The sequence below is a fragment of the Impatiens glandulifera genome, chromosome 5, assembly GCF_907164915.1.
Source record: "Impatiens glandulifera chromosome 5, dImpGla2.1, whole genome shotgun sequence".
Taxonomy (NCBI): Eukaryota; Viridiplantae; Streptophyta; class Magnoliopsida; order Ericales; family Balsaminaceae; genus Impatiens; species Impatiens glandulifera.
Window position 1 is genome coordinate 53948797 of NC_061866.1, and position 144179 is coordinate 54092975.

Sequence of the window (144179 nt, forward strand, 5' to 3'; positions counted from 1 at the left end):
TCAAATCCTTAATGGAGGTTGATAACATAAAGGAACTGAACTGGTGCCACTTTACACTACAACGATTGGTTGACAGTGTAAGAAGTTGGAAAGAAAAAGCAAGTAAAGATAAAAATCCATATTTCGATGGACCTATAACCCTTTTATCGGTAAGTATTGTTGCCCCTCTTATATATGATTTATAGATATGTAATATTTTCTAACATGTTTCCCACTCCTTTACTCCAGATTTGCTACCTAGATGGTGTTTTTGTGGAAGGTGAACGTATCCCCTACGAAAGAAAATTTCCAATTATCTCCTGTTGGGATGACGTCACCGTGTTAGAGTTTACCAACTTAGAAGTTCGTGCCAGTGGTTTTGGGCTGGGCAGGGCAAGGGCGCGCCTAGCAGTTAAACAACCCGAGAATCCAGTTGACTCGGTTGAACTAAAAGAAGACGATAATGAGGTATGTGGAAACTATAAATTGACTCCCATTGTTCTTTATTATCCTGTTTTCAAGATTAATGAACTCTGTTTTTCATAATGTACAGATGTTGACATCCAAAATCCTGCAAACTTTTAAAGATACAGCCCAACAGCTGAATTACCTATCAAGGGAGTTGGAGAAACGCAACATCGATCCGAAGCCCTTTTTTGAGGCCGGTTTCCTGAACCTCAGAGAGTCTGAAGGCTTCATGAAACACTTGAAGGTGGTGATCGATGGTCCGGTTCATGTAGGTGTGGAAGATCCTACAAGGGATGCACTTGGGGACACTTTACAGTGTGCGGGCTTGAAAGTCAATAGTCCCCGGGTTGATTACACATGTCAGACTGCAGTGGAGGACCATGCAGACAATCCACCAGCACTGGCTGAACTGAATGATTTTGAGGATGCAGTGATGTCAAATCAAGAAAATCCATCAGATCACGTTGAACAGAATGATCTCGATGTTGCCGTTCTGCCCAATGAAGCTCCGTCACCCCGTGTTCAACCGAAATCTGTTGAGGATGTAGGTGAGAACATTGAAGATGAATCACTCCTTGTTGAACAGGAAGATGTAGAGGCTGTATTTCAGCACAGTCAAGCCAAGTCACCCCCTCCTCAGCAGGACGAACATGAGGATTCATTTCTGCCCAACAAAGATGACTCACCCAGTGTTGAACCAACTGATCATGAGGGTGAATGGAAGGAACCGGATGGGGCACACAAAGTGCAGACAACCACTGTTGAAGACGATGATCAGGTTGAAGGGAAGGAACAGGTTGATGAACCAAAATCTCCGCATGAAAATCCAAATGATCAGGGGGCAGGGAAGGAAAATGTTGAGGAACCCCAAGCTCAGTCTGTTGCACCAAGTGATCAGGGTGAAGGCAAGCAACAGGTTGAGGAACCCAAATCTCAACATTTTGAACCAAATGATCATGGTGCAGGGAAGGAAAATGTTGAGGAACCCCAAGCTCAGTCTGTTGCACCAACTGATCAGGGTGAAGGCAAGCAACAGGTTGAGGCTTCTAAGGCCGTTGAATCTTCTGAAGATGAAGATGAAGGTGATGGGGGGGACGCATCAACATTAAAGAATATCCTAAGAGGAAGATCTCAAAAATTCCTGTGCACCTTCGATCCCCTTACATGCAACAGGTTGCGGATATGTTGGACCACAAAATAACCAACAAGGAACAGAGATTAGCCGATTTTGTGTTTGATGAAGACCTGCCTGGATTGTAAGTTAGTTCGCATTGTTTTAGAAATTTTAAAAATGAAATTAGTTAGTTATGGTCTTCTAAATGAATGTATTTTGCAGTGACGTTCTGTACGAAGGTGCACCTGGTAATATCACCCGTGAATTACTTCGTTCAATGAAAATGGGTCGCGAAATTTCGAGCGAAGTGATTGACGCTTGGTCCATAATTGTGCACTTCAAATGCCGTAGGTTGCCAAGGCATGAACCAAGAATAATTTGTTTCTCATCATGTTCACATGTAAGTGCATCTCTTTTTTTTTGCTATGTATCCTTCAATGTTCATGACTTTGATGCTCTGCCCTTATTTTGCAGGTTAATATGCAGCATGATGCCACCTTATTTTCCCAATCCATTGAAGAAGACATGAGAAACTACCAAGTCACAAAAGAAGACCTCATCTTCGCTGACGTGGTCTGTACATATCCCTCAATTCCAAGTAAAGAATATGCAATAAAGTAATAAATGTTTGTGTTCTTTTTGCAGATATTCCTACCCGTTGTCTTTTCCCGACATTTCTTCCTTGTTTGTGTGAATATTAAGGACTCCAAAATCGTTGTACTAGACAACTCCGGCCGTCCTCATGGAATGAAAATTATGGACAAGTATGTCACTTTGAGTAAACAACTCGATTGTTTTGTGAAATTCTTGTTAAGTCAAGGCATGGAAAGAATGGCTGCCAATGTTAAAAAATACAGGATAACGGCCCCAAAGCTGGACTGGCAAGACAAAACAAACAAGACAGACTGTGGTGTATACTTAATGAGACATATGGAAACATATAGAGGAACGGCGAAGAATTGGTCTATTGACATCAACGAAAATAATGTAAGTGTTATACCATATTTTAGTAGATGACATTGAACAATTTTAGATGTTCTTATACTTTCTCTTGTTCTTTTGAAGGCCGAAGAAGCTTTGAGTACGTTGAGGATAAAATATTTATACAGAATTCTTATGTCTGAGCACAATGTCAATAGGTTCAAGTTAAAGACTGCAATTAGATCAAGATATTAGGTATTTGTATGTCTTATACGGAATTATACTTGTACAGTAATTCTTATGTTTACACAGGTCAATTCACATTTTTTTAATGCATGGATGTTTGATAGTGAATTATAAATTATAATGCAATTCAGATCTTAATGTATGGACTGCAATTCAGATGTTAATGTATGGAGTTATAATGTATTGATGTTTGATGTGTCTTCTTGTACCGATTTTTTTAAAATCATAAACGAGGATATTTTCTTAACTGTGTGTTTTAATATTCTTAAACGAAGATATATTGTCAACATCATGAAACTGAAAAACTTGCAACCGTAATATCTTCTTAACTGAAAATTTTGAAATTCATAAACGAAGATATCTTCTTATGTTCATTTTTGGTGCAATCCATATTTTGGAAATCCGAGACGAAGATATCTTCTTCACTATATGTTTTTAAATTCATAAACGAAGATATCCTCTTAACTGAAAATTTTGAAATTCATAAACGAATATATCTTCTTATGTTCATTTTTGGTGCAATCCATATTTTTGAAATCCGAGACGAAGATATCTTCTTCACTATATGTTTTTAAATTCATAAACGAAGATATCCTCGCAACTATACATTTTCAAAATCCTAAACGAAGATATCTTCTTATGTTATTTTTTGGTGCAATCCATATTTTTAATATCCGAGACGAAGATATCTTCTTCACTATATGTTTGCCAATTCATAAACGAAGATATCCTCGCAACATGTAATGCCCCTACCTGTGGTATGTATTGATGTCAATTCAAGAATGAAAACTCATTTATTACTTCAACTACTGCTGTATCAAGATCATCACTCTCATACCCTCACTCTCACTCTCACTCTCACTCTCACATTACATTCTCACTCCTTCCCAAATCTCTATCTACCGTTGTCTTTCCTTCAGTCATTTAGTGTAAAACTCATAAGATGGATGTAGAGATGGACCCAGACATGCTGGTTTTATCGCAGCAACAACTGGAGCGATACTTAAGTCTGATCAACGATGACCCTGTCCCTTTTAGTGTCTATCATGTAGATGAGATTCTTCCTCTATTACGAATAAACGTTAACGACGGACTGATGGCCCACATGCAAAGCAGATGGAATACGGACTCTCGTTCTTTTGTTATTGGGGAAATGCACATATGCCCGACGATAGAGGACTTTGCTTCAATCCTTAGGTGTGGTAGTCTTGCACTCATGATCTTGTCTGTCCATCAAGATCCTCATATGGCCGTCCACATTTGCGACAGCTTCTATGGATGTACAATGTTTGATGCTCTTTTGTTTACCCTCCAACATGGATTTCTGAATATGACAAACATAGACGAGTACATTTGGCGTGTCCAGGGAGCTGAGAGGACCATCAACCACACACAAAGCAAACTGATCATGCTTGTGGTTCTGGCTCATTTTTTTTTATGTCCGGCTGCAGGACGCCGGCCTTCGGAAAGGATCCTGCGGGTAGTTCCTGCACTGATGGGAAACGCCCCAAACCTGGCTAGCCTGGTACTTGCTGAGACATTACTTGGTCTTAACGAATTTGTTCCCGAGGAAAACAACTATTCTCGCCGTGGATCACCTTTGGTTCTATACCTCTGGTTGTTAGACAAGTTGCATTGGTTGCCCCGTCCTTCAATTCCCTACACTTCCTTTGCCAATCTACAAGTGCAAAGGGTCAATGGACTCGTGCCTCCGAATTTTATTTCGGATATTCACCCAATTAGGTTCATTGTTCCGTGGTATCTGTTTACTGAAATGATGTACGAGATGAGGGGTTCTCCATTCATCATTTTGTTGGGCCTTCAGGGAACTACCTCCTACTGCACAACTGTCATATACAGACAATTTGGCCTACGGAATCCCCTACCTTCAAATGGACACAATCCTCCGGAGGACTTCATGTTTACTCCTCACCATCTTTACTTAGAGTACGCATCAATAATTGAAAATTCTTTGACGGTTTTCATCCCCAACCGATGGATCAATGCTGTGAACGAAGCCATTCAGCTATACATTCCACCCGTCATCGAACATGAGGTCGTGTCGCTGACAGGACCGATAGACGAGTCATCCTCTCATGAATCAGACTAGAGCTTCATTTGTATTGTTGAACAGTTATATTGTTGGTTAATCTGTGCAGTACTTATGTAAATGGATTATGGAATGTTTTTGTGTATTCAACAATATTATGAAGTTATGTTTGATTATAGTCTGAAGTTATATTTTACATTATGTAGTTAGTTTATTCTGGAGTGATATAAATCGACTCATTGTCGTTATGTTTGATTCTTTGATTGCAATTTGGATGTCATAATCAATTCAAAGTATAATGTAAAACAACTGATCTGTTCATGTAAACCCCTTAGATTGATCCATCGATTGGTTGTTCGCTTCCTTACACAGTATCTAATCAGTAAATCGAACGGACATTTCTTCGCATGTAAAACCCTTGAAAAAGAAGATGATGTCGCATCCAATCTTTGAAGTTACATATTATTGTTGACACTTTCATGTCATACTCTAATGAATTTGAAAACGAAGAATCATTCGCCTGTAAGTTTCTATATTAAACACAACATTGTTACGAAACGAAATACTATTCGCTTGATATTCATATTTGAGGTCGACCACATTGAACGAAAATGTATTGAAATTATATTTCATCATTGAAAAAAGAAGTGTGTTTTCGTATAAAACCCTATAAAGAAATCATTTCATATCTATGGATTACTGTATTAAGCCTGTCATGACATGTCAAATCGGAACAGTGTGCAGTATTGTTGTCACATCACAAAAATTAAAAAATATTATATTTTAATAAAGTTGCAAATTATGTTTTTTTTTTCAATTTTTAAACACATGAATTCATCTAATTATAGTTGAAAAGAAGCGAACATATATTTGTGTTCAGTGAAAATTACCAATTATGAGCAACTAATATTAAGCGAATAAATCTACGCTTGAAAGAATTCTAAGTTGACGAACATGTGAAACACACAACCCTTACATGAGAATACCCTTTACACCTGATGTAAGTACACCAACGCTTGTATGTGAAGACCAAAATGATGAATGAATGTGGGAGGAAAATACACGCCGCGAATAAATCTTCGCTACAAACAATTTTTCAATTTCTATCCGTTAATCACATTTAATTTTTATTTATAATCATTACACATCGAATCGGACCAAAACTTACATTTAATATAATTAACATTATATGAAATATTAAATTATTCATACATAACAAACATTACATCAGTGTAAACCCCTTATAATGATCCATCGATTGGTTGTTCGCTTCCTTAAAATTATGGCAATGATATGACTTATGGGCAACGTATACTTAGCCAGAAGAGTAGATATGATAATACTTTATTATTTCTAACAAATTCGTTATTTTATTAATGTTTAATGACATGTGCATGAAAATATAAATAACAAATAATTATTATAATTCGACGTACAAATGTTCATTACAAGTTTCATAAACATTTCCCCGTTTCATAAACATTTGTACATTTTAACAATATTCATCTGCATCTCCAGCTTCAAGGCATCTCCATTGAAGCAACCACAGCGGATCTCTCACGCATAACTGGGGTCATACACCTGTTGAGTTATCTCTTGAGATGTTTTCCATCCCAGGGAATCTCCCAAAGCTGGCTCTTCCCACCAGCAGTGTACACGAATGATCTTCATTTGATCGGTAGTTTCTACTTGAGTTACCAAGCATTCGTGGTAACTGAAGATGTTTTCCACCAGTTGATCTTCATTGTACAAGTTTTCCATCACAGAGAATCTCCCAAATGATACATCCCAACAAACTATATGAAAAAAACACACACTCTCAACAACAACGCTCAAGAGATATTTCATGCTGCCGACGAAGATTGTTCATGTAATCCCTACATTTATAGCAAACAGAAAATCTGTTTTCTTCATAAAATATTTAGATCTATTGATTCAGAAAAAGTAAATTTCCCGTGATGAAATATCAAATCGGAACAGTGTGTAGTCACTTTGTCACATCATTAAAAAGTAATTTCATTCACGAAAAAGTAATAACACTTAATAATATTAAATAAAAGAAATAATTCAATATTGTCATTCACATTATATTAGATAATAAATTATTTCAACATTAATAAAAATATTTTCATAAATAATTATAAAATTATATTCAATATAATAGTATTGCTATCTGAACAGGGAAGAAATCTTCGCCACAATTGTTTTCGACCTGTCCTCCGTGTACACCCCCCATACACAACAATGAGAAGCCCGCATGTCTGTCATGGAAAGACACTAAACCGTGTATGTGTAGACCAAAATTAAATGTATTTTAAATTTCCCTTTATTTAATATTATATGAAATTATTATAACTGACATTAAGCGAACAAATATTCGCTCAAATGACTTGGCGGATCAGTATGCAGTCCTTTGTTTTGTCACATCATGCAGAAATTATATGTCATCATTGAAAAAGAAGTGTGTTTTTGTATAAAACTCTATAAAGAAATCATTTCATATCTATGGATTCAGTAAAAGTATTAAGCCTGTCATGACATGTCAAATCGGAACAGTGTGCAGTATTGTTGTCACATCACAAAAAGTAAAAAATAGTATATTTTAATACAGTTGCAAATTATTTTTTTTTCAATTTTTAAACACATGCATTCATCTAATTATAGATGAAAAGAAGTGAACATATATCCGTGTTCAGTGAAAATTGCAAATTATGAGAAACTAATATGAAGCGAATAAATCTTCGCTTGAATGAATTCTAAGTTGACGTACATGTGAAACACACAACCCTTATATTAGAAGACTCTGTACACCTGATGTAAGTACACCAACGCTTGTATGTGAAGACCAAAATTATGAATGAATGTGGGTGGAAAACACACGCCGCGAATAAATCTTCGCTACAAACCATTTTTCAATTTCTATCCCGTGGATCACATTTCATTTTTATTTATAATTCATTACCGACATATTTTTGTACGGTACATCATATCTTAAAGTAATCATTATACATCGAATCGGACCAGTCTTCATTATTTTAGATAGGGAACATCATTCATAATTTATATATTGTTAATTATGTTTGATCTTATCTTGTTACACTTATTATCGAAACCAAAAATTTATATTAATAAATGCTGAATACTACGGTCATAAATAAAAAAATTACATTTACTATAATTAACATTATATGAAATATTAAATTATTCATACATAACAAACATTATATTTATTACATGAGTGTCAAAGTAAAATATATATATTGTCATTTATATTTGAAAAAAAATTAATTAAATTTAATTGACAGCTCAATTAAAAATGAAATTAGTACAATGAAGCGCCAAAAAATTTTCCACCTGTCAAGTCAACTGTCACAAAGTCTCAGGCTTTGTGACGACGGCCAGTCAATCACTACCATCGAATCAAATGTCATTCCTTTAGATTGGATACGATCTGTTAAATTGGAAGATCGAAGATTTGTTCGCTTATTCAGCATTGAGAAGCAAATAGTTGTTCATTTTGTGGGAATTTTTTTTCAAATAATGTGAAACAAGACAGACATGTATTAAGCGAAGATATATTCGTACATTGCGGAGTTCTGCACGAATACATCCTCGACTATTGTAGTAGGTTACTTTTCATAATGCATAATTACCTTTCACACTACAAGAGCGAATATCGCTTCGACTCGTACGAAGTTCATGAGAAACTCCTTATTCATGTTTGTGAAAACCGATACGGCCTCATGAAAATACATTCACACTAACAGTGCACTTTGCAAAGTAAAACTGTAAAACATCTGAAGCCCGAATCCGGCCGTAATACACCCAGGTTATTCTACCATCTGACCTAGCGCTGTCGTCTCCGGCATTTCGACTACGAATCCATTTCTCTTCCGGTTAGTATCTTCTGCTCCAGCGAAAATGGTAAGAAGTGTTTACGGTTGCATGCTTGTGTCTATTTCGTTTTCTTAGTTTAGGTCGTTCGAATCTAAATGTGACTTTAACATCTCAGAATCAGGATTCCGATATGCAAATAGTTCCATATACTGAATCCACGACTGAAGTGAACACACTAAGGTAATTACGCGAATGTTACAATTGTACAAATTTGACTATATTTGGATTAGGGAAGTAATCCAATTTGCTAATGATAATGTAGTGTTCAACAAAGGAAAAGAAAACCCGATGCATCAGGCACGCCCACGACACCACTGGATATTCTGGCCAACGCGGCGAATGAAGCACTTAGTGAGAACCAGGTTCAGAAGAAAAGAAGAAGGACTCGTGACCCTGATGTCGATTTCAAGAGCAGAACCTCTCCATCGGGCCTTCATCACCTGATTAACAGGTTATCTGAAGAACAGAAGCAGGCTGTGAGGGACATAGGATTTGGTTCCCTTCTGTCACTTGGCATATCAAAATGCCCACTTCAATTCTCACGGTGCATTGTGAGTCTATTCAATCCCAGAAGGAGGAGCATCGTCCTACACAGTGGAGAGGAGATGCAGATTGATGAAGAGGATGTTCAATGTGTATTGAACATACCCAGAGGTGAATTAGTAGTGGCAGAGTGTTTAGGAAATCACACGGACGACAAGGTGTACAAGGACCATCTCACGGCGTGGAGAAGGAGATGGGGATTCGAGAACAGTGGAGGTCCTTCAACCTACCAAATGCCTGACAAAATTCTACAGAACACAAAAGGAGACAGTAACTTCAAGATGGACTTCGTGGTGTTTGTTGTATCCAGTTTTTTGTGGACATCCCAAAATCCACAGTGCAGGTAAACCCAAAGAACCTAGCATTAATTCTGTGATCTCATTTAGAACTTCAATATCATTTTAAATGGCTTGAGTCACTACTTTTTTATCTTCAGATTCAAAGTACTGAAATCCCTCCAGGATGTATCTAAAATCAAAGACTACAACTGGTGCAAGTTCACGTTAGACGGGCTAGTCGACAGTGTTTATAAGTGGAAAGCAAAGAAGACATCCTATTTCCATGGACCATTAACCTTTCTTTTGGTGAGTGTAGAAATCTATTTGCTGGAGGTTGTACATTCATAATTTTTTGATGACTTTGAACGTAACATTTATTTTTTCATGCTAATGTATCAGTTGTGCTACTTGGACCGTGTGGTTGAGTTCAAGGTAAACAGTCAGATCTCAAGGAGTTTTCCTATTTTAGGATGCTGGGACGAGAAGAAGATGTACGAAAGGGTTGAGTATGAGGCTGCACAGGGGGGGTTTGGACATGGTAGGGTGGTTGCTCGCATAGCCATTCCGAATGAGCAACTACCGATGCAACAAAATGTGCAGCCAACACCACCACAATCTGGAGATGACCATCCAACTGAGCATGTTCCAATTACACAAAACCTGGCGTCATGTTTGAGGAAGGTTGCGGCCGCTGCCGAAGAATTGGCACAAGGGGCTAAATATCTGAATGAGATGCACCAGATAAACGCCATGGAACTTGTACAGTCTGCATTTGAGCCATTGGCCACGGTGCTAAACTCCAATGCAATCCTGAGGGAAGGCTTACAGCGGAGTCTGGACCAAAAAAAGCAGCAGCCTAGAGGAAGTGGCATTAACCCCAACACAGAAGCCACCACCCAAGCGAAAGGCAACACCCTTCCTACCAACAACCCTGCCAACACCAATCCAACGGCCCCATCGAACAAGAACACATTCACCCCCACCACCGAAACGAAGACAAAAGCCAACCACCCACCAACGGCCCCATCCAACAAGAGCACCCTTTCTCCCAACATCCAAAAAAATATCAACGCCGACACCAATACCCATCCTCTAAACACCCTAGACCACACACAAACCACCCTCACACCAACACCCCAATCCCACAAGAACCCCATTCCACTCAAAACAGATACCAAAACCCCACCCCCACCCCCTCCAATGGCACAAGCCAAAGCCAACCCCCTTCCTCCAATCAAAACCACACCCCCTCCAATGGCACAAGCCAAAGCCAACCCCCTTCCTCCAATCAAAACCACACCCCCTCCAATGGCACAAGCCAAAGCCAACCCCCTTCCTCAATCAAAACCACACCCCCTCCAATGGCACAAGCCAAAGCCAACCCCCTTCCTCCAATCAAAACCACACCCCCTCCAATGGCACAAGCCAAAGTCAACCCCCTTCCTCCAATCAAAACCACACCCCCTCCAATGGCACAAGCCAAAGCCAACCCCCTTCCTCCAATCAAAACCACACCCCCTCCAATGGCACAAGCCAAAGCCAACCCCCTTCCTCCAATCAAAACCACACCTCCTCCAATGGCACAAGCCAAAGCCAACCCCCTTCCTCCAATCAAAACCACACTCCCTCCAATGGCACAAGCCAAAGCCAACCCCCTTCCTCTTCTCAAAACCACACCCCCTCCAATGGCACAAGACAAAGCAAACCCCATTCCTCCACTCAAAACCACACCCCCTCCAATGGCACAAGCCAAACCCAAAGCCAACCCAATTACTCCCAAAACAGAAACCAACACGAACACCAGCACTCCAACCACCCCAGCCTTGCCTCCTACCCAAATTATCCCAAAAAAAGAGGAAGCAGGACCTTCAAAGGCCTTAAATGTCCAAAGAAAAGCCCCACGAAATTTGAAAACTAATTGGTTAACCGATGTCATCAAAATCGAAACCAACAAAAACTCCCCTTCTTTGGCGATAGTTAAAAAGGAACCTGAAGAATGCATCTCCAGTCTACCACCGCCACTTCAAACGGCCTCTTCTTTGGAGATAGTAAAGAATGAACCTGAAGAAGGCATCTCCAGTCTACTACCGCCACTTCAAACTGGCTCTTCTCGTCCAAACATGCAAACGAAAGAATGGCTTAAAGCATTGGACTTGCCTCCAGCTTTGAAAACCCCACATTTCAATAAAATGTTTAGGGATGAAAAGAAACTAACAAACTTTCAGAAGATTTTTGTGGGTTTCGTATTTGCTGGAGGACTTGATCCAAGGTAATGTTTCCTGCAAATGCTTAATTATTCATAAAAAATAGGAATTGTACACCATTTTGAAACATGTTTTGCTGTTTTCATGCAGTGAAATGTTATTTATTGCGGATAACCTATGTCTACACGTGACGCGCGGGGACATGCTGACAATGGCTGATCAAACCTGGGTAGACAGTATGATTATTGACGTTTGGTCATACATTTTGCACGACCTTTCTAGGAAAAATGTAAAACGTCGTTACAAGAAGATTTTCTACACAACCGTGCTCACCGTAAGTTGTACTAGCACTGTTATTTATCAATTATGTTATTCTTGTGAGACTAAAGACTGCTGTAAACAGATTTTTCGTGAAGGTGAGATAACTACCCGAGACAAATTCAATGACAGGTTCTGTCTAGAAGCTCGGGCTTTCCAAATTTCGAAAATGGACCTCTTGGAAGTGGACCTCGTAAGTACATCTCTGGGTGTGATACCTTATAATATCATTTACCACTCAGTTCAAATCTAATCTTTTTTAATTCTATCCACAGTTGTTTTTCCCAATCATTGATGACAGACATTTCTACCTGGTTTGCTATAACTTCATACAAAGGCAATTTCAAGTAATTGATAACCGGCAGTCACCTATGCAATCGCCCTTCGAAAGAAGATATAAGAATGCACAAATCTTGGTATGACACTACAATTAAAATTTAAAATAGTTCAATTTTGGAATTCTAGTAGCAATAAAATACATTACATAATGTTGTTCGTAATGATGTATCAGGATGACTACATTCAACAATATATGAACGACGTAGACCCCGTTCTTGCTAAAAAGTATGGCGGTTTGGAAAAGATTTGTTTGAAATTGCCATGGCAAGATTCAAAGAATTACACTGACTGCGGCATTTTTTGCATGAGACACATGGAGACGTATGAAGGTGAGGTGAATGGGTGGAAAACTGGCTTTGGCGTTAAAAGAAATGTAAGGAACCAAATAAAGACATTGAGGATGGAATATTGTTGACGTGTCATTGGATCGGAGCTCAACAAGGCCAGGAGCAAGGTCTACAATTCCTGCCGTAAATGGATAAGTCAATGAATTAGGAACTGTATACATATTGTGTAATTAAATTTTACAAAGAATTTTAGTTCACATGAGTACAATAATGTACTCATAGACATGGGGTAATTAAACTATTCCTATAATTGTAATGATTTATTGTTACAATAAAGAATATGTTGTGTAATTTCAATTCTCAAAAATTTTTACTTCACATCTTCACACTAATGAACATGTGTACATGCAGATTGTTTTTTATGAAATTTGATTTTCAAACACTTGTTCAATTATGTGTTAAATGAATAAATTAAGTGAAAGAAACATGAGCCGCATAAATATTCGCTTCAAAGACCTTTTCTTCATAAAATATATATGTGAAGCCTCAAATTTCATGAAAGAAATATGAAGAGAATAAATATTCGCCTCATTTAGGCTGAAGCGAATACATATTCGCCTCAAATTATTGTTCATGTAAAGCCACCATCTCATCCATGAGAAGCGGGATGACTTGTCATGTCACTGCACTTACCCCGACATGTAAATACCAGTTTCAACATAAATATCAATTTCATCAAACAAATATAAGGAGAATAAATATTCGCCCGAGACACGTGGTGAGGTTCAAGCGAACACATATTCGCCTCAGTTTTATGTTTCATTTTCTCCATTTGTAACTAAAAGGATACTTAATATTAGTTGACTGGGGGCGAATAAATATTCGATTGATTTGGGTGTTTTTAATTTTTTAGAAATGAATTAGTGTGGTCATTCATTTGGTATTTCATAAAACTTCGCATGCATACATTCGACCTTATTCTTGGTTTCAAATACAACATACATACAATACTATATACATATCAGATTTCACATGAAACTGGAGTTCGATAGTTGAGATGACAAAAGAACAGTGAACGGAGTATTGGCGTCCATGCTGAAACTTTCGTCCCATTGTTGAGGAGTTGAGAACTGAGGAGTTGTCGTTGGCATTGCACTTGATGGCTGGAAAGGAATATCAAATTTATTTAAAAGTATGTTATTATATGAATATTAATAACACAATTATTAGTAAAGAAGGTAAGTCAGCAATTTCATACCGGAATATGTGATTCACTAGTTATTCTTGTTGATTTTCGTTTTCTTGAGTTCTTCTCCAGTCCACCTTTCCTTCTTTTACCAGACTTTGTTGGCTTCTTAGTTTTCATTCCTTTTGCTTGAACAGGGGCACCCTCGGTAGAACGTGATAAACCGGTTGGTGGAGTTTGCATATTTATACTCTCCTGCAATTTTTTATCCACAAACGTGCACTGGCTCAGCATGATTTCTTTGACATGATTGTAAGTGTCATCTCTTTCGGCTGCCTTGGTAAATAAATGCATGGACAACCCACACAAATCTCTGTATCTTATGTTATGAAGCTCACTCGGATCAACATTAGTACTGTCCACGATTGGATCAGTTCCAAATATTCCATCTTTGGTTGTTCTTGTCCACCTCTTCAATATCAACGCCGGAGGAATCTTCAACACGTCAATCGTTGTGAAAATCTTTAGGATGTGAGCACACAAAATCCCTCCAAATTCAAATTTACAGCAGCTACACTCGATATTCTTATCGTCATTCTTATGAACTGTAACTGTATGAGAGCATCTCCTAGTGTGGGGTGTTACCTTGTATTTTCTGTGTGTGTCGACATCCTCTAACATTTCTACACCACAATCATGCGACATAAACCATTGTTGTTCAAAGCACTTAAAGACCTCTGGGGTGTAAACTTTGCAGGCATCCTTTAAGATCAAAACTGGATAGTTAAGACTTGGTTGGCTGGTAATTGATTTGAAATCAGCCTTCAACACATCATATCTTCTTTCATCGAGTAGTCTTTCAAAGTGTTTGAAAAATTCTAAATACTTGTGTTTGTCGGAGCAGTACCTTTTCAACATACTGTTCATACTCTCACTTCTCTGTGTTATCGTCATATCAGCACAAAACATTTGTCGTCCATACACTAATGCCCACTTTCGCCTAATGCTAAACATGCGTTTCAACCAATCGTTGTTTTCAAGCCCGTAGTTTGTCAACATTTGATTCCAAGCTTCAACAAACTCTATCTCTTCTTCAAAATCATATATACACGAAGAAAAATCCTTAGAAAAATCTCTGAAATTATGGAACACCGAGCTAAGATGTATGGCTGCATTTTGAAATATGTGCCAAATACAGAGACGATGATTTGTTTCGGGCCATGTAGACGCCAAGGCCTTAGCCATGGCCGCGTCTTGATCTGTAAGAATGGTTTTTGGTTTTTTCCCATGCATAGCTTTGGTGAAAGTCTCAAACAACCAATCAAAAGTCATCGCAGTTTCATCGTATAATAGAGTTGCTCCAAAAATAATTGATTGTTTGTGATGATTGACACCTACAAAAAGCGCAACTGGACGACCTTCATTATTCTTCTTGTATGTGGTGTCAAAACTGACCACGTCTCCGAAGTATGAATAATCGGACCGCATGTTGGAATCACACCAAAAAATATTCGTTATCAAATCGTCCGCATCAAGTTGAAAAGCATTATAAAAACCAGGATCATTGGATTGTTTTTTCTGCAAATACTCTAATACACCCCCTGTTTCCCCAAAATTACACTCTCTGGTTCTTTTCGTGCGCAGGTAATTTTTGTAATCCTCAGGAAGAAAACCTAGATTCTCCCTTCCACCGATTTGTTTAGACATTAGAGCATGTGATGACTTAGGAGGAATTCCCACGTTAGTGGCCATCTCGATATGTAATCCTGCAACTGCAGAAATATTCCTATGGCATCTATACAGGTGAGTTTTCTTTGGACTTGCAAGAGGATGACTATGATCACTAATAAAATTTACCACTTGGAACTTTCCATTGTCTGCCCTCTTTATCCTCAATTTCGCTTCACAACAGAACCAAGTCACAGAACGTCTACGTTTCACATAGACATCACGTTTGTCCTTTCCCCGTTCACCCTGTGCACTACAACAAAAAACTCTATCCAGTATTTTACCCTCCTTGTCTACATGTTTTGAACTGCGCCTTATACCAAATCCTATTAGTTTAGCGTATGCTAAGTAGAATACGTAGCCTTCTTCTTCACTCTCAAATTCTCTACCTAAAAGTGGAATTAAGTTGGCTTCGATGTCCTCCAAAGGTTGGCCGTTTCCATCGAAATTCAATTGACGACGACAAGTAGCAGATTCGTTGTTCAGTTTGAACACGTGGAAAATAAAGGTTCAACTAACCAGAACTTGTAGATTATTGGAAAATGAAAACAATATAAGCGAAGAAAGCTTCACTTCAACAGTATGAAGATTGTAATATTAGGCGAATATAGTTTCGCTTTATAAGATATTATCTAAAAATATATTAGTGAAGAGATCTTCGCTTACATGTGCACTAAAAATATTGGAGAAGTTAAACAATGTTACCTTAAATCATTAATATCATTCTCGTCCATATCATTCTCGCTTATATGTGTTCCTTCCTGATAATCAAACAGAACAGAACATTTCATGTCGAGTATTCAAAAAAACATAGAAAAGGTTGGGACAAAAAGTAAAGAAGGTATAGATGACATTCAAAAGCATACCATTTTATAATTTAGGAAGATGGATTGATATTATAATGAAGTCTCCGGCGAAGGAGAGGTCGATGGTAGACAATGTAGTATAACTCCGGCGAAGAAATGGTCGTACAGGTGAGAGAGAGAAGAGTACAAACTTTGTCTAGCTTAGCAGCATGGCTTGCTGCATGCAGCATTTAATGAAAAGGTGGCAGGTGTTAGGTGGCGGTGAGGTGACTTGTTAAAAAAATTATTTCATTTTAATAATTAAATGACAAAAATTATTATGAAATAAAATTAATAAATCAATCAATCAATCAGTAAGCGAAGATTTCTTCACATTATTATTTTGACAATTGTTTTAGAAATATTATTTTGACAGTAGTTTTAAAAAATATTAATTATTTATCAAATTTATACTTCAAGTTATACATTATTTCTTAATGTTTCAAGATTTAGTTAAATATAAGGCTGATGTTTTAAAAAAAAACAATTCGAAGAACAAAAAAGATAAATCTGAAATCAAATATGACATTGAATTTTCAAGAATGCAAAATATTCAAATATTCAGTAACAAATTCAACCAACACATGTCTATTACAAAAACAAAGGCTGCAAATCACAAGCAGCAATGGATTCTAGCAAGCTTGTGTGAGGAACACCAAACACATCCAAATATGTCTTCAGAGGATTCTCTGCCTCAAATACCCAAACAAGTTCATTAGCATCGTGCCGAGACTTGTCGTATACAACTATAGTTTTGTCGTCCTCGGGCTCGACAAATGGATTCTCCATTTCTTTAGTTGTACCTCCTTCAGCAATTACAAACCCCATAAGATCCAGTTTGTAAGCCGGGATGAATTCCCCTGCAAATATGAAGGTGTAACTGTCGAAGAGTTTCGGCAGCTGAAAGAAAATACAAAACATTATTAGTAATCATGGACAATTGAATATCATATGGAGGAGTAGGAATAAGACAAAACTTACATTATTCAAATACCGCATTCTGCTAGCTCTTGGACCGCCCACAGTCCCATGATTATCTCGCTGCACCTCGTATGGTTCCTCGTCCACGTAACAGTTAAATCTGATTGATGATTTTATCCCTGTATAAAAGCAATAGGTGTTTTTAGTTTCATAGATGTGAAAATGAATATTGAGTTAACAGTAAAGGGTTAAGAATAACAGAGTCTCACAATCAATGGTAAGGACCCAACTCCCGTTCAATATGCCCTTCAATACTTTGATAGTGCGACCGCATCCACCATTAGAATCGGTGGATGCTATGACGTGGGTCACATCGTCTCGCCACCTCATTGTCACCGTGGCACCACATGTGTTAGCATATTGTTGCATCAAGTGCTGTTTAAGAACAATCATAAATATTTCAGTTAAACAGGATGAAAACTTAAACAATATGGAAAAAAAGGGAGAAATGTCACGAAGAGTACTATCTCTTCACTTGTTAATTGATTTGGGCATAAAATCCAGTCTTTGCCAAAGTTTTGGACGGATGCTGAGGCGGTTGCCTGCACGTGCATGAAAAAAAAAACGGTCTTTGTTAGTATGTACTAGGGTTTCATGGAAATAATATCCCAAAACATAACACTAGGTAATTTTTCCTAAATAACATTGATTTACAGTGAAGGTGACATTTTGAGAGTAGGGTTTCCTAAAGATTAAAGAGACAACAACATCACATAACAGAATCTAGTGTAGTAGTTCCATAATCCTAAATATGAAAAGTTACTATTCAGGAATACGTACCATTGTGGAGTCGTGAAGATGTGGATTCAAGTTCGGTCGATGGGGAGCCGGTTACGAATCGCCGTGAAAAGGAGGCAGGAAGAGAGAGAGATGAATCGGGCGGAAATGATTATAAAATAATCATATTAGGGGGTATATATATTCATGTAACCGGTGCGAACATGTCTTCTTTCGAAAAGCGACTATTCATTCCATGTAACATGACACAGGGACCAGGGGCGAATAAGTGTTCTCTCGAGAAGCGACTATTCAATCCATTTTACATGGAACATGGTCTAGGCGAACAAATATTCTCTTCCAGCAAAAAAATTTAAATAAAAAAAATTAATGAATTAATTGAAGCGAATATTATATCGCTGCATGTCATTTTAAATTAATTAAATTAACATTTATTAATAAACGGAAAAAAAAATATAAAAAAAAATCTAGCCGGTAATTGAGGCGAAGAATTGTTCGGTTGCTGCATGTCATCTTCAATTAATTGAATTAATATTTAATAAACGGAAATATAAAATCCATGTCATTTTGGTCTTCAAAATGTATGACCAAACGTCAATAATCATACTGTCTACCCAGGTTTGATCAGCCATTGTAAGCATGTCTCCGCGCGTCACGTGTAGACATAGGTTATCCGCAATAAATAACATTTCACTGCATGAAAACAGCAAAACATGTTTCAAAATGGTGTACAAATCCTATTTTTTAGGAATAATTAAGCATTTGCAGGAAACATTACCTTGGATCAAGTCCTCCAGCAAATATGAAACCCACAAAAATCTTCTGAAAGTTTGTTAGTTTTTTTTCATCCCTAAACATTTTATTCAAATATGGGGTTTTCAAAGCTGGAGGCAATTCCAATGCTTTAAGCCATTCTTTCATTTGCATGTTTGGACGAGAAGAGCCAGTTTGAAGTGGCGGTAGTAGACTGGAGATGCCTTCTTCCGGTTCATTCTTTACTATCTCCAAAGAAGAGGCTGTTTGAAGTGGCGGTGGTAGACTAGAGATGCATTCTTCAGGTTCCTTTTTAACTATCGCCAAAGAAGGGGAGTTTTTGTTGGTTTCGGTTTTGATGACATCGGTTAACCAATCAGTTTTCAAATTTCGGGGGGCTTTTCTTTGGACATTTAAGGCCTTTGAAGGTCCTGCTTCCTCTTTTTTTGGGATAATTTGGGTAGGAGGCAAGGCTGGGGTGGTTGGAGTGCTGGTGTTCGTGTTGGTTTCTGTTTTGGGAGTAATTGGGTTGGCTTTGGGTTTGGCTTGTGCAATTGGAGGGGTTGGGGCTGGTGTTTTGAGTGGAGGAATGGGGTTGGCTTTGGCTTGTGCCATTGGAGGGGCTGGTGTTTTGAGTGGAGGAATGGGGTTGGCTTTGGCTTGTGCCATTGGAGGGGCTGGTGTTTTGAGTGGAGGAATGGGGTTGGCTTTGGCTTGTGCCATTGGAGGGGGTGGGGTTTTGAGAGGAGGAATGCGGTTGTCTATGGCTTGTGCAATTGGAGGGGTTGGGGCTAGTGTTTTGAGTGGAGGAATGGGGTTGGCTTTGGCTTGTGCCATTGGAGGGGGTGTGGTTTTGAGTGGAGGAAGGGGGTTGGCTTTGGCTTGTGCCATTGGAGGGGTTGGGGCTGGGGTTTTGGTTTCTATTTTGAGTGGAATGGGGTTCTTGTGGGATTGGGGTGTTGGTGTGAGGGTGGTTTGTGTGTTGTCTAGGGTGTTTACAGGAAGGGTGTTGCATTTGGCTTGTTGTCGGCGTTGATATTTTTTTGGATGTTGGGAGAAAGGGTGCTCTTGTTGGATGGGGCCGTTGGTGGGTGGTTGGCTTTTGTCTTTGTTTCGGTGGTGGGGGTGAATGTGTTCTTGTTCGATGGGGCCGTTGGATTGGTGTTGGCAGGGTTGTTGGTAGGAAGGGTGTTGCCTTTCGCTTGGGTGGTGGCTTCTGTGTTGGGGTTAATGCCACTTCCTCTGGGCTGCTGCTTTTTTTTTTGTCCAGGCTCCGCTGTAAGCCTTCCCTCAGGATTGCATTGGAGTTTAGTACCGTGGCCAATGGCTCAAATGCAGACTGTACAAGTTCCATGGCGTTTATCTGGTGCATCTCATTCAGATATTTAGCCCCTTGTGCCAATTCTTCTGCAGCGGCCGCAACCTTCCTCAAACATGATGCCAGGTTTTGTGTAATTGGAGCATGCTCAGTTGGATGGTCATCTCCAGATTGTGGTGGTGTTGGCTGCACATTTTGTTGTATCGGTGGTTGCTCATTCGGAATGGCTATGCGAGCAACCACCTTACCATGTCCAAACCCCCCCTGTGCAGCCTCATACTCAACCCTTTCGTACATCTTCTTCTCGTCCCAGCATCCTAAAATAGGAAAACTCCTTGAGATCTGACTGTTTACCTTGAACTCAACCACACGGTCCAAGTAGCACAACTGATACATTAGCATGAACAAATATATGTTACGTTCAAACTCATCAAAAAATTATGAATGTATAACCTCCAGCAAATAGATTTCTACACTCACCAAAAGAAAGGTTAATGGTCCATGGAAATAGGATGTCTTCTTTGCTTTCCACTTATAAACACTGTCGACTAGCCCGTCTAACGTGAACTTGCACCAGTTGTAGTCTTTGATTTTAGATACATCCTGGAGGGATTTCAGTACTTTGAATCTGTACATAAAACAGGAGTGACCGAAGCCATTGAAAATGATATTGAAGTTCTAAATGAAATCACAGAATTAATGCTAGGTTCTTTGGGTATACCTGCACTGTGGATTTTGGGATGTCCACAAAAAACTGGATACAACAAACACCACGAAGTCCATCTTGAAGTTACTGTCTCCTTCTGTGTTCTGTAGAATTTTCTCAGTCATTTGGTAGGTTGAAGGACCTCCACTGTTCTCGTATCCCCATCTCCTTCTCCATGCCGTGAGATGGTCCTTGTACACCTTGTCGCCCGTGTGATTTCCTAAACACTCTGCCACTACTAATTCCCCTCTGGGTATGTTCAATACACATTGAATATCCTCTTCATCAATCTGCATCTCCTCTCCACTGTGTAGGACGATGCTCATCCTTCTGGGATTGAATAGACTGACAATGCACCGTGAGAATTGAAGTGGGTATTTTGATATGCCAAGTGACAGAAGGAAACCAAATCCTATGTCCCTCACAGCCTGCTTCTGTTCTTCCGATAACCTTTTAATCAGGTGATGAAGTAACGATGGAGAGGTTCTGCTCTTGAAATCAACATCAGGGTCACGAGTCCTTCTTCTTTTCTTCGTAACCTGGGACTCACTAAGTGCTTCATTCGCCGCGTTGGCCAGAATATCCAGTGGTGTCGTGGGCGTGCATGATGCCTCGGGTTTTCTTTTCCTTTGTTGAACACTACATTATCATTAGCAAATTGGATTACTTCCCTAATCCAAATATAGTCAAATTTGTACATTTTCTAACATTAGCGTTGTTAGGATTGGGGACGCCCTTGGAGGACCGGGGGTGTTTCCGGTTTCGGTAAGGGTGGCCGCTTACAACAACACACAACTCTTTGGTGATAGTCCGGTTAGAGACTAAAACCTTTCTCAGCACTGCACAGCCTGTCACAGACTCTTGAACCGGGTTCAAGGGCGGAAATGTCTGTTTCAGGTTGAAGCAACGAATGCGACTTTAGATGATGTTTAAGAAGGAGTCGGTTTAATGAAGGTGAGTGACCGGTTTTAGGAGTATGATTGTTTTTGAGGTTAAGGTTTAAGTAAACAAGAAATGAAAGCAAGAAAAGGAACACGAGGCACGAGATTTGTTTATGGATGTTCGGAGCAAACCCTCCTACGTCACCCCTTCTTCTCAGATTATGAGAAGGATCTCCACTAACTCTTTAGAGTTACAATTACACTTCCGGTCGAGCCCAACTTCGCTACTCGTCGGTTACACCAAAACTCACACTTTGATGTAATACAACAACTCAACACAATAACACACAAATGGCTTCCGGTTTTAGGCAAACCGGTTTTAGAATATAAGACTTTATCTCTCTAGAATTTAATGCTTTGATGATTTGTTTTCGTAATCCGTCACTTGCATTTAATGAAGACGATCCATCTTCCTTTTATAGCTGAAAGTAGCTAACGGCTACTTTCTTCTCTCTCTTGCGGATTGGTTGATCGTCATCACGCCTGTTTGCAGAAAGGTTGCTTGCACGCTTCAACTTCCTCAACACCTGGCATTCATGCAGGTGACTCTGAGCATATGATGACATAGCCGGTTTTCAGATTGTAACACGTGTTGAACATCCGCCTCCGGTTGTCAGCATCGGATCAACAAAGCATCATTGCTTTCCTCGCATGCTTCTGATCGGATCCGATCTTCTTTTATTCTTTCGAGACACGTTTCTTCCGTCATGGTACGTCACTCTTGAGATTTGAATCTTCTGACCTTTGATCTGTACTGTCCGGTTTCTGTGTCTTGTGCATTATGATCCGGTTGGAATGTAATCTTTTGTTCTTCGTTAACCGGTCGCTTTGAGAAGGTGAAGCCGGTTCCTGTGATCTTTTAACTCGATCACTTGAGGCTGGTTTCTTTGAAGTAGTAGCAACCGGTTTTTGATGCCTCAACCGGTTCCGGTTTGTTAAGTACCTGCACATGAAGATTAATCTCTGTTTAGTTTATTTGGCCGGTTCAAAAAATTAATCTACTTAATTTTTCTATCAATTTCTCCCTTTTTGATTATTTAGAATAAATATTCAAAAATTGTAATGTGTGGCCGGTTTTAAGAAAATTAACTTACTTAATTTTTCTATCAATTTCTCCCTTTTTGATTATTTAGAATAAATATTCAAAAATTGTAATGTGTGGCCGGTTTTAAGAAAATTAAATTACTTAATTTTTCTATCAATTTCTCCCTTTTTGATTATTTAGAATAAATATTCAAAAATTGTAATGTGTGGCCGGTTAAGAGTATGAGTTCAATTGCTTTGAGAGAAACGTGTTTGAAAAACATGAGTTTGATTTTTGATAAGTGTATGTTTTGAAGAAAAATAAGTAAGATTTTTAAGAAAAAATATGTTTGAAAAACATAAAACATATGTTTGAAAAACATAAAAGATAGCAAAGTAACCAAGTTCTGAAACACAGTAAAACATAATTGTTCAAAAATAATTATAGAAATAGAGTTTTTAGGGCTTGGATGGTCCCCCCTTGTGTTGCTCTTTTTCCAGCACTTTTTCTAACCGTCTTCTTTCTTCTTCTTGCCTTGCTCTGTGTTCTCTAGCACGTCTGTCGGCATCAATCAGCACACCGGCCCATACACTTGAATGACCGGTGACCTTTTTCTTAAGGTTGAAGTTGGCGCAAACTGGCTTTGGCGGTGGAGGAGGTGGAGCAGTCGAAGGTCTGAAGCTTAGAGTTGCTGTGGGTTCTCCGGTTGTCCTTCTCTTCCGTCTGTTAAGTTCCTCCGGATCTTCTTCTTCTTCCTCATCAAGCGGTTCCGCATTTATCGCAACCGGTGCGGCTGTTTTCTGTTCTGCCCGCTTCATCACGTTTTTAACAGCACTTCGCTTCTTCTTGTTCCTTGTACTCATGGAGTGGGACGATTGACCCAGTATCGGTTCCTGAACGTTAGCCTGCTCCTCTTCATTGCATTGTTGGTGCAAGCTCATGGTCTTTATCTTCAAGTTCCTTCTGTAGCCGTTCTCTTTCAATCTCTTCTTCTTGCAATTTCCGTGCGGTTTCAGCATCCTTTTCGATTTGTGTTTGGGTTGAACTGACTTGAACCTTGGACATTTCCCCGATTTGAATTGCCATTGCTTGCAACATGTCCAAAAGTGGAGCGGTTGCGGCATTGACGGACTCGGTAATCATGGCTTTAACTGTTGTTTGCACGGTCGTGTCCATCATGGTTTGTAGAGAATTTAACATTTTATCTTCAGCCACTGAAATTCTTTCGTCGGTTATTGCTTTAAAGTTCCCAAGGCATGAATCAGCTGTTTCCACCACTGCTTGCTTGATTTGATCTATGTCCAGAGCTTTAGCCGGTTGAGAGGCTTCTTGTTCCAGGTTTTCAGAGGTGCCGGATGTTTCACCACTTATTAAGAAAGGCTTACTTTGATATAACTCAGGATTGTTGAATTGACGTTGGCAACTATTCCACCATTGCTTGTCAAGACGATCGAAATTTCGCACAAGCTGTTCTCGTACCCCAAGAAATCGTTCGGCCATCTTCATTTCAATCGGTTCTAGTGTCTTTCCTTGCATTTCTTGAAAGGCATTCTCAACTGCCTGTAACCAAACGTTTTCAAGGATTACCGGAGCTTTGTTAAACGCCGGTTGGATTAGATTAGTGTTAGCTAACTCGAGTGCCATTTCTTCTAGCTTGACGAGTTTGTCCCACTGTCTGTTTCCACTAAAACCTGGAAGCATGTCGGATAATTTGGTCTCGCATCGGAGCTTCACCCACCGGATGTATGGAGCTAGCGCATCACTTGCACCTTTGTTCATGTCTTGAATGAATTCCTCAAATAGCTCATTTTCCTGCTCTATGGTGTATGGAAACTCGTCTCCGGTTATGGCTTCAGTTTGAGGGTCGATTTGCAACGTGCCCGTTCCGGTTTCCGTTGTTTCTTCAAGAAGAATGCCTTTGCCTTTGTCTACCTGAGTGGGACCTTCTGGAGCTGTCTTGCCTCCTGCGGAACCGGAAGGTTCCCATTCTTCAATATTTTCCTCCTGAGCCGGAGGTGCAGTTTCTGTTGATTTGGTCGTCTCATCGATCGGTTGAACTTCTGTTTGATCAGGTATTTCAACCTGATTGTCTGGCTTCCGACGACTTGAGACATCGTCCTCTTCGGTTTCTCTTGTGATCTCCTGGACCACATTCTGAATTGCTTCTGAGGCATTCAAGCCCACATCGGCTAATACCTCTTCGGCTTGCTTACTGGGTGACTTGGAGGTTGCAGAGTGAACATTTCCTTCTGCCTCCTCCTTTGAGCTTGACTTGTTCTCCTCGCTCTCCGAAGATTCGGTTTGCCTTGGAGAATTGGATGGGATGGGAGTTGGGATAACGGTGTTGATTGGGATGGGCTGAAATACATTTGCGGTTCTTTCCGGTGGATTGTCCGAGGAAAGCGTTTTCTCGGAGTCCGCCTGTTTCTTTGCACTCTTCTTCGCAGCAACCTTCTTCCTCCTTTTCGGTTCTGGTGGAGCTTCTGCCTCAACCGCTTTTCTTGACGGTTTCTTCTGTCTTGTTTCTTCTTCAACTGGAACCGATGAGCTAGCTCCCTTAGATGATTTGGTCTTTGAGGATTTAGGTTTGATCGTCTTCTCCGGTTTTTCTGCCATTGACTCAGAGTCAAGAATGTTGGAGATTGGAAGCGGTATGCCTTCACCTAGTTCCACATTAAGGAACTCAAGAATTTTGACGATTTGCATAGCATAGGCCTGCACCCGGCCATCTTTCTTAATCACCATCTGACAGAATTCTTCATAGATGACGTACCCCCAGTCCACCTTGTCGCCGCGAACAATGGCTAACAACATTCTGAGCTTAAACTTTGTGAGGTTTTCGAAGTTACCTCCCTTTCCTTGGAGCGATTTGGCGATGACGGTCACTAACCATCTGTATTCAGGTTTTAGTTTGATCTTCCGGCTGCTGTGGATCACCAGATCCTGACCTGAGAAAGATACAACCAACCGGGCAGCATTTGATTCTGCTTCGGTTAAGTCGAACTTTAGGTCTGAACCTGTGTTGGGCAGACCAAGGGCTTCCGCAAAGATTTCTTCAGTGATGAGGACGGCCTTCCCGTTGACGGTAGCCGAGATCTTTCTCTTCAACAGTGTCGCCGTCGCTAAGAACTCCGTCACCGCCGCCGGATAAATGGTGAACGGACCAGAAAGGAACTTCTCCAACCCAGATTCTCGTAGAAGTTGAAGAACAGCCTTGTTCTTGTCGTCAGCATGCTCGTCAATATCTGCGAAATCTACCTGCAACATCCATTGAAATGGGGCTTTTCCTAGATCCATGATAGTTTTTGAGAGAAGAAGATGAAAAGTGATGATGATCGGAGAGAGGAGATCTTTGAAGTTCTGGAAATTTTAGAGAGAGAAAGCACGTGTGTTGAATGGGTTGAGTTGAGTTTATATAGATGGCGGTTCCAAGCGGTTTTGAAGATGAACCGTCAATTTAATGTTTTGGCGCCAACTTTCCCTCCAAAAAGTTACTGCCGTAACTTTCGGCGGTAAAAGCGGAAATTCGATGGGCGGTAAATTTGAGAGGTAAATCCATGGGCGGTTAAGATTTTTCAAATTTTCATCCTTGCTCGAAGTTCCGGTTTCTTTTGAAGTTTTGTTAACCGGAGAGAGTTAAGTTAACTTTAAATTTTTGTATAAGCTTGAAAAACCGGAAAGGAATAATGAAAATGAAAAGCCGGAGACTTTTTAAGATTAACTATTTCATTAGAAATAACATTCGATGTTGAGCGGTTTTGGTCGTACAACAAAATGACCAAGAACCGGAAAATAGAAGTAAAGAGAAAGAAAAATTTAATCTTCGGTGAACCATCCTCCTTCCACCATCCTTTCATACCATTTTTCAATGGTGTTTTCAGGTGATCGTGCATCAATCCTTGATATCCACCTGTGCATCATGATCATGGTGAAAGTGTTGGACGGTCCAACCGGAACACCGGATCCAAGGTTGCGACGCTTGGACATCAGAAAACGGGTGATTTGAGGAGCATAACTGATCCTTCCTCTTTTACCGGTCATAAGCTGCTTCAGCTTATTGAAGAGATAGGACGCCCAGTTGATGGCGGAGTTGCGAATGATTGCTATCATAATGTCGAATGCCTCCCGGCTGTAGTTCTGGTTGGGCATTCGGCCTATGATAGACCTTTGAACCAAGTCATGCAGGACTTGGTAGTGAGGAGCAAGTGTCTCTTTCTTCCCAAAGTCCTTAATCGGGGCGTTGGAGGAAGAGAACATGTGGAAGAAGTCTTCCTTAGCCGGCAAGAATGGCGTCGGGAAGTCAGAAAAGCCTTCGATCGGAAGGTGAAAGAAGGTGGCGAATTCCTTCTCAGTAAACTGGAGGAATTGGCCGTCGATGATGGTGAGAATGCTGTCATCATCCAAGACATGACCGTTGTTAAAGAATTCATACACCTCCTCTTCGAGGATGGTGTCCGAACCCTTGAGAAATCCTTTCAAACCAGAGTCTATGATGTGCTGAAAAATGCCGTCATAGTAGGCACTCTCCTTGATATCCTCGAAATCGATGATAAGAGTGTTTCTTAGCTCGGCAGACATGGTGATGAAGAGAGGAAGATCTTAAGAGAGTTCTTGAGTTTTTGAGTTTTAGAGAGAAGAATGCTTGAAAGCGTGTTTTTGAAAATGGAGGTTGAATCCCCTTTTATAGTCTGAGATGAATGAGAGCATTTAATGAGAGGATTTAAAAATCTAGCCGTTTATGCTTAGTCATTAATGTTTTTGTGATTTTCCAAGAGAATAAAGGCAAGTCTTGTCAAATCAATTCAGGCATGCTTTGAGATTTATATTTCCAAGAGTGAAATGATTTATTTTTGATACGACGCATTGAATATTGTAGATTTTGACTTGGAAAGGAAAGAAATCTGATTCATTAATTGAAGTACGAAACCGGTAGTACAGCAAAAGTACCGGTTTTGTAAAGAAAGGATAAAAGAAAATAGGAAAGACAGGTTTAGACATTTGATGACTCAGCCGCTTGAGCATTTGAAGCCTCAGCCGCTTGAATTCTTCTGGCTTTAACCGCTTCCCACCGGTCGATCATCTCTTGTACTCGTTCTTTGGTGAGCACGTGCCTTGGATGAAGAGTGACGAAGGCTCCGGTGTGGATCTCCAGACTTGCGCAGAAACCGCTCAGCTGAGGAGCGTAGCCGGTTTTGTTGGAGAGAATCATCTTCTTCAGGTTACTGAAGATGATCCAGGACCAGTTAACCGGTGTCCCAACCGTTACGGCGATCATCATCTCGAATACCCTCTGAGTGTAATAGTAACTTTTCTCTCTGCACAAGACAGATTTTCCCAGAATCTCGCAGAGAATCTGGTACTTGTGAGAAAGTTGACTCTTAGCACCCCAGGGTTTAACCGGGATGTTAGATCCAGAGAACCGGCGACACATTTCTTTCATTGTCACCGGAGAATAGGTTAGGTCGGTTACCCCTTCATTGGGTAAGCCGCAGTATACAGCGAAATCCGTCTCGCTGAATAGGAATTTTTGACCGTAAACCTGTGCGACGAGTATATCTCGATGCACTTCTTTCACGGTTTCGAACAGTTCTTCGACTACAAGGTAGTCGATGATGAACCTGTTCTCAAGAAAACTTCTTAGCCCACTCCTTTCAATGGCTAAGAACATTTCCTTGACTTCATGATCCTCATATTGGTAGATTGATTCAAAATCTGCCAATAGGATCTTCTTGGCTAGGGGGTTGGTATTCATGTTTTTGAGAGAGAGGATTTTATCTCAAAAATGATTCTTGTGAATAGTGAGCTTGTGATGTTTTTGAAAAGGATTAAGGATGGTTTATATAGCCCGGGGATTCGGCTTGATCTTTAATGAGTTTAAGCATGCCTGATGATGTCATCAGCTATTTAATAGACTTAACTTGTTGAAGTAACTAATGGTTATTTCCAAGGTAAATCTAATAATTACTAAGATAGCAATGATGAAAAAATATCTATTGACAAGATGTAAGTCTCCCTCTCTTGATGATGGACACATGTCGTCATCTCGATTGTGGTAGACTTGTTTTAATTAATTACAGGCTTCATTTTTCAAAACATGCACGAAAACTCGGTCGGTCATCTCAGGTTAACCGGAAAAGTTCATTTCATCAGACCAGAGTGCATATGTACTGAGCGGTTTTCCATGACCGGTTTTAGTAGGATATTTCCGTTTATGAAGAAAAGTTGATTAATGTCAACAATTGTTCAACTTTGGACTTGTTTTATCCACTTCAACTTGGTTATTTCAACCGTATAGTAAACATACATTTGATTTGAAATAATGAGATAATCGGGCGTAACTGGAGACTTCCTCCCGGTTAGCATATTTGATTTATTAATGGCCTATTTGAATCTGGTTTGAGAAGCTTTAGCTTCTCCCTGAACACATATCCCGGTTTTGTATACAAGCATTCATCATGATTATATCAATTGATTAAGATTAGTAAGACCCAAGATATTTCGAAAATGTGAAAACTTAGCTTCCTGTAGCGGTTTCGTGAAGATGTCCGCTACTTGTTGCTCGGTCGACACATATTCCAGCCGGATGTGTTTCTCCTGAACATGCTCCCGGATAAAATGATGTCGAATGTCGATATGCTTTGTTCTTGAGTGCAACACCGGATTATATGTGATCGCTATGGCGCTGGTGTTGTCACAAAATATTGGAGACTCCTTTGCTTCTATTCCGAAGTCCCTGAGTTGCTGTTGAATCCAGAGGAGTTGTGCGCAGCAGCTTCCAGCAGCTAAGTACTCCGCCTCTGCGGTTGACGTTGCAACGGATGCTTGTTTCTTGCTGCTCCAAGTGACTAACCGGTCACCCAGAAACTGACAGGTTCCACTTGTGCTCTTTCTGTCGATTTTGCACCCCGCGTAATCGGCATCTGAGTAGCTTATTAAATTGAAGCTCGAGTCTTTTGGATACCAGAGTCCCACTTCTTGAGTTCCCTTCAAATATTTCAAAATTCTTTTAGCCGCCGTGTAATGAGATTGCTTTGGATTTGCTTGGAACCTTCCGCACACTCCAACCGCAAATAGGATATCAGGTCGGCTTGCCGTGAGATACAGTAGCGATCCGATCATTTCTCGATATGCTGTGATGTCAACGGCTTGACCATCATCATCTTTGTCCAGCTTCACGGAAGGACTCATTGGCGTAGCCGCTTCGGCACATGTATCCATCCCAAATCTCTTCAGCAGTTCGGCTGTATACTTCGGTTGGCTTATAAAGATTCCGGCTTCCATCTGCTTAACCTGAAGTCCTAGAAAGAAGCTCATTTCCCCCATCATACTCATTTGAAATCTATCAGTCATCATTTTCGAAAATTTGTCACATAACTTTGGGTCGGTTGACCCGAATATGATATCATCAACATAAATTTGAACAAGTAATATTTGCTCCTTTCTTTCAAATTTAAAGAGGGTTTTGTCTACTGAACCTATTGTAAATTTGTGATCAAATAGAAATTGAGTCAAAGTATCATACCAAGCTCTTGGAGCTTGTTTCAAACCGTAAAGAGCTTTATTCAGCCGGTAAACGTGATTTTCATGTTCTGGATTTTTAAAACCTGGAGGTTGATTAACATACACCTCTTCATTTACTTTACCGTTTAGAAAAGCGCTTTTAACATCCATTTGATAAACTTTGAACTTTTTGAAAGCTGCATATGCTAAAAATATTCTAATGGCCTCAAGTCTAGCTACAGGGGCGAATGATTCTTCAAAATCAATGCCTTCTTCCTGCTTATAGCCTTGAGCCACTAACCGGGCTTTGTTCCTCGTAACTAAACCGTCTTCATTGAGTTTATTTCTGAATACCCATCGTGTGCCTATAACCGGTTTGTTTTTCGGTCTAGGAACTAGGTACCAGACTTTATTTCTCTCAAACTCGTTTAATTCCTCTTGCATTGCCAAGATCCAATCTGGATCTGACAGTGCTTCATCCACCTTTTTCGGCTCAATTTGTGATATGAAAGCAGAGTTTCCATAGTGATCCAAATTTTGTTGCCTAGTTCGGACAGGTGAGGATATGTTACCTATTACTAGTTCAAGAGGATGATTTTTGTTCCTTCTGAGGTTAATCTGAGACGTGTCTACCAAGCTTTCGGCTGGCTGATCAAGGTTAGATTGATCGGTAGGTTGAACAGAGTCAGACCGACCGATTTCTTCAGTAGAAACTGAAGCGTCAACTTTCTGCGGTAAGGCAGCTTGATCAGGCTGAATTTCAACATCAACCGCTTGGTCCTTGACAAAGCGTCTAAAAACCGGAACCTCGTCTTCATCATCAGAATAGATATTGAAGTTTTCCATTCTGTTGTGAAGGTCGAAGGGTAATGTAGTGTTTCGCTCAACCGATTCATCGAAAACAACGTGTGCGGTTTCTTCAACTGTTGAAGTCCTAGTATTGTATACTTTGTAGGCTTTACTCACAGCTGAATATCCCAACATTATTCCCTCATCGGATTTAGCATCAAAAGCGGTCAAGTACTTCTTGCCGTTATTGTGAACAAAGCATTTACTACCAAAAATTCGAAAATACCGTACACTTGGAATTTGATCAAAATAAATTTCAAAAGGAGTTTTCGAAAACTGTTTAGTCACTAGAGATCGATTTTGTGTATAGCAAGCGGTGTTGATAGCTTCAGCCCAAAACTTCTGAGCGATACCCGAATCGGCTATCATTGACCTTGCAGCTTCCTTGAGAGTTCGGTTTCTTCTCTCAGCCAGGCCATTTTGTTGAGGAGTTCTGGCACTAGACAACTCGTGCCTAATACCGGAATCATCAAGAAAAGTAGTTAAATTACTGTTAATAAACTCAGTTCCTCTATCACTTATAATTTTGTTTACTCGAATAGATTTTTCATTTTGTATTCTCAAAATCAGTTTAATCAAGTTTGAAGTTGCTTGATTTTTAGAAGCTAGGAAAGTAACCCAAGTAAATTTGGAGTAATCATCAACAACTACCATAGTATAATGCATGCCTCCTAAACTAGTTACTTTAACCGGACCGAACAAGTCCATATGCAACAGTTCTAAACATCTTTCAGATTGATAATTTCCTTTACTTTTAAAGGATGATTTCACTTGTTTCCCCATTTGACATGCAGCACATACTTTATCTTTTGAAAATTTAACATTTGGAAAACCGTGAACCAGTTCCTTGGAACAGATAAAGTTAATCGTTTTGAAATTCAAGTGATTTAACCGTTTATGCCAAAGCCAATTTGGATCATTTCCGGCTATCATACACACAGGTTTTTCGAAATCAGTTTTCCAGTTCACTTTGTAAATGTTTCCTATCCGGTTACCGGTTAACAAAGTTTCATCATTTTGATTTTTGACTAAACATGAGTTTTTATGAAATTCAACTTTGTAGCCCACATCACACATTTGGCTTATGCTTAGTAAATTAAAGCTTAGTTTTTCTACTAATAGCACATTATTTATAGATAATTTACCATGGACAATCTTACCCTTGCCCACGGTTTTACCTTTTGAATTATCCCCGAATGTGATGAATGCTCCGGTTTCGTACTTGATGTCGGTCAGTAGCTCCTTGTTTCCGGTCATGTGCCTTGAGCATCCACTGTCCAAGTACCATTCAGAATTCTTCAACCGATTGCTCCTCCTAACCTGCAACAAACAATTATTTACACCTTTTTGGTACCCACATTTAGTTGGGTCCATGGTTGATTAGTCCCTTTGGGATCCAGACTTGAATTAGTCGGATCACTTTCCCGGTTATTGTTTTGATAATATTTGGCTTAACTTCTTGGCCGTTGCTCAAGAATGCCTTATGTGGTGATGGGCTTCTTTGATGTCGGTTTTTATTTGGTTTTCGGTTGGCTTTCCTTCTCTCAGGATGAAGCCATTTTTCAGTTTCGTTAGGACCTACATACTTAAGCGTTTCTTCCGGTTTTAGGTCATTTTCGGTTTGTGAACTTTTGACAAATTTTATAAATGGAAGATTGTTTTTCGTTAGTTTCATCCCGTTAGATAGTTTTGTTTCATTTTGTTTACTTGGATCATAACCGATACCATATCTACACTTTGGATGTCGTTTATAGTTACACATTTGTTTCACTGCTTGACGTGATCTCTCCCACGCAGCCGTGACGTACATTGCTCGTTCATCGGTTTCCATTACCGGTTGAACTGTCTCCTCATCATCCGAGAATAGTTCATCCGGTTTATGTGTTTTGATCTCACATGTTTTATCGTTTTCATCATTTAGTTGTTCGGTTTTAGGTTCTACAGGTGTTGGTATATATGCAGATATATTTCTGAACTCAGCAACCATTTGGTTGAGTGCAGATACTAGATCTTCTTTAGTAAACTCATCAGAAGAGAAATCAAATACCTCTTCGTCGTTTGCCATGAAGCATGTTACTTTCTCTTCACCATCTTCATTGTCGGAATATGCCCACTCGCTTCCACCGTCGGATGCAATGAGAGCTTTTTGGATCTCCTTTCCTTCATCAGCATGTTGATCATCATTTCTTCGGTAGTCATTTCGTTGGTTGTTGTTGTTTCCCCGATAATTATTTCCTTGATAATTTCCCTGATACCGGTTGCCTTGATAATTATTCCCTTGATAATTATTTCCTTGATAATTTCCTTCCGGTTTTCTATCGTCTCTTCTTGGTTTTCTACACTCTGACCTGAAATGTCCAAAACCATCACAGTTATAGCATCTTTTGTTTGATTTATCTACATAGTTATAATTAAAATCATTATTAGATGGTGGTTGGCTCTTCTTCATGAATTTCCCGAATTTCTGGGCTAGCATCGCCATCACATCGTCGGTTATTTGATCAGTGTTTTTGACTGGAGCCGGTGCGGTTGATACTGGAGCCGCCGGTTCCACCGATGTGACCAAGGCTCTTGTTGCGGTTGATGTAGATGCTTCATCTTCGATCCGAGACTTGATCTCGAATTCGTAGGCTTTCAAGTCCTCAAACACATCATGCAACTTCATCTGCCCAAGGGTGCTAGACTCCCTCATCACCATGGTCTTGATATCCCACGTGCTTGGCAGTGATCTTAGAGCTTTGATGATCACTTCTCGGTTGTCATACTTCTTTCCGAGTGTCTGAAGCTCGTTTACTACGCTGGTGAACCGATTGCTAAATTCCTTCATATTTTCTCCCGGTTTCATCCTTATGTTTTCGTACTTCTGCGTAGCCACCAAGATTTTATTTTCCTTGGTTCTTTCGTTTCCCTCGTGGATCTGGATAATCGTTTCCCAGGCTTCCTTTGCATTTTCGCACTCTGATATTTTGTTCAAAGTGTTGTTATCTATAGCTTTGTAGATATGCCTCATGCAATGGTTGTCCAGGTTGCTTCTTCTCCGATCTTCACTCGTCCACTGGCTTTCCTCCTTGTTGATCTTGATCGGTCCTTCTTTCAGGACTCGGCTCATCTCATCATCTAACGTTATCAGATGTAGATACATCTGTTTCTTCCAACTGCTAAATGCTTCGCTGTTTAGCATTGGCGGCTTGTCGCTGTGGGTCATGCTTCCCACCATCTTTGGTTGCTTGAGTGCTAAGATCCTCGCTCTGATACCACTTGTTAGGATCGGGGACGCCCTTGGAGGACCGGGGGTGTTTCCGGTTTCGGTAAGGGTGGCCGCTTACAACAACACACAACTCTTTGGTGATAGTCCGGTTAGAGACTAAAACCTTTCTCAGCACTGCACAGCCTGTCACAGACTCTTGAACCGGGTTCAAGGGCGGAAATGTTTGTTTCAGGTTGAAGCAACGAATGCGACTTTAGATGATGTTTAAGAAGGAGTCGGTTTAATGAAGGTGAGTGACCGGTTTTAGGAGTATGATTGTTTTTGAGGTTAAGGTTTAAGTAAACAAGAAATGAAAGCAAGAAAAGGAACACGAGGCACGAGATTTGTTTATGGATGTTCGGAGCAAACCCTCCTACGTCACCCCTTCTTCTCAGATTATGAGAAGGATCTCCACTAACTCTTTAGAGTTACAATTACACTTCCGGTCGAGCCCAACTTCGCTACTCGCCGGTTACACCAAAACTCACACTTTGATGTAATACAACAACTCAACACAATAACACACAAATGGCTTCCGGTTTTAGGCAAACCGGTTTTAGAATATAAGACTTTATCTCTCTAGAATTTAATGCTTTGATGATTTGTTTTCGTAATCCGTCACTTGCATTTAATGAAGACGATCCATCTTCCTTTTATAGCTGAAAGTAGCTAACGGCTACTTTCTTCTCTCTCTTGCGGATTGGTTGATCGTCATCACGCTTGTTTGCAGAAAGGTTGCTTGCACGCTTCAACTTCCTCAACACCTGGCATTCATGCAGGTGACTCTGAGCATATGATGACATAGCCGGTTTTCAGATTGTAACACGTGTTGAACATCCGCCTCCGGTTGTCAGCATCGGATCAACAAAGCATCATTGCTTTCCTCGCATGCTTCTGATCGGATCCGATCTTCTTTTATTCTTTCGAGACACGTTTCTTCCGTCATGGTACGTCACTCTTGATATTTGAATCTTCTGACCTTTGATCTGTACTGTCCGGTTTCTGTGTCTTGTGCATTATGATCCGGTTGGAATGTAATCTTTTGTTCTTCGTTAACCGGTCGCTTTGAGAAGGTGAAGCCGGTTCCTGTGATCTTTTAACTCGATCACTTGAGGCTGGTTTCTTTGAAGTAGTAGCAACCGGTTTTTGATGCCTCAACCGGTTCCGGTTTGTTAAGTACCTGCACATGAAGATTAATCTCTGTTTAGTTTATTTGGCCAGAATATCCAGTGGTGTCGTGGGCGTGCATGATGCCTCGGGTTTTCTTTTCCTTTGTTGAACACTACATTATCATTAGCAAATTGGATTACTTCCCTAATCCAAATATAGTCAAATATGTACATTCTCTAACATTAGCGTAATTACCTTAGTGTGTTAACTTCCGTCGTGGATTCAGTATATGGAACTATTTGCATATCGGAATCCTGATTCTGAGATGATAGAGTCAGATTTAGATTCGAACGAATTAAACTAAGAAAACGAAATAGACCCAAACATACAACCATAAACACTTCTTACCATTTTCGCAGGAGCAGAAGCTACTAACCGGAAGAGAAATGGATTCGTAGTCGAAAGGCCGGAGACGACAGTGCTAGGTCAGATGGTAGAATAACCTGGGTGTATGACGGCCGGAGTCGGGCTTGAGATGTTTTACTTTGTAAAGTGCTCTGTTAGTGTGAATGTATTTTCATGAGGCCGTATCGGTTTTCACAAACATGAATAAGTAGTTTCTCATGAACTTCGTATGAGTAGAAGCGATATTCGCTCATGGAATGTGACATGCAATTCGGCATTATGAAAAGAAACGTACTGGAATAGGCGAGGATGTATTCGTGCAGAATTCCGCCTTGTATGAATATATCTTCGCTTCGGACAAGTCTTTCTTGTTTCCCATTATTTGAAAAAAAATTCACACAATGGAAACAACTATTTGCTTCTCAATGCGGAAGAAGCGAACAATTCTTCGATCAGTAAATCTAACAGATCGTATCCAATCTAAAGGATTGACATTTGATTGGATGGTAGCGGTGGAAATGACTTGCCGTGGTCACAAAGCCTGAGACTTTGTGACAGTTGAATTGACATGTCAAAAATTTTTTGGCGCTTCATTTTATTAATTTCATTTTTAATGGAGATGTGAATTAAATTTAAGTTCTTTTTCTTCAAATATAAATAACAATATATATATTTTACTTTTACACTAATGTAATAAATATAATGTTGGTTATGTATGAATAATTTAATATTTCATATAATGTTAATTATATTAAACGTAATTTAATTATTTATGACCGCAGGATTGAGCCTTTATTTCTATAAATTATTTGTTTCGATAATAATTGTACCAATATCAAACAGCACCTAATTTTTGTTTCTACCTTTTAATTAAAAAAATATAATTTATGAATGATGTTTCCTGTCTAAAATATTGAAGACTGGTCCGATTCGATGTGTAATGAATACTTTAAGATATGATATACCGTACGAAAACAAATCAGTAATGAATTATAAATAAAAATGAAATGTGATTTAAGGGATAAAAATTGAAAAATTGTTTGTAGCGAAGATTTATTCGCTGCGTGTCTTCACATACAAGCGTTGGTGTACTTACATCAGGGGTAAAGGGTCTTCTCATGTAAGGGTTGAGTGTTTCACATGTTCGTCATATTAGAATTCATTGAAGCGAAGATTTATTCGCTTCATATAAATTTCTCATAAATTGAAATTTTCATTAAGAACGGATATATGTTCACTAAAAATTGAAAAAAAAAATGAATGTTAATTTTGGCATTTACATACAAGAATTAATTTTAAATTGGTCTGACGCTATAATTGAATTATATGAATTTCTTTAATTCATAATATTTTAAATGTAAATTATATTCGATATGATTTTGCTCATATAGAAATAATAGTATAAATAATAAAAATTTATACTTATTTCATAACATAATTTTATCTATATAGAAATAATATTTAATAAAATATAAATTTAATTACATTATCGCACCAATACTTTATGAATAATGAAATATGTAATATAATATCAATACTTTATTAAAATATAATATTTAATAATTTATGTGATGTGACAAGAAGACTGCACACTGTTCCGATTTGACATATCATCACGGGCTTAATACTTTTTCTGAATCCATAGATATGAAATGATTTCTTTATAGGTTTTTATACAAAAACACACTACTTTTTCAATGATGAAATCTAATTTATAAATGATGTGACAAAACAAAGGACTGCCCACTGTTGCGCCAAGACAGTTGAGCGAATATTTGTTCGCTGCATGTCATTTTTAATAATTTAATATAATATTCAATAAACGGAAATTTACAATACATTTAATTTAGGTCTTCACATACACGGGTTAGTGTCTTTCCATGACAGACAAGCGGGCATCTCATGGTGGTGTTCGGGGGTGTACACGGGGGACAGGTGGAATACAATTCTGGCGAAGATTTCTTCGCTCTTGGATTTATTGCAGCTAACATCTCTTCGCTGTTCGAATCAATTTTTTTATATGTTACACTGAACTTCAAAATTCATGTTAATGTTGGTAATTTGTGGGATATTAAAATGTTTTCAAGCTTAATGTTTTCAATCAAAATATATTTTCATTCTTATTGTTATTGAAAACAATTTCCTTCACATAGCAATAATATGATATTGAATATAATTTTATAATTATTTTTGAAAATATTTTTATTAATGTGGAAATAATTTATTATTTAATATAATGTTAATGACAATATTGAATTATTTGTTTTATTTAATATAAGTGTTATTACTTTTTCGTTAATGAAATTACTTTTTCATGATGTGACCAAAGGTCTGCAAACTGTTCCGATTTGATATTTGATCACGGGAAATTTACTTTTTCTGAATCAACAGATCTAAATATTTTATGAAGAAAACAGATTTTCTGTTTGCTATAAATGTACGGGTTACATAAACAATCTTCGTCGGCAGCATGAAATATTTCGTGAGCGTTGTTGTTGAGAGTGTGTGTTTTTTTAAGATAGTTTGTTGGGATGTATCATTTGGGAGATTCTCTGTGATGGAAAACTTGTACAATGAAGATCAACTCGTGGAAAACATCTTCAGTTACCACGAATGCTTGATGCCTCAAGTAGAAACTACCGATCAAATGAAGATCATTCGTGTCCACTGCTGGTGGGAAGCGCCAACTGTGGGAGATTCCCTAGGATGGAAAACATCTCAAGAGATAACTCAACACGTGTATGACCCCAATTATGCGTGAGAGAGCCGCTGTGGTCGCTTCAATGGAGATTCCTTGAAGCTGGAGATGCCGATGAATAGTGTTAAAATGTACAAATGTTTATGAAACGTAGAAATGTTTATGAAACTTGTAATCAAATTTTGTACGTCGAATTATAATTAATATTTGTTATTTATATTTTCATGCACATGTCATTAAACATTTATAAAATATCGAATTTGTTAGAAATAATAAAGTATTATCATATCTACTCTTCTGGCTAAGTATACGTTTCCCATAAGTCATATCATTGCCATAATTTTAAGGAAGCGAACAACCAATCGATGGATCATTATAAGGGGTTTACACTGATGTAATGTTTGTTATGTGTGAATAATTTAATATTTCATATAATGTTAATTATATTAAATGTAAGTTTTTGATTTATGACCGTAGTATTCAGCATTTATTTCTATAAATTTTTGGTTTCGATAATAAGTGTACCAAGATCAAACAGCACCTAAACTTTTTAATTAAAAATATATAAATTATGAATGATGTTTCCTGTCTAAAATACTGAAGACTGGTCTGATTCGATGTGTAATGATTACTTGAAGATATGATATACCGTACGAAAATATTTCAGTAATCAATTATAAATAAAAATTAAATGTGATTAACGGATAGAAATTGAAAAATGGTTTGTAGCGAAGATTTATTCGCGGCGTGTATTTTCCTCCCACATCCATTCATCATTTTGGTCTTCACATACAAGCGTTGGTGTACTTACATCAGGTGTAAAGGGTCTTCTCATGTAAGGGTTGTGTGTTTCACATGTACGTCAACTTAGAATTCATTCAAGCGAAGATTTATTCGCTTCATATTAGTTGCTCATAATTGGCAATTTTCACTGAACACGGATATATGCTCGCTTCTTTTCATCTATAATTAGATGAATTCATGTGTTTAAAAATTGAAAAAAAAACATAATTTGCAACTTTATTAAAATATAATATTTATTACTTTTTGTGATGTGACAACAATACTGCACACTGTTCCGATTTGACATGTCATGACAGGCTTAATACTTTTACTGAATCCATAGATATGAAATGATTTCTTTATAGGGTTTTATACGAAAACACACTTCTTTTTTCAATGATGAAATATAATTTCAATCATTCAACCATTCCTTGGATTTAATATACAAGCGAATACATTTTCGTTCAATGTGGTCGACCTCAAATATGAATATCAAGCGAATAGTATTTCGTTTCGTAACAATGTTGTGTTTAATATAGAAACTTACAGGCGAATGATTCTTCGTTTTCAAATTCATTAGAGTATGACATGAAAGTGTCAACAATAATATGTAACTTCAAAGATTGGATGCGACTTCATCTTCGTTTTCAAGGGTTTTACAGGCGAAGAAATGTCTGTTCGATTTACTGATTAGATACTGTGTAAGGAAGCGAACAACCAATCGATGGATCAATCTAAGGGGTTTACATGAACACATCAGTTGTTTTACATTATACTTTGAATTGATCATGACATCCAAATTGCAATCAAAGAATCAAACATAACGACAATGATTCGATTTATATCACTCCAGAATAAACTAACTACATAATGTAAAATATAACTTCAGACTATAATCAAACATAACTTCATAATATTGTTGAATACACAAAAACATTCCATAATCCGTTTACATAAGTACTGCACAGATTAACCAACAATATAGCTGTTCAATAATACAAATGAAGCTCTAGTCTGATTCATGAGAGGATGACTCGTCTGTCGGTCCTGTCAGCGACACGACCTCATGTTCGATGACGGGTGGAATGTATAGCTGAATGGCTTCGTTCACAGCATTGATCCATCGGTTGGGGATTAAAACCGTCAAAGAATTTTCAATTATTGATGCGTACTCTAAGTAAAGATGGTGAGGAGTAAGCATGAAGTCCTCCGGAGGATTGTGTCCATTTGAAGGTAGGGGATTCCGTAGGCCAAATTGTCTGTATATGACAGTTGTGCAGTAGGAGGTAGTTCCTTCAAGGCCCAACAAAATGATGAATGGAGAACCCATCATCTCGTACATCATTTCAGTAAAGAGATACCACGGAACAATGAACCTAATTGGGTGAATATCCGAAATAAAATTCGGAGGCACGAGTCCATTGACCCTTTGCACTTGTAGATTGGCAAAGGAAGTGTAGGGAATTGAAGGACGGGGCAACCAATGCAACTTGTCTAACAACCAGAGGTAGAGAACCAAAGGTGATCCACGGCGAGAATAGTTGTTTTCCTCGGGAACAAATTCGTTAAGACCAAGTAAGGTCTCAGCAAGTACCAGGCTAGCCAGGTTTGGGGCGTTTCCCATCAGTGCTGGAACTACCTGCAGGATCCTTTCCGAAGGCCGTCGTCCTGCAGCCGGACATAAAAAAAATGAGCCAGAACCACAAGCATGATCAGTTTGCTTTGTGTGTGGTTGATGGTGCTCTCAGCTCCCTAGACACGCCAAATGTACTCGTCTATATTTGTCATATTGAGAAATCCATGTTGGAGGGTAAACAAAAGAGCATCAAACATTTTACATCCATAGAAGCTGTCGCAAATGTGGACGGCCATATGAGGATCTTGATGGACAGGCAAAATCATGAGTGCAAGACTACCACACCTAAGGATTGAAGCAAAGTCCTCTATCGTCGGGCATATGTGCATTTCCCCAATAACGAAAGAACGAGAGTCCGTATTTCATCTGCTTTGCATGTGGGCCATCAGTCCGTCATTAACATTTATTCGTAATAGAGGTAGAATCTCATCTACATGATAGACACTAAAAGGGACAGGGTCATCGTTGATCAGACTTAAGTATCGCTCCAGCTGTTGCTGCGAGAAAACCAGCATGTCTGGGTCCATCTCTACAAGGTTTTACACTAAATGACTGAAGGAAAGACACCGGTAGATAGAGATTTGGGAAGGAAAGAGCCAAAACAGAGAGAGAGGTGAGAGTGAGAGTGTAGTGTGAGAGTGAGAGTGAGGGTATGAGAGTGATGATCTTGATACAACAGTAGTTGAAGTAATAAATGAGTTTTCATTCTTGAATTGACATCAATACATACCACAGGTAGGGGCATTACATGTTGCGAGGATATCTTCGTTTAAGAATTGGCAAACATATAGTGAAGAAAATATCTTCGTCTCGAATTTTAAAAATATGGATTGCACCAAAAAAACATAAGAAGATATCTTCGTTTAGGATTTTAAAAATTTATAGTTGCGAGGATATCTTCGTTTATGAATTTGAAAACATATAGTGTAGAAGATATCTTCGTCTCGGATTTTAAAAATATGGATTGCACCAAAAAATAACATAAGAAGATATCTTCGTTTAGGATTTTGAAAATTTATAGTTAAGAGGATATTTTCGTTTATGAATTTAAAAACATATAGTGAAGAAGATATCTTCGTCTCGGATTTTCAAAATATGGATTGCACCAAAAAAGAACATAAGAAGATATCTTCGTTTAGGAATTTCAAATTTTATAGTTAAGAACAGGGCCACACGAAGACATAAGAATATAATTTCGTTTCAAATAAGGTCGGCATGTCAATATTACGGTTGCAAGTTTATCAGTTTCATGATGTTGACAATATATCTTCGTTTAAGAATATTAAAACACACAGTTAAGAAAATATCCTCGTTTATGATTTTAAAAAAATCGGTACAAGAAGACACATCAAACATCAATACATTATAACTCCATACATTAACATCTGAATTGCAGTCCATACATTAAGATCTGAATTGCATTATAAGTTATAATTCACTATCAAACATCCATACATTAAAAAAATGTGAATTGACCTGTGTAAACATAAGAATTACTGTACAAGTATAATTCCGTATAAGACATACAAATCCCTAATATCTTGATCTAATTGCAGTCTTTAACTTGAACCTATTGACATTGTGCTCAGACATAAGAATTCTGTATAAATATTTTATCCTCAACGTACTCAAAGTTTCTCCGGCCTTCAAAAGAACAAGAGAAAGTATAAGAACATCTAAAATTGTTCAATGTCATCTACTAAAATATGGTATAACACTTACATTATTTTCGTTGATGTCAATAGACCAATTCTTCGCCGTTCCTCTATATGTTTCCATATGTCTCATTAAATATACACCACAGTCTGTCTTGTTTGTTTTGTCTTGCCAGTCCAGCTTTGGGGCCGTTATCCTGTATTTTTTAACCTTTGCAGCCATTCTTTCCATGCCTTGACTTAACAAGAATTTCACAAAACAATCGAGTTGTTTACTCAAAGTGACATACTTGTCCATAATTTTCATTTCATGAGGACGGTCGGAGTTGTCTAGTACAACGATTTTGGAGTCCTTAATATTCACACAAACAAGGAAGAAATGTTGGGAAAAGACAACGGGTAGGAATATCTGCAAAAAGAACAAAAACATTTATTACTTTATTGCATATTCTTTACTTGGAATTGAGGGATATGTACAGACCACGTCAGCGAAGATGAGGTCTTCTTTTGTGACTTGGTAGTTTCTCATGTCTTCTTCAATGGATTGGGAAAATAAGGTGGCATCATGCTGCATATTAACCTGCAAAATAAGGGCAGAGCATCAAAGTCATGAACATTGAAGGATACATAGCAAAAAAAAGAGATGCACTTACATGTGAACATGATGAGAAACAAATTATTCTTGGTTCATGCCTTGGCAACCTACGGCATTTGAAGTGCACAATTATGGACCAAGCGTCAATCACTTCGCTCGCAATTTCGTGACCCATTTTCATTGAACGAAGTAATTGACGGGTGATATTACCAGGTGCACCTTCGTACAGAACGTCACTGCAAAATACATTCATTTAGAAGACCATAACTAACTAATTTCATTTTTCAAATTTCTAAAACAATGCGAACTAACTTACAATGGAGGCAGGTCTTCATCAAACACAAAATCGGATAATCTCTGTTCCTTGTTGGTTATTTTGTGGTCCAACATATCCGCAACCTGTTGCATGTAAGGGGATCGAAGGTGCACAGGAATTTTTGAGATCTTCCTCTTAGGATATTCTTTAATGTTGATGCGTCCCCCCCCATCACCTTCATCTTCATCTTCAGAAGATTCAACGGCCTTAGAAGCCTCAACTTGTTGCTTGCCTTCACCCTGATCACTTGGTGCAACAGACTGAGCTTGGGGTTCCTCAACATTTTCCTTCCCTGCACCATGATCATTTGGTTCAAAATGCTGAGATTTGGGTTCCTCAACCTGTTGCTTGCCTTCACCCTGATCACTTGGTGCAACAGACTGAGCTTGGGGTTCCTCAACATTTTCCTTCCCTGCACCCTGATCATTTGGTTCAACATGCGGAGATTTTGGTTCATCAACCTGTTCCTTCCCTTCACCCTGATCATCGTCTTCAACAGTGGTTGTCTGCACTTTGTGTGCCCCATCCGGTTCCTTCCCTTCACCCTCATGATCAGTTGGTTCAACACTAGGTGAGTCATCTTTGTTGGGCAGAAATGAATCCTCATGTTCGTCCTGTTGAGGAGGGGGTGACTTGGCTTGACTGTGCTGAAATACAGCCTCTACATCTTCCTGTTCAAGAAGGAGTGATTCATCTTCAATGTCCTCACCTACATCCTCAACAGATTTCGGTTGAACAGGGGGTGACGGAGCTTCATTGGGCAGAACGGCAACATCGAGATCATTCTGTTCAACGTGATCTGATGGATTTTCTTGATTTGACATCACTGCATCCTCAAAATCATTCAGTTCAGCCAGTGTTGGTGGATTGTCTGCATGGTCCTCCACTACAGTCTCACATGTGTAATCAACCCGGGGACTATTGACTTTCAAGCCCGCACACTGTAAAGTGTCCCCAAGTGCCTCCCTTGTAGGATCTTCCACACCTACATGAACCGCACCATCGTTCACCACCTTCAAGTGTTTCATGAACCCTTCAGACTCTCTGAGGTTTAGGAAACCGGCCTCATAAAAGGGCTTCGGATCGATGTTGCGTTTCTCCAACTCCCCTGATAGGTAATTCAGCTGTTGGGCTGCATCTTTAAAAGTTTGCATGATTTTGGATGTCAACATCTGTACATTATGAAAAACAGATTTCATTAATCTTGAAAATAGGATAATAAAGAACAATGGAAGTCAATTTATTGTTTCCACATACCTCATTATCGTCTTCTTTTACTTCAACCGAGTCAACTGGATTCTCGGGTTGTTTAACTGCTAGGCGCGCCCTTGCCCTGCCCAGCCCAAAACCACCGGCACGAACTTCTAAGTTGGTAAACTCTAACACGGTGACGTCATCCCAACAGGAGATTATTGGAAATTTTCTTTCGTAGGGGATACGTTCACCTTCCACAAAAACACCATCTAGGTAGCAAATCTGGAGTAAAAGAGTGGGAAACATGTTAGAAAATATTACATATCTATAAATCATATATAAGAGAGGCAACAATACTTACCGATAAAAGGGTTATAGGTCCATCGAAATATGGATTTTTATCTTTACTTGCTTTTTCTTTCCAACTTCTTACACTGTCAACCAATCGTTGTAGTGTAAAGTGGCACCAGTTCAGTTCCTTTATGTTATCAACCTCCATTAAGGATTTGAGAATTTTGAACCTGAAATGAAAAAAATACATTTGTCAGTATTCACAAATACAATTAGATATATAATAGGTTTGAATACATGTTTACCTGGCTCGTGAATTTTGAACTGGACATAAAAAACTTAAGACAACAAAGACAACGAAGTCTATTTTGAAATCGTTGTCTGCACTTGTGTTACTTAATATCTTGGGGATCATAAAAAGTGTTTCGGGAGCTTTTGAGTCTTCCCCGGTCCATCTGGTCTTCCAATCCCTCAAGAAATTAAAATAATCAGGGTCCTTAGTCTTGTCCAACCCAACGGACTCGACTACGTTCATTGCCCCTCTAGGGAGGTTCATCACGAGCTGTACGAGATCTTCATCGATACGGATCTCATCACCGTTGGACAATACTAGAGAACTCTTATCCGGGTCAAAACATTGGATTACGTGTCTGCAAAAATGAGCCAGGCACTTGGAGACGCCCATTGTAAGAAGAGAACCAAACCCGATTTCCTTCACGGCTTCCCTCTGTTCTACGCTCAATTTAGGAATGAGTTGAGCGAGGCCATGAGGTGATGATCTGGTTAGAAATGTCAGTTTACGTTTCTTGATGGTTTTGGTTTTTTGGGGAGATGGGGGAAACTCTTCATCGAATGGGGTAGTAGACGGAGAAATATTAGTGGTTTCTGGGGGTGGTTCTGGTAACTCTTCATCGACTGTTGGAGTGGAGGTAGGAATAACATTGGGTTTTTTTTTAGGGGGAAAAGGTGGTGGTAAAATCTCATCAGTACCTGCAGCAACATCAGTAGCTTCGACAGCAACTATGGAAACTGATTCAGCAGTCGATGACGACTTAGTATTCGTCTTCGGATTTCTCTTCCTCTTCCTTTCATATGTAAAGGTATTAAACCTCGAAGTCATTAATTTTGGTGGGATAGCATAAATCAGTATTATACGAAATAAATTGAATAAACATGTGTAAAATTAGTATAAACACAATAAGATTAACATACCTCTCTGGTTTATTGCTGGGATCGACGTTGGACGCCGGAGTGGGGGCAGTTTCGTTTTCATTTATGCTCCTACAAACTTGCAAGACGACCTCTCGGGAGTCGATGGGATCCACTTCCATGTTGTTGCCTTGGTTCACCGACATGTTCAGAAGAAATCCTTGTAGTATAATTGAAAAGATCTAGGGTTTCGACGTTCAGTGTTTGGATTATCGCCGGGAGATAGAGAGAGAAGAATATGAACAGTTGCTTATGAAAATGAAATTGAGGGAGAGTCGGCTTGTAGCGGGAAATTGAAATTATATCAACTAGTCATGGAAGCGAATAAATATTCGTTCGATATCGTAACTTCTTACAAAAATAATAAAAATAAATTGAAAATAAAAACTATTCATCGAAGCGAAGATTTATTCGCGGAATGTAAATGCACGGGTAAGTGAATTTACATGACAGTCAAGTTTACTTCTCATGGGAGGGGAGGTGGTTTTACATGAACGTCAGGCTAAAAATATTTGAAAAGAAGAAATCTTCGCTTTCAATCGTCTACTCGAAAAACAAAATTAAAGCGAATATTTGGTCGTTTACTGATTGTCATTTCAAATTAATTGAATTAACATTTATTAATAAACGGAAATATAAAATTAATAAAAATAAAATAGTCAAGTAATTGAGGCGAAGATTTGTTCGGTTGATGCATGTCATCTTCAATTAATTGAATTAATAATTAATAATCGGAAATATAAAATCCATGTCATTTTGGTATTCACATAGACGGGTAATTGCTTTTCCATGGCAGGCAGGCGGTCTTCTCATGGGTGGGTTGGGGGGTTTACATGAGGTTTTAATTAAAATTAATTGAACCGAATATATCTTCGCTCCTGAGTGTCTGAAGGCCAAAAAAATTAAATGAAAAAAAAAAGATTGAATTAATTGAAACGAATATTATATCGCTGCATTCGATTTTCAATAATTAAATTAATATTTAATAAACGTAAATATAATATCCCTGTCATTTTGGTCTTTACATAGATGTGTAAGTGTATTTTCATGAACGGTAGGCGGTCTTCTCATGGGTGGGTATGGGGGGTTTACATGAGGGTCATTGCAACGGGCGTGTAAATCTTCGCTCCCATCGCATATCACCCTTCCCTCTGACACGGTGCCCTGAGCGAAGATATCTTATATGTTTATCATATGGATATTATATAATTTCCTGGCGTTAACAGGCGCTGCCGTTAACGGCGTCTGGTGTGAACCCGGGCCGAAACCCGGATTCCAGATTCTCCCTCCCTCCGTCTTCTACCCAGATTGATTTATTATTAAAATAATAATGCTGCAATCTGATTGGTCCGCCACAGGGGAACACGGCAATCGGTAGCAGAAGATCTGAACTGCAAAATAATACTCCCTTTATTTATTTATTTATATATATATTTAGTCGAAAACAAAGAATTAAAAAATACAAATTCTTAGTTTATGTGTGGGTAAAGTTTTGAAAAGGAGAGATTGATGTATATAGAGTTATAGACTCTCATGTATAAAGACAACTAGTTAAAGGAATAGCCGTAGTCTGCCAAGTACCAAAATCTAAAAAATAAAAAATAATAATATTAACAAAGTTTGATCTGTAGGGCATTGTATTTGTATATTAACATATTATTTAACTAACTAAATTATATTTTTTTCTTTTTATTTTGTTAAAGGTATTATTTTTCTCTTAAAACATTTCAATCCTTTACGAACAGGATGTATTATAAAATAAGAAATAAACTAAGTGACGAGAGATTGTACGTCTTATAGCATGTCTAGTTATGCATCTGCTTTTGATTTAGCGATTTCAATAATTATTCCTTAACCTTGTAATTGTATGTAATCTTTTCAAGAATAATATTGTCGGGATCAAATACATGCTAATATATATAGCCTATTTATCGATTTTAATTAGAATATATATTTTCTTTTGTGGTTGAAAATGGCCGGCAGAAGTTGAAGGACCAGAAAAGTTAAGATGAAAAACAATTGGCTGTGACAAAATTCCAGAAAATTATATTAAATATAATATAATATATATATATATATATATATGGTCAATGGGAAATAGTTGCATGTGTAGACCCAATATCACATCGTAAAATGTAATTCTTTTTTCTTTATTATTTATTTATTTATTTATTTATTTATTTTAAAAAAAAAGCCCTCTTGGAGAAGTACTACAAAATCAGGGACCATTTTTATTTAATTTATCATTTTGTGGCAAAAAAACAAAATAGTTTCTTATTTTACAGTATATCTAGAAAGAAAATTTGAATTCCGATTCTCATAGAAAGCATTGAAAACAAAATTGGGCTAATCTCCTTTTAAAATAATTCCAGATACACGCATATCAAACTCCTTGATAATAATAAAAAAATATATCAAGGAGAAATGAGCACAAATAGCCAAAGAGAAAGCAAGAGGCATTCAAATACAATAGAGCTTAAAGGTCTCATAAGTCATAATATGTATTATAAACAACCCAATAAATTATTTGTGGAAAAAAAAAAAAAAAAAAAAAAAAAAAAAAAAAAAGTGAGTTTGGTTGGGGAATAACAAAAGAGAAGCAAGAAAGATAGTGAGTCAACAATATGTGTTTGCTCTAAAAGGTCAATAATATACGTTCTTTTGGTGTTTAGTTCGAGTCAAAATGATCTAACTAGTTATTATCCACCGAATGGACTCACAGGCTATTGTAGCCCCCGATGACCCAAAACATTTTGTAATTAAGTGGCCTAGATCATTTTTGCTTGATACTATTATCATTGTGGTCGGAATAAATTTTATATCTTAATTCCGTAATTGCAACCCACCCAACCCAACGGAGATCCTTACACAACACAAACTCAAGCATTGATCCCAGAATTTCTTAACAGTTATAGGAATCACCACCCATATTATGGGTACGTGTTGATGGAATGCTAGAGGGGACTCCATTAATTATTTTAGGCATTTGAAGTTAAATAGTAGTACTTATTGTTCATATATATATATATATATAAATATTGAAACAATGAAAATGTTGTGTTGCACTAAATAATTGAAACAAATAAATGCAGGAAGCCTAAAAGGTAACACAAACAAATATTGTTTAGTAATCAAATTATTATGTGAAGAATAATATTATTGGTGGAATAAAAAGTGTGAAGAACCACTTTGGGTGGGTGGGTGGGTGGGGGGATAGAAATTAGAATGATGATGAACATGAGATATATGCTAGCTTTTATGGCTTATAGTTTTATTTATTTATAAGTGTACTTATTTGAAAATGATCTTCGTGAATTTCAAATGAGTATATATATGGATATTATTTATTTATTGATAGTACGAGTACGTGTTCAATTAGTTAGTAGTGGAGCCACTCCAGCATTTAACTTTGTGTTAGATTGCATCTTGAAGAATGCTGATCTGGTTTGGTTATTTGTAATGTTAACCATTAACTCCAAACCCTAGCTAAGAATCAAACTAGGCCTAAGCTACATGATGATAAGTAAGTGTATCTGCTGTCCAACAATATAAAGCACTGTCTGTAAAAGATGGGAACAATCATCATATCATATATATATATATATATATATGTGCTAACTATTTAATTTATACCAACCAAAAATAAAATAAATTATATTATTTTGCTTCTGAATTTCCCACTGTTTCATTTCTGACTTCTTTCTTTCTTTAAAAGGGAAAATAAATCATGAGCTGTTTGATTCACTTTACAATTAAGCTTTTTTTCTTCTTTTTATAGACAATAAAATATTTGACTTTTCATAATTAATGATCATCGATTACTTTTTTAACTAAAAAATCAACACAACATGTGTCACTATTTATTTTAAAATACTAAATTTTGTTGTAAATTATGCAAAATCAAAATATCCTCCAAATTCAGTCTCTATATCTATATAGGAAAAACATGAATAATGTTTCCTTAACTACAGTATTTTATTATTACTATTATTATTATTATTGTTTTTAAACTATCTAAAAACTCGAATACATGACCATGAGGACGTGTACTTGTCGCTGAGTTACGAGTTGCCACAATATTTATATATCAAATTAGTGTTATTCTATTTGTTTTTGTTCATATTCACAACAATCACACTTTTATACTCATATCATATCTTGACAATAATTTCTTATTGGAATCAAACTATATATATATATATATATTATAAAAATCTAATTAATATATTGTTTGCAGATCAGTTTATGAATTAAAATTGCACTTATATATATTAAATGAAACATATTCCTTCTAATTTCTTATGGCCCATATATATATAATATATATATATAAATGGTTGTTGGTAATTGGTTAGATATATATATATATAGGAAGGGCTGTAAAATTGGGCTTTAGTCATGATCTGTACGATTCTATATAGACCATTCTATTGGAATGAAAGGGACGTTTCATCCCAAACTGGAAAAGACCAAAGAAAGAAGACAATTTTTATATAAAATGAAAGTTGAGTGAACTTTCTATATGTATTGATTGATGCTCATGAAAGTCAAAGTGAAAGACAATGTACATGATGGACGACATGAGATGATCAGCTGGAAGAAAAGTCAAATGAATATTAATATAACAAATGAAAACAGATTTTATTCATATATATATTTATATATATATGGCTTGCAATTTTCAATTAACTAATTAGTAAGGGTATTGTGATCGTTTCACATTCTTGCAAGTAGTAATTACTTCATTCATTCATTAAAGAGATTAGCAGAGTAGTGTTCCTTTCAAATTCCAATTCCATTCATCTCCCCACTAATTACTTAATTAGAAACAGATGAGATGGAGGAGGAGTTGAGAGGACTTTTACTAATTAATTACCAGCTATTATATATATATAGCAGACCATAATCATCAGCTTTCATCTACCAATTAAAGTTTAAGCATGCCTTCAGGATCCAAGAAGAGGAGGAATGACAAGAAGAAGAAGAATGACAAGGAATCTCCCTTGTCTGATCATCATGGGAATGTCGACACTCATCAAGGTAATTACTATTTCATATTTGGCAATTTCTTTAATATTTATTTCTCATGTCTCTTTACATTTTCTCTTTTACATATATATATATATATATATATATATTGGTCTCTATATTATAAATTTTTAGCAGATAAAGACAAACTTGTGTGTTCGGAGGTGGTTGTTGAGCCAAAACAGATTCCTCCTTTTCCTAATGAATTGATTAATTCATTGACTGCCTCCTCAACTAAGGAGGAGGAAACATCAATTGGTAAATAACTGATACGATTTCCTTGGTCGTCAAACAATAAGTTTTCTTATTTGTCAAGCCAAATATATATTTTTATTTTTGTTTACAGTTATGGTTAAGTTAGATAATGAAGTTGAGAATGGCGGCAAAAAAGGTTTAATGCTTCTACGAATCTGAAATGACTTATTTGCTGTTATTTGTATAAAAGTTTAATGAAATTCGTGTTTGACAGATGTGGTGGTTAAGTCAGGTGAAAAGGAAATCATTTCAGAGGTTGTTGCTGTGAAGGTGGAAGAGCTGTCTCTCTTGCCAAATTTGATACCAAGTGTGGAGGAGGTTATTACATCAAGTGTAAGTGAGGTGAATGGAATCGGTGAAGAAGTTATTGCTGATTCAACATCTGTTAGTGCATGTCCATATATATTGCCTTTTAGTGTGTCTAGTTCAGAGATTTTACCCTTTTTTGTTTCTTATTATGTTGGTAATGTATGTGCAGCTTTCTGAACCCAACTGCAGCTTCAATCAATCTGATTTAGCGAAAAACCAGCTAGAAAACTTCAGGCAGATGCTTCAGAAGACTCTGTTTGATGTAGAGATGTTGCTAGAAGAATTCAACAACTCCAACTGAGTGGAACTTGTCTCGAGACTTTAATAAATGTTCTGCTTTGTGTTTTGTTTTTGTTTTTGGTTGGGAGGAGTGAAAAATGCAAATTGATGCAAAGCTTAATTGATGTTTTTTTATGAATAAAAATGCAAATTCTAGAGTATTGTTATTATAGCAATACCTTGATGGAATCCAATTCTAGAGTAATGTTGTGTCTCTATTATTTCTTCTTCCCTTGACCTTGAAGGAGTAGTTTAGTACCGTCAGTCAACAATCTGGGTACTATTGCCATTGCCATCAGCTCTTGAATCAGAAGCTTGCAAGCATATGGTATGAATACCTGCCAAAAGTCCGACCGACCGACCGACGACCACATTAGTAAAGTTATAGCCAGCCAACCAACCAACCAACAAAAAGATATATACGGCGGTTGACTTACCTGGACAATGTCGGTTTTGTTCTTGCACCCTCGACACTCGAAAGAACTCTTCTTGAGAATGGCAATCGCGATCATCCCGCATTGCTGGCAGACGTGGACTCTATAAGCATCACTCTGATCGAACAATCTCTCCTTGAGGAAGTGTGCGGCTCCATGTGCTATCATGCAGTCGCGCTCCATCTCCCCAAATCTTAGTCCGCCGTCACGAGACCTTCCCTCCGCGGGCTGCCTCGTCAGGATTTGGACCGGACCTCGACCGCGAGAATGGATCTTGTCGTCTACCATGTGTTTCAGCCTCTGGTAGTACGTAGGACCAATGAATATCATGGCGGTCAGTATGCGCCCTGTGTGCCCGTTGTACATTGTCTCGAATCCTCGCATTTGGTAACCGCATTTGTGAAGGGCTTTGCTGATGTTGTCCACCGTCACGTCGGTGAAAGGAGTGGCGTCTCCTTCTTTGCCCACGTGAGCCGCGACTTTTCCCATGATGCACTCGATCAGCTGTCCGATGGTCATGCGAGAGGGAATGGCGTGTGGGTTCACGATGATATCTGGATTGATGCCTTCAATTGTCCATGGCATGTCTTCCTGTGTGTACGTCATTCCTATTGTTCCTTTCTGTCCATGCCTGCTACTGAATTTGTCGCCTATTTGAGGTATTCTAATGGATCTCATCCTTACCTTTACAAATCGTAATCCATCGGCATTTGTAGTCAACAGAACCTGATCAACAATTCCGCTTTCGCTGTGACGTAAGGAAGTGCTATGGTCACGACGGGTGCACTTGGCAGCCAATCCCTGAGCTTCCTCCTGAGGCAGCGGTGTAGTCTTTCCGATGATAACATCATCCCCAGAAACTCTTGTGCCCTTTGAATTTTTGACAATACACCAAATTTTATTCTTTATATACATACATACATACACCAACAACTAAATTGAAAAGTAACTCACTTACAGGTGGTGCAAATCCATCATCATCCAGTTTATCATATGATCCGTGCCGCATTCCCTGTTATGATGCCATTCTTACTATCATCATCATAATAATAATAATAATAATGAAGACGATTTTGGCTGACAAGAAGAAACAAAACAAGTTCTAACTACTAACCATTGTGTTGTCTCTGTTGGGACATCCAAAATCCTCTTTTACAAGTGTTCCCATCTTTTTCTCCTCATCCCTACCAAACCAAACCAAAACCAATTCAAATCAACTAATTATTCATATTTACAAATTCTTATTGCTCGACTCCTCCTCTTTCCTTACCTGTATGAACGGAAGAAGAGAGACCGGAAGAATCCTCTGTCTATTGAGGATTGATTCATGATTACAGAATCTTCTTGGTTGTATCCAGAATAGCAGGCTATGGCAACAATTGCATTCTGGAATTTCATACATGTTAACAATAAGGAAACTATCAGTAGAAAGAAGTCTTGAATACAAATGATTACTTACTATTCCAGCTGGAAGCTGCCTGAAATGCAAATGCTCCATTGCCCTAGTGGTAACTAAAGGCTTTTGAGGATAGTAGAGAACATAGGCTAGCGTATCCTACATACATACATACAGCAGGAAATTAAACAATACTCAGTTGAAAAATAAAACAACACAATTCTGCTTGGCATCAATCAACAGCAATCTACCATTCGAACTTGGTAATTGGTGACATATATTCCCATAGCTTGCTTTCCCATTGCTGATTGGTAGGTATTACGTGGAGACTGCAATTTTATCAATCAATACACCAGGTTGGATTTTATTGGCTAAGAGTTAATATGCGTTTTAAAGATAGATGATAACCTGGTTGTGGTCGGGAAATGGGATAATAGAAGCACAGACACCCAATATTAAGGATGGATGGACCTCACAGTGTGTATATGATTCGGTATAAGCTTCACTTGGACTGAGCCTAGCTGATACAAGATCCTGAAAATTGGACAACAAGATCAACTAGTTCTCCTTCACATAATAATCAGATATTATTATTATATAGGACTCCTTAGTTATTTACATTTATTGTCATGGAAATCATTGTAGTTTCCTCTTCCTCCGTGTCCACATACTCCATAAACCCTTTTGCTACAAGATCATGCCAACCAAATTCCTCAGGGGATTCCTTTCAGAAGAAGAGCGGGACTATATATGGTGAGGCAGTTAAAATTAATATTAATATTAATATGATGAATTGAATTGAATTGTATGTACCCGTTGTTGTAGAGCTAGGATATCCTTCTTTTTTATTAGCAGCTTCTGATTCTCTACTATAAACAATGGTCTACTGCAGCGGCCAAAATCTGTATAAAGACGGAGTTCTTTACCACTAATATCTCTAATGACTCCAACTTCAGTATTCACGTCCACCTACGCAGTCAACAGACAAACAAATGGTTATGTTTTTGACCAAAATCTTAACAATTCTATTCATACATAGTAGAAGAACATACTTGTCTCCTCAACTGCCTCAATGTCTTAACTAATAATGCTGGGTTACGATGGATGCCAACCCAGCAGCCATTCACAAAGATTTTTGTGGCTTGTGGAATAACTGCAGGAGATATTTCCTACACAAATATTTTTCAGTTAGAACAATATAAATGACCAAAACTAGAAACTCAAATGTGTAGTAAGATCACCTCAAAATTCTCTGTGCTCCATTCCTCTAAAAACTCTAAAATAGGATTGGCTGCTGATCCAACTGTTATATAGACCATCAAAGCCAGGTTCTTTACCAGACCACAGGCCTTAAGAAACACACATACTTTAGTACTCCATCACTAGGAACATTATGTAGGTCATTTTAAAGAGTCATTACTTGTCCTTCCGGCGTTTCAGCAGGACACATCATTCCCCAAAGTGAATTGTGCAACTGCCGTGGCTTTGCTAGTTTGCCTGTGTATAATTACATAGAACTTTTGGCTTAGAGATCGATGATGCATAAAAAGATGACATACAAATGAGTGAGCGAGAATGGTTTTACCTTCACGTCCTATAGGGGAGTTTAGCCTTCGTAAATGAGAGAGAGTTGAAGCATATGTTAGACGGTTCAATACCTATTAATTGTTGAGTTTGTTAATTTTATCATCATATTAAATCAAATCAAATCATTAGAAAGATATGCATACCTGTGAAACTCCTGCTCTAGAACCGGCTGAATTAGCTTGACCCCAGTTTCCAGTAGCAAGAGAATACTTGAGGCCACTGGTAATTGTTTTAGCTTTAATGGCAAATTGCAAGTTAACATCCTTGCCATTGTCAACACTCTGATTCATGCACGTTAAATTATAAGTCACATTCTAGAGGGGAAGAAAATGATAATTAAAATAGGGAGTGGAAATGAGAGAGACCTTCTGCATATAGGATCTCACGTCCCTAGTTAAATTCCTGAATAGCTGCATGCATCATTAAAATTAATGGTTAATAACCTAACTAAGATTACAGGTAAAAAACAAAATAAAGAAATAAAGACCATTCTAAACAAGCCTCCCAGTAAAGGACCAGCAAGGTCTAGCCTTTTGTTAGCGTAGTGATCCCTGTCATCTTCTTGCCTTCTGCCAATGACACAAACTAAAAGGCGATGGATAATATACCTGCAGGTCAATTAAGAATGATTAGAAGCAATGCAATTTTTAGATGATACAATTCTTGAGTTAAGAAATATATATAGGACCAAGCAAATACCCGAAATAATAGGCTTTCTTGGTCTCGCAGAACTCCCCAGTACCCACATGTGGAAGTGTTTCTGTTTGAAGGATTTCCTTGGCATACCTGAGATTCAATCGATCGAGAAGAATTGAAATTCCAAGTGAAATTCAAGGATTATTATTCCAGATTGCACATACCTAATCCTCTTTTCTCTAGTGACACCTACAGTGGATCCTCTTTTTCCAATGTAATCTAGTGCAACCTGCAGCAATATAGTTAATAAAGTGTTCCAAAAAAAGAAAGTGAATTAAATACCTGTTGATTTTGGATGACAAAAGCCTCCTCCAAGGATGGTCGAAGAAGCTCCATCATTTGAGTATCAGTGAAATCATAACAAATGTGTTCGAGTATATCCTTATCCGCTACAAATCCCAAAGCACGGAAAACAATTACAATTGGAATCTCAGTTCTAATGTATGGAAGGGTTGCACGGATATATTGCCCTGATGATCCCTGCAGCAACATTATCATCATCATCATCATCATCATCATCATCATGCAATCAATTCTAGCTTATTAAGTTAATTAATTAATTACATGATAATATACTTACCCCTTTCCCACTAACTCTAGAAAGCATCCTGACAAACATTGCACTAGGTGGTCGGTTTTGGGATTCGGCCATGGACCGGACCTCAGCCACATAGGCATATTTGTTTGGTTGCCTCTTCTTGAAAACATAGACATGATTGGTACTCATCTTTTCCTGAGCAATCAAAACTTTTTCACTTCCGTTTATAATGAAATATCCACCTTGATCATATGGACATTCTCCAAGCTCAGTTAAATCCTTTTCTGATGTCTGATACAAACTACAATAGCTGCTCCTCAACATTATAGGAACCTGCATGCATATGTAATTATATATGCAACAACCTAGCTAGCTCGTTAATCACATTAATTAGAAGAATGGTGACATGCAGTTTATTCATTATTCCGGTGGTACGAGTACCTTGCCAATAAAGACTTTATGAAACTCCTGGGATTCGGTCACTTCTTCACAGTCGTGTCCTTTCCTTATAACTTGTTTCTTCACATCTACGTATAGTGGGGATGAGTAAGTCAAGTTCCTCAATCTTGCAGCCTTTGGAAATAAAGATGCTGTTTCTCCATCAGACTCCGTCATCATCGGTTTACTTAGGTATATTTGACCGAAGGTGATTCTGTAAATTGTCTGAACCAACCAACAAACAAACAAACAGATTATTAGAATTAGAATTAGCTAGGCTAGGCAGTAGGCAGGCATGAATATGATGAAGTTGTAATATATAAATGACGTACGTACGTACGTACCTCGAGGAAATCGGATTGGCGGCCGGAACCAGGATTGTGCTGGGACTCGGGTCTGATCTCGATGACGGAGGACTCGTCGACGATTTCCTGCATGGTGTTTTGAATGAACTCGTCGAAGGAGTCTAACTGCTGCCTGGCTAAACCTTTCTCCTCGAAGTAGGCGCTTATCACTGCCCATGCATCATCTTGTCCTATCTCCTCCTCCTCATCAGCATCTTCTTCTCTGTCTTCTTCTTCATCGTACACACGATGATCTACCGCTGATCCGCCGTCGAACTGCATTCTTAATGTGGACTGATCAAACTCATGATCATTTGCTCCATACATCGAAACCCTCAAGATTATATTTGATTTGATTTGTTAAACTAATGTCACACGCATGATGCATGCATAGAGAATAATAGAGATCGATCGGTTTTCAACTGCCTAACGATTATTATTATTATTATTATTATTATTATTATTATTATTATTATTATTATTATTATTATTATTGGCTACGTCTATTTTCAGGGAACTTTAATCTGGACCTGTTCTAAACCCCCAAAACAATGAGAATATAATATATGTCAAAAATATTTTATTATTTAACCTTAAATTTTGTTAGATAGATAAATAAAAAACAATAATTTAACTCTCCAGCATTGGTTTCTTATAACAACTTTTTTTTCCATATTTACCCTAAATCTTTAAAATCTCGAATTACTTAAAATCTTATGATTTTAGGATTTTAAATTTTACTATTTAATTTTAAATTAATTATTAAATAAATAAATTCTTACTATTTTAAATTTACTATAATAAAATTTTAGATTTTATAAATAATTTATATTTTACGATTTTATACACAATTTTATGTTAAAATAAATTATAAATTAAAAAATATATAATTTATTCAAATTAATTAATTAATATAATTAAATTTGTAAATATAATTTTTTATAATGTTATTTATTTATTAATTTTATATTTAAATATATTAATTTTTTAAATTGGTTAGGTATAAAATAATTAATTATATATATAATAATAATAATAATATATAACTAATATTTTTTCAAATTAAACTCTTAAAATTTTAAATAAATTTTAGATTTTACGAGTTTACACCTAGCAACCGATTTCATGTAAACTCTCTATTAAACCATTTTGATTGTACCCTCATTTCATATATTAAATTTTAAATCATTCTAACTAGATATCATAAAACCTTAATTTGTATAAATAAAGTAGATTTGTTTTTAAACTAATTACGTATATTTATAAATTTTGTATATATTTTAAAATATTTAATGGTGAGAGTGTTTTTTTTTTTATTATACTGGGAAGTCCAGCTAAACAAATAATTTGCTAAACAAATAATTTAATACATATCTAAATTTTATAAAAATAATAAAAATTGATAGTGTTATTAAAATAAATAAATAAAAAAAATCTTAAAGGCAAAAGTTATGGGTAATCTCTCCGAAAATTGCTTTGTTTTCATTAGGAATATTTATGTACATGATTATTGATAATTTTCATTTTATTGACATTTAAAATTGTTGTATTTTATTTTTTCTCTTTATCTTACACTTTTTTTTAATAAATAATTGTATTTTTTCATAAATTAATAATAATTGATTGGCTTAAAGAGTTCTTTTATTTAATGTTAGTATTATAAAAAATAGTATATGAAGGAAAAAAAAAGAGAGGATAGTCTTTGTGTTTGTTTAACCCGAGCTAGGGATTTATGGATAAGTTTTAGTTTAATCTTAAATAAATAAATTATAAAAAAAATCATAATTATTTTATTTGTTACCAACTAAAATAAAATAATATAAGCAAATATAAATAAATACTTTACTCAATTTTAATAATAAATATAACATTAACATTCTTTAAAAAAAAAAAATACACCAATCTTCCCAATTTATTAGTTGTCAATTTTTTAATACTAATATCATCATTAATCTACTATTATAAGAATTTTGAATTCGATTTTTCTATTCCCATTAATATTTTTTTCTATATTGATAAAGTCCATGATTAGAAATTATTAATTAACAAAATTATCAATTAATTGTATATTGAAATATTATACAAGAAATCACAATTTATTATATATTTTTGGTAAAAAAATTAATTAAAATAATAAGTTGCATATGAGAAATAAATTTACTAATAGTATAAAATAACTTATGGAAAATCATAATTCAAGGCATTTTTAGGAAAATAAATTTATTTAAATTTAATAAATGTGATTATTTTTAGAGGGGTGAATTATCATTTAAGGCCAAACAAGACCTAAGACACGAAAATAAAGGTAACTGATTTTCGCGCACAACTGGAATCTCGGCGCGAAAACAAAGCTTGAAGATAAACACAGACTGAATCAGCTTTAAAAAATAAAATTAAAAATAAAAAAATAAATAAATATATATATATATATATTTAGGGGGGAGTGTTAAATATTTGTTCTTCATAAATCAACAATGGTGATACCTATTTCTCCGGAAAAAGGCAACGATGATGAACGAGATGAGTCGACCCGCCTCCGCCGGTGTTTGACCCGTTTAAGTCTTGGGAATGGGATCACCACTGGTCGATCGCCGTTCTTAGCTTCGAGCGACGAGGCGGCGATGTCTCCACCCGCCGATTCATCTTCGCCAATCGCTGGAAGATTCCTTGGCAATCCAGACAAGCTTAATAATAATAGCACGAGCCCTGCGCCGCCTCCTCTTTCGATTGCCATCAAGCGTCGCCGCTTTTTCACGTCTGTGGTCGAGGAAGATGCTGAGATGGACTGTGAACAAAACAGAGACGCCATGCTTGTCAAGAAAAAGATGCTAGTAAGGAAGCTTGGTGATGAATTTGATCGGATTGCATCTGAAGACACTTCTGAGATGATACGTAATTTAGATCTGAATTCTGAAAGAGATCTAAACAAGATATCATCAGAAAGAGAGAATGTCCAAGGAGCTGAGGCGCAGGAGCGGCTGAAACCGGGTAGGGTTTCAAGAAGTTCCCCTTCAAGTCCTGCAAGTAGAAAAAGGATATGCTCTCCAAGGTTGGCGATGATGCATAGATAGAACAACCGCCTCTCATATCGGTGCTGCAGTTAGGCTAATTTAATTATACTTAGGAGTTCTAAACTGTTTGTTTGTTTGCTTGCTCATTACATGTCTGAAATCAATAGGATCGATCATATACAACAAGTAGAAACTGATTGCTAATACTACCAATTTGTGATGATTCATTCTTTATCTCCAAACTTTTTATGTTGAGTTTATCTTGTTTGTTTTTAAATCTATTCATTCCTTCTCAATATTTTGTTTGGATATATGAATTGAACTGAACTGAATGCATCATCATCATATACATGTTTTTTGAGGATGGATTTTAAAGTAATGTCTTTATCTATGTATTGTGAAAGTTGTAAATTTACAGGAAGAAGGCTTTTCTATAATCAATTAGGATAGAGCAAAGGGTAGATGCATAAACATGAACAATTGGCAATTCAATTCAATCCAATCCAATCCCAGGCTGAAAGAATCTTGCCAATAATCAGCTTTATACCACTTTCTTATCTCTCTATTATTCACACTCATAAATAATCAATCTCTGCTGTGTTCCTTTAGTTATAGACTTACAGCATCGTCAAACAAACTCTACGAGAAGTTGGGCTTCCTTGTATCAACGCCAATTTACATGAATGATTACTCATCAACTGATAAGTGTGTGAAGTCTCTGCAGGTACAAAACCAAAATCATCGTTATACTTTTCCATCCCACGAACCAAGAATTGCCAGGCAAAAGCTCCGGCTCCGGATTTGTTTCCCAGTGCGGATTTATACACAATGTCTAGAACTGTCTTGTACAGCCTCTCTCTATCAGATTCCCTAAAACCTTTACTAAGGTTTGAAAGTCCAAATTCAGTGAACACCACAGGTTTGTTTAGTTCTTTATCTCCATCTTCGATGTGTGAATCCATCCATTTGGAGACGAACTCCATTTTTTCTTCAATTTCAAGCTTAAAGTTAAACCTGCCAAAAAAAATATATATATGTTGTTTCCTCTTCTTCACTTAATTGTTATTATTATATCAATAGATGAGAAGAATAGAAAATGCTTAATTACCACTGGTCAGGGTAGATGTGTACAGTGGTGAAATCAATGGTTGAGATATTTGAATTTCTGATGAAATCAGATCCAAGCTCACCAGCCCATGGCCCTGGATTCATTGTCAACCCTTTGGGACTTTTAGAACCATAGAATCCTTCAAGCCCTACTGTAAGCAAATGGTTCTTGTCAATTGATTTAACAAAGATAGACATCTCTTCTATCCAGTCCTGAAGAGTTTCTCCAGAAGGGTCAGACATGCAACGAGGCTCGTTCATCAACTCCCATGCAAATATCGTAGGGTCGTTTCTGTACTCTATCCCTGTAATTGTGTTCCTCCTTGTCAACACAGCCTACTACCAACAACACAAGATTAGTTTATAACCTTATGCCACTAATCAAACTAATTGAAAAAAGGTTACCTTGATGTAGTTCTTGAAATAATGACGGATAGAAGGGTTAAAAAAGAAAGAGTCGTTTGTGGAGTTCATACTGACACCTTCTTCATATGCCCACTTGACATACTGTGCCTTTCCTCCGAATGCTTGCAAATTATTCACTAATGAAAGTAACAGCCTGATTCTTTGCCTTCTAGCCTCGGCAATGACATGATCCAAAGCCTGCCAATATTGACTCGCATAGAATCAATGAATCATTATTGAATTTGTTTGTTATTGTTATTGGTATCTACCTTGAAGACACGTTCATCGAATTGACCATGGGAGATTTGGAGAGCATTGTAGGTACCATCGTTGAAAGCCCAAGTTCTGCATACAGATAAGCCCATCTTTGCACCAATTTGAAGCACCTCATTTACTCTAGGTCTGGATGATTCTTCTACGGCTTGGTCCATCAACCAGTAAGAGTTCCAGCCACTTACATAAAAGATCTTATCATCCACCGTAAAGTGAGTTCCATTTCTTTTCACAAAGCTCAAACTTTCTAATTCTCTTTTATCAACATTATTCACCCATATGTCCCCAAATGATAGGAAAAGTAGCGCAATACATGATGCAAATCCAATAACTGGGTATATCATCCTCCTATTTCCTTCCAACATTTTGAGAAACATTTCAAAATCTAAGAAACCTAGATCTGGCTAAATATTGGAGGGGGTTTTACCCAGAAATCGATTAACTGGGGTCCTCAAGAACGTACAATCCAAAATTTATGTACGACGAGGAAGAAGGGAGGAAGGAGAAGAAGATGTTAAAAGAAGGAAGTTCCCGAACGAAAGCGTGTGTACAAATGAAGCAAAGATGGGATATGTACAGACCTGAAGTTGATAGTTTGTCCTCCCCAAAGAGGATGGTAAAGAGATTTGGGGAGGACTCGTAGTAGAATTATTAGAATATGCTCAAATCAAATCAAATCAACTTTCAGCCGCTCAACTGGGTCGGTCTTGTTTCATCAGCTAGCTGCCCCCCAACCGTTCTTCAACTTCACACAACAAACATGACCGACTGTTTTTCCCCCTTCAAATTAATACTCATATGATCCTTAAACTCATATCAGATGTTCAAATTGATTTTTTTTTATTCAAATTAATTTGTTCAAATAAAACCTTCATTTTATTTTCCAATATAGTCTCTTTTTGTATAGCTAACTGTTTGAATGTTACTGTTATAATGTAAATATTAAATTAGTTGTTTTGGTAGTAAAAGACATATAGGTTGTATTGGGACACAAGTAATTCCCTCTTGTTGATAAAAGATAAAGGAACGAATCACTTTATCTAATACATAATTTAATCCAAAATATTAATGATGCAAACAAACCAAATGGGGAGTCAGTGAGTTAGGTGCATCTCAATCATTTTTTAAGAATAAAAATATTACTTTATAGGTGAAGACTCAATTTTTTTATTAGTATTTTTAAATGGATCATCAAATTCTCAAGAAAATGTCTCGAAAGTTCTAAAAGAAAAATATGGGCTTATTGAAATTTACACATTTAAGAATATTGTTATTATTTAAAATATTTAACAGGAGTAATGTTTATATATATATATATATATATATATATATATATATTTTTCGATAAATATATATAAATGGATTAAGAAAATAGAGAAATTGACATAAAAAAAAAAGAAAAGAAGAAGAGAACAACATGTCATATATTACCAGATAGATAGATAGATCTTCATAACAAGGATGTATAAAAAAGAAAATTCATAAGTCTTCCTTCATTCCTATAAGATAAAAAAATAAAAAGTCTTCCTAAAAAAACCCAAAAAAAGAAAAAGAAAAAGAAAATAAATGGAAGAGTTCAAGTCTCTTCTTATCCTTGTGTAGTGTACGTAGTAGGCTGTATAGAGAAAGAGACTATTATATTAAATTTATTATTATAAGTTTCCCCCAAATCTCTTTCTTTAAGCTTCTTCTTCTTCTTCTTCATCTATCTTCTGGTTGATGTCAAAATCAAACGAAACTAAAAATTGAAATGAAAGTGGTTGTTAGCTAGGAGGAGGAGGAAGCACCAATAATATTTTCATCTCTTCCAGCACCACCACCACCACCGCGTCTAAAGAGAGCAAAATAGCCCAAAACGGCACAAATAGCGGCGACGACATTCCCTTCCTTAATCAAGATCTTGAAAGCAAACCCAGTAATCTCAGCCGTCAATTTCTTGCCATCGACCACCAACTGGCGTTTAGGCTTGCCACAGAAAGTAAGTAAGACCAAAACGGTGATCCAAGTGACCATCGTGGCGGGGACAGCGACGGCCAGCGCCGCCGCCATGGATAGAAGTCCAAAGACAACCCCGAGAACGACGGAGGCATAAATCGCGGGCCAGCCAGAAAAAGGGGCATCCGGAGGAGTAGGTGGAGATGAATTGGCGTCGTACCAAGAGAGAAGCGATCGGATGATGTTCCAGGAGGAAGAGAGCAAGATTGTGTACACTGTTACGAATAGACATACCCATGTTCGTCTTTTGCTCATCAGACGCAGGATTAGGAGCTGGGAGGAGGAGGAGGAGCTAGATGGCGATGGCGATGGGTAGTGGATGGTTTCTTCTTCCATAACAACAACAACAACAAAAAAGAAAAGAAGATGAGATGAGATTCAGATAGAAAAAGAGTAAAGAGCAGGGTTTCTCTCACTTCACGCTTGAGTTGAATTAAATTGAATAATCAATCAATCTTTCCTTCCTTCCTTCCTTCCTCTTTTTCTCTCTAGTTAGTGTAGGATGATAATAATAATAATAATAATAATAATAATGTGCTTTTACTTGTGTGTGTAGAAATTTCTTTCTTTCTTTCTTTTATCCTCTTTTATAATCAATCTTTTTAATTTAATTTGGAAACTAACTTAGTAACTTCACAATTTCATGATATTTGGGGAGAAATCTCCTAGTACGCGGTTGCATGGTTGCATTTGCGCGTCTAAACTTAATAATGGGACCGACCCCCCACCCCCTTCCCTCTCCCTCTCCCTCTTTTTGGTGATGGATTAGTTGGGTAACGTCTAAATTATTCTTAATTAATTAATTAATTACACACTACTACTGCTTATGAATATACAGTTTGTTTGGAGTAGTTTAGCAAACATATTATAGGAGGAGGAGGAGGAAATTGCTTGACTATTCTATTCAATACTCACTCTTGAAAGAAACAAAAACAACTCAAAATTCTATTTAATACAAACTCAAATTTGTTCTCATACAAACCCTAATAATTATATATTATGATCTTTCCCATGTCTTTCCTTCCTAATAGCCGCTTGTTTTTGACTTGGAACTTTCCATATTTCAAAGGACTCGAATCAATTGACATTTATTTTTATTTTAATGATATGCCAATTCTTTTTATTATTTAATTAATCTTCATCTAAATTGTACTTTATGCACACACACATTGAACTTTAATTTTACATTTTTATCTGCCTAAAAAAACTCCCTACAATGTCCACATCACCTATAGGGTGGTACCAGATTCCCTAGTTAAATAAATAAATAAATATGATACCTAACTTTTATTTTATTTAATAAATGCCGATTAAACACGGATATATTAGCATTAATAAATTTGTCGTCCTGAATAAGAAGATACTAAAAATAGGAGTGTGACTTAAACGATAAAGTGGACAAGAAGAAGATGCAACCAACCTAAAGTATTAATAATATTGATTGATTTACTAGTACAATTAAATTAAAAGAGACTTCCAAGATTAAAGAATTTTGCAACAATTAACCCTATTATATTAATTGAGTATTAAGACAAACCAAATATTTACCTTAAGAGAGTTACAATCAAAAGTAATGCTCTTTCATACTTTGTCAATATCATATCTCACTTTAGAAAATGTTATTGAAGATTATCATTAACTTTTATAATTGCCACTTTTTCTCCCCATAACTTAGCAAATCTTCCCCCACAAATCCAAAGAAAACGTACACCCAAACAAATGACTCAAAATCTCCTCACTATTATATATATAAAAGGCACTTCGAATTCAAAACATTCATAAATCATTTAATTCTATTACGAATATAATACTTTTTCCAACAGGCCAAACACAAAATAAATCGGAGTCTCAGAATAATCTTGAAATACTTGTAACACAAACCATATTAGAATATAATGTATCTTTCTTATAAAGTTTAACTTTGTTGTAATTTATATTTTTTATTTTCTACAATCTGTTTAAAATTTTTATTGGTTCCACTCTCTTGATTTCAATAAAAAAAAAAAATTTAACATTAAAAAAACATTTTAATGAAAATTATAGACGCAAATATCAATTAAAAAAAGATAAATTTATTATACTGATTTGGTTACATTTGATATTTCTTTCATTGATATACTGTACGGGAAGAAATCGGCCTTAGAAAAAAGAAAAAAAGAGCGATCCTTCCTTCCTTCTTTCCAGCCCCCCCTAGCGCGTATCTATTACGTCCATTAACACAGTCTCTCTCTCTCTCTCTGTCTGACTTTGGCGTAGCCGGTGAGAAGAACACCCAAATCACAGTGCTAGCAAGACAGCTAGCAGCTCTTTCTTTCTTTCTTTAGAGCGAGAGACAAAACAAAAAGAATTAAATATTTTTGTTCCGTGGATTGATTATTCGGGTAAACAGCTTCTGGTGGTGAAGTTGTTTCAATTCTATTGTATTTGTATTTGTATTTGTATTGATCCCTTCTTCGCCTCCTCCTCCGATATGCTAATTGTCCGTTGAGCTCTCACTTTCGGACCATCTGCCCATCATCTTCCTTGGTGGGGGTTGTTGTTTTTTGATTGATTCCATTACAAGCAATTTTTTTCTGCCCCTCTTTTACCTATTTCCCATAACCCCCCCCTCCTCTATTCCATGCGACCTCTTCTTCTATTCAATTCGTGATCATCTTCTGTAACTCGACAGATTTATGGCGGAAAGTCGTGGACTTTCTTCATTAAAGACCAATAGATTCAGATTGTTTTTGCGGTTTCTTCTTCGTTTCTTGGTGGGTTTTGGCTTCTGCCTACCTGTATCCGGATTGAGGCCTCTAAGGGAAAGGGCTCGTTCTTGGGGCGATGAGGTTAGTTCAAATTCAGATACGATTCTTCTGATTACTATTTTCTTTCCTTTATTGTGCTGTTTGTTTCTGCTCTTCAACAAAGTAATCTGGTAGTATCTATAATTGGCTACTTGGTTTGTAATTGTATATATTTTTGTATTCAAAATTCTAGAGTTCAACTATGGGGAGGCATATTGCTGTCTGCTCAAGTGTAATAGAAAACATTTAGAGGGTTGATAAGATAATAATAGTGGCCCAAAGGAAATGTTAGCTTAGCTGGTCATGAGAATTGCGCTATTTATATAATCTTTATGATATAACATACTAGTATGCGACTTAAGTTTCTCCTTTTAATTTTCCTTTATTTCTACCTTCAGTGGCTTCCTATACGCAAAGATGACAACCAACTTGGGCCATTTTCTGCCTGGAACATAAGTGGGACGTATAGAGGTATGTTATCTAGCTTCATTGTGGTGGTGGATTTAATGAAAAGGATCCAGGCAATGCATATTCTAGGTCATAAAAGGAAGGTTATTTAGATTATATTTAGTAGTTATGTGATTAAACTAGCTCGTGCTCACAAGGTGTTTGATCGATCATATAAGTGACAATTGTCATACTTTAAAATGGTCATGTTTGATTCCATTATCTTTCATTTATTGTCAAATCCTTCATTAGAGCAAATAAAGAAAGAAAGATCTGAAGTTGAAAAGGTGGTTCCTGGTTTTTGTCAGCTCTATGTAAAGTCAGATTGTTGGTTCTTTAGAAATCAAACCACTTTTGGTGCTCAACATATTTCAATGGTTGTTTCACACAGAAGGGTAATAGAAACCAATGTTTTTGTAAGAGTGTTTATGTCTGGAGAGCCATCCACTGTTATCATATCATTGGATCATATCAAATGTTTTACTGGCCTGCTTTATCATTCGCTTGTGCTGTCGTCACCTCTCTATTTCTCCCCTTCTAATTTCTTCCCTGCCCATCAATGCAGGGTCTTGGAGGTTTACAGACTCTATGAATACTTCTTCCAGGTTTCCCGATTTTAGAAAATCTATGGGTAACTCTGTGTTTGAGTTAAATAGTAAACCAACAAAAATAACTGGCGTACACTATGTCCAGGTAAGCTGCTGGTTGTCATTTATATCAACTTTGAATATCTCTACAATACATCATTTATGAATTAATGGAGTCCCTTCCTGCAGCCTCTTGAATGTTTCAGGATTTTATTACTGTATGCATCACATTTTTATTTTGATAAAAGAAAACAAAACGAAAACATAAGTTCAGTTGTAGTTTCCAAGATTTGTTAATTGTAGATATGTTCTACTAGTGGAAAACTTGTTTTCTTAGAATAAGCCTATAGATATTTACTGGGAAAATGTATTTTATAGTTTTCCTCGGTTACTGGAAGCTTCATTTTCACAGTTTTGAGTTTCCCACTTGCATAAATGCTCTAGTAGCTGTCGTGAGATGAGATCAGTAATGTAACAAATGTTTTAATGCTTCTCCTGTATAACCTCCAAGACTTCAACTTTATAGTCTACTTAGTATTATATAACAAAGAGGTAAAATTATGCTTCCTAAAACTTCATTTGTTCTCTGCGACAGGGACTAATTATTTTCCATGATGTATATGACAACGAACATGAATTTGGTGGTGCAAGAATCAAGGTGGAAGGTGTATACATATGGCCATTCAGACAACTTCGCATGGTTGCCAATAGGTATACACATGCCTCTCTTTATTGGATTTGTCTGTATGACAAAGATTCTTCTTGTGTCTCTTCTAAGTGCTAGCTATATCATGGTCTTGGTTAATATGTCTTGACAATAAATATGAATCTAGTCTGTTTAACGAATTATACCATCTAAACATGCTTTGTTCAATTTTCAAAGCTCTTGCTGCAAAGGTGGGCTCTGTTTTCATTCTCTTGAAATCATGGGGACTATTATCACAATCATTATACCATCTGAACTGTTAATTTTCATAAGAAAGTATGACAACTCTGTAAATTTTCAGGATAAAACATACTTAATGTGACAAATCTTAACCTTGATAGAATTCTGTGACTTTTATCATTTTGAGTCTTTGATGGAGTCTATTATCACAATCATTATACCATCTGAACTGTTAATTTTCATAAGAAAGTATGACGCCTCTGTAAATTTTCAGGATCAAACATACTTATTGTGACAATCTTAACCTTGATAGAATTTTGTGACTTTTATAATTTTGAGTCTTTGATACTCCCTCTCAAACTGGTGCATATAAATAGATTATGTCTAGTCTTAACATAAATATATATATATATATATATATAGATTTATTTATTTTGAGTTTTAAGATGTTAGCACCGACCCCCACACTTCAACTTAGGGCGTTCTTAGTGGGAATCGAACCTGATACCTTTGGTCTCCTAGGCAAGACTCTTCCCACTTGAGCTACCGGTGAGTTTCTTTACATAAAGATGAAAATGAAGTATGAGAGAAAGGATTAATAAAGATGAAAATGAAGTATGAGAGAAAAGATTAATAAAGTAGTTTTGGTGTTCCTGGAAGGAATGGGTATATGGAGTTACTAAAATTTCCTTATCCACTGCATTCCAAACCATATGATAATCAATTTCTCTATGCTTGGTCTTCATTGATATTCTAGATTTTCACAATATGAATAGCAGGATGATTGTCATACTACAGTATTAGAAGACAGTTTGAGTTTACATAATACTAATAGTGACTTGATTTGTTCTATTAGGGTTACTAAACAACTCTTATACCATGTAAAATTTCTAGATAAAACATACTGAATTTCTCATTAACTGATGAACTATATAATGTGACAATGTCAAATCCTATCCCTAGCAGAAATCCAAGTATATTATAATTCTATTAGTCACTCTCATCAGAGATGGGCTCTGTTGCTTGAGCATTTTTACCTTAACATTTGAAGTACACAGGCTTGTTTTAAGTTAGTACAGTCTAATCTTGACTATTGTCAACCCAAACAACATTTGTACTCCTTTATTTGTAGTGCAAAAGATGGAGACGGGCAAGAAGAAGACTACATGTTATCCAATCCATACCACTTGGTATGTTATTATTCATTAACATTTTCTGTGTTAACATTTTCATAGCCATGTGCTTGAATCATATGCTTAACAATTAAAAAGTCACTTGAAAGATATATTTTTGAATAATTTTGTTGTTAACTTCTTTGTGTGCTTCCTTTATGCAGCTTGGAGTTTTCTCATCCCAAGTATTCCAGGAATCTCCTAGGGACAAATTTTGGAAGAAGAAACTCTGTAAGTTGTTACTAATTCTTAGAGTTGTACTTGATTCCTGAATAGGTGGACAACCTTTCAATTCCACACTTAATTGCTATGTAGGTGTTATATATCTTAATTTTTTTTTAAATCTTTAATTATGTTATTTGCATTTCAGCACCAATGTATGACATGGAGAAACATTGCAATCTAGAAATTGCTGCCCAAGTTAGACTCATATCAACCAGCCAAAACGGTACTTCAGTTGGTGTCCCTTTGTACTGATTTCATCTCATTATGATTGATGAGTGCTTACTGACATATCCAAGAATGTTTTCCTTTGTTCTCGTCTCATCGAGTTGTTATGGTAAAGTTCTTTCTGTTGTAGTAAGGGAAAATGCTTGTTTGTGTTTCGAACAGGATTTCCCCAAGGAGGCCTCTAAATTGTAAACGAGGAACTAATTTACTGAGGCAAAACTGTTTAAGAACCCAGTAGTAGGACTTGTAAAATACTGGTGTCTATAGACTATATAGTCAACTGCATAATCCACTAAGAACTAAAAATACAGCTATCATGCTGTGTAAAGCATTCATTTCTGTTACAACTTGGTCCCTTTGCAGATTTTGCATTAATACTAGTCCAATATGATTTAGATAGGAATTTGATCTTCCCTTTTGGTTAGCTATTTTTGAACGTCTACAAATATATCAAGAATTCGAAAGCAGGATTGCATGTTGTTGTATACTCTTGTAGCTTGTTTGTAAGTTTGTTGTCCAGTTTTACATGGCATAGATTACGATTTTTATGACCCATTTTATTTACATGGATATCATTCTGGTGAACTTCTTGGTATCAAATGACCATTTAACTCTCACAGTGTCCAAGAATTTCTTTGTTGAAAAGTTTGGTCAAGATAATGTTTTGAAGGGTATTCTTACAAAGAACTTGAAGATTCATTTTCCTTCAATTGTGTGTAAAATGCAAGTCATCGTAGGAATGGAGACCTGGAATATATACGATGCAGGACATATTAATTTATGCCTTCAATTGTACATAATCTATTAGAGTATGAAACTTTGGCTGCTTCAATGATCTCGATTCTATTATTTTATAGATGGCGAGCATGACCGTTTTCATATCGAAGGATTAATGGAAAGTCCATCAGTTGATGATGATGGTGATTGTTTCTCACCCATGACACTGAATGGCACATCTGTTAATATTGAGGTTTACTACAACAAGGCTGTCAACTACACATTGATGGTGACATTTGTATCCTTTTATTTGTACTCTTTTCATAATTGATTCACAGTATATGAAGTGCCTTCTTGGGTGGAGTCCTTAGCTTTAGTACAGGTTTCTTTCCTTCAAGTTCTTTTGCTAATTCGGCAAATGGAGCACAGCAATACACAGTCGGTATGAACATCCCAATAGTTGACTTATTACACTAAAAAAGTGTTTACTTGGGTGATTAATATTGACAATTTCTATTATAGGGAGCAGCAAAAGTTTCAATATTCATGATTGGACAGCAGGCAATCATGGATGCTTATCTTTGCCTTTTACATCTGACTGCTGGAATACTTGTTGGTAATTTGATGTACAATTCGTTTCTGGATAAGCGCGTGTGCACTGATCGTTAACCCAATGTGTGTAATAATATAGTCTTCCTGCTCACTTGCAGAATCCCTTTTCAATGCTTTTGCAACAGCTGCATTTTTCAAGTTTGTTGTCTTCTCAATATTCGAGATGAGGTATCTACTTGCTATATGGAAAGCTGGTAGGCCTATGAATAGTGGAGAGGGTTGGGAAGCAATGAGGCGTGAGCTTTCTGTCCTCTACAGCCGATTTTGTGAGTTGCTCATCCAAAAATTAAAAAATCTTGCACCTTTCATTTAACTTGATCTGAAATGATCAATCTTTGGTTCATAATTTGTGATCTGCACCATTTCAGCAATCATTTCAAGAAGTGATCATTCCTATTTTGGGGGAATTTTAATTTTTTGCATAGAGGCCCTTACTTACCTTACCTGTATTTGGTTATATCTTGCAGATGGTGTACTTTTAGGAGGCATATTGATAATGTATGAGTTCCATAGTTTTCTTTGGCCCATTCTTCTCCTGGTCCACTCTTTCTGGATACCTCAAATTGTCACGAATATTATTCGTGATTCTAGAAAACCGCTCCATCCATATTACATATTGGGCATGACAATTACTCGCATGGCAGTTCCTCTATATATCTTTGGTTGTCCCCACAATTTTATGCGCATCAAACCTGATAAGACTTGGTGTATTTGCTTGGCCGTATTCATGGGATTCCAAGCATGTGTTCTTCTTCTTCAACACTTTCTGGGATCGCGATGGTTTATTCCTCGTCAGGTTTGATTACATTATCTCTTTGTTTAACTTTGTGATCCAGCTTTTTAGAGAAAATCTTGAGGGCAAAATGTCTGTGATGTTAGACCTTGTTTGATGAAGGTTTAGTAACCTCTTATCCCACCATCAACTGTTACATTTAAATCATGAATTAAAATATCAAAATACCCTTACTTTATTTCTTAACATTTAAAAATATTAAATAAGAATGATATTTTTTTGTCATTTAACCCAAATAAAATATCAATTGTTTGATTTTTTCCAAAAACAATAAAATGGATTATGTTTTAAAAGAAAAACCCTACAATAAACATCTCGAACACAATGTGTAATGCAGATTTTACCTGAGAAATACAGCTACTATAGAAGGTTTGATCAGGATACGAACCGTGGAAGCACCGCCGATTGTGTCATTTGTATGGCTGTTATTGATGTAACCCAACGTTGTAATGACTGCATGGTAACTTAACGCAGACTGGATGACTTGTGGGGATTTCTTTTTTGATTAAATGTGAATAAATTCATGAATTTGATTGCGTTTTTGATATAGGTGACGCCGTGCGATCATTTCTTCCATTCTGGGTGCTTGCAAAGGTGGATGGATATAAAGATGGAATGTCCAACATGCAGGCGCCCGCTGCCACCGGCCTGAGGGGGATGCCTTGCCTTTTCTGTATCTTGATAACTGACATCTTACAATATTATGTCTAATGAAAGGTAAAACAGTTGAAAGACGAACAAACAAACAAACAAACAAAGGCTTGAATCCATCCACTGCCAACAGTTTCATTTCAGGTGATTTGCAGCTGCAGCTTCCTTCCTATAACAGTGAATCTTAATACTACAAGGGAAAGCAGTTTTGTGGTGTAAAATTAGTGTATATATATATAATCACTTGGCATTGTAGATTTCAAATTGACAAGTAATTCTTCTGCAGACTTAATTGTTTTCTCCTCTCCCACTGCAATTCTTTTTCTTTTTCTTTTTCTGATCTCCACCACCTCTCTGTTGTTTTTGTAACTTGAAAAAGCTCTTCCTATCTGAATTGAAAGTACATATGTATTCTGCTTATTCATTCATTCTGGTCTATCTAATTGGCCGGCTCAAGTAAAAAAACTTAACAAGTAAAAAAACAATAAGTTGTAGTGAAGTATTATTACTTATTAAACATTTATGTATCCAAATCTTTTAAACAATATAATATATTAGTATTAGTATTAGTAGTATAGTGGTTTTCAATATTATAAACTATATATGGATGGGTTCAATTCCTTTTTATACTCTAATTTCTGGTTTCTGTGTCTGCAATCTGCATAAAGGTCAATCCATCTCATTATTGTCTATGAAATCTTCAATGGGAGTACGCATTCTTTGATATTTTTGTTGAGATCATTTTTTCTTATTTAGCTACCATTCTTCATTGAGTTTTTCTTTTGTATATATGCATGGTGATTGATGACTATTTTAATTATTGTCTTTCTTTTTAAATAATTCTTTGTTTTGTTTATGCCATTTAATGCTTGTTCTGGTTTTATAAAAATAAAATATTTTTTTTTTTTTTTTGGGAGGAATCTAATCATGCATGATCGATGCAACAACATATGGCAATATAACTTGTGTTTATTTATTTTATATGAACATATGACTTTAACATGAAGTAATTCAGTAATTTGATAACAAAAACTAACATGGCAGGAACATATATATAATAATAATAATAATAATATGAAGATATATAATACCAGCAAGCAAACTACTTACGTACGTGCATGAACCCTAAAACCGGCGACTAGCTTATATATTTGATTTGATTTGATTTGATTTTTATGCATGAGAGCCGCCGCCGCCGCCGCAACTGTAGTTGAGACAGTCGACCGGATGCTGAAGAACAGCGTCGCATGCCTTCTTGCTCCTCTGTGCAGGCTTCTTCGGCAGACAGTTTCTCCGGTCGTCGAACGTGACCCCTCTCGACGTCGTCGTGAGATTGGAGCAGATTCCCTCTTCTTCACAGAAGAAATTGTATGAGAGGGTAACATTCTTCAGATTCGGAAGAATGCAGAGCCCTTCAGTCACATCCCCAGTGAACATGTTGTGACCTAGATTGAGCTGCTCCAAATGCCCCAGTCCTGCCAAGCTATACGGGATTTCACCCACCATTTTGTTGAAGCTGACATCAAGAACCCTTAACTTGTAGAGAAATCCCACCTCAGGAGGCAAGCATCCGGTCAATCTCGTGTTGCTTAAGAGCAGCTCTTCGAGAGAGTTGGCGAGATTGGCTATGCTCGCGGGAAGACAGCCGCCGAAGTTGTTGTTGGCGATGACGACGACCGAGGCGGTGCTTGCTCCCAAGGTGGAGGGGATGGCGGAAGTGAAACGGTTGTTGTTGAGGATTATGGCGTCGTATTTCTGGCTGAAGGCCTGAGGGGGAACTTGGCCTTCGAAATCGTTGAAGCGGAGATCGAGGTATTTGAGGGTGGGGATTGAGAGGACTACTTGAGGGAAAGGGCCGACGAATCTGTTGTTGCTGAGATCGAGTTCGAATAAGAGAGTGAGGTTGGAGAGAGTAAGAGGGAGGATGCCGCAAAAGCGATTGCTGTTGAGGTGGATTAGGGAGAGGTCGGTGAGGAGGCCGAGCTCGTTGGGGAGGAATCCGGCGATGTCTCCGTGGTTGAGATCGATGCCGGCGACGGTGATGAGGCTTGTTTTGTTTGGCAGGGGAGCACAGTAGATGCCGGTGTAGTTGCAAACAGAAGGACCGATCCAGTTGGACGTGAGATTTCTTGGGTCGGAGTAGATAACCTTTTTCCAGGCCTGGAGGGCTATGTAAGCTTGCTGGAGTCGAGGATTGGAGGAGGAAGAGGTTGGGTGGTGGTGGTGGTGGCTGTTGTTGTTGTTCTTGGCTTCGATGATGTTATTGATGAAAGTGAGCAGTAAGAGAGTTGTGAAGAGGATAAAAGACTTGTTGGAGTCCATAATGGAATCGATAATGGGGATGGGGATGGGGAGGAAGAAGGATTGTTGGATCTGCAGGGTATTATATAATCTGATGATGATGAGTCTGAGGAGGAGGAAGGAGAAGGAGGAGATGTTTCGCTTTCAAGTGGGATGATTTTACAGTCCATCTTGTTAATGATGAATGAATGGTGAACAACAACAGTACAGTACAAAGAGAGTATCACCTTCTTCTTCTTCTTCTTAGTAGTTTTCGAAGTAGTTCGAGTGGATCTGGAGAGAGACATTTTCAGTTTCAAGTGGACGGACCCTTTTCTTCATTTGCAAGGGATCATAATTTATCATCATCTCAACTTTGACACTAATATCTTTCATTCTTCTTCTGTTTTCCTTCCTTTTAGCTTTTAAATCATCTATTAATCTTTAATATATTCTGCCATTTCACAAGAGAGTAATCTAACAAAAAAAAAAAAAAACTTTTTTTTTAAGTAAAAAACTAATATATCATTATGAGATTTTGAGGAACATATATATGAAAAGAAAAAAAAAAGGTCATGATTATATGTTTTTAGGAAAACAAATTAGGTATGTATTATGATTATAGGTTGAATATGACTTATAGATGTTGAATTCGCATCTCATTTTCTTCTTTATTGTTGTGAGGTGACGATTATTTGGAGACTGTAATTCAATGGGTGATACTCGTTGAGAAGTTTGGATTGAGACATTAGATATGACAGATCTAAATCATTGGTTAATATTCATATTATCTTTTGGTGAACTACTTTGTTGAAAAAAATCGTGGTATTATCCGTGACTATGTTCGATCGATGCGTATTTTTTATAACGTTATTATCTAAGATTTGTTCTGAAAAACTCGTAAAATCGGTTGAAAGAGTTTATTGTCCTTTTGAAAACCTTCTTATGAGAAAGTTAATAGAATTGGTTGAGGAGTTTATTGTCTCTATTTAATTGACTTTTGTTGGGTTATCTTTATTTTTCTTTCTTATCTTTTATTTTTGTTTTTATTTTTATGTCATGTTTTGTTTAATTTATTTAAGTAATTCTCATTTTTTAATATTTTATTGAGCATTTAAAAAGGAATTGACTAAGACTCTTGGTAGGTAGGTCAATTATGTATTTAATATATTCTCTTTTTATAGAATTATTTTATTTAAAAACACTTAAAAAGTAATGGAGCAGAGTTTAAATATAAAATTATTATTATATATAAAAAATAGATTTATTTTATATATTGAAGGTCCTAAAAAATAAAATGAAGTACAGATTGATCCTTGATGACTCGAAATCAAATGTGTGTGTGTGAGAGTGAAGATGTAAAAGCCAAAATCCACCGCAAATCTCCAAAATTCACCCCTTCGACTTCTTCGAAGACCTTTCTCATCCTTGTTTTGCGCCAGCACAAGGAGAAGATCTCTCTCTCTCTCTCTCTCTTAAATCTTGTATCTTCGAAGACATAGACATAGACATAGTAGAGTAGAGTTGGAGAAGAAAAGGGGTTCAAGTCATAGAAGCGCAATGCCTGCTCAAAAGCGTCATCCATCCTCTTCCTCTTCTTCTTCTTCATCCTCCTCCTCCTCCTCCTCCGAGGATCTCCAAGACGAGGACTCCTCTCCTCCACAGCAGAGCCGTCGCAAGCAATCGCGAAGAGAAGAGAGAGTAGCCGATGAACAAGGAGACACCGAGGAACAAGTGAATGATGAGCTATCGGAAGGAGAAGGAGGAGAAGGAGAAGGTAATAATAATAATAATAATAATGTGCTCCATCTTTTTCCTTTCACTTCACTGTTTCTTTTCATGCATTTTTTTCTTTAATCAATTAAAGCCGCCGCTATGATTGATTTCTCAGACTCCCACAGTAGCCGCTCATCCGACGACCCAACAAGACTACCCGAGTACGCACACGCTCTCCACATTCACTAGATTTGTGTCTATTCTACGCTCTTCTGCATGCATTTACATCAGTTTTTATTTTCAATTTGCTATTATTCTCGACTGCTTTATTTTCTTCTCACACTTATTCTCCACTGATCTTCTGACTGTGATGTTCGGTTAAAGAGATCTGATTCAGTCTAGTTCATAAACTGATTGCTGTATTGCACAGAACATAATGCATGCATCACTTAGTCACACCTTTCGAATCTCTTTTAATTGTGTCTAGTAGTGAATTGTAAGAGGAGGTTTCATTTGATTTACAAGGGATCTGTAGGGACATTTTTGTTTTTCTCTTTCACTTTTGAAATGTACACAAAATTATTGATTTCATATATATCATCCTGAAATTCTTTTCTTTTCTTTTCTGGCTTTTAGAAACCTAGAGGCCTTGATATCTTGTCAACATATCAGATTTTAGATATTTTCATAGGACATAGCCAGATAGCATTCAGCTATAAACATCTGCAGGCATTCTTTTATTTGCTAAAAGCCAGTTTCCTTGGTTTGGATGTCTGCATTCTATAGTAGTTGTAATATTAATCTGTTGGGAGTTTATTTAGTCTCTTGTCATAAGAATACTCCCAACTTTTAATGTTTCTGTCTCTGCTACATTGTTAACATGGATTGTAATTTGTATCTCATCTCCCCAGAATCTTTTGGCTGATTTTCTGCCTATGTTAAGCCATCTCCACTATCTTTTACTCTGTTCATAAACATCAAATCATTATAGCACTTCTTATTTGGTGTGCACCTCTTTTTGAAGTTTCCTGTTCTAGTTTATGGCGAAGAAATGGCCACTGAAGCTTTTTTGTCCATGAAAATTCAGGGGACAATTAAGGTCCAAGGCTACAAGATGCATGTCTATATAAATAATTATTCCTTCATGTTTGCCAAAGTAACTTACATTTAGTCTTTCTGGAAGTGATATTTGAAATTGTGTGCTATTGCTTCTGGGTTTTGATGTAAAATATGTGAGTTTATTTTTGTCAAATTCGGAACTCAAATGCTGTAGCAAATGAAGCAATTCTGTCTGATTTTACCTCCTTAATGGATCATGTCTGGATTGAATTTCTTTCTAGAAGAGTTCTCATTACTGTAACTAGACCTTATAGGGTATAAGTATGTGGAGCTCATGGTATGTTTTATTGTTCTTTTTGTGTTAAATGTGATCTAGATTCTAGTTCCTCCTTGCCTGGATGAAAAGTCATCTGTTTAGGATTGCCCAAGCTCACTGTATTTGCTTGCAATTTATTGGGATTCTACAATCCAAACATGATTAGCATTTCTATAAATTATTGGATTCATGTGGACCAGTTATAACCTGGATTACAGCTTCCATCAATATTTATGAGAATCTGGAAGAAGAGAGAGGAGGTGTGGACTGTGTTGTTGATCTAACTTTGAAGACATTTGGATAAGTGGTTATAGCTTGTAACTTGCTAGATTTGCAGTGATGAATCTTAGATTCTCATAGTGATTTGCCATGTCATCACTTTCAAAACTTGGTCTTGAAATCAACTTGGGGGTCCGAGTTTTGTTGGATAAGAGGTCACATATACACTTAACGGTTACCAAGTAAGTCTTCCATGGTGCACATATGTATGGAAATCAGACAATTGAATCACAACTACTGCTTGAACGACCTACGTGAGATGCCCAACTGTATTCTAGTGCAGTCTTAATGAATTTAAGTTGAAAATTTTAAAACTGCTTCTAGGATGAAATTCCCTTATATGTATTTTTACTTAGAAATTAGCTATAAAAGAAGTGATAGATAAAAAAGAAACTGCAGTTGACATAATATTCAGCTTCATAGAGTACTATAACTTGCATATGCACCGTTCTCAAAAAAAAAAACTTGCATATGCACTATCAACTACTTTCCACAATTATGTAGTCTGCTTGACAGTGTGTCTCTGTCTTGGCTAAGTTGGTTATTAAGAACTGATTTTGATTGTCTTGGTTTTTATCTAGAGGTGATTAAATTTTCAGGTGTACTGGCTTCTCATGGTTTAGAAAAGAAACGAACAACTTAACTTTAGGTGATAATTATAACAGTACCAACTAACCTCAACTGCATTAGAAGCAAACTGGAATCAGGTAATCTTTTGCCTGATTTCCAGCACCAGTCCCAAGTGTTGGCGCATATTCTAAAGTATATCAGCTTATATGGGATCCCCTTATATGCGTATTTTTGGCTCCATAGATATGTCATAAAACAAGTAATTATTTATAATAATTTACTGGAAATGGGTTTTTTATTTTCTGTTCTTTGTCTCTTTTCTCCTTGATGAAATTGAGTGATAATAGTGCTATAAATTGCTTCCTTATTTGTACTAGCAAATTTTCCTTTGAAGTTGCAAATGGCTGATCTATTTGATGAATTAGAAGTTCATTCATTTTGTTAATTAAACTATCATTTTGGTTTTCTTTTGCAGATGGATATCTGCTGACTTGCTTTCCCTTCGTACCTATGTTCAATGTCCAATATGTTTAGGTATTAGTTCAATTCCTTTTTTTTTTCTTCTTCTTCTTCTTCTCCTTATTATTCTTTTTGTTTTGTTTTCAGTTACACTTTAAGGTTGTAATTAATGGTTTTCCCGTGCTTTAGCAACATAATTATCTATGTTCACTGTGTTCAATGATATCTTTTTTCTTTTCTTACTTGACCATGGACTCCTTAGCACATGGATAGTCATAGAGGGTTTACTGTGATGTAAAATTTATATTCTTTTCTATCTTTATTATGCAATCGTATGAAATATTTGTCAACCTCTTGGATATATGAAATACAATAGAAGGTAATATGACAATAACTTTTTTGGGCACTTTGCATTAAAGACTGAAAACTATCTAGTTTCTGGTTTCTTTCTGAGGTATGAAGCTGGGGCCACGACAGAGTTTTTTTGTTTTTTTAAGGTCAATTTTTTTATATTAAAAAGAAACAAGAAGCGTTCAGAGAACATGACAAAGAGTTCAGGCTGCTAAAATGAGTCTTCTTTTGTGCATGAACCAGGAGTTTGTTCTTTGAGGGGTTATCAGGGATTATAACATGCCATTGCGTTTTTCACCTTTCTTGTATTATGCTTTATACCAATTCAAATGGTAAGTTTAGATAGTTAGTGATTCCTTGGTATGGACACGAGACCAGTGACAACTAAACATGTGTTCCATGGACGAATCAGTGGCTGCATATAAACTAAGCCACATATGTGGTCAGTGACTGATGTCTGAAACTATGTTGTCTGGAAATGGTTGTAGGCTACATTTTGTAGCTTGTAAGATAATGTTGTGTTCAAATTGCTCATTTTTTGTTTGTCATCTTCTGCTGAATGCACCTTACTGATCAGCTTGTTGGAATAAGGCTCTAAATAATTTAGCTTTGTGCTGTTTCACTGGAAATGCTTCATTAACTACTCTGCCTGTTTAAGTTTTGTTTTGTATGTATCTCTTATCTGAAATGACAAAATGGGCAAAGTTATTCTATACAGTGTGGAATTACCAAACTTGACCCATGCCAATGAATCCTTTGCTTTTCCAAGAAAATGGTTGGGTGTGAAAAGGTTCAGGAACATGAGGTCGAGTTTCATAAACCTGACATTAATGGCAAAAAGTTTTAATTGCAGTAATAATTGGTTTGCTTTGCCAGGAAAATCCTGCAGAAAACATATTTTGTACCCTACTGTGGCAAAGCCATCTTCCATCCTAACCTCCAGCAAAGGAAATGCTGGGGGAGATAAAAAAATAAAGTATACTTTTTTTTTATATGGTGGAATATTGATTCCATATGAAATTGTTGACAGTTGTTTCTAAGATTGAGTTAATACCATGGTTAAACATGAATATTTTGTTCTTCATTTTTTTTTTTTTGGAAATGGTCATTAAGGCTCAAACACACTCTTGTGATTTGTTAATTCAAGTTAAATTAGATCCTTTTGATTTGTTCTTTAGTTAATTCAAATTAAATTGGATCCTTGTATAAATATGTTCTAATCAATTAATGGCACCAACGAGTTAATCAACTATATCAATGATTCACATGGATTATATGTTCTTTAAGTAAATGAAAATTTATTATACATGATGAGACAACCATTGTGGGATAAATAATCTATTTATTGGAAGAACTAACAAACTCTAGTTCACATAAACAGGTATTATCAAGAAAACAAGAACTGTGATGGAATGCTTACACCGTTTTTGCAGGGAATGCATTGACAAGTCAATGCGATTGGGGTATGTGTCAAACTTAAAATCTCTATCCTTTTTCATATTTTTGTAACATTCTTGTTCAATTGGCGGAGCTTACTTAGTATACATTAGAGTGACTCCAAAAAATATAAAATTTACTTCACTCAAAATTAAGCAACCTTGTGTTGCAGTAACAATGAGTGTCCTGCTTGCCGCACACATTGTGCTAGTCGACGTTCTTTGAGAGATGATCCAAGATTTGACACAATGATTGAAGTCTTATATCAAAATATTGAGAAGTACGAGGAAGAGGTAGGAATATGATGTGCTATGGCCTTTGATTGTTTTGTTTCAAAGTTGTGATTACACATAAAATGAGCACTGGTTGGCTGTTTGTTGTCAGGAATTGGCTTTTCATGAAGAGGAGAAAACCCGTAACAAGCAGGTTAGTACAACAGTTCATGACCGACTTCAAGCTGAGTTGTTTACATGCTTACTTGAGTATTTATACTATAACTAAACAAAGTAGAGTTTAATGAGAGCTAGAGTGGTTGCAGATATAATTATTGTTAATCAATATTAACCTATTGATAACAATAATTTTATTATCTCTAACTAAATTATATTAAATAATATAATATTAACGATATGTTCTTTTATTAATTTTAAAATTCAAATTTAACAACCATACCCCTCTATGTTATTATTTTTGAAATGTTAAATTTTTATAAACAATTATTTTTATATAGATTATGTAAATTAAAAAGTTTTGGAAAACTTAAAGATTGTTGTTAAAATTTTCATTACATTAAAGAAGATGAAACCCTTTAATTTTTATTTTTGAAAAATAAACACTATATATTTTTGAAAATGTCCATTTTTACTAAATATGTAACACAAGCAAGAAGTGTTTTGAACATTACAAAGAAGAGGGTGAAAAAAAGGACTACTATATTAATTTGGAAATAAAAAAGAATCTAAATACATTTGTCATCTCTAATCTTTGTCCTTAATTCAAGGTAGAGAGAGTAAATTAATTACATTACATTTAAATTAATAGACTAAAAATCCATAGAAAATAAATTAAGTTCCTCAATTATGCTAAAATTAACTATTTTACTGTTATATAGTTAACAAAAATTCAAAAGTCACAATAACTCCTTCCAATTTTGAGCCACTCCTTAAAATTTGGGTTTTGGATTTTATACATGTATATAGATGATGCATATGGAAGTTCATCAACGTTAAATTGTTCCTTAAATATTACTGAATTAGATTCCCTCCTGTGACAATGCATTGTGAATACACCTTTCTTTTCTTTTTTTCTGGTCTCATTTTCCACTCCATTGTTGAATAGATACAAGAGTCCATTGCTCAAATATTTCGAAGACAGTCAGAAGCGCTTGCAACCAAACGCTGCAAATCATCTAAAGATGTGTACACTCCAAGATTGCCAAGAAATTGTCGTCATTCATACTCCAGAAGAAGACGGAGTAGCCATGGAACAGAACTTGAAATATCTGATGAAGACAATAGCTATGATGGAAACAAAGATTCATCTTCAGCTGATGAAGGGGTAATGGAAGTTAAGCAAAGGAGACACAAGAGAAGACCGTTGTCTAACCCTTCTTCGTCGACTGTGAACTCTGATGGAGGAGGATGTGCAAATGAATTGGAAGCAAGCAGGGAAATCAGGGGAGTTTCGGAAATACTCGGTTGGGGTGGAGGTGGTGCTCGGAGCAGGAGTCTTCGGAGCTCTCGCCTGTCAAAGCTGAAAGGATATCTTGAAATTTCTAAAGGTGGTGATGATAAGGTATATAATGATAATACTGAATGCACAACTCAATTGCTTAGTTGCTGCCTGTTTAATTAATCAATAAGAGAAAGTTGTTATTCTGCATTCTCTTATTTTGCAGTTTGACGTTCATCTGATGCTTATTTCCTTGGATTCGAAGACAGTTCCGAGTCTGGGTCAGCCATTTCTCTGTTGTCGTCCCAACTTGTTGGTTGAACACCTTCACAATGTAAGATTTAGATAGGCGGAGAATTTATAGATTGTTTTGTTCTTTATATTCTAAAGTTTGTATGGCACTACTCTCTCAAACATGTTTATAGTATGTCTCACATGAGGCTGAAGTGCGGGCTGAAGATGTTGAAATTCTGCTAGTGAGGAGGCGTGATACTGCTGCCAACAGCCTGGATGCTGATATAGGCATAGACCTTTCAATGTTAATAGGAAACAACAGCTTACCACCCTCTGAGTCCGAGTTGGTTGCTTTCTGCAACAAGGCAATACTTGAGCCTTTGGAAGGGAAAGAAACATTAGCAAGTCTTTCAACTTCTTCGGGTGTGAACCATTTGGTGAGAATTTACTGTGTTTTTACAATAGAATCAAAGATTGCTGCCTTGCCTTAAATAAGCTAGAGAAATACATGGCTCTTTTCTCCGTATATAAAACCGCTTTCATTTTCATGTGATTGTTGTTGCAGATTCTTGCATATAGGAAGAAAGGATCTCCAATTTAAGGAGTTGGAGGACTCTTGGCTTGCCTTTGGAGGAGAAAATGGCGGCAGCTATTTTATTTATTACCTTTTGATCTTTTTGAGCACCCAGAAAACTACATCTCCTCGCACCCTCAAGTGTGTGATAAAAATATTACATCTTCTCTCTATTATAACATAATAACTCACTCAGAGTCTTATTTTATTACTATTTCTGATTTGAAGATGAACCGAAAAACTAGTTTTATATCCTCTCTTCTATTCTATTACCTTTTAACATATTGGAGGGGTTTTGCAAGATTATTAAATACATCTTTTGTTCATTATATTATTTTAACATATTATTATTTTGAAAACATCAGCCAGCCCCAATCCATGTTTTTGACCAGCTGATCAGGGTCAGGTGCCTCTTGTTCTAAAATGATTGGTTGTAGACTTTAAAGTATTAAATGGATATATTTGTACTATGGTTGTATTAATTAGTTTTAAGAAATATAATCATTTGTTATATATATATATATATATATATATATATATATATTAATGTAGTTTTATTATTCTCAACTAAAAACATTTAATATGAATGAAGTCTAATTTGAATCATAAGAAATAGGAGGGAAGGCATTGCAATAAAAAAATGTATGCATGTCTTCTGCAATAACTAAATCTTTTTAAGAAGAAGAAGAAGAAGAATATATCATCCCCTGCATTATCATTCATAAATAAAGCAATCAGGCGAAAGATAACAACTGCCTTTTCCAGGTAAATACTCAAAACATTTTTCAAAGATTTAATTTTCAAAATTTATTGATTAAATATTATTATAACTAGCCATCTAACCCACTCTAATAATCTATTTTTTCATCAATTTTAATATACATCAAACAAGCTACCATACCAACGGTGAATTTTCTTATGAAAAGATTGAACATCTTTGAAGAGGTTAATTTGACACTTTATAGGTCTTGTTTGAACTAAGGGTTATTTGGTTTTAATCATATCATTTTTTTATTTTATTTTCAAATACCAACCATACATCAACCAAGCTCGTAGTCTTACCTAGAAAGCGTTTGAAATGTTCGCAAGCACACACGTGGATGGAAAAGATCGACATTTAATAAGATATCCATATAAACGGGTGAAAATATTTATTGACGCTCTTTAATTTGAAATATTTAAAGTTTATCAATTAAAATATTATTATTTTAATGTTTATATAAAGAATACTTTAGTCATTTAAGACAATAATTTACTTTCTAATCAAATAATATTTCTTTTTATAACAAAGCCCCCCAACAACTAACAAAGTTGAGTATCAAAAAGGCACAAGCACCTGCAGAATTGGATTGGAAGTTAGAGCATATTTCTTGAGGCAAGTAAGTTCCTTCTTTTCATCAAATAATCTCTGGATTGTTGCATGTGTTTAGCTTTGTTGGTTGCCTGCATTTTTTGAGCATACAACCATTGTTTTGTGTTTTTCTTCAATTTGCTTCTGAAGGAGAAGTCCCTTATATATTAGGTTAAATCTGTTTCTATTTATTTGCATGTATCATATAAACCCTAGCTAGTTTATGCTCTGCCGCCTCAAGTTTGACTGCTATTTCATTGTTTAATTGAGGGAATTCGGCGAGAGCTACTCTCTTCGGAGAAGAGAGGTTCTCCTTATATCGATCTTGATTTTGCTCTTGCTCTTGTTGGTGCTGCTGCATTATTGATTTATTTTTTGAGTTTGTTTCACTTGTTGACGAGGCTTTCTTTATTAAGAATCCTCTGTAAATTAAAGCTAGATTGACTCAAACAAGTGTCTGCTTACCATTAAAACTAGTTGTTGTTAGAAAGGATGCATAAACTGTTTTCATCTCTGAAAGAAAAAAAGATTGAACAAGGGTTCCTATCTATCTGAATCTGATGCATAAACTTTCAATATCTTATTGATCTGACATGACAGATTCCTATTATTCAGAAGATGGAAAACCCTGGAAATATGCCCCCAGAAACGTCAGTAAAGAGGAAAAGAGGTCGTCCGCGTAAAGACGAGGGTGGCAGAAGTGGTCATAGGATAATGCCACGACCTGTCTTAAACAATAATAATGGAAAACAGTCTGGAATACTTAACCCCATTGAGAAAACAGTTGCAGGTGTAGTTGATGCAGCATTCAATGGAGGCTATCTAGTAACTGTCAAGATTGGCAACACAGAGACTATTCTTAAAGGTGTTGTTTTCAAGCCAGGGCAGCATGTTCCTCTCCTCTCACCTGAAATGATTTCAATTGGAAGAAACCTACTCAAGCAACAAGTAGCTACACCTACAAAATCGTCTGAAACAATATCATCTAAGCGAAACGAGGAACACGTTGGCAACAGTACTGGGATAGCTGCCAATTCTCCAATGTGGTTTGATAAAAGCAAAATGGGCAGAATGTCCGAGCTTTTGCAGGTAAACAAAACACTCCTTTGATCAATGAATGATTGATGATGATGATGATAACAACTCCTCCACTTTCAGGTTTTGGAAGATGATGAGAAATTAGCAGGTAGAGATGAGATGAATGATGGTAATGAGGAATCCATTCCGTCAAAGACACAACAACCTTAGCTTTGATTTGATTGAGAAGTGCAATGACTTTCTTTCTAATCTTGTACTAAGGATCTATCTCACCAAACAATTGTTTTTCCTTCTTAAAACTGTATTGGGGGGGGGGGGGGGGGGGGGGGGGGGGGGGGGGGGGTTCATGTTTCCTGATTTTGTCATGATTTGTGACTATGGATGCTTTATTTACTCCTATATTTATATAACTGCTTTTATAGTCACCACAAGAAAGGGATGAGGATGAGTAGTAGTAGTAGTAGAAGAAGAAACAGGTCGGTCAAATGGACTAATGATTTTGAAAGTGATATGTACATGTCATTAGTTTTGGAGTTCATAACAAGAAGCACTGATGATATATTATTCTCAAACTGAAAATTATGAATTATTTCTCTTTCAGGCTTCAATCACAGTCAAAGTAATATTTCCTAAAATTTTGCTTCCAAAAAGAAAGGAATGAGTCACATCATTGTCTCTAAATATATCTATTGTAATAGAATCAAAATTTTAAAGAAGATCCATCTACTTAATATAGTATTTTGCACATATCATTATTAAAGCAACAAACAGCATAATTCGAGATCAGTAGTTGAATCGAATTGATGGTAGATACCAGATAGAGAAACATCTAACCCAAATAGGAAACAACAGGCTCCGCACCTATAATTGAGGGGGGGAAACTGAAAAAATATTAATTTTACAGAGAATAACAACATCTAAGAAAGATCCTTGAAGAAGGACATAAGCTTCAAATCCCTCTCTTTGGTCATGTAATTTTACTCTTTAAAGTTGCAATACCAACTAACCAAATACAGACTTCAAAACTTTGGGGTAGGTTAAAAAATGAAATAAGTAAAGCCAAAATTTTGTAGGAATAAAAACGATTTCCTTATAAGTAAAGCCAATATATAGTATATAATAATAAAATAAAAAATATATTTACGGAAACTTGGTGGTGTATATACCATTTGATCCTGGAACTGGAATGGAATGGAAAACATGGAAGGGAGGCTGAGGAAGGGAGTGGTGATTTGGTAACCCAAATGGTTGCTGCCCTCCAGACATAAGAGGTGGTGCTGGTGGTAGTGGTGTTGTCACACATAAAGGAAATGTTTGGGATGCCACATTTCCTGCGCATAAAAACGAGTATTTTTCTTGTTTAGTACAAGAACACTACTATTTGGGAAAAAGTGTCAAAATAAATACCTTGGTGCTTAGGAATATGGTTTGAATGGGCGGGTGTTGTTAGTAAAGGGCGTGTAGGTACTTGAGGGATAGCTGCCACACCCTGATGATTCACATCCTTCAAAACAACAACAAATAAAAAATAATCAACAAAAACAAACACCAATACTTCAGTGCAAATAGAAAATACACAAGCTACCAAATAAAAGAAAGAATTGATACCAAGAAAATTTAACTTTGAAACTTGAAGCACCAAACCATCTCAGGTTTCATGAAATCAGATAAAGTCTACTGTTTTAAGTATACTATTTCTTGTTTTGATTTGGCATAAGGATTTCATATGCAAGAGTATGGAGAACCACAACCAAACATGTGATCAACCACTTTAAAGTATGTATTATCAGAACATATACAGTTGAGAACCAAAATATGTATTCAAAAATTTTGAGGATGCAACTTTGTGAAAATCTCAGTTTGATCACTACAATAATCATTATGACTAAGTCAGGAAGGGACGTTGTCATCATCATACATATAAGCACCTCATGTCTGGATATTCAAATAATTACATAAATCCTTTCTCATGTTCATCTTTAATAACCATGTAAAAACTACCTTTGATATTTTCCCCCTTGTTTCTGATGAACCCTAATGTAAGTTGCATCACAATTTATATTGGTTCAATATTACACTAAAGAAATGCAGCAAATCATCATTGTAACAGTCAGCAAGAGGCAACAAGGTATTCTGGAGACCAATTCAAGCACTTGTAAATAGCCATAAGAATATTCTGAAAAATAAAAACAACTAAGCATACCTAGCAATAAATCAATATCTGAAGTCAGTAATTCATTTGTAATTGATTGCTCTTGTCCTCTCACAAACAAAAGTGATCTGCTGTGTGCATTAGTATCACTTTCCATACAAGACAAACAACCTTTTTTGGGGCAAAAAGAATATCCTTCAGAGCCTATTTGGTATCAACAGTTTCCAAATAGGCTCATAGTCTGATTCTGCTGTCTAACCCTTCATAAAGAAAAATACCAATATGCTAGCTATGTCTTTTGGCATATGCTTATATGGAAGCTTGTAAAAATACTAAAATATATTAAAACAGGGTCCAATTATAGTCTATTCTAGGGTGTTATCTAGGTTTGCCTGTGTTGTGTTTGGGTATAAAATAACATTTCAACACACTTATAGAAACACAAATAATAGAACACTCATGGAAAAATTATAGCAATGATGAATATTGTATCTTACATGAGAAACAGGTTGCATATATACAAGCTGCCCAAATCGTCCAACCATAACCTGAAACATGAAAGATTAACATTGTATATGAAGAAATATTACCTCTCTAATAAACAATCCATATCGACTACATCTAAAAACAAATCTACAGTGGGGATCAAGAGAAATCCTCCTCTACTTACATTTTGGTAATTTGGATGGGAATAGGAAGGCAACCCTTGAAAAGTGTGGTACTGACCAGCATATCTAAGGGGCATAGTCCTGTTTCCTGTTTGTCCTACAATCTTTACAAGGTAAAACAAGAAAATATAGTGATTAAATCTATTATTGCACTTTTGTAATTGTTACAGAAAAATAACAATGTCTATTGGGTTAAAATTTGAACTCGCCTCTGAGTAGGCCATCATGTCATATGCCCAGATTTTCCAGATAACGTGAAGGATAGTCAACAAAAACAGATAAAGAGGCAAAAGAACTACTATCATAGAACAAAAGTACATGAAAAAGACTATAGAAAAAGAAAGTAAATACTAGTACATAGAAGCAAGAAATAACATGAATTTACACACAACAGAGAACTTGGATGAAACACAAGCTCTGATGCTAATAAGCATAAACACAAGTGATAAAACAGTACCAAATCAAAATCTTAAAAAATCCTAATCAACCAAATTAATTTATAACATATAAATATTCTCAATTTTCAACACATAAAGCAAAGACAAGGCATTTGTTGGAAAGAAAAATGCAGTCTACTGAGCAGTTAACATAAACTATACAAACATGTGCCAATTCGTAGGCTGTTACAAGTAGAAACTGGCAACGTGCATAATATAAGGTTTACCATTTGAGAAAATTGATTATCAACAATTCCGTTCCCTTGGATCAAGTTACCACTGGAAATGACTTTGGCGGGTAGAGGTGTGTGGGCAGTGAATGAGTTGAATTCAACTTCTGGTTTTGATGTGGCAACTGGTATTAAAGGAAAATTGTCTGGCATGTAAGCCATATTTGTTGTTGCTGGCACTGCAGGAGGTGCTACAGATCTACGATTTGAGAAAGATGGACAGAATACCTTTGCCCCAGGGTTGAGTTTAAATTCCTAGAGCCAAAGAAAGTTAGATAGTAAAAAATCAACACTGAGATGAATGAAAACAAAATCCATCTTGACTACTGCTTATTGTATCTGCACTTGCATACAGTGCAGATATGAAAACAAAATTTACACTTGCATACAGTTGCTCCAACTATCATCAATATGACAAACTATTTACCTAAAAAAATATGAATAAATCATAGGGGGGGGCGCTCTCATCACGGTTATTCACCTTCCAGTTTATGAATGAAATTGACAGTAGTTTGAACTCAATGCACGGTCTCTGTTACATAACCTTTTATTATATAACAGCTGTTATCCTATGTACATTACCTTAGTATTTAAACTTAGTCGTTTCTGAGGGGAATTTGTTCTGGGAGCTGTAGATGAAGTAACACAATATCCTGGGTTATCATCCACTGATGAAGGGCTAGACATGGAAACATTCAAAGTAGTATTTGAACATGAAGTGTCTCCTGAAGTAGGCCTCTCTTGAAGTTCAGTATCCGCTTTGTTAGTGGATGAAGGAAGGCAATTTGAGGATGCTATTGTCTGCACCAGCTCAGATGCATTTACTTGACATTCCTTAGCAGCATATGATAGGGTAAAACAAGCATCTACAGGAGTACCTAGAATGACAAAGTTAATACACTAGGTAAAAATAGTTGAATGATGAGGCATCTAGCCATTACATGAAACAATTGAACTTCAAATACACTTTGGACATATCCCGTAATATTCACATACGGCTAATAACATAGACATCCAAAATGGTTTAATAAACTTTTGCATATAATATTAGTGTCCCACTTCTGGGAAATGAAAAAGACAACAAAAACTCACAACTTGAATATAATCCTTGTAATCCAGATGCCTGCAACAATAGAGTAAAGATAATTAGGCAACTAAAATAGGAAGCACTATGTAGTATTAACTCAACAATCTTAAGTTTCTAAAATAGGTATGTTTTAAATTTTTAATGTCAACTCTACATACATCTTCCTTTGAAGAGACTGTCCCCTCACAATCCAACTCATTCCCCTGTGGAATGACATCACTAACCTGTCTGCCAGAAAGAATTAAAAAGAAATATGACAAGTGACTATATAAACAGAAAAGGCTAAGCGTAAAATTATATATACATATATAAAGCTCTGTGAATGCCTTTTCCTTTTTTGGGGGTTGAATAGACAAAACACAAACAGTTTTTTTGCCCACAGAATGTAAGCTCCACAAGTAAGATACCATTTGTGACTACTATGAACTAACAGCTAATATAGACTCCATTTGGTTTGAGTGAGTAGTCATCACATATGGATGAATGATAATTTTTATAACTTGACGAGTAAAACAATCATTTAATATGTGGCACCATTATTGATTGAATTATGTTTGAGTTTTTTTTTTTATGAGCAAAATTATATATCAAAGTATATGCTTAGTTAAGATGATCATCACAATTCTTGCCAAATGGATGATCAACCAACTATTGGATTACAATGATAAGTGACTTACCAAATAATTCATAGAACAAAAAAACTTTATCATGAGAAACCATTACTAAAAAAAGGAATGCAAACAATCACAAAAAGTATACATCGACTAAAGATAGAAAGATCAAAAACTGTAAATTTGTTAACAAAAGAAGGTATCAAAAACACAGTACCACATCTGAAAATTAGGAAATAGTTGTCAATAGCTTATACAAATGCTATAATTTGGGACTAAATACCTCATATTGTGCGGAGTATTAGAAGCTTCTTCATCCTGTAAAGATGCCCGTGCAAGCATGGTAATATGTGTGAATAAAATTGGTCAAACTAAATGACAAAGAATGAAAAGTGAGAAAATAATTAATCATCATGCTTGAATCTTGTTCCTCTACTTGAAGTGGTTTACATTACCATAGGTAATGGGAAGATTTATATGCATAAATGAATAGTTGTTTGAATGAAAGATCTTGTTATTTCTAGATTAAGTGCCATAAATTACAACCAAAAACCAATGAAACATAATGGAATAATATCATTATAAACTTGGTAATATGCATCTTGCAATATAATTCCTGATGAATATCGGGACATCATAACTCTAGGAATCCTAAAAAATGAGGTTCATTCTCACAAATTATGAATCTCTTCCAGACAATGTGATATCAACTAAGTTGGATATTGTTAAATATTTTTTGTATAGGTTGAAACATAAGTTCCTAATTTGTGTTTCTGATAAGGCTTGTATAACCTCATTCATGGAACATTAGAATCACATGCTGCATATTGTGAACTGAAGTTCATATGATGAAAAATAAAATGTAATTACCTTCCCAAAATGCATGCTTTTGATTTCACCATTTTCAACTCCATTCTCAATATTTGAATAGTCCCTCACATGTATTACTGTAGGCATAATACAACTTTTTATCTCATTCCCAGCTTGCATCCTGCTTTGGATAACAAAAAAAGTAACATAAAGGTGATCATATGCAATTTAACGAGAAATATATTACATAAATATGGGGTTATGGGATGGTAAGACAATTTAAGACCATATAAATTAGAGAAATTTATGAATAGAGGTGTTATGATAATGAGATGAGATAACGGCTCATTGAAATTTACCATAGTAACATAGGGTTTATGTTATTGGATGCCGAAACGCCTAACAGTCTCCTCCGAAAAGCGAGTTCTTGGGGTGTCTAAAAAGGTCAACGCTTAACTTGCCTTGAAAAGAAAAATTTTCTCTAGGATTTCTTCATAGGTAAAATTATGTTAAAAAGCATTCATTCACCAGATACTTACCTAAGTGAGAGATACAGATGTTGGTCACCAATATTTCATAAACATTGTTACATAAAAGAACTACTATAGATCATTATGTATTAACTTAACCTTTCCCCAAGACCTTCAAGACACCTATAAGAAGTCCTTAGGTTGAGTTCCCACAAGAAGGAAATAAAGACCAACATTCTAATCTTACAGGAGATAATTCACAACTCTACATCCTAAGTAATACTAATGTTAACAAGATTCTAATGTTTTTTTCCTTAACCTTATGATGCCAAATCACCCGTATCGTCATTATCGAGCAAATGTGTACAACCCTCATATCCTACATGACATCTCCTCCACCAACAATCATTTAATGACTACACCAATCAAACTTTTTCACAAGGTACAGGAATGTAATATTTGTCAATAATGTTGACAAAACTACATAACAAGAATCTTCATTCAATACAACTCCATGATTAGTTTTTTTCTATTGTGGATTTGTTGTTCACAAGGAACATACTACGTGTAAATTATCATGATTTGTGTGAAGGCTTAGTTAACACTGAGAATACCGGCTCTATGTGTCTAAGCATGACAAAGGAAAAGTGAAAAAAAAGACACAATTAACAAATATAACACATGTGACAAAAGGGGAAAGAGAAATAAGTTGTGATGGAAGTCCGTCTCTCATAAGGACCTCCTTAACCATGCGTTACATATCATTTTTCAACTTCAAAGTAAAGTTCAACATTATCATGATCAACACATGTTTCGTGATGGCCTCCACCACAACACAAAATATACCTTTTTGGCTCTCTATTTAGCCTTAAGTCTCTTTATTTTCAAGGTCTTTCTCCACTAACAGGTTATTTCGAATACAAATGCGAGAGAGCCATCTTTGTACAATCAATGCACTCTACGGATAGAGGAATATGTATATGTCGTTTATTTTGTGGTTATTTGGAATAAATCTAGATAATGAAATCAAAATCTTGTTTGATGAAAAATTGGATTATTTGGGTTAAATTGCTAAAATATCCTTTTGAATTTAATGTGTACATTTTATAAAGGATACAGTAGGGTAATTTGGTATTTTTATTGATGAAATAATTAATGATGGGACAAGAGATTATTTGGAAACAAAATCAAACTAGCTCGTAGTGTTGAACATAGTATCAGATGAGGTATGTATCATGTTTTTAACCTCTGATAATAAAGGTCAACATCACGTGTTTAGCTGTGGTCATATCATAGTGTGTTTCAGTGATTTATCCTAATCTGTATCTTATGCAAAAACGATATCATACTCAGTGTAACAAGTAAATAGCACAATGAAGATTTTATGTTTTGGAAGCATACTGTGTTTGAGCAGACTCTACTTTCTCTACATTGTCCTTGGCAAAGCCTTTTATCATTCTACCACAGCTTTCAGATTGAGGTTGATTCGTAGTACTCATGACATCCCTTCTACTAATCCCAGAATCATTTCTATCCAGGTGCATAATCCCCTGATGATAGGCCAAATTAAGAAAATCATTCAAGACGGAATACAATTAATTTTAAAGTTCCAGATATGAAGAGAATGATGACATGCCTTAGCAACGACTTGCACAAGATCATCAGGTGAAATAACGAGTGTCTCTATTAGGTCCTCCCCTTTAATGTTAGCTTCACATTTCCCCCTCTTAATCACCCTCGCTTGTTTCAGCACAACACCTAAATCATAACAAAATATATATGCACAGATAACTCCCAGTATCTCAATAAATGAGAGACAATGATAACCTTAAATTTTCTGATTAAAAGACAAAAACAAAATAAACAAGACTAACATGCCAGACATCTGTCCCTCTCTTTTTCCTATTGAAACACAAGTTGCATAAACATAAAAGTACTTAAGATCGTAGTAAAAATAGATCTAATCGAGACAGATGAAATGGAAAAATATATTCTATCCAAAAAAACTTGTTGTGATCCGACACATATTGATTGAGCGGTGAGGTATTACGGCGCCAGCTTACCATAGTCATTGTGAACAGAAGCGGTGTGGAATATTCCAGAATAAATTGAACCGTCCTTAACGTGGACATCGACGGGGAAACCAATGATGCACATGGTAGTAAACAAGAGAGCGTCGCTCAAAGACGTGGAGGCGGCAGTTTCTTCACCGGAGAACTGTCTGTTTCTGCAACCCATCTCTTCAACTTCTTCTTCTTCTTCCTCACTAAGGATTTTCAGATCACAGGAGGATAGATCTGAGCTAAATCGAAATCCTTTTTAGGCAGAAGTGTATGTCCTAAGGAAGATGGGTTCGCACGACGGAATGGCTTTTTGAACTGTTATTAGTACTTAATATATAATAATATATATATATATATATGTCTTCCTCATTTTGATTTTATTTGCTAATCCCCGCTCCCTCTTATTTTACATATTCAATAAATGGTTATTTCTTTTCCATTTTTCATACTCATGTCAGGGGTAATTTGAGCATGTGACCCCAAGAATAGGGTGAATCCTAAAAATAGGGTGAATAATTTAAATAGCCTGATGATCCATTTTTTTTAATGACAATTATATTTTTGCGTCACGCAATTCCAGTTGCGTGATGTAACCGATTTTTTTTTTTTTTCGTCTCGCGGTTGCGTGACGCACCTGGGGTTGTGTGACGCACCTGGGGTTGTGTGACGCGATTGCGTAACGCAACGGGATTGCGTCACGCAACTGGGACATTTTCGTCCAAAAAATTTTATAATTAAATTTTTTTAAAAAATAAAAAAAATAAAAAATTGCGTCACGCAACCTGAGAATGCGTGACGCAATAGGGACATTTTCGTCAAAAAAAAAAATGAGTTACCAGCGCTATTTAATTTATTCACCCTCACCAAAAATAATTCACCCTATTTTTAGGGTCATTTGCTCAAATTTCCCCATGTCATGGATGGTTGAATTGTAGTTTTACACAACTGTAAATTATAACCTAAATTTAAATTATTGAAAAATCAACCGACTCAAATGATAATTAACCTCCTAGTATTTCTAGTATCCATGAGTTGTGTGTCACTTAGAATACAAATACAAATAATAATTATTCAAATATACATATAAAATAATCATAGTCTTGGAGCACTTGGACTTGGTTGAGTTTTTTTAGTGTGTAATTATATATATATATATATATATATATATATATATATATATATTACATTTTGAATATCATAATTCATAATCTATTCATTTATATTAAAATAATAAAAAATTAAATATTTTAGAATGAGGGGTCATAATTGGGGAAATTGGATGAAATGACCCTACAAATAAGGCTATTTGCATCCGTGGTAATGTTTAATAATTTTTGATCTGATGACCACTTATTTTTTTTTTGACGATTTTACCCTTTTCGCGTTACGCGAAGGGACTCCGCGTTTCGCGAAGTGAAACGGTATTGATATATATACTCAAATTTTTTCATTTCTCTCATTTTCTTTCTCTCTCCTCCTTTCTTTCCTCCGGATTTTGTCGCCGGCGGCGTAAACTCCGGCGACGTCGACTATTATGAATGAAATCTACAAGATAAGAAACCTAATCCCCGAATCTATGTTTATATAACAGATTTATGTTCTTATTTGTATTTCTTAATGAAACCCTAACCCTAAATATGTTCTTTTTGGTGATATTTGTTCATATTGAATCATATTTGTTCATATTGGGTTATATTTGTTCATATATGTTCATATTTGTTCATATATTGGTTTATTAGTTCATATTGGTTCATCTTATTGATTGTTCTTTTGGCTGTGATGATATTTGCAGATGATATCGTTTCTGCTAGTTACTTAACGAAGCGTTAAGTACTTAACGAAGCGTTATGTACTTAGCGAAGCGTTAAGTACTTATCGTTTCGTTAAGTGCTTAACGCTTCGTTAAGTACTTAACGCTTCGTTAAGTACTTAACGCTTCGTTAAGTGCTTAACGCTTCGTTAAGTGTTTAACGCTTCGTTAAGTGCTTAACGCTTCGTTAAGTACTTAACGCTTCGCTAAGTACATAACGCTTCTGCACGCGCGCGTAGAAAGACGAAGAGGCGCGCGTATATGCACGCGCCTTACCATATATTTTAAAAAATAAAACATTTGGACATTCATTTCTTTCCCTCTTCTATCCTCTCGATTCCTCTCTCTCTACAACCGTCTCACTGAAGAACACATTGACAAGGCCGATCTTCCCGTCCCCCTCGTGTCCTCCCTCTCTATCATTGATTCCCCATAAATCTCAGGTTAGTTTTATTTTGGTTGTTGCATGTCTTTTTTTGGTTATGGGTTTTCATATTTGCATGTTTAGTTTTAGGGTTTTGGCTGTTTCAGTTTATTTGGTTAGGTTTAGCGTTTAATGTTTGTTTCTGGTTATTGATTATTGCATTATATTTGCATGTTTGTTTCTGGTTGTTGGTTATTGTTTCTGGTTTAGGGATTCGCGAAGTACTTAACGAAGCGTTAAGTACTTAGCGAAGCGTTAAGTACTTAACGCTTCGTTAAGTACTTAACGCTTCGTTAAGTACTTAACGCTTCGTTAAGTACTTAACGAAGCGTTAAGTACTTAACGTTTGATGTGGTCTATGTATATGATCTTACATTTTTGTTGTTGTTCCTTTTGTAGATGGCAGAAACCACCGTTCCTGATTTCCCTGGACGGATTTCTTGGAAAAGCGCCCTCTGCCTTAAGAAGATTGTAACGAAGTTTGAGGAAATGGATCTTGTGGAGAAGGTGTACAATACCCAATTCCGATATATAGTCTTTGCGCCAGTGTTGCAGTTCTCAGGAACTATAGTACATCACATGTTGCTTAGGAGGGTAACCTCAACCTCCAAGGAGATTACTTTCAATATCAATGGGCAAGAACTTGTGTTTGGTATGAAAGAGTACGCCTTGGTGACGGGCCTAAACTTCGGAAGGTTTCCTGAGGTGAACGAAGAAGAATGCCGAGGTTGTCCACCTCTGTTGGTAAAATATTTTAAAGGGAAGTCGAGTGTAGTAATGCAAGACTTGGAGACTGTTTTTTTGAAATGTAGAGATAAGGAAGATGCCTGGAAGATGGGGCTGGTATGCTTGATTTGCCAGTACCTATTTTCATTTGACCCAAGGAGGGTGGTATTTGCCAAAATCCTCCACATGGTCGAAGACGAGGAAAGTTTCCTCCGATTTCCTTGGGGGAAAGTGACCTTTAGAGCCACCCTCAAGGGTTTGAACAAGAACATGAGACATCTCAGTCACAAATATTATAAGAAGAAGAAGAAGAGTACTGATCCTTATGCTCCTTTTGCTTATAACATTTATGGGTTTGCACTGGCATTTCAAGTGTGGACATACGAGGTCATCAAAGGTTTTGTTCCTAAATTTGCTAGAAAGAATGAGCTTAATGATCCTCTACGCCCAAGGTTGTTAGTCTATCATTCCAACAGGAAGAACACCTTGATCGAGATAAAGTCTGCCCTGGAGACAACGGATCTAACTGAGATGGAAGAGTCCTCCATGGAGAAGAGGTTATACAGTGGTGAGGACTTTGAACAAATAGATGAGTCAACTGATGAATTTTTTGAGGGATTTACAGAAGGGAAGTTAGTGAAGGAGGATTATGATGATGAAGAGGAGGGAAGTGAACCTGAGGATGAACAAGAAGAACCTACTTCCAAACCAAACACCCGGAAGAGAAAGGCTGCGCTTAATCTCAAAGAAGCAGTAAACCTGAAGAGGAAGCTTGCTTATGAATCTAGTCCTGCCAACATTCCTAGCCCCCCATCCGCTACTACTCCTGGATTACCTCCAACATCTTCTGTTGGATGTAAATGTGAAGAGCTGAAAGAGGAGGTAAAAGCGCTGAAGGAGGAGCTCATCAAAGAGGTGAAGGAGGAGCTCAAAGAGATGAAAACAGCTTACGAAGAAACTCAAACAAATCACAAGGCTTATATGAAAAAGTTGGTTGTTAGTATGTGCGAACAGCTATTAGCCAAATCCAACCAAAGGATGACCACTTTAATTGTCAAATTAGATAGTATGGAGGAGGAGAGGAAGAAGAAGAAGAAGAAGAGCAAATTGGAAAAGAAGGGCAAGACTGAGGTAAGATAAAGATATTTATCGCTTCGTTAAGTACTTAACGAAGCGTTAAGTACTTAACGCTTCGTTAAGTAATTATCTTTTGTTGTTCTTAACTAACCACACTGTTGTTTTATTTTTGCAGGAAGGGAATGTGGAGGAGATGAAGACGAATGACATGGAGATGAAGGATGGGAAGGTGGAGGAGGAGAGTGAGAAGGTGGAGGATATAACTGAAGTAAGTTTTACTTAGTGAAGTCAAATGTTGTTTCGGGAAGTAAACGCTGACCACACTGTTGTTTTCTTTTTGCAGGATGGGAAGGTGGAGGAGATGATGACGAATGAGATGGAGATGAAGGATGGGAAGGTGGAGGAGGAGAGTGTGAAGGTGGAGGATAAAACTGAGGTAAGTTTTGATTAGCGAAGTCTAATGTTTCGGGAAGTAAACATTGACCACACTGTTATTCTATTTTTGCAGGATAGTTGTGAGACTGAGAATAATGTGAAGGTGGATGGTGGGGAGATTGAGACTGATGGGAAGGTGGATGGTGGTGAGACTGAGAATAATGTGAAGGTGGATGGTGGGGAGATTGAGACTGATGGGAAGGTGGATGGTGGTGAGACTGAGAATAATGTGAAGGTGGATGGTGGGGAGATTGAGACTGATGGGAAGGTGGATGGTGGTGAGATTCAGACTGATGTGAAGGTGGATGGTGGGGAGATGTTGCTCTCCGATATGATGCAAGAAATAATTGAGAAAAAGAAGGATGGGAAGGTCAAGGTTGAGAAGGTTGAGAAGGTTGAGAAGAAAGCCAAGGTTGGGAAGGTTAAACTCAAGGTTGGGAAGGTTGAGAAGAAAGTCAAGGTTGAGAAGGATGCCACGGATGGGAAGGATGAGAACGATGGGAAGGATGGGAAGGATTCGAGGGATGGGAATGATGAGAACGATGATGATGATTTCCAATTATACAACACTCCACCTAAAGGAGTAGTTCCCAAAAAAAGAGTGAGGAAGCAGAAGAAAGATGAAGACTACACCAACCCTTCTTTGTCAAAACAGCCAAAGACGAATGATCCATTAACTATCAATCCCCTTCAAAAATTTGATGATGAGTTGTTGGTTCAATTACAGAATTGGTTGAAAGATGAAGCTACCAATGATGAGACAAAGACTGTGTTTACTTGCGAAGCACGAAAGAAGTTGTTTGTTAGAGTTCTAACAAAGTCCACATGGCTTAAAGATCCTGTAAGTCTTGCATTTCATATTAATTCTTTAAGTTATGAATAAGGTTTTTGATATATGCTGCCTTTTCCCCCATTTTGTAGGAAATCGACGCAGTCTGCCACTTGTTGCGCAAAAGGATTGAGCAATATCCCAAGACATATAAACATTGCAAAGTATCAATAGGGGATTGCTTATTAGCAGATATGATGAGGCGAGAGTACCCGAACTATAAAAAAGATCCTGAAAAATTTCCAATAGCAGACGTATTTTCTCAGTACTTCTGGGGAGCACCTCATAGACATATGCCAGAATGGCCAGTAGTAGACGATATTTACGTGCCTTTGAACATTGGCAACAAGCATTGGGTACTGTGCGTCGTTCGTGTACAAGATAATCACATTGACGTTTATGACTGCGACTCGAGTATTTATAGGAATCTCGATCCATACATGAGACCTTTGTGTGAGATGTTCCCACGAATATATGCAATGGGAGCCAGTGATGCTGAGCTAAAACGGTATCCTAATTTCAATTTCCAGAAACTGACATATAAAAGGTTGCCACACCCAGCCAAAAATGCAGTCGCCAAATATGGGGAAGTCCCTAGAGCAGATGAAAGTGGGGATTGTGGTGTATTTATGCTTATGCACATGGAATACTTGACTGCTGGTTTAGGTGTAGAGAAGGTGACTTCCAATGAAATGGACTTTTTTCGACAAAAGATGGCGGTCCGGTTATTTCATCAAATTACAGAACCTTAGTTTGTATTGTAATCGTTTATTGATTTTTGGATAGAACTTGACTTGTGCGTATGTATTCTGAACTTGTATTACATTTTGGGTAGAACTTCAACTTAAGTTACATTTAATGTTAAAATATTTGTAGTTTTAATGTAGTCTGGTTGGTTGGTAGTATGATATTTACATACCAAAGAATTGAACATATAAATCAATGTATGAACATATAAATCAATGTACCAAGTAACTAACTTAAACTCACTTAAACCAAGTTTTACTTAACGAAGCGCTTAACGAAGCGTTAAGCACTTAACGAAGCGTTAAGCACTTAACGAAGCGTTAAGCACTTAACGAAGCGTTAAGCACTTAACGAAGCGTTAAGCACTTAACGAAGCGTTAAGTACTCCTTCAGTACACAAATAAACTAGATACAACATACAGATTACAACTTATCCGATTACAACTTATCCGATTACAACTTATCCGAGTACAACTTATCCGAGTACAACTTATCCGAGTACAACTTATCCGAGTACAACTTATCCGAGTACATAATACAACTTATACAAAACACTTATACAACTTATCCCAATCAATCTAAAGGCTCATATTGTTGAGATGATGGCTCGTGCTGTTGAGAAGAAGAGTCATGATGCTTAGATGATGATGCTTTTGCAGTAGATGGAGCAGGCATGACTGCTTTGCATGTGGCCCTATTATGTCCTAGTCCACCACATGAGCTGCATCGTCTCGGAGCCTTACGTACCTCACCTTGAGATGACCTACGCTTTGTTTGTGGGCGCCCTTTCTTAACCTTGACAGGTGGTTTTAGACATACGCGTTCCTTGATCATTTCGGGAATATCCCAATCGTCTTCATCACCAGCAGGGTAACATGTCTCCGCATATGCATTCATCCAAGATTCAGTTGTGTAATATCTGTAAGAATGGAAAATAAAACGATTAAACAATTGGTTAAATAGATTGAACATGTGAGCTGAATAATACCTTGAACAAAAGTCATAACAAACCAAATTGCGGTGACGGACAGCAGCCATTGCATGAGTACAAGGAAGACCAGAAACTTCAAATACCCTACAAGTGCAGTTCATGTCTTTCAAATTGACTTTAAAATGAGACTGATTGTCATGCACATAAAACTCGAATCGGTTAAGCGATGATACTGTATAGAATCTAGCCTTCTCGAATCCCTCACGTAACCACTTTTCATATGTTGGAGATAACACTTCTCGGTGGTTGGACGCTCTTTCTCTTCTCTCATTAAACCAACCTTGTATTGTCAATCTTAAATAATCGGCCATTGAGGAAATGGGGTACTTTCTGGCTTCCCTACTCTGACTATTAAAACTCTCAGCATAATTGCTTGTCAGTTGATTGTATCGCTTACCGGGGAAAAATGCTCTACTCCATCTTTGAAATTCAATTTCTTCCAAATAGGCAGCAATCCTATTATCTTTAACCCTTATCTTGTCAAAAAACGATTGAATTCGTGGACGGTGTACGCACGAGAAGCCATATCAAACTCCATATGACAATTATCAGTTTTGAATTTCGCGTTGATATTCATCTTTATGTGATATGTGCACGCACCGTGGTATGCTTCTGGAAAAACAGCACATAAGGCATTGGCGATGCTTGGGTGTCTATCGGATACGAAGACGAGATCATCAACTAATCCAATTGCTTCTCTCAATTTTTGCATAAAATAAGTCCAAGAGTTATTATTCTCTGAATCAACAACTCCGAATGCGACAGGATATAATTGTTCATTAGCATCTAATGCAATAGCCACCAATAGTTGACCTCCCACCTTGTGCTTAAGAAAACTGGCATCAACACACAATACGGGACGACAAAATGCTTTGAAACCCCTAATAGAGAGGCCTAGGGACATGAACATATACTTGAAGTGCCCGACCTCGTCTGTTTGGATGTCTGTTATGGTACCAGGATTATGCTTCTCCAACATGTATAAGTATGAGGGTAATTTTTCATATGAATCCTCAACCGTTCCTCGCACCGCCACTAATGCCATTTCCCTAGCCCTCCAAGCCTTATTATAAGTCAAATTTACCCCATAAGTTGCCTGCATGTCTTCAATTATTTTCTTAGGCAAGTGATTATGGTGATGGTCCATATACTTACTCTTCACGCACTGCCCAATAACCCATGCTGGTGTTTTCATTTTTTTCTCTGGCCTAGATAGAACTGAGCATGAGTGTTGTTGGTCGAATTTCCAGATCTCAAACATCTCAGATAATTTACCTTTCACGGCACGCAATCTCTACTTGCATTTCTCATCCAAACATTTCACATACCAAAGATGTTTTCTTGACTTCTCCACCTTGAATTCAAAATGATTAGCCATCGCATATTTATATAGCATCAGTTGTAGTTCTTTTTTATTTTCAAACAAGGCACCGACTTCCAATACAGTTTCAGTAGTTAACGCCAACGCAAATGAGGGGTCTGTCGGTGATATGTCTGTCGGTGATATGTCTGTCGATGGTGTACCAAATGATGATCTTCTTGCACTACATGGTGTACCCAATGATGATCTTCTTGCACTAGTAGGTGTACCCGTTGATGCTCTTCTCGCACTATGTGGTGTAGGTATCGATGCATGCAAGTCCTGAGTAAGTGGGATGTGAGGCAAAGAGTTATCTCCGGCTTCATTACTTTCAACAAAGACCTCCGAGGGTAAAGCTTCTGGTACAATTTTCTGAGTAAATTGTGGGAGAATACTTTCTTGAGTTGGGTAGGTAAGTAGTGGTATCTTTTCTTTAGTAAATTGTGACTTCTCTACTACAGACACACACAATGGTGACACGGTTCTACCCAAAATCAAGCGTGATAAATATATGTTCAGATCCTCATCATCTTCAATAAAAACGGGTTTAGGATTTGTGATATTCGGAATATCATACTTCACTTGCAGCACTAAATCATAGGTAGATTTCTGCACTTGAAGTCTTTCATGGAGTTTATCAATTAATTCAGCATAACGAGTACTTTGGGGTAAATCCAATGTTTTGATTGAAGAGGCATCAAAAAACCATATTCCATTAGCATCAACTTTCCACTCTCCATTATAGAAAACGAAAACTTCGGCTGCAAGAAAAATGGGAAACGGGATAATTAATACTGTGAAATGGAAACCCTTCGCGAAACGGGAAGTACTTAGCGAAACGGGAAGTACTTAGCAAAACGGGAAGTACTTAGCGAAACGGGAAGTACTTAGCGAAACGGGAAGTATCATCAGATGAAACCCTAAACAACGCAGTGATTCGAAAATGCATAAATGAACAACAATAAACTTGAAATACATAAACTTACCAATTGTTACAGTGCTTGTGCTCGTCGTGGAGCTCATTGAGTGCCGCCGTTGAACTCCGTCGCCGGCGAGATTAGAGAGAAGGAGGAGAAAAGCGGAAGGGAAGAGAGAGAAGAAGAAGAAAAGAAATGAAAAAAAGATGGCCGGATTTTATTATATAGTAAGGGTATTCTGGACTTTTCACAGCGTCTCACTTCGCGAAACGCGAAGTCCCTTCGCGTTACGCGAAAAGGGTAATTTCGTCCAAAAAAAATTAAGTGGTCACCAGATCAATTTCAATTATCTGGTGACCACGGAGGCAATTTCCCTTATTTGTAGGGTCATTTAGTCCAATTTCCCCATAATTGAGTTCACTTCTTTAAAATAAATCATTATATATATATATATATATATATATATATATATATATATATATATATATATATATATATATATATATATATATATATAAAAAAAAAAACTAGTTAGTAAAACATTCTTTAAGTGGTCTTTTATTTTATTTGTATTATGCATTTGACCTCTCACACAAATATATTTTTACATAAAAACTTCTTCACTTGCAAACAAAATTAATAGATTTAAAAAAAAAACTTATATTTATATTAAATATGAGATATATATTTATAAATTAATTTAATTATTTGCAAAAATACATAAAAAAAAACTGTACTTGTGAAACATTCATGCACTCTATTTAATCTCTCAATATAAAAAATAATAATAAAGTGAAGGGAGAAAAAAAATAAAATTTATACAACACTTAATTCTCTCATATATTTTCTCTCCCAATCATTTATTATATATATATATAACATAAAAATAAATAAAAAATTCTCACAACAGATAAACTCAATATATTTTTTAATTTATAGATTTTAAAAAACTTACATTTTATATTAAATATTAGATATTTATAATTAATTATTGATTATTTACAAAAAAAAATAAAAAATAATAATAATAATAATAATAATTTATAAAGTCACAAACTATTTGAATAAATGAATGACAATAATTGTAATTTTTTTTATACATTTAACTATGTTTGAATATCTCATTATACATTATTTTACTTGAAATTATTTCTTATATATTTATTTTTATTTAAAATTATTATTATATATTTGTTTTTGTTTGAAATTATTCTTTATATATTTATTTTTGTTTGAAATAATTAAACTCTTTCAAATATGAACAAAATGAAAAACTTAACTATAAGTTTAAACAATTTGTATTATACAATCGAATCGAAATTTGAACTCTTTTGATGCTAATTTAAGATAATTGATTGTCTAAATTTTCAATTATGTTTTTCTAACACTGAGTTTCATTTTTCCTTAGAGTGCAATTAATTCACACGGGTTAAACATATAGCCCGTAAACACACTTAACCATTTAACTAGGCACAAAACTTGATGTCTGACGGGCTCGAACCCTAATACTTTAGGGAGGCTGAGAGAATCCACATCTTATTATCGTTAGGCTAGAAGAGGGGATCAACTATGTTGTGTTTATTAGATTTTGACTAAACATATTTTGAGTAATATATACTCATTTCGTCTTCAAATCAAATTACATACATTCTCACTAAGGAGATAATCATTATTTTCTTTTGGTGTAAAGTTTGTCTAGCCGATATATTCAAATATATTGCGATTTTTGTATTACAATATCATATTTTATATTTCGCAATCATATCATGTTATTTGCATTTTAATTATACGACTATCAGACATCTTCCCCTCTTTCAATATCAAAATTATTTATGTTTTAGAGATAATTTTGAAGGCACAATATAAACACACAATATTTAAATGTGAATGAGACAAATGAATAACAAGTTTGTTAGGATTTGTATCTCCCAAATCCGACCAGCTTGAAAACAATCTGTAAAAACACAAGAAAGAATAACACAAGAAAGAGACACGACGGCAAAACCCTAGGTGAAGTGCGAACTGTGCGATCAGCGTGCCGTGTGTGCCGCGATATGCCGTCGCGGTCGTAATCGTCGTTGAAGAAACCCTCGATCGCAGTCGCAAAGAAATCACACACCATTCGTTGCCGTGCGAACTGTGCCATCTGTGCGATTTGTGCGATCCGTGTTCCGTGTGCGTCGTGATTTCATCTCTCGGTCGGAAGGGTCGTCTTTTCGCAGAAATCTACTAAATTTACTCATTGATCTCTCGGTCAAGACTAGAGTACATCAGGAAATCAATTTCAAACCTATGTGTACTGTAAAGTTGTTAAAAGCTTCGCTGACACGAATCTGTCCGTGTTGGCCACTTTAAATATGACTTTTGCAAACATTGTAGCTTCAGCAGTACGGGGAAATTCCCTCTTTGTCAACAGTTGGTACAAGCCTGGCCAACTCTCTTAATCGGGCAATGGGTGAATCCAGCACATGCTCCCCTGATCCTAAGATAGAAAATTCGAATGCAACTAACCTCCACATAGGCTTAGGAGAGAATCACACGAATATCCTCTTTGAAAATCATGGGTCTCCAAAGTCAGGAGGAAATGGTGGAAATCTGACTGACGTGAGCAAGAGCAATAATAAAGATTTTGCAGTCAACACGCCAGGTATGTTTTTTACCAATCCCAATAACACTCATGAGATGAATGAAAATGATAATAGAACTGTTAGTGGAATACATGCTGATAGCCTAGATTGTGATAGTCTAGGACATGCTCTAGGAAAAGATAGAGTAGTTCTGGAAAATAGTCTAGGAAATAAAAATGCACAGGTCATTAACTCGGATTCTAATGAGAATCAAATTCAACTTGAGACTATTGAGATACCTGACTCAGACGAAGAAGCAGAGAAAATAATTCAGAAAGAATTGAAAAGAGAAAGAATTAATGCAGAAAATCTGGGTGAAACAGGAAAAATACAAAGAATGGCAGCGAAAGTATTGGGTAAAGAAACAGACCCGAGGAAATGGAGGGTTGGTTTTAATGAAAGGGCCAATCTGAAAGGACTTAGAAATCAGATAACGAAATTATTGATACTGGGAAAGAAAGGCCAAATCGTTTTAAGAAAAGAGAAAAGCCAACAGTACACAGAGCAGCTCAACCTACATTACCTACAAGACTGGAATCTCCTCAAAAAAGAGGAGTACGATACTATTGTGAGCTGGTCTGTTGAAACTTTGAGAGAGCTCTCTAAATGCCCCAAAACCAGAGTCTACTTCATCAAGAACAATTCTAATTGAATGTAGACCAGGTCTGGAAGAAAGCTGAAGAACAAAGAAAAACTCAAGGGAATGATCGAAAAACAGGGCGAAACCAGAGTAACGAGCAGAATGAACAACAGAAACAGAATGTAGGGCAGAAGAACATAGGGGAAACAAAAGCTGACAATCCAGTTCAAGAGAGGGGAAAGATTTTTCTTGGAACATTTAAGCCAAAAGTTGAAATTATCGGTTCCCCGTTTGAATTCAAACTACCCCAAGAAGTTGAGGAAAACTGCGTAAATTCATGGAAGAATGTCATAGTGGGCAACTTCATCGGAAGAAACAATGTGCCATTTCTAGTAACCAAAAAAACTTTAATGGAACAATTGAGGGAAAATGGTCTAGAAAAGGTAACATCAAACATTCATGACTTGTACTTTCTCAAATTCAAAGAAGGATCAGATCTCTAAAGTATTCTGATCAATGGGCACACATTTGTTGGAAAAAACTATATGAAACTCGAAAAATGGACAGAAGGTATGAACCTCTTCAGCAAGCCCAAAGAAACTGCGCAAATCTGGTTCCAATTGCGCAACATCCCTCCCCACATGTATAACCCTGAAGCATTAAGTCACTTTGCGAGCCTATTGGGGAGTCCACTCTACATGGACCCAACTACAGAAAAAGGTGAGCATATGACTTATGCTAGTATGTGCATTGAGATACACCCGGGATCAAATCTTCCATACCAGATGACGGTAACAGACAGAAAAGTTGAACCCACAATTATGAGAATCTCATACGAGTGGAGGCCGAATAGATGCTTTGACTGTAATACATTCGAACATGTCTGTTACAAGTGCCCGAAAATAATTGAAGAAGAAAAGAAGAAGAAGATAGAGAAAGAGACAAAGACAGAGACAGAAAAGAAACAGAAAGAAGAACAAGAAATGTTGGAAAAGGAAAAGGTTGAGAATAAAAGACAAAATGGTTACTAAAGAATCAGTATTGAGTAAACAAAAGGATCAAGATAAGGAAGGAAATTCAGAACATGGTTTTGAAGAACAGGGGAAGGAATACAGAGTGATAAGAGATTCAGAATCAAAGGCTGAGAATGAAGAGGTAACAAAGAAACTTGAATTGGAAGCAAGAATCAATACCGAAGAGGTTGTGGAAAGGGAAAGTGTGGGAGAAAGCAATAAAGGGGAAGTGGGTGAAGGAAATGAGAAAGATAAAGAAGTGGTAGCTGAATCGATTGAAACTGTACAATCTCCAATTCAAAAAAAAGTTGACCAAAGAAACACAAAAATCCCAAACAAGAAGGTAAGAAAATTAAGGAAAATACAATTCCTTATAGCCCTGCTATATGGGAAAAACAGAAAGGAAGAAAAAGTAAAGGAAGGGGAAGTAAAGCTGGAACATCTTCTTTTCATTAATGAACTTAATGACATGAAATATTAGAGGGTTAAATGACCCCATAAAAAGAAGAGAAGTTAGAAGAATAACAGAGAAGAATGAAATCACAGTATTTGGAATTATTGAAACAAAAGTCAGACAAAGTCAAATAGAGAATGTTGCCCAAGGTTGCTTCAAAGAAGAATGAGAATTTATTCATAACTCTGATGGGATTAAAAGTAGAATCTGGGTAGGATGGGATAAAAGAAGGGTTGAAATCAAGAAATTTTTTGAAAGCAAGCAAGTTATTTTGACAGAGGTTATCAATTTGATGACAAGGGTAAAAATATTTTTTGCGGTAGTTTATGCAAGCAACTCTGGGACAAAGAGGAAGACACTTTGGAATGATTTAAGAAGAAGCATTACGGACGACGAACCATGGGTTATTATGGGAGATTTTAACGTTACAAGATTCAGGAATGAAAGAGAGCCTGAGACAGACATAACACAAGACATGCAAGATTTCAATGAATGCATTCGAGACATAAACTACATTGAACCGTCTTTCTCAAGTAATCTATTTTCATGGTCAACTACAAGAGGGGCGGACAACATGAGAAAGAGCAGAATTGATAGAGGCTTAGTGAATGAAAAATGGGTGGAATTTTACCCAAGAAGCCAAATACAGGTTTTGCAACCAGGTATCTCTGATCACTGCCCTTTGAAATTCTTTTAGGAAAAAGAGAAAAAACAGAAAAGACCCTTTAAGTTCTTCAACTTCTGGATGAAAGATGAAGAATTTAATAAAATATTTAATGAAACTTGGAACATCAAAATTAATGGAACAAAGATGTTTAGAGTTTGTGAGAAACTAAGATTACTGAAAGGGAAGCTGAATAAACTAGACCGGAAAAAATATAGTGGGATTTCTAAAAGAGTAGAGGAAGCCAAAACGAAACTAGAGGAAATACAAAGCAAGGCACTAAGAGCCCCAAATCTACCTTATAACAGGGAAGAGGAAAAAGAGGCTCTTACGCGATTCAGAGACCTCTGTTCTAAAGAGGAAAGTTTTGCTAAGCAAAAATCTAGAGAAAATTGACTTTCATTAGGAGACAAGAATACTTCTTTCTTCTATAAAAATTGTTCATCAAGGAATTTCAGAAATCAGGTCCTAAAGCTCACAAACTCAAATGGAGATGTTTTACAGGGACAAAAAGCAGTTCATGAGGAAGCAATAAGTTTCTACAAAGAGCTGATTGGAACAGAAACTAGCACAATAATAGAGGACAACCGAAGATTGCTTCAACAGATTGTGCAATGGAAAATCAGTGAAGAAAATGGTAACAAATTGATTACAATAGTCAGTATGGAAGAAGTTAGAAAAGTTGTGTTTTCGATTAAAGGGGATAAAAGCCCAGGGCCAGATGGTTTCAACGCGAACTTCTTCAAAGAAAACTGGGAAATAATGGGTAAAGATGTAAGCGAAGGGGTTTTGGAATTCTTCCAAAACAGGAAAATGTTGAAGCAATGGAACGTCACAGTGTTGAATTTGATTCCTAAGAATTCAATTCCGGAAAAAATTCAGGACTTTCGTCCTATTTCATGTTGCAATGTTATTTATAAAATTATTTCAAAAATTATTTCGTAACGTTTGAAAACAGTTATTGATAAACTTGTAGGATTAGGGCAATCAACATTTATTCTCAAACGCTCTATTTCCCATAACATCATACTCATGCAGAGAGCTTATTTAATGGATATGGAAAGAAAAACATATCGCCACGTGTGGCTTTCAAAATTGACATTAAAAAAGCTTTTGACTCGATCAGATGGGGATCAATCCACGAATTCCTCCTTGCTGCAGGTTTTCCAATTATTTTCATTGATTGGATTATGCAATGTGTTTCCACTCCTCACTTTGTTGTGAGCGTGAATGATATTCATGGAGGTTTTTTCAAGGGTGAAAGGGGAGTAAGGCAAGGAGACCCTATATCTCCTTACTTATTCGTCTTAATAATGGAAATTCTTGACTGCATTTTAAAAATGCTTCTGAGAAGTCATCATTTCAAATTTCACTCGTACTACAAAGAAGAAGCAATAACCCATATATGTTTTGCAGATGATCTATTTTTTGTGGCTTATGCGGATGTTGAATCTGTTAGTATAATCAAAGAAGCTCTAACAATCTTTTCGAGTATTACAGGTCTATACATCAATGAGGACAAAAGTCAGGCTTTCTATGGAGGGGTTAATGAAGAAAGGAAAGAAAACATTTTCAATATTATGGGAATCAAGGAAGGTGAACTACCAGTGAAATACCTTGGAGTACCCCTGTCATCAAAACAACTCCGATACAATCACTTTAGACAACTGGTAGAAAAGGTTAGAAATTCTGTTTTGGGTTGGGCTACGAAAAAACTGTCTTATGTAGGTAGAATCGAGCTCGTTAAAAGAGTCGTTTTTGGAATTATTGGCTACTGGGCACAACAGATAGTCATCCCAAAGAAAGTAATGGATGAACTCGATAGAATCATGAGAGACTACATATGGGGAACACAAGGCAGAGGAGGAAAAAAAGTCAAATGGGAGGATGTTTGCACTCCCATAGAAGAATGAGGACTAGGAATAAAAAGTTGTGTTGAATGGAACAAAGCCCTCACCATCAAGAGCTTATGGGAGTTGGAGCAAAAAGCGGACTCCCTATGGGTCAAATGGGTGCATACAAGATTTATGAAAGAAGAACATATTATCTGGACACTAAGCATCAACGAAAGAATGGCATGGTCATTGAAGAAAATCCTAAAAACAAGAAAAGATGCCTTTCAAATGGTGAAAACCACAATTGGAAATGGAAGAGGGGTACTATTCTGGCATGATCCTTGGCTGGATAATATTCTCATTATATTCAAAGAAGAAATGCAAGGAAACAGAGTTAGAAGAGAATACATCAAGTACTCATTTAGAGACATATATGAAGGTAGATGTGATTCACTTTTGAAGCGTATTCCAGAAGGTGATAGAATCCTAAACCTAATGAGGCAGAAGCAACTCAATGAAAATAATGATGAAATAAGATGGAAAACATAAAGCAATGAGAAGTTTATTACAGAAAAGTCATGGGAAATGGTTAGAACAAGAGGACATGAGGTAGATTGGCATAATGTGGTATGGTCTCCAAAGATTATTCCTCGTCACCAATTTATTCTCTGGCTGGTATACAGGAAAAGGTTGACAACAAAAGACAGAATTCGAAAATATATAAACATTCCTGATATCAACTGTGTCCTATGTTCGGGAGTTGATGAAAGCATAAACCATTTATTTGGGGAATGCTCTTTTGTAATATAAATCTGGAGGATGTATGCTGCAAACATGAACATCATCAACTTTCCAAGAATATGGGAAGAAATCCAAGAGTGGATGAAGAATAAAGCAAAAGGAAGATCCTTCTATGTAAGTATGTTGAAATGCTACTTTTGAGTAGTAATCTACAATATCTGGAAAGAAAGAAATTCAAGAACTCACAGTGGAAGAAGTAGAACCGCTGAAAATATTTGGAGAGATATAACTTCAGATGAAAATGCACTCATTTAATCCTGGAGAGGAATCGAAAAGAATGAAGAGAATAGAAAGCTTTGCCATATATGGGATATTTCGTTTGAGAAGGTCACAAGTAGAATAAAAGTAAAAACGCTGTAGGCGCTAATTGATTATTGTTATTGTCTGTAATTCAATTATTGTTTCATTGTCAAATCTAGAAATTGTCTAGATCTGATCTTAAACTTTTGTATTTTTTTCCCTCTTTTGGTTTTTTTTAATGAAATGGCACTAAGCTGTTTTCCCAAAAAAAAAAAAGAACACACAGATTTATAGTGGTTCACTCAAATTGAGCTACATCCACTTCAGCCACCACCAGATTTACTATGAAGAAGAAGAAGGAATACAGAGTTTTTGCCTCACACTTTATCTCTCTAAAATTCTATCTCTCAATGTAAACCCTTAATAATCACATATTTATGGGGTAAACATTCAGGTAATAAACCTAAATAACTTTGGTCAGGCCCAAGCCCAAAACCCAAAAAAGAAAACCCAATAAACTCTAATTAACAATGTAGAATTTATTATAAGTGTAGGCTCCATAACTCAACAATCTCCCACTTGGAGACTAACTTCATCATCTCTCGATCGGTAGTGGATTTCTATTCGGTGTCTTAACGAAGAAGACCAACTGAAGTTGCACACAACTTCAGTTTCTCATTTGTCACAGCTTTCGTCAACATATCAGCTGGATTCTCACTCCCGGGAATCTTCTCAAGAGCTAATACTCCATCTTCTAAAGCTGACCGGATAAAATGATAATGAACCTGTATATGCTTCGTCCTGCCATGATAAACAGGATTCTTTGCCAAATGAATGACACTCTGACTGTCGCATCGCAACACACTTCCCTCGTAGTCTTGACCCAATTCTCGCAAAAAGGGTTGTAACCACATCATCTCCTTAGTAGCTTCTGTCACAGCAACATGCTTTGCCTCACAACTAGAAAAAGCAATAATCTTCTGCAATTTTGATACCCAACTGATTGCAGTACCTCCCAGAGTATAAATGTACCCTATTGTGCTCTTCATACTATCAACATCACCACTATTGTCAGCATCAACATATCCTTCTAAACCCATATTAGACTTTCGAAAACACAAAGCGAGACCCGTACTTCCTCTTAAGTATCGTAGTATCCACTTAACTGCTTCCCAATGTTGTCTACTTGGATTGCACATGAATCTGCTAACAACTCCCACTGCATGTGCTATGTCTGGTCTTGTGCAAACCATCGCATACATAATACAACCAATGGCAGAGACATACGGAACAGTGGCCAAGTAATTTTTCTCCTTCTCTGTTGAAGGCGACTGATCTTTAGATAGTCTGAAGTGACTAGCTAAGGAGGTAGTAACTGGTTTTGCATCATACAATTTAAACCTGCTAAGAACTTTCTTCACATATTCTTCTTGTGAAAGCTTGAGAACTTCTTCATACCTGAAAATTCTCATCCCAAGGATTTGTTTTGCAGCACCCAAATCCTTCATTGCAAACTTTTCAAACAACTCTTTCTTAAGCTTGTTAATCTCATACAAGCTTGCTCCAGCAATCAACATGTCATCAACGTAGAGAAGAAGAATAATGTACGATTTATCAAACCTCTTGATATAGCAGCAATGATCAGCTTCACACCTCAAAAAATTGTTACTTTTCATGAAGCTATCGAACTTCTTGTACCATTGTCTTGGAGCCTGTTTCAAACCATACATACTCTTCTGAAGCTTACACACAAGCTCATCTTTTCCTTTGATTTCAAATCCTTCTGGTTGTCGCATATAAATCTCTTCATCTAAATCACCATGAAGAAAAGCAGTTTTGACATCCATTTGTTGAAGATGAAGGTCTTCTTTCACAACCAAACTCAAAATAGTTCTGATTGTCATCAATTTAACTACTGGAGAGAAGATCTCATTGTAGTCAATACCTTCTTTCTATTGAAATCCTTTCACAACCAACCTTGCCTTGTACCTCATGGTTTTATCATGTTCTTCTTTAATCCTGAAGATCCATTTGTTGTGAAGTGCTTTCTTTCCCTTTGGTAGCTCAGTGAGCTCCCAAGTCTGATTCAACATCAAAAAGTCCATCTCATCTTTCATAGTAGACTCTCACTTAATCGATTCATCAGATTGTATTGCTTCCTCATAACATTCAGGTTCACCTCTATTTGTCAACAAGATATAGTTCAGAGATGGAGACCACCTCTCCACTGGTTTTCGATTCCTTGATGATCTTCTCAACTGTATAACCGGTGTTTGCTGATTTACCTCTGGGGCCACGTTCTCAACGATTTCATCTTCAACAACACATTGTTCTTCTTCGACAACCGGTATATATTCAGCTGAAAATTGTCTCAAATCGACTGTACCAGTCTCTTCCAACTTGGAATCACCATCTGATGTATTCCCAACACAATCTTTGTAGAGAACCTGTTCATTGAAGATAACATTTCTGCTACGAATGATCTTCCGATTTTGATTATCCCAGAAACGATAACCAAACTCGATATCACCATAACCAATAAAAAAACATTTATTAGACTTTGGATCAAGCTTGCTCCTATCACATTCATTAATATGAACATATGATAAACAACCAAACACTTTCAAATAAGAAAGGTTTACATTTTTATTACTCCAGGCTTCTTCAGGAATTCTGAATTCAAGAGGAACAGAGGGTCCCCTGTTTATAAAATAGACAGCAGTATTTATAGCTTTTGCCCATAAGGTTTTAGGCAGCCCTTCATGCAATCTCATGCTTCTAGCACGCCCGTTCAATGTTCGATTCATTCGTTCAGCTACTCCATTCTCTTGAGGCGTTCGGGGAACAGTCTTCACCATACTGATCCCATTCACAGCACAATACTTTTTGAAATCTGAATTGATATATTCACCTCCGTTGTCGGATCTTAAGCACTTAACTTTCTGATTTGTTTCATTTTCAACCAAAGCCTTCCACTTCTTGAAAATAACAAATACTTTAGACTTGTGCTTCATAAAATAAACTCATACTTTTCTTGTTGAATCATCTATAAAAGTCACATAGTAGTATGATCCGCCAATAGAAGAAACAGGTGCAGGTCCCCACACATCAGTGTGTACCAACTCTAGTCTTTCTTTCTTGAGCTCCTTCCCAATCTTTAAGAAACTCACCCATTTCTGTTTTCCAAGAATGCAGTTTTCACATAACTGATGTTCAACAGACTTCAGTTCTGGAATCTGTCCATTCTTCAAAAGATTTTTCATCCCTTTTTCACTCATATGGCCCAACCTACAATGCCACAACTCACTGTTCTTCGAGTCATCAACTACAGCAGCAACTGTTTTTCTGCAAGTTGAAGTCGTGTATAACGTTCCAGTTTTATGACCTCGAGCAACAACAATTGCTCATTTAGTCACCTTTCACGCACTATTTCCACAACTGAAATTGTGACCTTCTTCATCAAGTTGTGTAACAGAAATCAGATTGCGCATTAAACCTGGAATGTGACTCACCTTATTAATATTCCAAACAGAACCATTTGCCATCTTCAATTTGATGTCACCAATGCCAACAATATCCAGTGGCTCACCATCTGCGAGATAAACTTTCCCATAGTTTCCAGCCACATAATTCTCCATTAATTCTTTGTGAGCAGTGGTGTGGAAAGACGCTCCTGAGTCCAAAACTCATAAATCTATCGGGCTATCAACAGACAGAAGTAACGCATCAGTGACAGATTCTGTAACAACGTTGGCTGCATCATTTTTATCATCACCGTTTTTCTTCGGTGCTTTGCAGTTCCTCTTCAGATGACCATGTTTACCACAATTCCAACACTCAAATGTCCTCCCAGACTTGGACTAACTCCTCCTGCTCCTTGACATAGATCTTCTCTTACCTCGGTTGAAATTTCTATCATTACCTTTTCTCATGTTTTCCACATTTAGAGTAAAACCTTTGAATGTTTCACCAGAATCAATTTTACGAACCTCTTCAGCAAGAATACGATCTCTAACTTCAACAAATTTCAGTTTAGCATTTCCAACTGAATTACTAATTGCTGCCCTCATAGGTTCCCAACTATTTGGTAGAGATGCTAACAAAATCAGGGCACTAACTTCATCCCCAAAATCAATCTCAACAGATAGCAATTGATTCACAATTGTATTGAATTCATTCAAATGAGTAGTGACAGAAGTACCATCAACCATTCTTAAGTAAAAGAGTCTTTTCATTAAGTGTACCTTGTTGTTAGCAGATGGTTTCTCATACATATCAGAAAGATCTTTCATCAGACCCATGGTGGTCTTCTCCTTTGCTACATTGTGAGCAACCGTCTTGGCTAGCGTCAATCGGACAACTCCCAAAACCTGTCTATCAAGGAGTTTCCATTCAGCTTCATCCATCTTCTCTGGTTTCTCACTCAAAGAAACATGAAGCTTCTTTCCATATAGATAATCTTCAATCTGCATTCTCCAGAAGGCATAATCTGTCCCATCAAATCTTCCAATCCCATGTCCTATACTGTTCTCACTTGCCATTGTTTCAAATGCTCAGATCTAGCCTAGCTGCTCTGATATCAGTTGTTAGGATTTGTATCTCCCAAATCCGACCAGCTTGAAAACAATCTGTAAAAACACAAGAAAGAATAACACAAGAACACACTACATCCACTTCAGCCACCACTAGATTTACTATGAAGAAGAAGGAATATAGAGTTTTTGCCTCACACTTTATCTCTCTAAAATTCTATCTCTCAATGTAAACCCTTAATAATCACATATTTATAGGGTAAAAAACCTAAATAACTTTGGTCAGGTCCAAGCCCAAAACCAAAAAAAGAAAACTCAATAAACTCTAATTAACAATGTAAAATTTATTATAAGTGTAGGCTCCATAACTTAACAAAGTTCGTCATCGTCTTAGTCTGCAATATTGTTGTCAAGAAATTGAACAAAACACATGCATCGTCGTTTGAAAATGAAGTTGAAAAGTCATTTCAAGACGAATGTAAAAAATATTCCGCGGTAAAACTTAGAAAAAAAATGATATAACATATATAAGAGGGATTTGTGCATATTTTGAACATAAATTAACAATTCTATCATATTTTAAACTATTTTAAATATTTAGTATATAAATTTTAAAAAAATATATAAAAAATAACAATTAAAAAAAAAAATATATATATATATATATATATATATTCAAGAAAAAATTTTGAACCAAAATAAATATAAAAAGAAAAATATTATATATATATATATATATATATATATATATATATATATATATATATATATATATATATATATATATATAAACAAACTTAATTAAATATATAAAGCATATTATCCCTATATTTAATATGTCTCATATATATATATATATCCTATTTAAACTCTCGCATACATATGCACATTTTTCACATACATTCTTTCACACATATATATTTTTTCTCACACGTATTATAATTTTATTAAAATGATTTAATAACTAACTTAATAAATATGTTTATTTTAATTAATATATAAATTTTAATCAAATTATAACTCATTTAATATTGAAATAATTGAACCATAAAATAATTAAAAATATTTTGTATATAATTATACATTAAATAAAATTTTATTAACATTATAATAAGACTAATTTTATAAAATCTTTAATATATATATATATATATATATATATATATATATAATTCTCATTATTTCACCTTATATATATATTTTACTTTTTTGAATAATTTTTCTTTTATTTATTTTTAAAGTATAAAAATTTATATTAATATATATTTGTCCTCATTTAAAAAAAAAGTATTAAAAAAATTAAAAAATTACCTAAGGCCCAACAAATTGCTTTACATACACACATCCTCTTACATATCATAACTATGTTAAAATATTTTAATAACTTAATAAATATATTTATTTTATTTTAATTAACATAAATTAAAATTTAATCAAATTATAACTCATTCAATATTAAATAATTAAAAAACAATGTATAAACATAAAACATTAAAGTTATTTTTATATATAATAAATTGTTTTTATATAAAACATTCAACAAGATTGTTCCTAAAAAAATATATTCCAACTTATTACCTTTTAAGTTAAATTATTTTAATTTACTATATTAAATTAAAAATCAATCTTGTGTATAATTTTATATTTAAAAACTATATTATATTCAATTCAATTTACTTCTCAATAATATTATAATATTATGAAATATATTAAACTTAAAAATTATTTTATATCCATATATATTATTAAATGAAATACATCACTTCATTTGAAAAAAAACATAGAAATATATTCCTATAAATTAATATGATTTCAACTATTAAATAAACTAGCATTTAGTCCGTGCAAATGCACGAGGAATAATACAAAAAATCGTGAAGAAAAATTATGGATAACATTTTTAATTTTATTTTTAACCGTTTTAAGTTTATGGGTGCGTCAACTCACAATCCGACTCAAATATCCATTTACTCAACATCATATATATATATATATATATATATATATATATATATATATATATATATATATATATATATAAATTAGTTAGTTAAAAAGTTGAACTTATATTAATATTAAAACGTCCCGCGTTTATCAAATTAAATGTTGAATTTAAAATATAAAGTCTTTGTAGCCTAGTTGGTTAAAGAGTTGTACTTATTTTGTTAGGTTGCAAGTTTGAAACATACCTCTAGTATTTTAATTTTATTTTTAACCATTTTAAATTTAAAAGCGGGTCAACCCACAATCCGACCCAAGTACTCGACTCGGCAATCCGGACACTTTAAAAATTAAACATCATTATATATATATATTAGTTAGTTAAAAAGTTGAACTTATATTAATATTAAAAAGTCCCGCGTTTATTAAATTTGGTGAATTTAAAATATAAAATCTTTGTAGCCTAGTTGGTTAAAGAGTTGTACTTATTTTGTTAGGTTGTAAGTTCGAAACATACTTTTAGCATTTTTAATTTTATTTTTAACCGTTTTAAATTTAAAGGCGGGTCAACCCACAATCCGACCCAAGTATCCAAATTAACCACGGCTCTCGACCCCGGTAATCCGGACACTTTAAAAATTAAGCATAATTATATATATAGATTTGTAAGTAATTTCAGTAGCAAAATAATTCAACTGCCATTTAAAAAAAAACTCCTAGATATTAGCCAAAATCATTTAATTTAACAATTAATATAAAAATACTAATACATTAATTTTATAATATTTTGAATACTAAAAATATATTGACAATTAGGTATACTAATATGAGGGTTGAAGTATTGAATATTTAAAGTTTAGGGTTAAGCGATTTTAAATAACCTAATTAATTATATATTTGTTAAAATAATAAATTTTTGATTTTTTTTTTATTTGAATGTAGACCGATCATGTCCCTGTGTCCCTAGAGTCAGTGAATATTTTTAAATTAATATATTATGTTTATTTGTATGAGTAGGTCTTGTTTGATATGGTGATTTTTTAAATAATTAAGTAAGTTATTTTAGTAAAAATACATTTAGAATCTGTTTGACAATAAAATTATAATTCAAGTCAAATGTTATACTTTTTATAACAATTTAAATATATACTATCTATATTATTAGATATTTATTTGAAAAAATCTATTATAATAACCAAAGTATAAAAAATTGGTTGAATATTAATTCTCAAACAAATACAATATTTTATTAAATTAAAAAAATATTAGTTTCATATATATATTTTTAATAATATTATAATTTAAAAAAATAAATAATAGTTTGATATTTAATTTTTTAAATTAAAATAAATTAGAAATATTAATTATTAAATATATATATATATATATATATATATATATATATATATAGGTTTGGCATTTGAGTTTTTAATTTTTTTTTTAGTTTAATATTTTAAATGATAAAATAATAATATATTTTTATTTAAAAACTATAAAAAATAATAATTTAAAATTAGAATTCTAAACTAAAAGACTAAAATTTGAGAATTATAAAAACACTAATTTGGATTATATTAGATTATAATTATTAATCTTGACCTATTTATTCTATGAAGCTAGGAATTTGACCCATCATTCCAATGTTATCTATATATATATAATGATACTTAATTTTTAAAATGTCCGGATTGCCGGGTTGAGAGCTGTGGTTAATTTGGATACTTGAGTCGGATTGTGGGTTGACCCGTCTTTAAATTTTAAACGGTTAAAAATAAAATTAAAAATATTAGAGGTATGTTTCGAACTTGCAACCTAACAAAACAAGTACAACTTTTTAACCAACTAGGCTACAAAGACTTTATATTTTAAATTCAACACCAAATTTGATAAACGCGGGACGTTTTAATATTAATATAAGTTCAACTTTTTAACCAACTAGGCTACAAAGACTTTATATTTTAAATTCAACACCAAATTTGATAAACGCGGGACGTTTTAATATTAATATAAGTTCAACTTTTTAACTAACTAATCTATATATATATAATGATGCTTAATTTTTAAAATGTCCGGATTGCCGGGTCGAGAGCTGTGGTTAATTTGGATACTTAGGTCGGATTGTGGGTTGACCCACCTTTAAATTTAAAACGGTTAAAAATAAAATTAAAAATGCTAGAGGTATGTTTTGAACTTGCAACCTAACAAATTAAAAATATTATTCATAATTTTTTTTCACAATTTTTTATATTATTAATCGTGCTAAATGCTAGTTAAAATAAAATAAGTTGATTTAATATTTTAATTAATGATCCAATTTAGGTAGACAAAAAAGCGTTTAATATTATGCCGGGGCTCCGTTAGGTGCTGGATTAATAATCCGGTAAAGGGTGAGCCCGAGAATAAAAATAAAATAAAATAAAATTGGATAGGACTTACTGATCAGGTTAGCCCTAATTTGTTTTTCTTTCTCTTGCGGTCGCCGTCGCCGAACTCATGTGTGGCATTCATTCCCTTGTGCGAGAGAATGAGAATCTATTAAACAAACAAACAAACCTACAGTGTTCGTTCTTCTTAGAGAGGAAGATTGCGATTGTGTCGAACTCATGTGTGGCTTTTAGTCCAATTTCTTGATAGCTATCTCATTCTTTCTTTCTTTCTTTCTTTCTTTCAACAACGTCTCAGATTTTGCTTCGGTGGTTCCAAGATCGTCCCAGATCTGCCGCTAACCATCATCATTACCGCCGATTCCGATATTCATCAGGTTTCTAGTCTGAGTCTCCTTCCTTGTCCTTCATTTTCATTGATTATCATTAACACCTAAGGACCCTTGTTTCACGATTCTAGAAGCATACTTCATCAATGAATCGTGAACACAAAGAATTGAACTTGAAAGTAAAAGCTTTGAAGAAGAAGAAGAAGAAGTAGAATCTGCTTATTTTTAATTAAAGACCATATTCTCCCTGCTGGCTGGGCTTTAACATATATATATATATATATATATATAATTTTTTCAGACCTAATTCTATTTAACACTACACTCCCCCGACTGCATCATCATCATCCCTTCCACAGCCGCCGCCTTCTTCCCTTCCCTTCCTCAAGCTGAGGACTGAACTTGTTCTATCCGGTTCCAATTTCACACCTCTACTCTATTTCTCAATATAGTATTATTGCGAAATCAAACTTCAATTCAGACAAGAAATAAACAGCTATCGTCGTGAAAACTGAACCAAATCAAACCAACAATGTGCTTACTGAAGTTTCAGTTTATTATGCATCTTTTTTTTTGTGTGCGCTAATGTCTTGATATCTTTGTAGGAGTTTACACGCAGCCGGTCAGGCGCTGAAAATATAAGCAAATACAAGAAGCTGCGCACTGCTGCAGAGCCTCTTCCAAAAAAAAAATACCCAGTGATTCCGAGGCACCCTACTGAAAGATGAGACGCCCCAAATCCAGGAACTTCAACAAACAAAAGAAATTATCGGAGACCCAAGAGATCGAACTGCTCGACTCATGGATCGAATCCGGCAAGCCCGACTCTGGCTCTAACCCATTGTCTCTCCCGCCATTTCCAAAAGATGCTCCCATTGGCCGGAATGATGAAGGTGTCTTCTCTCCTTACACCGGCTGCCATAAGTTCTCTCAACTGCCTATCTCTCAGAAAACGAAAGATGGTCTGAAAAACGCCAAGTATTCTAAGATGACCGACATTCAGAGGGCTTCATTACCTCATTCCATCTGCGGCCGTGATATTCTTGGCGCCGCCAAAACAGGGTCAGGGAAGACTCTGGCTTTTATCATTCCGGTTAGTGCCACTTTGAATGAATCAGTTTGTTAGCTGCATATGTTTATTTCACGACTCTGTTAGAATACTTTGATTATCAATTTACATATAATTACGATGGTGACTCCAGGAAAACTTTTCTTTACTTTGATATTTAAATGCTCACAAAATTAATAGATACACAAGTCTGGAAGATTTGGCAATTGGCTTCTTCAAATCACTATTTATTGCCTAACACAGTTTTTAAGCTGAAGGAGTATTGGGATAACTTAGATTGTCTTAAGTTTACAAAGATAGTTGCTTGAGCTAGTTGTCTCAAGCCACTTATGAATATAATTCTATGTGTGTAAATTTATTTACATAGGGAGAGTAGTCAGAAGTTGAAACTTTATTGTGCATCTATGTCTTGTTGCCTTGTAGGTTTTGGAAAAATTATATAGGGCGAAATGGGGTCCAGAGGATGGGGTTGGTAGCATCATAATATCTCCAACAAGAGAGTTAGCTGCTCAACTATTTGAAGTATTAACATCTGTTGGGAAGTACCACGGTCTTAGTGCTGGTCTCCTTATTGGTGGTCGCAAAGGTGTTGACACTGAGAGGGAGCATGTGAATGATCTAAACATCTTGGTCTGCACTCCGGGAAGACTTCTTCAACACATGGATGAGACCCCGAATTTTGATTGCTCGAATCTTCAGGTCGGCTCTCCTTAATTAACTTTTCTATGTTTTGTTAGCAATCTCACTGTTTATTATTATTTGTTTAAAGTTGCAAAGAAGCAGTTTTTATTGTTTGAAAACACGGGCAACATGAGAATTTGACTTGTTTGTTATAGCTGAGTTCAATCCACAAAAGATGTTTTCAAACTAGTTATCAATATTGCATATTGTGATTTGTGGTTATATGGAAGTAGTATTGTTTATTTTATATCTCATTTGGTTGATGTTTTTGGTCAACGAACAGGTTTTGGTTCTTGATGAGGCAGATCGTATTCTTGACGTGGGCTTTAAGAAGGCACTTAATGCCATAGTCTCGCAGCTACCAAAGCAAAGACAAACTTTCCTTTTCTCAGCAACTCAGACTAAGTCGATTCAAGATCTTGCCAGGCTCAGTCTAAAGGATCCTGAGTATCTAAGTGTTCATGAGGAATCTGTAACTGCCACACCAAATCGTTTGCAACAGACGGCTGTAGTTGTTCCTCTTGACCAAAAATTGGACATGTTGTGGAGTTTTATAAAGGCACATCTGAATTCAAGGATTCTCGTCTTTCTTTCAACTTCCAAGCAGGTATTTTTGTTTCTCATCAGAATTTTCATGAAATCAATATAGATAGAGGTCATAATCCATGTTTATATGCTAACAAACAATTCCCCCCAGAAAAGTAGTATTATGTATGAGCTTTATATAGTGTATTGTCAAGGACTGGGGAATATAGCAACTACAGCTTTAAATTGAAGATTTTTGTATTATTGTGTGCAAAAGTTTGCATTTATGTTTGTTTTAAGGGATATCGTATATACTGCAAGATAAGTTGTCTTCAATTTATAGTTGTCTTCAAGATAAGTTGTCTGCAAACCCCTGAATCGTTAGGGGGCGAACTCTTTAAATGAAATTGATAGCCTATACATTGGGGTATTAGCCTGTGTCCTTGAAACGATAGACACTTTGAAGTTTAGTTTCACATTCTTAAGAAGAATGGAGAACTTATTCAAGTTGATGTTGTATTATATCCTAGATTTAATGACTATGTAAGAATATAGCTTTTATCCAGCAGAATAAGCTACCTTGGAAAATATTAAGCATTCAGGATGCAACATTCTCTTAGACACTAGTCATATTATTAAAATGAGTTGAACAAGGGTAGCAATATTTGTCTTGTTCTTTTGTTCCCTGTGATTACCATATTGAGATGGGAATTTACGGGGCAATTACCTGTACAGTATGCATATAATTATTTTAATCGGGTAGTTGGGTTTCCTTGAGTTTTTTTTCTTTTCATTTTGTGTTTTTCTTTCTCTTTGGGTGTTCTGCTCCAATAGGTGAAATTTGCTTTCGAAGCCTTCAAGAGACTACGGCCAGGAATTCCTCTGAAATGTCTTTATGGAAGGATGAACCAGGAGAAAAGAATGAATATATACTCCCATTTCTGTGAAAAGCAATCAGTTCTTTTCTCCACTGACGTAGCCTCTAGAGGCCTTGATTTCAACAAAGGCGTTGACTGGGTCGTCCAGGTGATGGTCTTTTTAATTTTTGTAAGTCAATTCAAAATCTAGTAGAGATTGTCAATTTTATTGGTCAGTTATCCAGGTGGATTGTCCAGAAGATGTTGCAGCTTACATACACAGAGTAGGAAGGACTGCACGTTATCTCAATGGTGGAAAATCAGTTCTCTTCTTGGCACCCTCAGAAATGAAGATGCTTGATCATTTAAAAGAAAAGAAAATACCAATTCAGATTATCAAGGCAAGTTATAGAAATTTCAGTATTACTTTGTAGATGCTTTTCCATTGGAATTGTCTAATACTTTGTGTGTGTCAAGTTATTTTGCATTGTGTATTATTTAGCTCAAATGGTTGCTAATGCTACTGTACAAATTCAGGCCAATACGAAAAGGCTGCAACCTATTTCTGGATTATTGGCATCTTTATTAGTGAAAGATGCAAGCTTACCACAACTGGCTCAGAGGGCATTCATTACATATTTGAAATCGATTCACATACAACGAGTTAAGGAGATATTTGATGTTGAAAAGCTGCCAATTGAAGAATTTTCTGCTTCACTGGGACTGCCACTAACCCCAAAGGTCCGTTTTCTTAAACAAAAAAGTAAAGTAAAAGCAGTGTCTGAGGAGTCCTCTCCTCAAGTAGAAGATAAATTGTCACATCTTCCCGGGGAATTTATAGCTAAAGAAGAATTCGGTATCGATGAAGAGGATGGAGATTTTGTTTTAAAGGAAACTCCAGTTGAAGAAGTTAAATTGACTGCGATGGGAGACCACCCCGGGTACGTCAACTCTTTTCTCTGGCTCTTTGATTGAAACCTTTCCAATTTAAGCAATGTTGATATGTTAGGTAATTAATTCTGTTAGCAGGCCATTGGTTTCGGGTCGAATTTCATTAGCAAAAGTCCCAAATTGATTTTTTTTTGTGTGAAAATGTCATGAAAGTCTGAACTTGAGACTTTGTGGCTATAAGTATTGTCCTCTACCAGACACCACTTAGCTACATGAACTTCAACTTTCTCAGATTGAATTGTTTAGTTATAACCTGCTAATAGTTATGGACTATGGTGTTATTAACTGCTTGTTTTTCTGAAAAAGTTGTAACACTGGTTTACTTTGGGTCTTTAGGCCATCAACAAGAGTTTTGAAGAAAAAGAAACTAAAGATAAATATCCACAGACCAGTGGGATCAAGGGTTGTTTTTGATGAGGAAGGCACAGCATTGGCCCCATTTGCATCGTTAGCTGATGTTGAGAGTGGACAAGGGGGCATGGCTAATCTTGACAGAGAGACAGGTATTTGTTCTTCTCCTCCCTGAACATTCTAGTTTGAGAATTGTCCAGATTTTCGGTCTTAGGAAAAGAATGAAGAATTCCTCTAATCTCTCTTTTGTTAACATTGAATTGTGTCTAGCCATCTATCGTGTTGGTTCTATAAGGGGCTTGTTGAAGATCAGTTTCTAATCAATGGCTGAAAAAGAAGATAAATTTTCATATCATAAACAATGATTGTGTTACAATTTTAGGTTTAATTGAATTTATTTGATTTTCCTCCCTGAGTTGATAATTGGGATGAGAGGTATTGTTGTATGAAAAAGAGATTATTTGGTATTTTGGTTGATTAGGTGATTAAATCTAAATAATCCTTGAGTCCTAATTTCCATATCATAAATTTGAATGTTGTTGTGCAGTGAATAAGAGATATGCAGAGATGAAAGCAGAGTTAAGGAAGCGGGATGTTGAAGAAGACAAGCTTTTGGGGCGTCAAAGACTGAAGGAAAAGCGAATGAAAAAGAAGATGAAGCTGAAAAGAGGAAGGGGGGAAGAAGATGAGGATCTGTCAGCATCAGATAGAGAAGGATACGAGGAGGCGGAACCATCTGCGGCTAAAAGGGCCAAGGTTTACTTTCATAGTGACAGCGAAAGTGAAGAAGGTTCAAAGAGGATTGACAACAAAAAGAGTGTTGTGGACAGTGACACCATCTCTTTAGCAGCTCAAGAAGAGCTGGCTCTTAAGTTGCTCAGTTCTATGCATTACTCTTAGGTCATATCATAGTGTGTTGTTCCCATTATTGTTTATTTCAAATTATACATTATAATTTTATTTTGAGGTCTAATATTTTGATATCAAATCATAAGAACCCACCATCAAATTAAAATTTTATTTTTATTTTACTTTGTTTGACTTCATTAAGTTGTTCTTGGGTTACTCAATAATTGTTTCACTTGACCCCGTTGATATATTTTTGTATATATGTCCATTTTCTTAAAATAAAATTGAAATTTGATGACTTTTGTATTTTAACTAACTAAATTTATAATTTTATAATTTAAAATTTAATAAAAATAATATATATTATTGAGTTATTTAAAATTAATTTACATGTTAACCATAAAACAAGCTTAATTTTTTATTATTATATTGAACGGATAATAATATAGTTCGAAATTATAATTTATTTTAAATAAGATTAATAATTATAATTTTTATATATTTTATTTATAATGGTTAAATTAATCATAGAGATAATTTTATTTTAAAATTATTCTTTATATTTAAAATAATAATTTTCTTTTTTTTTTATTTTTAATATGTAAAATTCTATTTATAATAAATTTTATTTTAAATAATTACTAAAATATTTATTAAATAAATAATTAGAGTAAATAATAATAAATTTAATTAGATAATAATTTTATTTTAAAATTGTTAATAAGAATAATAATTTTAATACATATATTTCTATTTATAATATATTATTAAAACATATATAATTAATAATTTGAATGAAATATTATAAATACAAATTTTATTTGAAATTCTTAATAAATATGATTAAACATTTTAATATATATATATATATATATATTATAATATATTTTTATTTAATATATATATATATATATTGATCATATTAATTTTTTTTTAAAAAAGATCCATATAAATTTATATAATATAAAAGAAATCATATCTTTATTACCCCATAAAATTGAAAAAAAAAATATACAATTTTTTAAAATTAAAATATGATTAAAATAATCTTATTATATATTCTAATTTAATATTTATATTTTAAAATTTGTTAATAATAATTTTAATATAGGAGAAATGTCGAAAAATTTAGTCTAAATTTGTTGGTTTGGACCCATTTCAAAAAAAGGAAAAAATTCTAAGTGTTGGAGTTTTTATAAAGTAAAAATGTCGAAAAATTTTAACTAAATCTATCGGTTTTGGCCCCTTTAAGAAAACAGGAAAAAATTTGTAGACTAAATTTATCGGTTTTACTGAATGAAAAATGTTTAAAGATATAGACTAAATTTGTAGTTTTGACCTTATTCATTTCCTTTTCTTAAGTGGTTGATTTTCCAAGTATACTGAATATAATTAAGGCCAAAGTCGAAAGAATTGGATAAATCTGTTGATTTTGGTACCAAATATCGAAAGATTATAACCTCTAATTCTCTCGGTAATCAATTTCTTCACTAATTTATTTTCTTTTTTTAAGTCACTAATTTATTTTCTTTTTTTAAGTGATATTTTAGTTTATAAGTATATGGATTTGTTTAATTAACTGTCAATTTATAGGAGGAGGATTATCAAATACAGTTGTTGAACTAGTTTAGTTATGCCAAGACACTATGAATATAATTCTACGATGTTCATTTATATATAGATTAGTCAGAAGTTGATGACTATAATATATATAGTTAACAATATTATTGCATATATATTGTGATTTGTGGTTAATATTATGTTTGAAAATTTGAAACATTAAGGAGGAGGAATCAACAATGAAAAAACAATAAATTAATAGATAAACTAAAAATGAACATAAGACATGCATGAGTTGCTAAAAATACGAAACATGAATACAGATGGAGGAGACATACAGTAGTACCTACTTTACCTAGCTAGCTAGCTAGCTAGTTTAATATCATTTTTTGAAGATATATATATATATATATATATATATATATATATGTAGTTCGTCAGTTGGTGATGTGGAATTAATTAAATCTTCCATCATCAATTCACTTACAATCCGTCTCTGTTAAACATATATGTTCACATGAGAATCGTGATTGTGAAGATCAACATAATTAATGATGATAATCGCCTCTGTTTGGGAATTACTAGAACATTTGATAATGATCTGGCCGCCGTTGGTTCTCTTGTGATAGCTGCTGCTGCTGCTGCTGCATCAAGAGCTGATCATAATAGTACTCCGACCTGCCACCAGAAGATAAAATAGTACTAGGAGGAAGAGGAGGAGCATCAGAATAATTAGAAAACATTAAAGATCCAGGATTAGTAGTACTGCTGGAGTTAACAATTGGGTGATCATGATCAGCAAGCGGGCCACCGGTGAATTGCTGAACCATAGCCCTGAAGTTTCTGGTGTCGGTGCTTAGAACAGTCGTCGGCGTTCTGCTAGAAACCCGCTTTCTGCGTCGTGCTGGCTTCGAAACGCGACCACGGCTGGTCATGTTGACTACGTCGGTGAGTACTGAATTAGCAGCCGACAACATTTGGTTGGCCGGATTTGAGAGTGGTGCCGCCGCCAATGCCTGAGGAGGCTGGTCGGTCTGCTGCAGGAAATGAGGTGCCGGCCATGAATAATAATTTGACATCAGAATCAATGAATTAATTAATGAATGAACAGAGAGAAAGAAACTTATGAAAGACGCCCCCTCAATCGTCTTGGGTATATATATATATATACTAATAAATAATAATAATAATAATCAAATCTCTAGTGTGAATGAGAGAAATAAATAATTAAGGAAGGATAGGATATATAGGGGGGGTTGAGTTCTTAGTAAGCAAGCTGTTTGTTTACATCTCAACCGTCTATCCATCCATCCACTCCCACACCTGGCACGTCACCTCATCATCTCACGTGCTATATATATATACTTGACAAAAAAAAATTAATATAATTTTATCTTCTACAATTAAAACCACAGAGTTAAATATATTCATAATGTGTCGGTTATGTATTTTTATAAATGTTTTCTTCAAAATTTATTATCACTTTAAATTATTAGCTTCACTTAGTACGTACTGCTGGCCTGGTAACAACACCAAAGTTAGTGGCTTTTGTAAATAAATTATTTATTTTTATTTACTGAAAAGATATAATAATTTTGTATATATTATAAATAATTACAACACACGGTCTTGTATTCGTTTATTTATTAAATTATGTAAATACTGCTATATAGTCAAACTAAATTATATATATATATATCACGGATAGCTAGATATATAAGTCAAATGTGTTGGAATGACAAGTTAATTAAACTAGTCATTGCAATCCTGTGTTATTTAATTGCTTCTAGAAATGAATGTTAATTATTTTATAATTAACTTTTAGAGAATACATTATTTACAACACTTCATTTATTTGACAATTTCAAACCATCCATATTCTCATTTATGTCAAATTGAAATCTCAACTAATTACATTATAGCTAGCCATTCAACTTTGAGAATCTTGTTAATCTAATTAAATTTCTTTTTAATAATTTAGTTATTAATTTTGTAACAAAAAAGTTTGAAATGTCTTATTTTTGTGAAGTAAGCATGTTGTTAGCAGCAAGCAATATTATATTCTTGGTAAATAAATGAATAGGTTTATATATATATATAGTTAATTAGTAGATAGAAAAAACAAAATTGATGATTTTTACTGGAATCAAGAAAGATACCAATTACAATATATTATTATTATTATTGATAATCCTTGATGTACGTACATGTAAATATGTTCTAAATATATAATTCACTTCACTTCACTGCTCAAGGATGAAGGATGTGACTAATAATTAATTACTAGAAGAGCATAATTAGTTAATGCCTCAATTCATCCTAATATACAAGATTGATTCCTTCATTTTTTTTTGCTCGCTTTCATGTATTAATTTTTGACAACTACAAATCTATAATATATAGTACTGGTTGGTATTAGAGTTGATGAGAGAATGAATAATTTGAACAAAAATGTGACTATTAATTAATAAATTAATCGAATAATAATTTTAAATTTTAAAAATAGAACCAGAAAAGTATTTAGTAAGGATGAAACAAGCAACCAAGTCAAATATATAAATCTTTATAAATTGCACATGCCAAGAAAAATAAGACATCCAATATATATATATATATATATATATATATATATATATATAGACTTAGAAGAAGAAGAAGAGTCAATTAGTTGGACCAATTTGAATATAATTAAACATAAGTAATCCTAGCTATATATCTGCGTGGATTAAAATTGCAGGACGTTTACAAATGTAAAAAAAAATAAGAAAAGAAAAGGGAATGAAAATTGAGTTGGAATAAAATAGTTATGGTAAAAAAACAAACAGTTAATTATGCTGAACAATAAATTAAAGAAGAGAAATATGTGTGTTATTAACGACTGAAACAAGAAGAATAAGAAGGTTGGCATAATATATAATTGAATTGAAAGTAGTTATTATTAAATCTCAATTAGGCTTGGAGCGTTTGTTAGCGGCGGCCTGTCTTTTTGCCCTCTTCTCTCTAGAGCTGACAGATAACTTGAATGATCCTCCACCTCCAGAAGAAGAAGAAGAAGATTCTTCAGATTCATCTAAATCCCTAAACGATTTCTGCACCAAACATTAATAATTATATTATAGAAAAAAAAAAAAAAGTAAAAAAAGAAAGAAAAATGAAAGATCAGACAGAAAGACCTCTCTGATTTCAGCAAAGCTCACTGCATAGAAAGTTACAGCCGCCGCCGCCACAATCCCCAACACCGGCAGTGCTATTTGCTGAATTCCGTCCATCGATGTTCCTCTATTTTTGAGACTGCCACTAATTAATTAATTGGCTATCTCATTCCTCAAACTTCTGGATAAGATAACCCATTTCCTTTTTTTATTTATTTATTTATTATTATTATTATTATACTACTAGGCCCAATATCACATAATTACAGCCCATTGCACTTCTGTCTTTTTTAAATGCTTTTTTAAGCTAACATTTATAGTTTAGATACTATTATTAGGAATATATAATTTTATTAGAAAAATAATAAAAAAGTAAGAAATTGTAAAAATAGAAAAAATAAAATAAAATGAGCCCAAATCATTATTAATTAAAAAAAAGTAAAAAAAAAAAATGACAAGTCAGCATGTCAATCCATATCCATAGCCAATAAAGAAAGTAAAAAGCAATTGTTATTATTGATGGATATCATTTAAGAAAACATACACATATCCATCTTATATATAGACTTCTTCTTTTTCTTTTTAATTAAAACCTTAACGAAATGATAAAAAAAAATTATATACACAAAAAAAATAAGTAAAAGATGTGGAAATTTTATAAGTTAGGAAGAAATTTATTCAGTTAACATTAAATTATTTTTAGATAGAATTAAATTTTAAAACTTTATTAAAACAACAACAAAAAAAAAAGTGATGTCTTAGTTTAATTAAATATTTTTTTCTTAAAAATTAGTAAATTCAAATTGTTACTGTATAGTTAAATTAATATGGAGTTTATAATGTTTACTTTACATACTTAATATATACTTATAATAAAGTTGGCACATGCATCTCTTTTGTGATTAATTGTTTTAGTTGCGATAATTTGTTTTTATCGTTGTTACTACGTTTATATTATTTAAAATGAGTATAATATTAACGTATTTTAAAAATGTCGTACTAGTTGATATTATTAAAAAAAATATCATATTTATTTTCTTTTTAAAGAAAATTCATTTCATAAAAAGAAAACTAATTAATATATATATATATATATCTCATTTAAAATAATTATTTCTTTTTGTTCTTATAAATGTTATAAATGTTGTACAAGTGGAAAAAGTTATATGTAAAAAAAGAAAAGTAGTTAGCTGTATTTTGTTGTGGCATTCGCATGGGACAAAGTGATGAAAAGTCGCGCATATTATAGGATGGGTAGGCGGTTTTGGTCGGTCACCAATGGCCCGCCCCTATGATACCAAAAAGTGGATGTCTAGAGTAGCTGCTAAATGACCATAAACTACATTTGGGATATGCCAAATTACGAATGTTTTTTCCCTCTCATTTAATTTATTATTGCAATTTACTTGAATGATTTCATTTTTTCTTTAAACATTTTTTATATACCTTTTACATTTCATTTTTGAAACATGTATTCAATGGATTTATTTTGGATTTTCGGTTTGTTTATGTTTTTTATTTATTTATTTATTTTGGTTCACTTGATAATTTATGATAGTTAATTTGTTTGTGAAAATCTTTCATAAACATGTTTTATGTGTGATTTTTGTTTATTGTATAGTGCTCTATGTTCTTGTCATCATCGTTGTTTTTGAATGCTAGGTTTGTTGGTGTTCTTTGGTTGTATCGAGCGTGGAGTTAGTTGCTTTTGACCAAGGTTTGACACATTGTTCTTAGTTTTGTAGTACAGTGGAACAATGTGGGAAGTAAGAAAAAAAAACCTCATGTTAGCTTAATGCATTAAACAAAAAAAAAGTTAACAAAGTAAGAATAAGAACCTATTATTATTAGTTAAATAATAACATATTCAAATCATTTACATTAATTATTTTATTTGAACTGCTTGTATCAAATTGAGAGTTCAACTAGAGCCATATGTACCAATCTACCCTTCAACTTTAATTGAAACTTTGGTCAATCATTTTCTATTTTCTTTTAAGAAAATATATACTTTCTATTTTTCTAAGAATTCATAACTGTTTTGGAAGATTTGTTTGATTGGGAATCTTGAGATATTTTGATCTTATTTTTCAGTACTACCAATCAACAAAGAGTAGAATTAATTAGAATTAGACTCTCAAATCAAACATATATAGGCTTAGGCGCTCTCTTTTTCTATGGATGATTATAGGTAGTGAGAATCCTTGCATTCATACCAAACAAGGCCTTATAAATTAACGAAAGAAAAAAGAAAGAGAGAAAGCTGGCTGAAATTGAAAATAACCGTAAAAGGGACCTATGCCAAGAAAGTTTGTTTCACACGCATATGACTTATAATTAAAAAAAAACATATGTACAAATTAAAAACTTCATTCATATATATTCAAGTCACTTTCATGCCCATCTTAATTAATAATATCTACAATTAAGACATCTAATCAATTCAATTTCTTTTCTTACACCTCTTCATTAATATATATATATATAAAATTAGGTCAAACATATAATCAATTTGAACTCAAATGAAGTCTGTTAGACTGAAAAGTAATATTACACACCAACCAACAGTGATATCTTTTAATTAATTAATTAATTACAAACTTTAAATTTAGTTTAAATTCGGAATCAACCATTGTCAATAGAACAACCCAAAAATGGATTACAAACAATTTTTAGGTAATGTTTGCATTAAAAATAATATAAACTAGGATTTCATATTAATTTAATCATTAGTTCAATTTTGGGAAAATAAAGTAAACTGTAACTTTGTAATATTTTTGTTAATTTCATTGTATATTTAAACATAAATATTCATGAGTCAAGGACTAATGGAATGATTTAATTAACTAATTAGTAATGATTTAATTAACAATGTATAAAACATATTACAAAAGTTGATTAAAAATCATCCTTACTACTTAATAAATAAAATAATGTAATGAAATGAATTGTGATTGAGGTATTATCGTGATAATAGGCAAGTGGAATGGCAATATTTAGTGTGTTTGTTTTAAACGGGTAGCATTAGGAGGACATTGTTACAATAAGCTGTTAAGGAGGGCCCACATTAAGAAAATGGGGTCCCGCCACTAGTTAAAACGCAGAATAAAATAAAATAAAATAGAATAGAGAATCTCTTCTCTTCTCACTCAACAACCTTCTTCACTACTGTTATTCTCTCCTTCCTTCCTTCCTTCCTGTCAAAGAAAAGAAAGAAGAAAAAAAAGTAGACTCAACGATCGCAGAATATTCTATCTTCCAGTGAACGATCGATCGATCGAGGTAAGTGATAACTCATTCATTCTCTTCTTCTTAATTGTCTCTGTTGATTGCCGATTTGATGATATATTCTCTCTGTTATAGTACGTACGTAAGATTATGTTGCAGTTGATTGCCGATCGATTTGATGATATATTCTCTCTGTTTCAATTTTAAACGATACTGTATCTGATTCCGTATGTTTCCACGAGTTTTCTTGCTCGCTCCCTATTCAGTTACTATTAGCCAGCTAGAGATCGGATCATATATAATAAATAATCATCCAAACATCTTTACACAAAGAATCCCATCTCTCACTTTTTCTTATCTTTCTCCTTCTCCTTGTTAATTTCTTTTTCCGTTTCTAAATTTACTTCTTCCACTCCTTGTTTATGCATGTTCCTTATTGAATTTGGAAAATAAATATGTCGAATCATTCTCTTGATCAGTTTAAGTAATCTGATGATGATCAGTTTGAGTTGGCATGGCAGCCAGCCAGGGGTCTCATATTCTTAAATCATGAAAATTGTAATTAGAAATTATTGATCTTGTTTAAATCAAGTAGAGGAGGAGCTAGCTAGAGGAGTGATTGTCTGTATTTGTCTACGGTGATCATTTTGGCATCTCGCCGATTCATTGATACGATTGCCATAATGCCATTAGATTAGATTAGAAAAGAAGAAGGAAGGGAACTCGTTGGCAAACAAAGTTTCTCTTTCTTTTATCTTATATTTTAATAAATAATCCCATCCCAAAAGCCTCCCCCTCACAACTCATATTAAAATTGCTAAATATATATTAATCATAGATAAATTGACAGGCTATTAGTAATAATTATATTTTTTTTAAATAATAAATATTTATTGATGATTTGAACTATATAATTAATTTTATAGTGATGTAAATTAGTGGGTGTGTTATTATGTTGACTAAAAAATCAATAGCTTATATAGATAGATGTGAGGTGAAATAGTAGTAGGGTAGTACTAAACGAAATAATTGTACGAGAGAATAGAAATGACCCAAAATCCAAAAACAGGAATTATCATCATGAACTATGTGAATCTATTGCTCCCCATCATACCTTTTTTGAAATGGTAAATTTGTTAATAAAAATAAAACATTAATCATTTGGATTTCTTTTTACCTAATGTGTTTGAATATGGATCCTTAGTTTTTTAACACAAATTCGAAATTACCAATATTATTTAAATTTATAAAACTAAACTAGATCATAATTTAAACTCAAATAATTAACCCATTTAATATGTTAGGACAAGCTTTCAGCTACCAGCTACTTCTTCTGTCTCATTTGAGGCTATAGAGGTAAATAGCAACTGGTTTGGGCGCTACTGCATGTTGTAGACTTGTAAGAATATGTCCCAGTAAAAGACAAATCGATCCAGGTCACTATTGGCTTAGTTTGATTCCACAAAACACATCATTAATAGAGTGTTCCAATGACCATTAGTAGTACAAGTAAAAACAGACTCAAAACTAAGGCCTTGTTCAGATCGGATTAAGGTTATTTAAAAAACCTAAAGGAAAAAAAATAAAATAACGATTGTTGATGATTTTGAAAAGATAATTGTTTTTTTTTTTTTTGGTAAAAGACTTAAATGGTATATATATATATATATATATATATATATAAATAAAATAAAAAATATAGTCACAACTCTTAAACTAGCTAGGAGTATAGTCTATAGGTTTTATGAGATATATAACAAAGTTCTGGCAGGGGCGTCAATGCTTAGGTTGATAGTTATAGTAGAATCTTCTACTTTAAACATCTCACAAAAATCTAAGAAAATTAATGAACCAATATAACCCCAATTAGCTGGTAAGTGAGCATATCTAAAACAGGAATGTTCTTTTACTTAAAGCTATCCAAAGAAAAGTCTGATTATCATTCCAAATAAGATCTATACTCTGCTACTAATCTATCTCTTCTTGACCAGTTATTAATTGTGATCATCCATTTCCCATGACTTTAAAAATAAAATTTATTCTTCTATTTTGGCTTTTTATTGTTCCTCAACAGGCTGCTGTTGGGGGGAAATTGACATTTCAGTTATTTTCAACATGGAAGACGGATCAATCGCAGATATAGCAGTGAAGATGGTGGAAGAAAATGCAAACATTGTATCAGATCCTATAAAGGCAAGTATCTGCATTGGTTATTTGTAATTATAATATTTGGTTTTTCATAACCTAAGGTATTCTCTTTTTTTTGTATGTATATATTATAGTACACTGAAAATAAAAATGATATTTATTATGCTCTATTACAAATAGAGAATATTGTTTTTGCGGATTGACGATTGCTTTCAGCTATATTGCATGTTCTTGAAGTTGAACTAGTTTATACTGTTAATATATAGCACAGTAATGTATGTTCCATACATCATACATAAATAAGCATTCATTCATTCTTTTGAACTGTTTTTTTTTTTTTTTGCAGATACCTGATGGGGACTTGAAGACAGTGCAGAAAGAAGGAAAGAAAGAGGAGGAAGAAACAAACCTAGATGAAGGATTTATTAAAGTAGAGATGGAAACAGATTTAGACGTGGAAGATGGTTCATATATTTCTAAAGAAACTCTAACTGCTAATGACAAGCCAGCTGTCATTGAACGAAGTGCCGGTAACACGTCTTCAAGCCGTGAAATTCTCGAAGCTCACGAAAAAGTGAAACAACTTGAATTAGAGTTGGAAAGAGTATCTAAAGCACTGAAGCTTTCTGAATCAGAAAGCAGCCAACTAAAAATTGAAGTTTCTCTCACAAAGGATAAGTTGGAGGAAAATGGAAAGAAGTATGAAGAACTTGAACTTGGTCACAAAAAACTTCAGGAGCAAGTGATAGAAGCAGAAGACAGATATAAAGAACAAATTCATACTTTGCAAGAGGCATCGGAATTTCAAGAAACAAAGAATAAGGAGTTAGACCAACAAGTGCAAACTTATGCTGCCGAGACACTAAAGTTCGAGGAATTGCTCAAACAGAGTAGTACACAGGCTGAATCACAGGCAAATAGGTCCTTAGAGTTTGAAAGACTACTTGAACTCGCAACACTGAGTGCCAAAGAGATGGAGGATCAAAATGTTTTTCTTCAGGAGGAAATGAAGCGTCTACACGAGAAGACTGAGGAGAATGAGAAGGTTGAGGAAGCCCTTAAAAGTACTACTTCCCAGCTTTTTGTTGTTCAAGGGGAATTAGATGTTTCTAGATCACATTTTTTGGAGATCGAACAAATGCTTGCTTCAAAGGAAACGATTATTCAAAAAATGGAGCAGGAGCTTGAGATAAGAAACACAGTTGAAGCTAAGGTAAAAGAAGATATTTCTACCTTAGAGAGTTTGTTTTCATCAACCAAAAAGGATCTTCAAATCAAGATATCAGAATTGGCTGAAATAAAGTCAAAGCTGGAGAAAGAAGTGAGCTCAAAAGAAGAGATTGAGGGTGGATTGAAAAAACAGGAAGCAAATGTTGCAACTTTGGAGGAGGAGCTGTCGAAAGTAAACAAAGAGAAAGAAGAACTTGCGGTTGATGTGGCTCAGCTAACTAGTAGCACGGCCCAGATGAAAGAGTTATGTAACGACCTTGAGAAAAAACTGCAGGCATCGGATGAAATTTTTTGTAAAACAGATGCTCTTCTTTCTCAAGCTTTGGAAAATAGTGTGGAGTTGGAAGAGAAGTTAAAAGCTCTAGAAGAAGTCCATAGTGAATCAAGATATGCAGCAACAACTGCACATCAGAAGAGTACTGATCTGGAAGACATGCTTCAAGCATCAAATAAGGAAGCAGAAGCTTCAAAATCAGAACTGAGGGAACTGGAGACTAAATTTATAACTGCCGAGCAAAAAATTGTCGAGTTAGAGCAACTACTGAATCTTCTGGAGTTAAAAACAAATGATGCAGAAAGGCAAGCCATGGAGCTTTCTGAAACAAATTCTGAATTCAATGAGAAACTGAAAGAAGCTGAAGAAGAGAAGCACAGGCTGAGTGCCCAAATTAAAGAAATGGTGCAGGAGCTTGAGATGAGAAAGACAGTTGAAGCTAAGGTAAACGAAGATATCTCTACACTAGAGAGTTTGTTGTCATCAACAAAAGAGGATCTTCAAATCAAGAACTCAGAATTGGCTGAAATAAAGTCAAAGTTGGAGGAAGAAGTTAGCTCAAAAGAACAGACAAAGGCTGGATTGAAAAACCAGGAAGCAAATGTTGTAGCTTTGCAGGAGGAGTTGTTGAATGTAAACAAAGAGAACGAAGAACTTAAAGCTACAGTGACTGAGCTAACTAGCAGCACGGCCCAGATGAAAGAGTTATGTAACGACCTTGAAACAAAGTTGCAGGTGTCGGATGAAAGTTTCTGTAAAACAGATGCTCTTCTTTCTCAAGCTTTGGCAAATGGCGTTGAGCTGGAAGAGAAGTTACAATCTATAGAAGAACTCCATCATGAATCAAGATATGCAGCAACAACTGCCCAACAAAAAAGTACTGATCTGGAAGATATGCTTCAAGCATCAAATATGGAAGCAGAAGCTTGTAAATCAGAAATGAGGGAATTGGAGACTAAATTTATAGCCGCTGAGCAAAGAAATGTGGAGCTAGAGCAACTACTGAATATTCTGGAGTTAAAAAGCAATGATGCAGAGAGGCAAGTCATAGAGCTTTCTGAAACAAATTCTGAAATCAATGAGAAACTGAAAGAATCTGAAGAAGAGAAGCACAAGCTGAGCACCCAAATTAAAGAACATGAAGAAAAGATTGCTCAGATAGAGTCCATACTAAAGGAAGCATCTTCACGTAATGAAGAATTGGAATTGGAAATGAAGATTGTGACAGAAAAATATTCCGAGCACGAGGAACGTGCCAACTCGGTTCATCAACGGAATCTCGAATTGGATGATTTGATCCAAGTGTCACATTCTAAAGCAGAGGACGCTGGCAAAAAGGCGGGGGAATTGGAGTTGTTGATCGAAACGAAGAAGTTCAGAATCCAGGAACTTGAAGAAAAAATAAGTGTTTTGGAGAATGAACTACATCTATCTCAAACGAAATTGGAAGGTATCGAGGAGGAGCTAAAATCTGCTGAAGTTAGAGAGGCTGACATTTTTGAGAAGCTCAAGTTTGCAGAAGAAGAACTTGAGAATCAATCCAAAGTCTTAGGAGAAGCTATTACCAAGAACTCAGAGCAAGAATCGTTGCATCAATCTCTATCTAAGGATTCAGAAGTGAAGCTCCAAGAAGCTATGGCAAGCATCAATGCCAAAGATACTGAGGCAAACTCATTGAATGAAAAACTGAATTTGCTTGAAGATCAACTGAAGGTCTATGAGCATCAAATATCAGAACTCGAAGAAGCTGAAAAAGAGAAGAACAGGTTAAGTACTCAAATAAAAGAATATGAAGATAAGATTACTGAGATTGAATATGTCTTAAAGGAAACATCTTCACGGAATGAAGAACTTGAATCGGAAATGAAGATTGTCACAGAAAAATGTTCCGAGCACGAGGAACGGGCCGATACAGTCCATCAACGAAACCTTGATCTTGATGATTTGATTCAAGTGTCACATTCTAAAGCAGATGATGCTGGCAAAAAGGTGGGGGAATTGGAGTTGTTGCTTGAAAAGGAGAAGTTCAGAATCCAGGAACTTGAAGAAAAAATAAGTGTTTTGGAGAATAAATGCAGTGAAACAGAAGCCGAGTCTAAGAATCACCTCAGTAAGATTGCAAACCTTGAAGTTGAGCTCAAGGCATTTAAAGTTAATGCATCAATCCTAGAGGAGTCACTTCAAATAGGAAATGAAAAGGAAAGAGAATTGACAGAATTCTTGAATGTGGCAACAAACGAAAAGAAAAAGCTGGAAGACACGTTCAAAATGACAGGTGAGAAGCTTGCAGAAGCAGAAACCCTCCTAGATGTACTGAGGAATGAACTACATCTATCTCAAGAGAAATTGAAAAGTATCGAGGAGGAGCTAAAATTTGCTGAAGTTAGAGAAGCTGACATTTTTGAGAAGCTCAAGTTGGCGGAAGAGGAACTTGAGAATCAAGGCAAAATCTTAGGGGAAGCTATTACCAAGAACTCAGAGCAAGAATTGTTGCATCAATCTCTATCTAAGGATTCAGAAGTGAGGCTCCAAGAAGTTGTGTCAAGCTTCAATGCCAAAGATGCTGAGGCAAACTCATTGAATTTGAAACTGAATTTGCTTGAAGATCAACTGAAGGTCTATGAGCATCAAATATCAGAACTCAAAGGAGTTGAAGAAGAGAAGAACATGTTAAGTGTTCAAATAAAAGAACATGAAGATAAGATTGCTGAGATAGAATCTGTATTAAAGGAAGAATCTTCACGGAATGAAGAACTCAAATTGGAAATGAAGATCGTCACAGAAAAATGTTCCGAGCACGAGGAACGGGCAAATACAGTCCATCAACGAAATCTTGATCTGGATGATTTGATTCAAGTGTCACATTTTAAAGCAGATGATGCTGGCAAAAAGGTGGGGGAATTGGAGTTGTTGCTTGAAACGGAGAAGTTCAGAATCCAGGAACTTGAAGAAAAAATAAGTGTTTTGGAGAATATATGTAGTGAAACACAAGCTGAGTCTAAGAATCACCTTAATGAGATTGCGGACCTTGAAGTTGAACTCAATGAATTTAAAGCCAAAGCATCAACCCTTGAGGAGTCACTTCAAATAGGAAGTGAAAAAGAAAGAGAATTGACAGAATGCTTGAATTTGGCAATAGTCGAGAAGAAAAATCTTGAAGACACGTCCAAACTGACTAGTGAGAAGCTTGGAGAAGCAGAAACTCTCATTGATGTACTGAGGAATGAATTACATCTAACTCAAAAGAAATTGGAAAGTATAGAGAATGAGCTAAAATCTGTTACAGTTAGAGAAGCTGACATTTTTGAGAAACTCAAGTTTGCAGAAGAGGAAATTGAGAATCAAGGCAAAGTCTTAGAGGAAGCTATTATCAAGAACTCAGAACTGGATTCATTGCATCAATCTCTATCTAAGGATTCAGAAGTGAAGCTCCAAGAAGCTGTGTCAAGCTTCAATGCCAAAGATGCTGAGGCAAACTCGTTGAATGGGAAACTGAATTTGCTTGAAGATCAACTGAAGGTCTATGAGCATCAAATATCAGAACTGGAAGAAGCTGTAGAAGAGAAGAATAAATTGAGTGTCCAAATCAAAGAATACGAAAATAAGATTTTTGAGATAGAGTCTGCATTAAAGGAAGCATCTTCACGAAATGAAGAACTCGGATTGGAAATGAAGATTGTCACAGAAAGATGTTCAGAGCACGAGGAACGGGCCAATACCGTTCATCAAAGAAATCTCGATCTGGATGATTTGATTCAAGTGTCACATTCTAAAGCAGATGATGCTGGAAAAAAGGCTGGAGAGTTGGAGTTGTTGCTTGAAACGGAGAAGTATAGAATCCAAGAACTTGAAGAACAAATTAGTGTTTTGGAGAATAGATGCAGTGAAACAGAAGCCGAGTATAAGAATCACCTCAGTAAGATTGCATATCTTGAAGTTGAACTCGAGGCATTTCAAGTTAAAGCATCAATCCTTGAGGAGTCGCTTCAAATAAGAAGTGAAAAAGAAAGAGAATTGACAGAATGCTTGAATGTGGCAACAAATGAAAAGAAAAACCTCGATGACACTTCCAAACTGATAGGTGAGAAGCTTTCAGAATCAGAAACTCTCATTGACGTACTGCGAAATGAACTACATCTAACTCAAGAGAAATTGGGAAGTATTGAGGAGGAGCTAAAATCTGCTGGAATTAGAGAAGGTGACATTTTTGAGAAGCTCAAGTTTGCAGAAGAGGAACTTGAGAAGCAAGGCAAAATCTTAGGGGAAGCTATTACCAAGAACTCAGAGCAAGAATTGTTGCATCAATCTCTATCTAAGGATTCAGATGTGAAGCTCCAAGAAGCTATGGCAAGTTTCAATGCCAGAGATGTCGAGGCAAATTCATTAAATGAGAAACTGAAATTGCTTGAAGATCAATTGAAGGTGTATGAGCGTCAACTATTAGAGGAAGCTGAAAAATATGCATCTGCTAAGGAAGAACTGGGCCAGGCTTCAGTGCAACTTTCTTCTCTGGAAGCCACAAACGAAGAACTGATGAGACAGATATCAAAGGCAGAAGATCAATTGAAGGTATATGAACGTCAAATATCAGAGGAAGCTGAAAAATACGCATCTGCTAAGGAAGAACTGGGTCAGATTTCAGTGCAACGCGATTCTCTGGAAGCCACAAATGAAGAACTGAAGAGACAGATATCACAGGCAGAGGATAAAGCAACACAGATTTTATCAGAGAATGAATTGTTGGCGGCCAATGTTAATGAACTTAAAGAACTTATGGCCTCTGCATATGCTGAGAAGGAAGCCTCCGCAGAGAAACTCGTTTCTCATGTGAATAGTATTGCTGAATTAACCAATCAACATTCAAGAACATCCGAACTTCACTTAGCAGCTGAAGCCCGCGTTTCAGAGGCAGAGAAGGTGTTGCAGGAAACCATTGAAAAATATACTACAAGAGATTTAGAAGCAAATCATTTGGGCGACAAGATAAATGTTCTTGAACCACAGATAAAACAGTATGAAGAACAAGTCCTGGAAGCTGCGAGTATAAGGGAAACTCTAAAGGCCGAACTGGATGAGTCTAGATCGAAACTTGCAGACTCTGAAAGCGCCATTCAGCACTTGGAAGAGAGGATAAACCGATTTGAGAAGGAAAGGCAAGAGCTTGCTGAGGTAAATAC

At 35.6% G+C, this 144179-nt stretch overlaps 12 protein-coding genes across 16 annotated transcripts in view; 5 read left to right on the plus strand and 7 right to left on the minus strand.

Moving 5' to 3' along the window:
* Positions 1-52406: 52406 nt before the first annotated feature.
* On the minus strand, positions 52407-57983 carry LOC124938073 (DNA-directed RNA polymerase II subunit RPB2-like). Its single transcript, XM_047478445.1, has 23 exons — positions 57657-57983; positions 57316-57537; positions 56917-57207; positions 56619-56816; positions 56501-56565; positions 56340-56426; positions 56128-56248; positions 56006-56050; positions 55784-55921; positions 55639-55711; positions 55474-55550; positions 55295-55402; positions 55106-55222; positions 54867-55022; positions 54673-54777; positions 54462-54587; positions 54305-54382; positions 54117-54212; positions 53928-54043; positions 53772-53841; positions 53616-53669; positions 52661-53527; positions 52407-52561 (listed from the first exon to the last, which is right to left on the minus strand). Exons 1-23 carry the CDS (start codon positions 57981-57983, stop codon positions 52442-52444), a joined length of 3657 nt encoding a protein of 1218 aa, XP_047334401.1. The 3' UTR covers positions 52407-52441.
* A 3059-nt stretch (positions 57984-61042) lies between these two features.
* On the minus strand, positions 61043-63194 carry LOC124940032 (mannan endo-1,4-beta-mannosidase 2-like). Its single transcript, XM_047480510.1, has 4 exons — positions 62449-63194; positions 62180-62377; positions 61776-62110; positions 61043-61681 (listed from the first exon to the last, which is right to left on the minus strand). The coding sequence occupies exons 1-4, from the start codon at positions 62827-62829 to the stop codon at positions 61285-61287; spliced, it is 1311 nt and encodes a 436-aa protein (XP_047336466.1). The 5' UTR covers positions 62830-63194; the 3' UTR covers positions 61043-61284.
* Positions 63195-63918: 724 nt separating this feature from the next.
* On the minus strand, positions 63919-65019 carry LOC124938854. Its single transcript, XM_047479378.1, has one exon. It carries the CDS (start codon positions 64781-64783, stop codon positions 64220-64222), a length of 564 nt encoding a protein of 187 aa, XP_047335334.1. The 5' UTR covers positions 64784-65019; the 3' UTR covers positions 63919-64219.
* A 1637-nt stretch (positions 65020-66656) lies between these two features.
* Positions 66657-73968, plus strand: LOC124938235 (transmembrane E3 ubiquitin-protein ligase FLY2-like). 2 transcript variants are annotated; one of them, XM_047478641.1, is made up of 15 exons: positions 66657-66973; positions 67119-67275; positions 67632-67704; positions 68246-68373; positions 68863-68978; positions 70286-70343; positions 70490-70556; positions 70696-70773; positions 71633-71790; positions 71875-71934; positions 72015-72108; positions 72203-72370; positions 72572-72900; positions 73235-73357; positions 73448-73968. In XM_047478641.1, the coding sequence occupies exons 2-15, from the start codon at positions 67123-67125 to the stop codon at positions 73547-73549; spliced, it is 1707 nt and encodes a 568-aa protein (XP_047334597.1). In that variant the 5' UTR covers positions 66657-66973; positions 67119-67122; the 3' UTR covers positions 73550-73968. The 2 variants fall into 2 exon arrangements, with proteins under 2 accessions (XP_047334597.1, XP_047334596.1); XM_047478640.1 differs by having other exon boundaries at positions 66657-67275.
* Positions 73969-74685: 717 nt separating this feature from the next.
* LOC124940454 (leucine-rich repeat extensin-like protein 4) lies at positions 74686-75929 on the minus strand. Its single transcript, XM_047480973.1, has one exon. The coding sequence runs from the start codon at positions 75868-75870 to the stop codon at positions 74722-74724; it is 1149 nt and encodes a 382-aa protein (XP_047336929.1). The 5' UTR covers positions 75871-75929; the 3' UTR covers positions 74686-74721.
* A 1301-nt stretch (positions 75930-77230) lies between these two features.
* On the plus strand, positions 77231-84807 carry LOC124940586 (putative E3 ubiquitin-protein ligase RING1a). Its single transcript, XM_047481112.1, has 10 exons — positions 77231-77605; positions 77720-77765; positions 80244-80302; positions 81960-82041; positions 82188-82308; positions 82400-82441; positions 83354-83809; positions 83913-84020; positions 84112-84357; positions 84486-84807. The coding sequence occupies exons 1-10, from the start codon at positions 77389-77391 to the stop codon at positions 84519-84521; spliced, it is 1413 nt and encodes a 470-aa protein (XP_047337068.1). The 5' UTR covers positions 77231-77388; the 3' UTR covers positions 84522-84807.
* Positions 84808-86341: 1534 nt separating this feature from the next.
* On the plus strand, positions 86342-86835 carry LOC124939745 (the record flags this gene model as incomplete). Its single annotated transcript, XM_047480185.1, has 1 exon — positions 86342-86835. A coding segment is annotated over exon 1 (372 nt), but the record flags the coding sequence as incomplete, so codon positions are not given.
* An 887-nt stretch (positions 86836-87722) lies between these two features.
* LOC124937557 (polyadenylate-binding protein-interacting protein 4-like) lies at positions 87723-95721 on the minus strand. 2 transcript variants are annotated; one of them, XM_047477840.1, is made up of 13 exons: positions 95412-95721; positions 94985-95106; positions 94750-94898; positions 92939-93059; positions 92352-92386; positions 91616-91685; positions 91463-91493; positions 90953-91248; positions 90368-90625; positions 89706-89807; positions 89533-89583; positions 88291-88387; positions 87723-88214 (listed from the first exon to the last, which is right to left on the minus strand). In XM_047477840.1, the coding sequence occupies exons 1-13, from the start codon at positions 95584-95586 to the stop codon at positions 88024-88026; spliced, it is 1698 nt and encodes a 565-aa protein (XP_047333796.1). In that variant the 5' UTR covers positions 95587-95721; the 3' UTR covers positions 87723-88023. The 2 variants fall into 2 exon arrangements, with proteins under 2 accessions (XP_047333796.1, XP_047333795.1); XM_047477839.1 differs by having other exon boundaries at positions 92939-93062.
* A 26144-nt stretch (positions 95722-121865) lies between these two features.
* On the plus strand, positions 121866-127605 carry LOC124938314 (DEAD-box ATP-dependent RNA helicase 32). 2 transcript variants are annotated; one of them, XM_047478733.1, is made up of 9 exons: positions 121866-122175; positions 122733-123220; positions 123620-123895; positions 124161-124484; positions 125237-125428; positions 125505-125660; positions 125797-126200; positions 126547-126713; positions 127109-127605. In XM_047478733.1, the coding sequence occupies exons 2-9, from the start codon at positions 122852-122854 to the stop codon at positions 127459-127461; spliced, it is 2241 nt and encodes a 746-aa protein (XP_047334689.1). In that variant the 5' UTR covers positions 121866-122175; positions 122733-122851; the 3' UTR covers positions 127462-127605. The 2 variants fall into 2 exon arrangements, with proteins under 2 accessions (XP_047334689.1, XP_047334690.1); XM_047478734.1 differs by lacking the exon at positions 121866-122175 and adding an exon at positions 122641-122661.
* Positions 127606-129301: 1696 nt separating this feature from the next.
* Positions 129302-130107, minus strand: LOC124937457. Its single transcript, XM_047477725.1, has one exon. It carries the CDS (start codon positions 130047-130049, stop codon positions 129552-129554), a length of 498 nt encoding a protein of 165 aa, XP_047333681.1. The 5' UTR covers positions 130050-130107; the 3' UTR covers positions 129302-129551.
* A 1638-nt stretch (positions 130108-131745) lies between these two features.
* On the minus strand, positions 131746-132301 carry LOC124940733. The gene is made up of 2 exons (XM_047481269.1): positions 132144-132301; positions 131746-132059 (listed from the first exon to the last, which is right to left on the minus strand). The coding sequence occupies exons 1-2, from the start codon at positions 132237-132239 to the stop codon at positions 131916-131918; spliced, it is 240 nt and encodes a 79-aa protein (XP_047337225.1). The 5' UTR covers positions 132240-132301; the 3' UTR covers positions 131746-131915.
* Positions 132302-135270: 2969 nt separating this feature from the next.
* The window catches only part of LOC124937652 (COP1-interactive protein 1-like), a 10272-nt gene continuing 1363 nt past the window's right edge, over positions 135271-144179 (plus strand). For both annotated transcript variants that reach the window (XM_047477949.1, XM_047477950.1), the window contains exons 1-3: positions 135271-135404; positions 137425-137543; positions 137845-144179. The exon at positions 137845-144179 is cut by the window's right edge and continues 175 nt beyond it. In XM_047477949.1, coding sequence (XP_047333905.1) covers positions 137466-137543; positions 137845-144179 — 6413 coding nt within the window. In that variant the 5' untranslated portion in view covers positions 135271-135404; positions 137425-137465. The remainder of the gene's footprint in view (positions 135405-137424; positions 137544-137844) is intronic.

Bases quoted from the DNA above. Each gene is read 5' to 3' on its own strand.
- LOC124938073 (XM_047478445.1), bottom strand. From the start codon at position 57,983: ATGTATGGAGCAAATGATCATGAGTTTGATCAGTCCACATTAAGAATG. The intron at 56,427-56,500 runs GTATGTGCAATC...ATTGAATCTCAG, and splicing joins ACTAGAGAAAAGAGGATTAG to GTATGCCAAGGAAATCCTTC. The intron at 55,023-55,105 runs GTATGTTCTTCT...TTGACTGCGTAG, and splicing joins TGAGGCAGTTGAGGAGACAA to GTGGACGTGAATACTGAAGT.
- LOC124940032 (XM_047480510.1), bottom strand. From the start codon at position 62,829: ATGTTTCTCAAAATGTTGGAAGGAAATAGGAGGATGATATACCCAGTT. The intron at 62,378-62,448 runs GTAGATACCAAT...CAATATTGGCAG, and splicing joins TCGATGAACGTGTCTTCAAG to GCTTTGGATCATGTCATTGC. The intron at 62,111-62,179 runs GTAACCTTTTTT...TGTTGGTAGTAG, and splicing joins ATTTCAAGAACTACATCAAG to GCTGTGTTGACAAGGAGGAA.
- LOC124938854 (XM_047479378.1), bottom strand. From the start codon at position 64,783: ATGGAAGAAGAAACCATCCACTACCCATCGCCATCGCCATCTAGCTCC.
- LOC124938235 (XM_047478640.1), top strand. From the start codon at position 67,123: ATGGCGGAAAGTCGTGGACTTTCTTCATTAAAGACCAATAGATTCAGA. The intron at 68,979-70,285 runs GTATACACATGC...CTTTATTTGTAG, and splicing joins CTTCGCATGGTTGCCAATAG to TGCAAAAGATGGAGACGGGC. The intron at 71,791-71,874 runs GTATCCTTTTAT...GCTTTAGTACAG, and splicing joins ACACATTGATGGTGACATTT to GTTTCTTTCCTTCAAGTTCT.
- LOC124940454 (XM_047480973.1), bottom strand. From the start codon at position 75,870: ATGGACTCCAACAAGTCTTTTATCCTCTTCACAACTCTCTTACTGCTC.
- LOC124940586 (XM_047481112.1), top strand. From the start codon at position 77,389: ATGCCTGCTCAAAAGCGTCATCCATCCTCTTCCTCTTCTTCTTCTTCA. The intron at 82,309-82,399 runs GTAGGAATATGA...GTTTGTTGTCAG, and splicing joins TTGAGAAGTACGAGGAAGAG to GAATTGGCTTTTCATGAAGA. The intron at 83,810-83,912 runs GTATATAATGAT...CTTATTTTGCAG, and splicing joins CTAAAGGTGGTGATGATAAG to TTTGACGTTCATCTGATGCT.
- LOC124937557 (XM_047477839.1), bottom strand. From the start codon at position 95,586: ATGGGTTGCAGAAACAGACAGTTCTCCGGTGAAGAAACTGCCGCCTCC. The intron at 93,063-94,749 runs GTATGCTTCCAA...TGTTATCCAAAG, and splicing joins GTAGAGTCTGCTCAAACACA to CAGGATGCAAGCTGGGAATG. The intron at 91,494-91,615 runs GTATGTAGAGTT...CTATTGTTGCAG, and splicing joins CAGTCTCTTCAAAGGAAGAT to GCATCTGGATTACAAGGATT.
- LOC124938314 (XM_047478733.1), top strand. From the start codon at position 122,852: ATGAGACGCCCCAAATCCAGGAACTTCAACAAACAAAAGAAATTATCG. The intron at 123,221-123,619 runs GTTAGTGCCACT...GTTGCCTTGTAG, and splicing joins CTCTGGCTTTTATCATTCCG to GTTTTGGAAAAATTATATAG. The intron at 125,429-125,504 runs GTGATGGTCTTT...TCAGTTATCCAG, and splicing joins GCGTTGACTGGGTCGTCCAG to GTGGATTGTCCAGAAGATGT.
- LOC124937457 (XM_047477725.1), bottom strand. From the start codon at position 130,049: ATGTCAAATTATTATTCATGGCCGGCACCTCATTTCCTGCAGCAGACC.
- LOC124940733 (XM_047481269.1), bottom strand. From the start codon at position 132,239: ATGGACGGAATTCAGCAAATAGCACTGCCGGTGTTGGGGATTGTGGCG. The intron at 132,060-132,143 runs GTCTTTCTGTCT...TGTTTGGTGCAG, and splicing joins GCTTTGCTGAAATCAGAGAG to AAATCGTTTAGGGATTTAGA.